Source organism: Sarcophilus harrisii, chromosome 3, assembly GCF_902635505.1.
Source record: "Sarcophilus harrisii chromosome 3, mSarHar1.11, whole genome shotgun sequence".
NCBI lineage: Eukaryota > Metazoa > Chordata > Mammalia > Dasyuromorphia > Dasyuridae > Sarcophilus > Sarcophilus harrisii.
In genome coordinates, this window is record NC_045428.1 from 438,272,801 (window position 1) to 438,416,979 (window position 144,179).

General features: G+C 33.4%; 1 protein-coding gene across 4 annotated transcripts; it reads left to right on the forward strand.

The window, feature by feature from the left end:
• The first annotated feature begins 1,658 nt into the window (after positions 1 to 1,658).
• Positions 1,659 to 116,913, forward strand: USP12 (ubiquitin specific peptidase 12). 4 transcript variants are annotated; one of them, XM_031960759.1, is made up of 9 exons: positions 1,659 to 1,676; positions 60,133 to 60,213; positions 87,260 to 87,473; positions 90,225 to 90,454; positions 100,004 to 100,080; positions 100,849 to 100,932; positions 107,628 to 107,825; positions 112,916 to 112,994; positions 113,651 to 116,913. In XM_031960759.1, exons 1-9 carry the CDS (start codon positions 1,674 to 1,676, stop codon positions 113,750 to 113,752), a joined length of 1,068 nt encoding a protein of 355 aa, XP_031816619.1. In that variant the 5' UTR covers positions 1,659 to 1,673; the 3' UTR covers positions 113,753 to 116,913. The 4 variants fall into 4 exon arrangements, with proteins under 4 accessions (XP_031816619.1, XP_012400664.1, XP_012400662.1 ...); XM_012545208.2 differs by lacking the exon at positions 1,659 to 1,676 and adding an exon at positions 8,252 to 8,778; XM_012545210.2 differs by lacking the exons at positions 1,659 to 1,676; positions 107,628 to 107,825 and adding an exon at positions 8,248 to 8,778.
• The last annotated feature ends 27,266 nt before the right edge of the window (positions 116,914 to 144,179 follow it).

Here is a 144,179-nt window from a genome sequence, read left to right on the forward strand (position 1 = left end):
TAGAAACCCAATCAGAAATAACCTTAATCTCAATGAATACTGACTGATTGAGCAGAACTAAGTCAGGCTTACATGGAGCTAGGCCAGGTTATATTCTGTAGTTATTATGTATAAAATATTTACCTGTATCTAGCTTACACACTGAATTTCTCACACATTATAGAATTTTATAGTCTAAATGACTTGACAGACAGGTAATATACTGATAATCTACCTTAGACTAGAATTAAAAAACTATAAAAGGATTAAGAAGAGGTCTTAAAGTCAATTGACCATTGATTGACTCACATAGTTGTGGCAGAAATAACTGACATTCTGGGAGATTCATTAGAGGGCTTCCTTTCTAATTATGTCACAAAATCAACATTGGTAAGCAGGGTTTGGACATTTCAGAATTTCTACTTTGGTTGTTATTATTGCTTATAGAGCAAAAAAAATTTGACAAGCTTTACAAGTCCAAATCTTTTGACTTGGGCTTAGAAAGAAACCAATACATTCAAATATTGTAGATCCTTCAGGAAAAAAAAAATTAGGGAATTAACTTGAATGTGGACTTGGAAGTATTAAAGATAGTTTGGGAATGGTGAAAACCTGTAGCTTCAATGCTGAAATTACTATCTCTAAATCAGAATTAATAGATTAGCCAATGTATTATATTGTCAGAAGCCAAGGAATTATAGGATTTGGGATTTGGAAGGCCTTGAGACTAAATAATTTGTTATTTTACATATTCCTTATTTAACACATAAGAAGAAGAAACATAAGGATAATGAATGACTTGTTTAAGATCAAGCATGCTAATAGCCTAACAGATCTGAATCTATGTCATCTTATTCTCAGTTTGATATTTTTCAGATACTTTGCCTTTATTTGCTACCACTATTTTCTTTTTAATTTTTTAGTCCATCACAACACTATTGATAGTATTTTTGGATGTTTGTGATTGCTTAAAAAGGGAAAGGATGATCTAGACTAGGTGCAAATGTAGTCCCATTTCTCTTCTTCTTCTTCTTCTTTTTTTTTTTTTTTTTTTGGCATAATATAACTTAGATTTCTTTCATGGGAACTGATGGGAAGATGTATGCTGAGTATAGCTGTTACTATATAAGAAACTATATATATATGACTAATGGGAAGACCAGAACTAAAGAATTCCATCAAAGAATTGTAAGACAAGAGAAAGACAACAGGTAGAGAACTGGAGTGTTTCATCGGTCCCTTTGTAACACCAGGAAGAAGCAAGGACCTCCTGTAGTGAACTTTCATGAGGACATGAATGATAATTACACAGCATGGGCAGGTATAGTTAAGTTTGATATCCATCACTGGAGGAAATATCTACATTGATGAAGTTATGGATTCATTTGATTATTTCAGTTTGTCAACAAATTCAATATAAATAAATGTAAAGTCTTATACTTGGGTATAAAAAATAAATTCCATAAAGACTGGATAGGGAAGTATGACTAAATAACAACTCATATGAGCAAGACCTAGTTGTGTTAGTGGGCTTCACTTTTAATGAGTCAGTATTGTGACATGATAGCCAAAGAAAAAAACTAATACCCATAAGGTAGGAGGTAATAGTCCTGCAGTAGTTAGGAAACTATTGTGACATTTCAGTTCTGTGTACCACATCGTAGGAAGGATATGAATAAAGTGGAGCAAGGAGAATGGTGAGCAGTATGGCAAAGTAATTTGTGACCAAGTTTTTGAGGATTAGTTGAAAGAATTGATGATATTGATAACCTTTGTCATCCAATCCATATCTGTCTTTTCCAAAAAGTTACCAAGAAATAATGTTTAATGGTTTGCTAAAATCTGGGTAAAACATTTTACTAATTTACTAATGTGATAATCTTATATATATTGATCTATCTATATCTAATTTTAGAGATCAGAAAACTTGGTGGTGGTTTGTATATGAATGTGTGGAGGTGGGGGTTGATTGTGTACCATGTGTATTTGAAAAGTAGTTCTATTGTAGAGGAGTTAGCCTTAGTCTGCTTGTCTGTTTATATTACCTTATCCATATCCTAATTGAAGTCATCTATATGTCTTTCTCAAGGTGTTCTTAGCTTAAAGTCTCCCTTTCCCTCTTAACCACTGTTCAGCCTTATTCCTAGGACAGTCAGAATATATACTGATATCTCCCCAAACATCTTACCCTCCAAGTTTATTTATTACTACCATGACTTACCCCTTTATTCTTTCTAAGTCACACATAAAGTCATACATTTGACTTTGCCAGCTTTGTAGGTAGCCTTCTTTAGCCATCTTATTCTTCTCTACTGATTCATTTCATAGATAAAAATCACATGTGGATTGACATGTGGAGCATGAAAATAATCTAATATTCTATATGGCTAAAAATATGTAAACCTAGAGAGAGGTTGAGGCCTGTCTTCAAGGTCACAAAACTAGACTCCAAAATAATAATAATAATAAAAAAGGCTTCAGCATTAATACACTTTGTATTCTAGTTGCATAGACCTTTTCTTAAAATAATCTGCATCCCCTCCATCCCCTTTCATACTAGACTCAAATGGTCTTACCAATCATAATCATCTTCTTTCTTAAAAGCAGTAGTGAAAAAAAATCACATGAAGAGGTTTTTCTTTTTTCTCTTTCACATTAAGTTTTTTGTAGTTTAAGACAGTAATTAGAGGGAATGGATGTCAACAGTCTTCCCCTCTATGATAATCATCTGAGAAGTAGTTATTATATGTTCTTTTATCCCTCTAAAATAATTACTTGAGGAAGAGATAATTTCTCTGAAAGTCTAAAGGTCACTTCTCAATAAAAACCAGCAAAGATATTTGTTAAAACAACCTTTAATGTCTCAACTTTTATGAATCAATACTTTGCTTTATGAGTAGTATGGTTTCATGTATAAATACACATACTTAACATGCATATATAACATATTTTATATTATCTCATTTGATAACAATAATTCTGTGAAGTACGTTTTTATATATGTAATATACATTTATAGAATTTATATAAATGTGTATCCAGATGTGTATATATAGATAATACATATATACATATGTGCGTGTGTGCGTGTGTGTGTGTGTGTGTGTGTGTATAGACAGAGACAGAGACAGAGTGAGCAGAATTTAGACTTCATAGCTTATTTCACTTTACATCTGTGGCTCTGCTCAGTTTCAACTCCATAGGACCCCCTGACAGCTCCCTTCTCCCATCCTTTGGTGTGTTGTCTTCTCCCATTAGATTGTAAGTTCCTTGAGGGTAGGAACTGTTATTATTTTTTATTTATATCTTTAGTACTTAGTACAGTGCTTAACACATAAGGTCTTAATACATGTTTATTCAATTGAATATACATATATATGTATGTATGTCATACACATAAAATTTACCTGGGTTGACAGAGTTGTGAAGATTAAATGAGACAATGTATCTAATGCACTTTGCAAACTTAAAATGCTAAATAAATTCTAGCTATTGTTATGATGTTAATTTTACTTTGGCTAAGAGTTATTTTCTCTTTTTTAAAATGATGAGGATGCAAGAGCAATCTCATGATCCTTCCTTTCCCATCCTGAGAAAAAAAGCTTTAAATCCCTGTGTTTATTCATTTTGTTTTGTTGTTAGCAATATTTCTTTGTTTCTATGTTAAACCAGTCTAATCCAAAATAGGAAGAAAGCAAATATTTAAGATCCTCTTGCTCATAGATATAATTAACTAGCACTTACTAAAAGTAGATAAAGATCCTCTGTTAAGTATTATATCAATTCCCTTTACATAGATATACTTTTTCTATTTGTGTGATTTAGGAGAAAAATTTGTACTAAAATAAGAGAACACACATATACATTTATAGCTATCATTTTTGTATTATTACTTTTGTTAAAAAGTAACACCTCAGTGATTATTGTTCACCATTTTTAATTAATATAGGTTATCTAGTTTCCACGTATTTTCATTGTTCGTTAAAGTTAGTAAGAGCTCATAAAAAAGCACATTTCTGAAAAAATTTCCTTTCTTAAATTAGGTCTGAAGAAAGATAATAGTACTTCTTTAGAGAACCAGGCTTTCAGACTGCTATCAAGTTATATTTTTTATTTGGACCCCATAGTTAAGGCAGATAGTAACTTTACCATCCCTTTAAGAAAGTAATCTCTATAATGTACATAAAAAAAGGACTACAGTCCTACACTCAGGTTATTGCTTTATTATTATTAATTATTATAAAAGTTGTATGACAGCAGTTGGATTCAGCAGTGCATCAGAAACCACAGATCTATCAGATTTGGTGGAACATAACCCCAGTTGGAAGTGTCAAAGACCTAAATAAGTAACTGTGTTCCTCCTACTTCTAACTCTCCTACTCCTCTTCTCTCATCTTCTCATAAATGACATGCTTCTCCAATTGCTTCTTCTCTTCTTCCATTCCAGAATACCCCCCTCCCCATCTTTTCCCATTCTGTTCTAGTCTTTGATGACTATTCTTAGCCAAGGGTAACCTCCCCCCCAACTTGGACTCTTCATCCTTTCCCCTTATATTCTCTAGAAACGTGCCATGATTGATTTCCAGTTAAAAGCAAGCAGGAATTTTTGTTGACATCTCAGAATATTCCAGTTTTTGCTTATCACTAAGTCCTTTGTGGGCAGTATGACAAACTTTCTCTATGCCCCACCCATTCAAACTTCTTGAAGGCAGGGACTGTTTTCAGTTTTTTGGTTTGTAACATTGTTTCTCTGGCTTCTACAGTTTTAATGCCAGGTCTGTTACATTGTCCCACTGTCCATAACCCAGGTTCTCTGAAAGGGCTGGGAATTTAACTTCTCTGAATAGGCTAGAATTCCCATCAATTGTGTTCCCCAATTTTGGGGGCAAATAACTTGCACTCCACTTCCATTGAACTACTTAGGTTAGTTTTTATTTAAAATAACATGAGAGACAGCTAGGTGTTGCAGTGGATAAAGCACCAGCCCTGGTGCTTGAGTTCAAATTTGATCTCAGACACGTAACACTTCCTAGCTGTGTGACCCTGGGCAAGTCACTTAACCTCAATTGCCTCAACCAAAAATAAAAAATAAAAAAAAAGAAAAGAAAATAACATGAGGAAAATAAAAACACATTCACCCCAGTAGCAGAGAGCCTAATCCTTCCTACATTATTTCACTTTCTAGGAAGTCTCAGTTCTGACCTAGCTTTTATCCTACCAAATTTAAGGCTATCCTGAGCCATTTCTGGGCTGGCTGTAACATCTGGCCTGGAGTTCTGCACTCCAAAGTCCATTTCCTGTACCTAGAACTGAAAAGAACAAATGAAAAAGGACAAAATTCCAAGCTCATTTCTTGGGGCCACTTGTAGATAGATGCAAATGCTGGGAAAGAGTACAATTGTATTGGGTCAGGTAGATTTAAAGACACAGACAATTTTGACTGCATAGCCCATTTTAAAGGCTGCTCCCAGTCACGTAATAGGCAAATTCAGAATGTTCAGGCATGTTTTAGTTCTCCTGTCTCTCAGAAGCAGTTTTGATTGTTTTCCATATGTGACACAATTTTCATTGGTTTAGGCATGTGTCAAATCTCCATTACACTTGTATTCACAGCACTTAGCACCCTACCTGGCACATAGTGAGCCCAACTTAATAAATGCTTTTCCTTGATTGATTTTGTTGCACCTCCAATCTGATTCTTCTTCTGCCTACTTGACTGCTCTTTCAGTCTCTCCTTCTGGATCATCATTTGTGCCTTATAACTTAACTTCGATGACTTAGAAGATTCTTTCCTGGGCCTTCTTCTTTATCTACATTCTTTCCCTTGATAACATGTTGAGTACAGTTCCAAATTGCTTGTGAACGGTTGGATCATTTCATAGGCCTACTAACAGTGCATTAGTCTTGTCTTTCCACATCTCCTCCAAAAATTTTCCATTTTTTGGTCATCTTTCCTAATTTGATTGTAAAACTTTATAGTTATTTTAATGTGTATTTCTTCTTTTGAAAATCATCTATACCTTGCCTTTGATAATTTATCAGGGAATGGTTTTTGTATGTTTATATCAATTGCTTATATATCTTGGATATCAGATCTTTAGTAGAGAAATTTACTTAACTTTTTTCTTGCAGTTAACTGTTTACCGTCTAATTTTAATTGCATTAATTTTGTTTGTGCAAAATGTTTTCAATTTTATAGTCTTCTTTTCAAGGTCTTTTCCCCATTAAAATGTTATTAATATCATTTGATTTTATACCACCTGTATTTTCCAATATATTTTCCCACCTCCCTTTTGAAAAAAATTCTCCCTTATAAAAAAGAATTAAAAAAAAAGAAAGAACAAACAGTTTAGTAAAACAAATCATGATATTAATTAAGTCTGACATTCAGGGCTTTATACCCATAATCTTTTAATTTTGCAAGAAAAGAGGGGAGATCTAAGTTTATTTCTTTATGCCCTTTCATTTTTTCTGTGTTCCATCAGTACTTGACATTCACTGCACTGGCATTCCATCTTCTGTCCTGCAGCTGTATAATATATTCTCTCACTTCTATCTCTTAGATTTCCTAAGTATCTGCACATACAATTCATGAGCCACTATAGAAAGCCTTTCCTGTCTTGATTATTGCTGATTTCTTCTTCCTTAAAGATATGTATTGAGAGTAGGTAATATAGATTTGGAAAGGAAGTTAGAGCCACTCTGAAAATTAAGAGAGGACTCTGAAAATTAAGACTAAGGGCTATTTTATTCAGTAGAAATTGAAAGAATCTCTGAATATTTTTTTAGTAGGTAGGATCCAGGCTGTATACCAGGAAGACTAACATGGCAATGGTATAAAGATGATTTAAGGGAAGACACTAGAGAAAGGAAGACAGATTAAATTAAAAATCAAATCAACAATTATCTATGGGTCTCCTACTATGTGCAAAGTACTCTGCTAGATGTTATTTGATTACAGAGGACAATTTTTTCCTAATGGAATTCATCTACTCTGTTATAATGGAGGTCAATATGGAAATTGATTTCTCAGCAAACTTTATCTTTGACCCATTAATTTAGGGATAGACGTATAGTTGAGTACCATTTCTGCATACTAGACACCAAGAACCTGGTAGAACCTTGTCTTGCACCCCATCCCCAATTACTTCTGTAAACTGGTATTTAAAAATAAAAACAAATCTTTTTTTTTTTTTAAATCAGGAATTTACTGGATAATTTTAAATAATGAAACGAATTAATTCCCTGAAAAAAGAATAATTAAATCTGAAGGATAGGTTTTCAAGTGATGAAGTTTAAAAATAGAAAGAAAGCAATTCCACTAGTTTATACTTAGAACTTGTCTATTTTTTTTTCTTCCACTTCCAAATCTTATCAACTTCCTTTTGTCTCTCTGAGAAATATTATCCTTGTTGGGTTTCATCCCATTCTTCCTTTTGCAGTTCTTGCTGTCTGGAAAAATATATTTAGACAGTATATTTATAAGCATCATCAAAATTCATACCCAACAGGCAGGCTGTCTTTCTGTAGATTACTTACCCTTCCTCTTACATCACCAAGCTAAATATACATGTATATGTCGAGTCTTTACTTTTCTATTTCTTTGGTAAAATATTTTGGGAAAATCTTTTGACCCTTTTGGCCTCAGTTTCCACACCTGTAAGATAAGGGAATTTAAGATTCTTAAATTCCTTCTAACTTTGATATTGTATTCCTATAGAGCATTTGACCCAAGTGCACGGATTAGAAAGAAATCGTAGACTTTGCTACGGACTTGGGCTCCACCAAGTCTGTCGCAGAGGTGGGCTTTTCCCATTCCCACCCCAAGAACGGAATGGCAAATTTCTCTCCTTTCTCTGGGGCAGGGATGTGATGACAACGTGATCGCATCTTTCCACCTCGGAGCCTGAATTGCTCGAATAAGTCATGCAAAGACCCAACTTCCTAGCCCCCTCTTCCGCACTAAGCTGGCCACCGTGGCTGCTCCGGCTTTCCGACTCAGATCACTCATTCCTTGATAAGGGAAGGGAGGGAAACAGCGTTATCGAGGGGCACTAGGACCCGTAGGGAAGTGCCGGCGGCGTAGGCTTCGCTCCTCCACGCCCCCTCAGGCCCTACCCCGCTACACGTTGGGGGCGGGGTTCTCACGGCCCGGGGGAAGGAGGAGGAGGAGGAGAGGGCGGTGCTTCATGCGCGTGCGGCCGCTCGGGCTCGGCGGGCTGGCGGCTAGGGGCGGTGCTTGCTGGCCTCTAGCTGCGGGGCGGAGGCGGAGGAGGCGGCGAAGGGGGGCGCCGGCCGCTCGGGCTGTCGGTCCCCGGGGTTCGGCGAGTGGGCGGTGCCGGAGTTGCCTGGACAGGCTGGGCATTAGGGCCCCGGCGGAGCTCGCTCCCCAGGCCGCGCTGGGCGGGGTGCGAGGCGGGCAGGAGCGGGCCCCGGAGGCAGCGGCTGCGCCCTGAGCCGGGGAGGAGCCGCAGCCGGAGCCGGAGCCGGAGCCGGAGCCGGAGCCGGAGCCGGGGGCGGGGGCCTTGGCCAGGGTGCCGGAGCGCCGGGGTCAGGCGGTTGTTGGGGTCGGTGTGTGGGTCGCTCAGCCAGTCCTTCGGTCAGTCACCCGGGCTGGGGCTGTTGGGCAGCCGGCAGTGAGGGCGGCGGCCCCACTGCCCTGCTCCTCCTCCCCCGCGCCCGGTGCTCGGAGCCCGGCGCCGCCGCCGCCGCCGCTGCCGCTGTGATTGGGTGGAAGATGGCGCTGGGCGGATGGAAATCCTAATGACAGTCTCCAAATTTGCTTCCATCTGTACCATGGTAGGTGGGAGCTGCGTCGGGAGCGGGTGTCCCGGGGGAGCCCCTGACCTTCTCCCGCCCGCGGCCGCCCCGGACACCGCGGGGCCTAGGGCGGCCCCCGGGCTGGAGGAGATGGGCGCCGGGGCCAGGCTGCGCGAGGAGGAGGAGGAAGGTGAGGGTGGCTTATGGGCTTCTCGGAGGAGAGGAGACGAGAGTAGAGGCTGCGTTTAGAGGAGACACCGGTCGGCTTGGAGAGCTTGGACACTGGGGCAGTGGGAGCCATTAAAGGCCTCCCCGGACCGGCCGGTGTGTGCGTGTATGCGTGCTCGCGCGTGTGTAAGAAAGGTAGTGGAGGCTCCTCTCCGAGCGTGTGTGTGTGTGTGTGTGTGTGTGTGAGATAGCGTGTAGGTGTGACAGACTGGAGGTTTTCTCCCCCCTCTTCCTTTCGTGTCTCTGTGTGTCTAGGTTATCGTAGGCCTTCCCTCTTAGCATATGTGTGTGTGTGTGTGTGAGAGAGATTGGAGACGTGCATATTTGCAAGCTATTGAAGGTTTTTCCTTTACCGTGTGTGTGAGAGCAATTGCACTTTTATTTCGTCAGCTGGGGTGAATGGGCGATTGAGGCGGCTCCACTCTTTAGCACAGTGTGTGTGTACACAGCGTGTGTAAGTTAATTGCAGCTCTTTCCCTCAACATGCGATTATGAGAGTTTGGAGGGGTGTGTGTAAGTTATCAGAGGTCTCAGTTTGTGTGTGAGTTATTGGAAGTCTGTCTATTCAGCATGCGTATGTGAGAGTTTGGAGGCGTGTGTGTTTGTAGGCTATTGGAGGCTTCCCTTCAGCGTGTATGAGAGAGATACCAGACTCTAGTTCTTTTAGCGAGTGTGTGTTTGTGTGTATGTGTAAGCGCGTGTGCGCGCGCACAGGATATTAAGAGGCAAGATATTGGAGGCTTTCTCCTCCACTTATGTGTGCATGAGAGATTGGAGGCTCCCCTGCCAGTGTAAGGTTTATGTATGTGAGGCTTAAGATAGTGGAGCTTTCCGCCTTAGTTGTTACTACAGGGTCTCATAGGTATGTAGAAGGTTCCCATTCTGTGGGGGGGTCTGTGTGTATTTGTAATTATTAAAAGTCTCTTCTCAATTGAGAAATGGAATTGAGAGGTCTTCTTGGATTTTGAGGGTGATTGGGAAATTGTGGATCATGAGCAATTACTTCTGGGGTGAAACCTTAGTAATTCTTTTTTTGGGAAAGAGTTTTAAGCCTTTTTTGGAAGAGGAAGAAAAGATTTGTGAGGTTTGAGGGCAGTGACTGGAGTAGGGGAGATGGAAATGAATAGAGCTAAAAACAAACAATTTAAAACTTTGTCTGATTGTGAAAGAATCTTCCAAATTGTGTTGATAAGAAATCTATTCCTTCTGAGGAGATAGATAAAATTGGGTAGGTTTTTGTTTTTGTTTTTTCTTCATGCTTGAAGGATCCTCCAACCTGTTAACTATTGTGGGTTGAAAAAGATGTTCTGGTTTGTTTAAATGTAAAAATTTAGAAATTTGTGTTGCTGAAGAATTTTTCCTTATTTTCTATTTTTAATTTGCTGAGGAGTTCTTGGAATGAAATGCTTGCCTCTTTTTTCCAAACAAAAGTAGACCATGACTGCTCAGGTAGTAGCTTGTTATCTCAATGCAAATTACTTTAAAAAACTTCATTGATAACTCTTAACTTCTGGAATGTGCCAAACCTATCTGTACTTATTTAATTTACAGTATCTCTATCCAGAGACTGATGGGAACATGGTTTTATTCTGTGATAACCTAAAAAAAACAAAGCAAAAAACTTTACTCTTCACAACAAATGTACCCAGTGTCTGTTCAAAACTGGTTTTTAAACGTTATTCTAAGTCAACATTTATTAAGTAGTTCCTGTTTGCCTGGACTGGGACTGGCTGTAGGGATACAAAGACAAAAACAAAACAAGCTTTGTCCTCAGGGAGCTTACATTTCATGGGGGAATTAAAAATCTACTTATTCAGTAAATATAGTCTATTTACTTATATATATAATTTGGAGGTGGGTGGTTGTAAGCTGGGAGAGATCAATGAAAGGCCTTACAGGTGCAGGAAACACTTAACTTGTGCTTTGAAGGAAGTTAGGAATTTTAAGCACGGATTTCAACATATGTATGGAGATTAATGATGGGATGCTCTTTACCTGGAACTACAAATAGAACATTTTGTTGAATACGTAAAGGAAAGAAATGTATAGTAAGCCTGGAAAGGTAGGTTGGAATTAGATTTGAAGAACTTCAGAAATCTGAGGAATTCTTATTTGTTCCTAAATCTAGCCCAAAATTTCTTAGGCTAGGGAGTGTTGGTCAGAAGTGTTTAAGGTATATCAATTTGGTAATTGTTTGGAGGATACATAGAAATGGGGAAGGAGTGAATGCAGGGAAACTAAGAGACAATTAGTCCTGGGAAAAGGTGATAAAGACCTGAGCCTGCTGGTGGCCATGTAAGTATAGATTAGGAAATTGCTTTCTGATAACTTTGTGGAGGTACTCAAGATTTTTAAATTGACTGAAATTGAGAGGTACTGGAGAATTGTTGAGGATGGCACAGATTATACAAGCCTGAGTGACTAGAAGAATAGTTGCTGTTTCAACAGAAGTTGGAAATTGGGAAGAGGGAGGGGGTTGTGGAGAAAGATGAATTTTGTTTTGGATATTTTGATTTGTGGAAATATGTAGTAGATGAAATAACTGAAACTGACATACTAGGGCTGGAAATATAGTTCTGAAACAATCTGCTTAAACTTTAAAGACGTGTGTGTTTGTGTGTGTATGTATGTATTTGTGTGTGTTTGTATTGAGTACCTGAAAGGACAACAGTATTATAATGGAGAGTTATAATACTAGATTATAGGCAGGGGAAAAAGTTACTCTTTGAAAAATAGATGGACCCAGTTTAGGGTCATAGGTTTTGAAATCTTTATTCCTTTCACCAGCCCTTTAAAAGATCACAAATATGTAACTAAAGGAAGGACTTTGAATTGTCAGAAGATATGTGTGGTGGTTTCTTTTAATTTGTATAGCATCTTTAAGGAATGAAAGATCAGAGCATGAAAAGCACTTAAATCAGATGGCATTCTAGACTCTGCCAAGGAATAAACCTCTGAGGAAGAGAACCAAAAGAGCTGAAAGAAATCATAAAATGGCTATTTTTAAAAGTATTTATAGAATTAAGGAAAATGTGTAACTCATCCAAACAGTGATTATTTTTTTTCAAATGCTGCTGTTTTAAATAGAATTTAGGCAAACCTTTGGAGATGTTTCTCTTAATAGAGAGCTAAATGTGACTTGGACCTAGATATCAATTCTAATGCTATTTTTGGCGCTTGCTGTTTGCATGACTACAAGTCATGTACCCTTTGAGCCTTAGTTTCTACATCTATAAGATGGGGATAATATCTGTAGTAACTATCTCAAGAGTTTTTGTGAGGCTTGAATATATAAAGCATCTTACACATTTTAAAGTACTATAGTATTATTATTATTAAATGTTATTCACTTTTGCTTTCTAATGTCTTTTAGGCTAATCATTTGTAGATATAATAGTTTTTTTTTAAGGTGTTTAATAAAGGTTTATTGAATTGAATTGAGTCTTTAGAAATATGATACAAAGTTGGGGTTTGGTAAATTTTTTTTAATAGCTTTTTATTGACAACATATGCACGGGTAATTTTTCAACATGGTCCCTTGCAATCACTTCTGTTCCAACTTTCCCTTCCTTCCCTCCATCCCCTCTCCTAGATGGCAGGCAGTCTCATACATGTTAAACATGTTAAAATATATCTTAAATACAATATATGTGTACATATTTATACAGTTATCTTGTTGCACAAGAAAAATCGGATTTAGAAAGGTAAAAATAAACTGGGAAGAAAAACAAAAATGTAAGCAATCCATAGTAGTGGTTTTTTAAAAAATCAGCTCCATTTCAGGATGAAGTAAGGATAATTTGCCAACAAGGCAGTTCAAATAGAAGATAATATTAGAGAGGCTGAGATTGCAAGAAGCATCATGGTATATATAATTAGTTAACTTCACAGAACAATCAATGGGAATGTGTGAACTATTTAGCTTTGCTTCTTACATAGTAGACAACTTTTGAATGAATTAAAAATTTCCATTTCAAAAGTGTCCTTTGTTTGCTTTCTCAAGAGTATCTGCAAAACTGTAGGCCAGTGAACTTGACTTTAATGATCCATTCTAGAATTTTCCTAGAAATCAAAGAGAAAGTTATTGAACATCTAGAAGAGGAAGTAGATAGTGATTACATATGAGTTAGCATAGTTTCAAGAACAGGCCATGCCATACTAATTTCTTTTCCTTTTCTGCCATGGTTCCTAATTGATATATCAATAGGGATAAATGTGAGGTTTAATATTTGGATAAAAAAAACTAACGACATGTATAGGAGGGAGGAAGCATGATGAAACAGTTATTTTGAGATCTACAGGAGGGGTAGATATTAGTGAATTACTTGTTCAATAAGAGGCAGCCAGTATTAATGTAGCAGCCAAAAAAAGTTAATGTGATCTTGGGCTGTATTAAAAGAGGCAGGATTTCAAGGATTAGGGTGGTGATAGTTTCATCATGCCTTTGTTCTGATCAGATCTTATTTAAAGTATTGTGTTCAGTTCAGTGTTTTCAAAAGATGATTTTATAGTAAGATGGAGGGGAAAACCAAGATGCTTAAGGACCTTGAATCCATGTCACATGAGGATCACTTGAAACAACTTCTGATATGTTTAGCTTGGAGAAAAGAGAGGAAACAAGATATTTGCCTTTAACTACTTGAAGGACTGTCACTTCAAAGAGGAGCTTTTCTTGTTTTGTTGGATCCCAAAAGTATTGAACTAGGAACTATCTATAGAAATTGCCAAGAGGCAAATTTGGTCTTATTATCAAGAACTACCTTGTGAACAGATCTATTTATTACTAGAATGAAATGTTTTAAGAGATTTTTTTTTCCCTTTGAGGGAATTGATCTAGCAGAAGTTAAGTTGGATGACTACTTGTCCGGTATATTATAATGGAAATTTGTTTTGAGTACAAATTGGAATGGATGATCACAGAAGTCCCTACTCTCAGATTCCTTGATTTGCCTCTGACAAATGTATGACTCTAAACAAGCTACTTAAACTCTCAGTGTCCAAGTTAGGTAGTCAAGACTCTTTAAGTTGCCGATGTTGATAAGGATTGGGGGGGGGGGGGCAGTTTTCTCAACGGGTACTTTCCAATGCCAATGAAATCACAAGCTGATTCCCCTTCCCCCTCTAGGCAATTGGGGTTAAGTGACTTGCTCAGGGTCACACAGCTAAGCAGTATCAAGTGTCTGAGGTCAAATTTGAACTCAGGATCTCCTGACTTCAGGGCTGGTGCTCTGTCCACTGCACCATCTAACTGCCTTTAAGCTTGGTTTAAAAAAAAATAAAAAATTACTTTTTTTTTTTTTTGGGGGGGGGGGAAGGTGTTTCTGTGGTCTATTAATTTTAACATGGTCCTACAAAATTATAATTTTCAAGATAATTTAATTAACATTTGGGTATATTAATCATTCCACTGTATTTACTTAAACATTCATTTGGGAAAATAATAAAACCTGAATAATAAAGAGCTCTTTGATATATATGGTTGGTTAAACATTGAAAGTGAATATTTTTGGGCCATGAAAAGGTTTGTTGGTAGAATAAGCATTATAACATCTTATACTATAAAGTTCTTAATATTCCAAAAGAATCAGAATTAGATAGTTAGAACTCAGAGATCATTTAGTTTAATCTTCACTTAAAATATGAATCTTTTTGAGATAATCCCTGACAAATGTTCATCATCCTCTGCAGTCCCATCTACACCTTCAGTTGTTTAAGAAATTTTGCCATTGTGTTGAGCTGGAATCTTCCACCCTACAGATGTTTTTTTCATTTTCTTTTCCTTTAAGGCCAAACAGAATGAATTTAATGGCATTTTTTCTCTTCTTTCCCAAGCCTTCCACCTCTTCAGACGTGTGAACACCATGTCCTCTTATTAAGTCTTTTTCTAGGCTAAAATATCCTTGGATCTTAAAATCTATGCCTATATGACATCATTTGTGGTTTTCTCCCTCTTTGGAAATGTTTCAGCTTGTTAATGTGTCTAAAATATGATACTCAGAATTGGACACAATAATCTAGAGTGATTAAAGGTCAGAGTACTATGGGACTATAATTTCCTTTATTTTGGATAATGTGCTTCAATTAATGGATATTACATTGTTCTCCCTTCCTGAAGTTTCTTTCCTTCAAATGTTCTACATATCTTCCATAGTGATTTTCCTAAAGCGTATATGATTTCCTGTGCTTTTAATATCAAATATTCCTTCAAATGTTCTACATATTTTCCTAAAGCATATGTGATTTCCTATGCTTTTAATATCAAATATAAATTCTTCTGTTTGGCATTTAAAGTTAACAGTCTGGCCTCTATGTTTCCAACCTCATTGTAAATTATTCCCTTTTCTTCATGTTTCTATTCAACTATACTAGTTGTTGCTTGCCACTGTTGCTTCATTTCCCATCTTTTTTGCCTTTGTACTGGCTATTACCCCATTCTTGTATGTACTACTTCACCTTTGTCTCTTAGAACTACTTGTATACTTCAAAACTCAGCTCGCAGTGCATACATGAAAACTTTCCTGATCTTTTGTGTTTTATATATCTAATGTCTATATATATAAACACATGTATACACTATATATGTATATATGTCTATGTGTTGTTTCCTTAGTAAAATGTAAGTTACTTGAGCTCAAATCCATTTGTACTTTTGTTTTTGTATATTTGGATTATAAGGTACTGTTTGAAACATTAATAATTGCTTGTTGATTAATTACAACATCCTATTGTTGACATTTCACTTTCAGTCCATCAAAATCCCTAGGGTTTTTTTTTTTAATTGTTGTGTAGTTTTGCATTTAAGTTTATGACTTAATACTAAGTTTATTTTATTTGATAGCTTCTGTATACTCTTCTGTTAAATCTTGATTTTGTTTTCTAATGTAATAGCTATTCTTATAATTTGTAAATGTGATAAGCATGTCTGTTATCTGTAATTTTAAACCATTTATCAGAATGTTGCATAGAACTCAGATGATGATGATTCGATTGACATCAAGATCTTCATCCAGGGTTACTTTCATTGATCATACCTATTTATTGGGCTATATTTCTTAGTTCTGAACTCATTTAGTATGATCCAGTCATTATCTTTCTTTTTATCCTAAAGGTTAGGATAAGAAATTAGAAATTGTCAAGTGCCTTGCAAAAATTTACTATAATTATTTGTAATCGTATCTTGGTTTTCTACTTTAGTAATCTCGTAAAAAAGAAAAAATGTAGTGTGATATTTTTATGATCAAGGCAGTGCTAGGCATTGGGGATAAAAAGGTCAAAAATGAAGTAGTCCTTGTTCTTAAGAAGCTGGTAGTATATTATCCCATCCTTAAAGTATAACCTTATTTATAGATAACTTATTTTTGTCTTTTAGAAGCAGTGTGGCATGGTAGATAAAATGTTCAATTTGAAGCCACCAAGTGTTGGATTTGAATAACTCCTCAGAATAGCTATGTGACCCTGGGCAAGTCACTTACTCTATAATCCTATTTCCTCATTTGTAAAACGGATAAAACAGTACTTATGATAATTGTTTTATCAAATGAGATAATTAAAGTGCCATGCACATCTTACAGCACTATGTAAATGTTAGCTATTATTAACTACAGCTATTATATTTGAGAATAATAGAACATTTCAGGACAAAAGGGAATTGCAGCACAAAAGAAAACAATTCCATATTTCTAGTAATTGTAGAATCTTATTCCCCTTTTTCACAAAGTAGTAAAATTCTGTAAGGGAAAGTAATGGCAAAGTTTTTCCACTGTTGGAGTGATAGATGGAAACCTTCATGAATGTAGTGCCTACATCTTTGCTTGGAGCTTACCTTATTTCCATAGTTGCGTAGTGCTTCCATATATCTCTTTGCACTCTGTAGGAATTAAGAAAGCTGAAGTTTGTCACTAGTTGTTGCCTTCAGGGTAGAGAGAACTATAGCTATCCTCTAACCTGCTTGGCTGAGCAGAATAACCCTCCCTGCCCTGGAAAGGCAAGTGTTGTCTTGCCCTTTTCTAGCCCCAATGCTGCCTTGGGATAAAATGTAGCTTTTAAAAATTTTGGTACATTTTTATAGATGTCTTTTGAATATCATAGTCATTTGTATATAACTTTTCCTTTTCCTCTATACCTTTTCTTGAAAATACAGTAAAGGAACAAACATTAAGCATCTTTCTCTATGCCAGGCATTGTGCTCAAGTGTTTTCAAATATTATTTCATTTGTTCTTAACAACTCTAGGAGGTAGGGTGCTATTATCATGAGGAAATTGAAGCCAACTGAAGTGACTTGCCTCTGATCACAAAACTATTATTTGAGGGCACACTTGAACTCTGAACTGACCTTAGGCCCAGGACTGTATCCATTGGACCATTTAGCCGCTTTCTAACAAAAAGAATTAAGTCAAAACAACTGACACAGGGAATTCATCTTATAGTGCATGCAACATTCTGTATCCATAGTCCCCCAAAGCTATTTCTCCAAAGATTGGAGGGAAACTGAGTTTTCTCTGGAAACAAGTTGTTTTGGTTTTGTTCATTGTGTCTGTGTTTTCTTATTAGTGTTCACTTCATTCTCTATACCACTAGTTCATATATTTACTGTTTCTGAGAAATTTTCATATTTGTTTTTTCTTATAGTGTAAATACTTCATTATGTTTCTTCCTATACTGTACTTTGTTCACATTTTCCCCAACTAATGGTCATCTTTTTTTTTTCTGACATGAAAAAGTACTGCCATGAATATTTTGGGATATATGGGCCGTTCTGTATTGTCTTTGATGTCTTTGGGTTTTTGGTTACTGAGGACTCTTTATCAAAGGTTATGAGCAGTTTTAGGAGACTTTCTTTCATAGTTCTGAAATGGTTTGCTTAATTCACAAGTCTACTAATATGTTTTTTTTTTTTTATAGTGCCTGACTTTTCATGTTTCCTCCATTATTGCCATATTTTTTCATTTTTGCTGATTTGCTGATTGTTCATTTTAAAGTAGACCTTTAGTGCAGTTTTAATTTGGATTTCTCTTATTAGTGATTTAGAAGAGTTTTTCATATTGCAGTTTGCAATCTTTTGAAAACTATCCTTTCTTCGGGTCTCTGTAGGGTTCCCAACATGCAGCATTTCTTTTTCAGTTCTTCCCACCTTCTGTTTGTTCTCTTAATCCTCTTCCCTCAAATTTATGTTTATTTATATTTAAGTAAAACATTTGTTTCTATTTTATTTTGAGTAGAATTTGAGCTTCTTGATCAGGTTTTTGTTTTTGTTTTGTAATCCAGTGCTTAACATAGTGTCTGGAACATACATGCTTCTTAGCAAATGCTAATTGAGTTGAATATATTTTCTTTATTATTTACTGGGGATTGACTTTTGATCTTCAGAATTTGTGTTAGTTGCCTTTCTTGGTCACCATATTTTTATCAGAAGATTCTTTGTTTTTATGAACTCACTCCAGCTTGTAGTGGTCAACATTTTTCTTGTCTAAATGTTTACAAACCATTGCTTTATTTTATTTTTTTTCCCTTTATTTATTTTGTGTGTGTGTGTGTGTGTGTTTCAAGTTTTTTTTTAACAACTTTTTATTGACAGAACCCATGCCAGGGTAATTTTTTACAAAATTATCCCTTGCACTCCCTTCTGTTCCGATTTTTCCCCTCCCTCTCTCCACCCTCTCCCCCAGATGGCAAGCAGTCCTATACATGTTAAATAGATTACAGTAGATCTTGGATACAATATATGTGTGCAGAACCGAACAGTTTTCTTGTTGCTCAGGGAGAATTGGATTTAGAAGGTATAAATAACCTGGGAAGAAGAACCAAAAATGCAAGAAGTTTACATTCATTTCCTAGTGACAAACCATTGCTTTAATCGTTCTGTAGTTTAATCAGAAAATTTATGTCAGGCTCAAATTTGAATTATCTTTTTCATTCCTCCTTTTGAAATGCAGATAATCTTTTGAGTTTGCCTATTTGCCCCAGTTTCAATGAGATTGTAGTAGTAATGACCTTTAATAATTTATGACCTACTTATAAGTGTTGAGTAAGTATTCTTGATTCTATTTTGATTCTTAAATCTACCTTTCCTGTCACAGTCTCTCTGCCAACCTCCAAACTACCTTCTCCTTTTAAAGATTTTGAACTAGATGGCTAGTAAACATGTTAAACTCTCAGTATAGCCCAAACGGAACTCATTATCTTTCCTCCTAAACCTTCTCCTCCTCCTCTTTCCCTGTTAATGTAGAAGGCAACACTTTCCTTCTAGGTCCTCTCAAGCTTAGAACTTGGAGTTATCCTGGATTCCTTACTTATTCTCACCATTTTCATATCCAAGGCTCACTGATTTCACTTTTGCAACATCTCTTGAATATGATTTGCCTTTTTCTTCTTTGACATAAGCCTCTAATGGAGACTCTCATCACCTTATGTCTTGATTATGGCAAGACCCTGCTTGAACCTGCTTGAAGTCTCTCCCTACTTCAATTCATTCTCAATTGAAATGATTTTCCTTAATTCATTCTCACCCCCCCCCCCCCCCCAGCCCAATGAACTCCAATATCTTCCTATTGCCTCCAGGAACAAATTCCAAGTATTGTTAGGCATTCAAAATTCTTTAATAATATAGCCCCTTATTAATCTGTTTAGTCTTTTTATACTTTAATTTTTACTTCCTAACTCATATAATCTTTGATCTATTGATATTGGCCTTGAAATTGTTCCACAAATAAGACATTCCATCTTTTGACTCTGTGTTTTCTTTGGCCATCCTCTGTGCCTGAAATGTTCTCCCTCCTCTTTGTTCACTGACCTTCCTGGCTTTCTTTAAGTCTCAACTAAAATCCTACATTCCACAAGAAATTTTTCCTAACCCCTCTTAATTCCAGTACTCTCTTTTTAAAAATTATTTCCCATTTTTCCTTTGTATATCTTGTTTGTATATATATGTATTTGAATGTTGTCTCCCTCATTAAATTGTAAGCTCTTTGAGGGCAGAGACAAGTCTTTTGTCACTTTCTGTATCTCCAGCATTTAGCACAGTGCCTGGCATATAGTAGGAGCTTAATAAATGTTAATTGATTAATTGCATTAGAAAGCAAACACTTCTGATACAAATGACAGTTTAGCAAATTGTTGTATCATATGAAATATGATGGAACAACATCCATATATTGTTGTATCAAATGGGAATAACAGAATTTTAAGTTGAAAGAGATCATAGTGACCATATAATTCATCTCCCCACAGAGTGCCCATTATAGTATCCCTGACAAGTGTCTATCTATCCTGCCCTTCAATTGCTTTAATTGTTAGGAAGCTTTTTCTAACAACGCTGAATTGACCTCTTTAGATCTTCCCTTTATTGCTTCTGTTTCTGCCCTATAAGATCCAGCAGAACAAGTTTAATCCCTTTTCCATAAGACAGCCTACCAGGTATTTGAATACAGCTATCATGCCTCTTTCCCCTTTCCTCTCTCTCAAGGACCTCCCCAGTCTTTTCTTTTCAAGGCTAAATACTTTTACTTACTTCATCTGTTTCTCATACTGACTAAAAGCCCTTCATTATTCTCTTTTCTTCCCTCTAACTTTTCAGTGTAATTTCTAAAATACACTATCTATAACTGAACATACTCTAATTTTTGTTCTACCAGGACAATGTATATCAAAATTATTTTCTTCTTATTCTTGGGAACAATGCCTCTCTCTTAATGCAGTCTAAGATCATATGTAATTTTTTAGCTGCCTTGTCACACTACTGACTCATACTGAGATTGTAGTCCATAAAACTTCCAGATCTGTCTGAAGACTAATCGATGTCTACCCATTTCTGCCCCCTCTTATATTTGTAATCACATCAGTTTCTATAACTCAGTTGTAAAATTTTGCATTTATCCCTGCTGAATTTTGTCTTAGTGAGATTCTACCTAGTGTTCCATATCTATCAAAATCCTTTAAAATTCTTATTGTCAATCAGTATGTTAGCAGTACTCTGGACCTGATAATAATTTATGTCTTTATTTAGTAAAAGTTTAATATCTCAGAGACAAGCTTGTAGCACTCCACTAGAGTCCTTCCAAACTGATATGACACTGTTAATAAACTACTCTTGAATCTTTCTTTTATAATTCATGTAGCCTATCTTGTCTTTCTTGTTCAATTCCTGTTCATGTATCCTCATAAATTTGCTATTAGGAATCCACCTAGCTTTCTGCTGGAGCTTCCTGACATTGAGAGAATACCACTTGGTATTTTCCATTGGTAGTTCTTGCTCTGTTTAGCAGATTTCTTTTCAATTGAATTGAATTCAGTTGAAAACATCTTTTTCAGCTATTTTCCTTCATGACTCCTTGTTTGTAATGTATTATAGCCTATTCAAATCCACTATGCAAATCCTCAGTGTCAGTTACTGTGGTTCAGATCTTTGAAGACTGTTATATTCCATGACTCAGAGCCATTTAATGTCGACTATTGGTATTAACAAGATAGGCCTGTGTTTTAGGGAGATAATTGGTGTCTTTAGGATAACCTTGCAATTTTCCAAAGATATTCTCATCTATACTCTCTTCTTTTTCAATTCTGGGTTGGCTGTCCATTTGCATTGTCCTTCCAAGATCTGTATTGATGGATAATGAATGTGGGTTGTCCATCTACATTATAGTCTCAGGGTAGGTATTCTTCATTTGCTTGCTCTACTTTCCCCCCTTTCCTTCTCCCCCCCCCCCCATGGGAATAGTTACATTAAACATTTGAATGATTATGGATCTCATTTAGGAGGTAAAATGTTGTTCCTGGATTTGATGTAATTAGCACTAGCACAAAGTCCTCTGCAAAAAGTATCTGGAGGGCTTTAACATCTTGAGGGAAAGCTCTCTTTGAATTGGATGCTGCACTGTATCTCCACAATGACAGTATTAATTACCTTTAATTTAGGGGGCAAAATCTTATTGTATCCACTATTAATTATAAAAATATTTATAAATTTATAAAATTATAATAGAGCATGATAAAACAATATAATAATAGTTCGTGTCAGAATTGTGAGCTACGTCAAAACATGAAACGGAGTCGTTATTATCAAATTAGACTTTCTAATAAATCAGAAATAATAATCCTTATCTTGTACAGTTTGTATAAAGTGTTTTTATTTCCTTTGTCTGGGAATAGAAATAATGGTCTAATGTTTACTACTTGGAATCATTAGATTTTTTTTTTTTTTTTGAAATTGAGTGTGAGAAAATTACTAGGAGAAAAGTCAACTTAGAAATGTTCATTTGATTTTCTTTGGAAAGAAAATTATTTAATCTATGTATTCTTTACTAAAAACTGACTAAATTAGTTTTAGTTTTTCATAGTGTTAAATGCTGACAAATATTTATGTGAAGTGTAAGATATTCAAAGTAGAGCATCTTCGTATGAATTGATATGTATTAGGGCTTCTCATTTTTATGATTATCCTTTGTTTTTAATTTGTAATGTCTAAAGTAATGATGTCTGTTCTTTAAAGTTGTGTTTAAAGATACTATCTAGAATATTTCACAGGTTTGAGATTAAACACTAGTAAGAATTTGTAACCATCATAGATATGATAATCTACCTCTGTGATACAATCATTTGTTATATAATGATTTAATTTTTTTATTTCAGTAGATTAGGCTTTTATCTTTGTAAATTGATGAATTTTTGCTTTTTCTTTTGGCATTTCATAGTGAGTTTATATGTGGGACTGATTGAATGTTAGAGTTACTTTTACGTAGCAAAAAGTTTTGATAAACTTGAGAGAGCCAAAGATCACTGGTATAAGGAATTCTTTGCCAAAAATTTGATTTTAAAAATTGTTTTCTTAAATTAAAGTAGTTTATAGGGAGGAAAAAACTTGAAATCTTTTAAATAAAATATGATTGGAATTGTACATTTTGTGTTCTATGAAATATACCTGTTTTAAAAAATATAGTTTTCTGTTTCTTCAAAGTGGAGCCAAAAGTTTTTCATTCAGGAAATACTTTTTGAACACTTAACCACATGCTATCCATTGTTAGTCCTAGATGAGTACTAAGAAGGTTGGGAAGCCAACAAATATATAAATATAAATGAAAATACAACTAATTGGGCAATGTTAGTATCATATATATAACAGATTGGTACTGTAGGAATCCATAGGAAGAATTAGTCACTAAGGGTTGAGTGGGTAAGGGAATATTTCATGGAGGAGTTAAAACTAGTTACATCTTGAAAGAGGAGTGATTTGGTTAAGTTAGATGAGGGGATAAAGGGGTTGTGGTCTCACAGATTGACTGGTGGAAAATACTTGATTTTGCTTATAATTTATGTGCCATTGATTAATGTAGTAACTTTTAAGGGGGTTCATCTGTATGAATGCTCATTTTTGTTTAGTTGCTTATTACATAGTATTCAGAAATTAGTTCTTACAAAAATGAGAACTTTAAAGAAATGAAGAATTGTTTACAAAACTATACAATTCTCAGTGAGAAAAATATGTAATAATATAAAAACTAAATGCAATGTTTGAAAAATGAGGTGGAATAAGAATAAAGGAACTAATAAAAAGGAGGGGAAAAATTCCAGGTGAGTTATTTCAAACATTGTATACCTATAGTACACAAATTATTCTCAAATTTTATGAAAGAAAACATACCATCAGTGCCACTTTGTGAGACAAATCTAATCTTAATAATTTCTTAAACTTTATTTGTGGTATGGACCTATATGGGAAGTTTCTAGGGAAGCCTTTGAACCCATTGGAATAATGTTTTATGTTTTTAAATGCACATAATACATAGGATTACAAAAAAAAAACTGACTGTATAGTGGTATCTTAGTATTCATCTGCTTTGAAACTCTTCAAAATAGTATTTGAGACATTTTGATGAGAAAAAAATTGCTTCAGCACTTGACACACTTGCCTGACCTTGCACTTGATTATTATCTTGGTTGAACAGTAGGGATGTGAAGCTTGTCAGGGGAATTACCCAGTTGTCACAGCTGTTGCTATTGCCATTAGCTATAGGCAGCTCCTCCTCAGTGAAGGTGGCAGTACCTAGGACTGTTTGATTGGAGCCCATGATGCTGAGTTTGGGTGCTTAGTGGGCAGATTGCTGAGCAATTTCTTGTAGGATGATTTATCTGTAGCATATAGTCTCCCAGCTCCCAAAATGGTAGTAATGAAAGGGGCACTAGTTGTGGGTGGGCTCAGCAGGAGGAGGAACAGGGCCAGAAGCAGGAGTTGCTTGTGGCAGAAGTCCAGACTGAGAACCCATTATTCCTGACAGCCCTGAGTCCTGTGTAGCAGGAGTAAGGGAACATAGCTTCCATTCCCTATTTAGTCCCCCTATGTCTCTGCATAGGGTGGGAGATAGTATAAAGAGTGAGGTCCCTCTCAGAAAGTGAGATAGGTCAGGAAGGGAGGAACCAGGATGGACTGGCTTGTTTTTTTTTTCTCCAGCTGGAAGCCCAACTTGCCCCTTTGGGAAATTGGGTGGGGAGGGACAGTTAGGCTGAGGACTGGTGCTTTCTCTTTATGGAAATTTTTTGTTAGGTACTCATCTTTTTTTGCTACTTGTTGAACCCTTGGTCTAATGCTAAAGCCAAGCAAGGATAAAGAAAATAAAGACCTCATGAGTATAGATTCAAAAATTTTAAATATAGTTCCAGAAAAAAGACTAGCAACATCCTTAAAATTATAAATTGTGACAAAATTCAATTTTATTCCAAAAATGTAAGGATAGTTTAACATTAGGAAAACAACTAAGATAATGATTTTAAACAGAAATGTTCAGAGCAGCATGATTATATATGCATATAATGTAAGAAAAAAGCCTTCAAAAACTCACACTAAAAGTCCAATAAAATAAAGGTATTTCAACATGACATTTTATCTTATTAGATAAAATATATCTAGTATATTTTAACCCAAAAGTTAGCATTGTTTTCAGTGGGGAAAATAAGGAATCTTCATCAGTAAATACAAGAGGGAAAAAAAGAATGACTTTTCTCCACTGTTACTTGACATAGTTTTAGAAATAACAGATTTCTAGAAATTTCCATTTCTGGAACTCTGTGATAGTAAGACAAGAAAAGAAATTAACATGGGCTTTTGCAAACACAAAGAGGAGTTCAGTTCTAACCATTTGCTACTGTTTCCTTACAAAACTCCAGAAAATCAACCAAAACATATTTGAGACAATTAGTAGGATACAAAATAAACTCATAAAAATCAACATTGTTTCCATATAGCAATAATAAATCCATAAGGAAATATAAAAAAAAAGAAGTCTCATTCACAATAGCAAAACATGAATAAAATATTTGAGAAGCAATGCAGCAAGGGACACTAAATGCATAAAAATACAGTTAGAAAACACCCTAAAGGAATAAAGAACACTTTAAATACCTGGTGTGATAATCATTTTGCTCATGATTGGTCCACTAAGATAAAATAAAAATGATGGTATCTGTTTTAATTTGCAGATTTAGCACTACACCAAACTATCAAAGACATTCTTGAGAGACAAGAACACAACTCCTTTGGAAAAACAAGTCTAGAAACTCAAGGGAAATACTGAAACAAAATGAAGAAAACAATATTTCCATTTCTCAAATTAGATTTTAAAGCAGTAATTGTAAAAAGCATTTGATACTAGTTTTTTTAAAAAAGCAAATAAGTGAACATTAGAAAAAGAAGAAATGGAAACAATTTAACTCTACCAAAAATTTGCTAAATCCAAAAATATCAGTAATTTGGGGAAGAATTCCACACTTAATAAGAACTTTAGGTAAGCTGGAAATCTTTCAGAAATAAGACTTAAACCACATGCCACAAAAAAACTAAAATTAGATACTGCGACCTGCCTAATAAAGGGAAGAATTAGATCAGGTGTTTTTTGCAAGTAAGGTAAAGCATTCTTAACAAGAACTAACGGGTTGCTTCAAAAGATTTTTTTTTAAATAATATTTTCCCCCAGATATATTTAAAAACAATTTTAATATTTATTTAACAATTTTTGACTTTGATATTTTCTCTTTGCCCCTTCCTAAGACAGTAAGCAATTTGATATACAAATGTGCAATCATGCAAAGCATATTTCCATATTAGACACATGAAAGAAAACACCAAAATAAAATGAAAAACAGAAAAGAAGTAAAGTGGAAAATATTATGCTTTGATCCACATTCACACTCTATCAACTCTTTCTCTAAAAGTGATTAACTTTTTCTTAATTATAAGTCCTTTGGAATGATCTTGGATCATTTTATTGCTGAGAATATCTTAAGTCATTCACAGTTGATCATTGGACAGTAGTGCTGTTACTGTGTATAATGTTCTGATTCTGCTCACTTCACTCTGCATCAGTTTGTGTAAGTTCAGGTTTTTCTAAGATGATTCTTTTATTTCTTATGGCACAGTAGTTTAGCCATTCCTCAATTGATTAAGTCCCCTCAATTCTTTGCCACCACAAAAAAAAGTTGCTATAATTTATATATATATATATATATACACACATATATATATATATATACATGTATATATATTTCTTTCTCCTTTCCCTATATCCTTTAAAAAAATTTTTTTTTTAGGATATAGATCTATTACTGGTTACTGAGTTAAAAGCTAAGTACAATTTTACAGCTCTTTGGGAATATTTCCAAATTTCTTTCTAGAATGGTTGGATTAGTTCACAACTTCTCCAGTAGTACATTAGTGTCTCAATTTTCCCCACATTCTGTCCAGTCTTTGTCATTTTTCTCTTCTGTCACATTAGCCAATCTGATAGGTGTGAAATACCTTAGGGTTTTGTATTTTGCATGATTCTAATCAATAGTGATTTAGAGCATTTTTTTTTTCATGACTAAGTATATCACAAAAGATTAAACAGATAGTTTTGATTATGTGAAATTGAGAAGCTTTTGCAAGAACAAAATTGTAGGTAAAATAAGTAGGGGAAAATCATTGCATTAAATATTTTTGTTAAGAGTCTGATAATATACAAATATGTATATAGGAAGAGCCATTCCCCAATTGATCAAGGAATTGAAATAGAGAATCCTTAAAGGAAATACATTCCCGAACTGATCAAGGAATTGAAATAGAGAATTCTTTTTTTTATTTTTTTTTATTTTTTATTTTTTATTTAATAGCCTTTTATTTACAGGATATATACTTGGGTAACTTTACAGGATTAACAATTGCCAAACCTCTTGTTCCAATTTTTCACCTCTTACCCCCCCCCCCCCCCCCTCCCCTAGATGGCAGGATGACCAGTAGATGTTAAATATATTAAAATATAACTTAGATACACAATAAGTATACATGACCAAAACATTATTTTGCTGTACAAAAAGAATCAGACTCTGAATTATTGTACAATTAGCTTGTGAAGGAAATCAAAAATGCAGGTGTGCATAAATATAGGAATTGGGAATTCAATGTAATGGTTTTTAGTCATCTCCCAGAGTTCTTTTTCTGGGCATAGCTAGTTCAGTTCATTACTGCTCCATTGGAAATGATTTGGTTGATCTCGTTGCTGAGGATGGCCTGGTCCATCAGAATTGGTCATCATATAGTATTGTTGTTGAAGTATATAATGATCTCCTGGTCCTGCTCATTTCACTCAGCATCAGTTCGTGTAAGTCTCTCCAGGCCTTTCTGAAATCATCCTGTTGGTCATTTCTTACAGAACAGTAATATTCCATAATTTTCATATACCACAATTTATTCAGCTCATTCTCAACTGATGGACATCCATTCAGTTTCCAGTTTCTAGCCACTACAAAAAGGGCTGCCACAAACATTTGTGCACATACAGGTCCCTTTCCCTTCTTTATAATCTCTTTGGGATATAATCCCAGTAGTAACACTGCTGGATCAAAGGGTATACATGTTTGATAACTTTTTGAGCATAGTTCCAAACTACTCTCCAAAATGGTTGGATTCGTTCACAACTCCACCAACAATGCATCAATGTCCCAGTTTTCCCGCATCCCCTCCAACAATCATCATTGAAATAGAGAATTCTTAAAGTAAGTACAATCTGGTAACAACCATATTAAATAACTCACTAATAATGCAGTAAAATCAAATTGGAATTACACTGAGATTTCTCCTTAGATCTAGCAAATTTGAGAGGAGGATAAAAATATATGGGGAAATTTTTGTCAATTAGCAGGAGTTTCAGAAAGACTTACATTAATACACTGTTGGAATTGTGAATGGGTCAGATTATTCTGGAATGCTAATTCTTATTAAAAAATTCCTAACATGTTTGAACCTTTTGATCCAGAGTTCTCCTTCATAGGCATAAATCATAAGGAGGTCAAAGATACAAGGGTCCTATATAGACTAAAAGAGCCATGGAAGCGCTTTTTGTGGTCGTAAGGAACTAAAGACAACATGGGTATCCAGTGACTGGAGGAAAGCCTCAATGAAATTGTGGTGTATGAATATAATGGATTATTTCTGTACTGTAAGAAATTCTGAATAATTTAAAGAAATATGGGAGAATTTTTTTTTTTAATTGAATAGCCTTTTATTTACAGGATATATACATGGGTAACTTTACAGCATTAACAATTGCCAAACCTCTTGTTCCAATTTTTCACCTCTTACCCCCCCACCCCCTCCCCTAGATGGCAGGATGACCAGTAGATGTTAAATATATTAAAATATAAATTAGATACACAATAAGTATACATGACCAAAACGTTATTTTGCTGTACAAAAAGAATCAGACTCTGAAATATTGTACAATTAGCTTGTGAAGGAAATCAAAAATGCAGGTGTGCATAAATATAGGGATTGGGAATTCAATGTAATGGTTTTTCTGGGCATAGCTAGTTCAGTTCATTACTGCTCCATTAGAAATGATTTGGTTGATCTCGTTGCTGAGGATGGCCTGGTCCATCAGTCATCATATAGTATTGTTGTTGAAGTATATAATGATCTCCTGGTCCTGCTCATTTCACTCAGCATCAGTTCGTTAAGTCTCTCCAGGCCTTTCTGAAATCATCCTGTTGGTCATTTCTTACAGAACAGTAATATTCCATAATATTCATATACCACAATTTATTCAGCATTCTCAACTGATGGACATCCATTCAGTTTCAGTTTTAGCCACTACTGAAAGCTGCCACAAACATTCGTGCACATACAGGTCCCTTTCCCTTCTTCATAATCTCTTGGGATATAATCCCAGTAGTAACACTGCTGGATCAAAGGTATGCACAGTTTGATAACTTTTGAGCATAGTTCCAAACTACTCTCCAAAATGGTTGGATTGAGTTCACAACTCCACCAACAATGCATCAATGTCCCAGTTTTCCGCATCCTCCAACAATCATCATTATTTTTCCTGTCATTTAGCCAATCTGACAGGTGTGTGTGGTATCTTAGGTTGTCTTAATTTGCATTTCTCTGATTAATAATGACTTGGGCATCTTTCATATGACTAGAAATAGTTTCAATTTCTTCATCTAGGAATTGTCTGTTCATATCACTGACCATTTTCAATTGGAGAATGAGCGATTTTTTTTATAAATTAGAGTTAATTCTCTATATATTTTGGAAATGAGGCCTTTATCAGAAACTTTGACTGTAAAATATTTTCCCAGTTTATTGCTTCCTTCTAATCTTGTCTGCATTAGTTTTGTTTGTACAAAACTTTTCCGTTTGGTATAATCGAAATTTTCTATTTTGTGATCAGTAATGATCTCTAGTTCTGCTTTGGTCATAAAGAACTTCCTCACAGGTCTGAGGAGGTAAACTATCCTGTGTTCCTCTAATTTATTAATAATTTCATTCTTTATGCCTAGGTCATGAACCCATTTTGACCTTATCTTGGTGTACGGTGTTAAGTATGGATCAATGCCTAGTTTCTGCCAGAAATATGGGAGATTTAATATGAATGGACTCAGAGTCAACAGAATTAGGTAAACAACATATACAGTGACTGGAACATTTTAAATAGAAAGAACAACCACAGTTGGAATGCTGTTTAAACATGATTAAATGGAGATGAAGAAGATATAAAAAATTGCTTCTTTCTCCCTTCTTTGCTGACTTTGGGAATGGTGGAAACAGAACATTGCATTTGTTATCCAGATTGATAGATGTTTTGCTTAATTTGTTGAAGTTGAGATAGCTAGGTAACAGTGGACAAAAAGCACCGATCCTGATGTCAGGAAAAACTGTGTTCAAATACAATTGCAGATACTAGCTGTGTGAGTCCAGACAAGTCACTTAACCCTCTCTGCCTCCATTTCTCTACTTTAAAATGGGAATAATAATAGCACCTATTTCCCAGGAAGGGTAAAATGAGAATATTTTTTAAAGTCCATGGTACACAGTAGATGATTAATAAATGTTTTCCCTCAATTTTTTTTCCCCTTCCTTCCCCATTTTATTTAACAAGTATAGTTTGATGTTTAAAGGAGGGCTGAAGCTATGTATGGAAATGAAGCTTATGTAAAAACAAGAGAAAAAAATAGTTGAAAGTTAAAGTGCCCAAATGAAATATGAGAATTAAGATTGTTAAAGAATCTGAGGGTTAGAAGAGACCTTAGTGTCTATGTAGTACAACTCAGAAATGAAAGGAGCCCTGTTTATATCTTAAACTTTTTCCATTCACAACCCTGTTCCAACTGAGAAATTTTTATTTGACCTTGAGTATATAGGCATATAAAATAGGTATACAAAGCAAACTTTTACTGATAATAAATCGTAAATTTATTTTAAAACAATTCTTTGGCATATATACAATTTTACAATTTATTAAAGATGAAAGCAAATTTGCATGCTAATGAAATTGATGTGCTTATTTTTACATAAAAAATTAAATCTCGGTGAAATATTTGATACCAAATTTTTTTATTTTTGCCAATTTTGACATCTTCACATTGTTACTCAACTTCACAGAGGGTCTTGACGCACAATATAAGAAGTTTGTGCTACAGCATACTTGAGTTAAAGAGTGAGAGAATGCCATCTCTCTCTTAATATTCTCCTCCTCTTTTGCATTGTTCTCATTATAATGTGTTTCTTGATCTCAAGCCTGAATTTGCCTTTCTTGAGCTGACATGTTTTTGTCTAATCCCATTTGTTTTAACTGAGCTTCACGTGACATAAACTCATAGTTCTTTGCCATCCATCCGCCTTATCAGTGTCTTTAACCAGAGTTAAAGGAGTTAACAGAGTTCTGTGTCCAGAACTTGGAGATGAGGTTTGACAGGGTCACAGTGCAATGGTGTGATTATTGTCTCCCTTTTCCTGTAGCTGTGTGTTTCTTAAGAGGCTTAAGAATCACATTAACTTTTTTGGCTGCTACATCACACTGACTTATATTGAATATTAATTCTTTTAACAGTCCTCTCCCTGACCCCATACCCCTTGATCTATTTTGGAATAACTATCTCATTATACCTATCTTGTTTTGTACTTCTCAAATTAAGTTTTTGAACCCAAATATATAGCTTTACATTTATCTCAAGTGAATTTAATTTAATTTTATTGGATTTATCCCAGTGTTCTAAGCTTGTTGAAGTCTTTTTTAGATGCAGATTCTTTCACCAGTGCGTTAGCAATCTCTCCCAGATGTCATTAGCATGTTTGAGGAGCAGGCCATCTATGCCCTTATCCAAGTCAATGAAAACATTTTAAACAGCACAGGAAGCAAGTGCAGATTCCTGAGTCATTCTATTGGCCCTTGCCCAGCCATTAAAAAATAATTCTAAGCTCTGCTAAAAATCTAGTTATCTAGATAACTGTAACATTCTCCTTATTTATTACTTTAGTAATCCTGCCAAAAAAGGCAATGAGGTTTGGCTGGCATGACCTGCTTTTGATAAAACTATTCTGATTCTTGTACTCTCTACTTCCCTTTGTAGATTATCATTAAACATTTCTTTAATGATCCATTCCATATTTTTCTTAAGAACTTCAATGTTGGTCAGCAGGTTGAGATTTCAGAGAAGATTTTTGAAATGAAAGAGAAAAGGAAAAATAATGATGAGTTTGGAAAGGAAGAAGAACCAAAAAAAAAAAAAAAAGAGAGAGAAAAGTTTTGTAGTATACAAAGTATTGTAAAGTTTCATAAAATATGTAGTTAGGATTCCCAACAGTAAGAGCAAAGTGAAAGGTTGTTAGTTATAAAGTTATATGATATAAATATAGATATAAAGTTAAATGTTATAAAGAACATTTATACCACTGTTTTTATATTGCCATAGCCTTTTCCTATTCTTAGCTTTCTTTCTTTCTTTTTTAAAATTTTTATTTAATAGCCTTTTATTTACAGTTATATGTATGGGTAACTTTACAGCATTGACAATTGCCAAACCTCGTTCCAATTTTTCCCCTCCTTCCCCCCACCCTCTCCCCCAGATGGCAGGATGACCAGTAGATGTTAAATATATTAAAATATAAATTAGATACACAATAAGTATTCATGACCAAACTGTTATTTTGCTGTACAAAAAGAATCGGACTCTGAAATATTGTACAGTATTGCCTGTAAAGGAAATCCAAAACGCAGGTGGGCAAAAATATAGGGATTGGGAATTCAATATAATGATTTTTAGTCATCTCCCAGAGTTCTTTCGCTGGGCTTAGCTGGTTCAGTTCATTACTGCTCCATTGGAAATGATTTGGTTGATCTCATTGCTGAGGATGGCCAGGTCCATCAGAATTGGTCATCATATAGTATTGTTGTTGTAGTATATAATGATCTCTTGGCCCTGCTCGTAGTATATAATGATCTCTTGGCCCTGCTCGTTTCACTCAGCATCAGTTCGTGTGAGTCTCTCCAGGCCTTTCTGAAATCATTCTGCTGGTCATTTCTTACAGAACAATAATATTCCATAATATTCATATACCACAATTTATTCAGCCATTCTCCAATTGATGGGCATCCACTAAGTTTCCAGTTTCTAGCCACTACAAAGAGTGCTGCCACAAACATTCGTGCACATACAGGTCCCTTTCCCTTCTTTATGATCTCTTTGGGATATAAGCCCAGTAGTAACACTTCTAGCTTTCTTTTAATAATTTTTCTTTGTGCAAAGAACAATGTCTTTCCTAATTATTGGTCAACCCAGAAAACATTTATTTAGGAATTATGTGCCAGGCACTGTAATAAGCACTGGGGATACAGATATGACAAAGAGATTCTTTGCTTTCAAGGATTTTACTATGTAATGAGGAAGCAACACAAAAGAAAGCTGGAAGGAGAGAAGGTGAAGACACTGGACTAGGAGGCATGATGAAGTCAAAGGAATACAACTGGCTGAAAAGTTGAGATGATTGGTTTGGATCCCTCCTTAAACGGAAATTTGATTGCTAATCACTAAGCCTTTCAGTCAGAGAAGCAGAAGGTCCTGAGGTTTGCACACCAAGACTGAGTTAGTCTTGTAATAGATGTTATTTTCCAGTGATGAGACTCACAGAAGCATGATGGATAAGTCAAAGAAGTGTAGCCAGGTAGAATATGATTCATTGTTTGTTTTTTTCCTCTTGAATTTTAATGTTTTCTTTTCTTTACCTCTATGCTTTATTCCTTAATAATTTTAGTATGACATAGTGGTCTTCCTTTCATCTGCTTTGTTGATTTCTCTCTCTCTCTCTCTCTCTCTCTCTCTCTCTCTCTCTCTTTATCTTTGCTATTAGAACAGCTAACTATGAGCATCCTGACAAAGATTTTATTTTTGGAATTAGGTCACTACAACTAAAAATTGGTAGAGACATAGAACAAATTTTAAAACTTAAAAAGATACTTAAAGTGAGTTAGAAGTTTTTCTCAGGAAAGTCTTTTCTTTGTTCTTTTGTACTTCTCTTTTCTCCTTGAGTCTAGGGGAGATCTGGTGTTGGGAAACCTTATATTTTTTCTAGAAAAATGTGTGGGCATTTTGAAGTCTCCAAAAGAAAGTAATTGAAAATAAAAAGTTATAAACATCAAAAAAATTAGTCATATTATATTGAGTAGCTATTATCTTTGAAAAAAGAGAATATTTAAAAAATTGATAAGAAAACATAAAATTTACTAAGTAGAAACGTTACTTTAGAAGTTTATTAAAGATATTTTTAAAGAAGCAATAATAGTTTGAAGATATTAACACACCAGCAATTCATTGAACATTATACTTTCATCAAGTGTTTCCTGTATCCAGCAACAAACTTTGATGATTTTAAAGTTGATCTACTGGTCTATCACTATATCTGAAACAAATAATGCCCCTTTGTCAAATTTCCTTTACTAAATGGCTAAAAAATGAGAAATTAAATGTATTTCTAGTTAGCACAGAAAATAATATGAACCATTAAAAATTGAAAGAACTTTTTGGTTTAGATTGGCTAATAGAACAGGAAAAATGTTGGAGGAAATGGAGTTGTGAATTAATTCAGCCATGCTGGAGAAAAATTTGGAACTATACTCAAAAGAGCTATAAAACTGTGCATACCCAACCCAGCCATACCTATATGTACAAAAAATATTTAGAGCGGCTCTCTTTTGGAGGGCAAAGAATTGGAAATTGAAAGAATGTTCATCATTTGGGGAATGGCCGAATAAATTATGGTAGGATAAATTGTGCTATGTGATTATGATGGAATAATATTGTGTGTATTAATGATAAACAGAAAAACCTGGAAAAACTTCTATGAATTGATGAAAACTGAAATGTATGGTGTGCAAAGTAGTGGCAATATTGTGAGATGATCAGCTATGAAAGACATACTTATTCTCAACAACAATGATGCAAGACAATTCTGAAGGAGTTATGATGAAAAATGTTAGTTGAACTCGGAGAGAGAGAAATGGTGGTGTCTGAATGCATAATAAAGCAAACTTTTTTTTTTTAACTTTATTTTTCTTGAGGGTTTTATTTTTTGGTCTTTGTTTTCACACATGACTTATGGAAATGTTTTGCATGAGTATACATGTGTAGTCTACATTGAATTGAATTCTCAGCAAAGGAAAAAAAAGAGAGAGAGAGAGAATGCAGAGGGCAATTGGGGTGAAGTGACTTGCCCAGGGTCACACAGCTAGGAAGTGTTAAGTGTCTGAGGCCAGATTTGAACTTGGGTCCTCCTGACTTCAGGACTGATGCTTTATCCACTGAGCCACCTAATCCACTGCCCCAAATTACTTGCATTCTCAATGTAAGGTAGGGGTGGGGAGGAAAGAAAGGAGAGAATTTGGAACTCAAAAGTTTAAAAAAACGAATGTAAAAATTGTTTTTACATGTGACTGGGGAAAATTAAAAATACTGAACAGATTAAAAAAAATTTTTTGGTCATCAGTATTTTAAACATTTTCGTCTTGCTTCAGAGGTAGAAATATTCAATTTAGTATTACTGTTAACTGTATTTGACTGGAATATAAAACATTGCATAATTAGTACTGCATTTGCTTTTATTGATCTGAGTAGGCATATTGATACTTAAACTATTTTATCAATTTGCTTAAGAAATAAGTTAATTGGTTTTCCACCTGTACATATCCCTTCCAAAATTTGGTTCTATAGTTAGTTCTAAGTGTCATTGCTGCCTCTAGTTTGGAAACACTCTCTTTAAAATAAGAAATTTTTAAGAAAAAGGAGTTATTGGTCAATATCATTATTGTCATATAATAGTTTGTCAGAGGGCCATAGCTAATTCTAGTCATATATTTCCCCATGTGTTCTTAAGTTGAGAAACTTACATTTAAGAAAATTCAAAAGCTACACAAACCTTGAAAAAAAGGTATGACTTCTCACTTGAATTCATAAATGAGATCATATATATATATATATATATATATATATATATATATAAATATATATATAATGATCATTTATTTACAGACTGGCAGTAATTGTAACACCTCATGAGTAATTTGTTAGCAGCTCTTCAAATTAAAGTTTGACAAACATTCTTTTCTTGATAGGGTAAGCAGCAAAAAAAAAAAAAAAAAAAAAAAAAGAATTATGATGTTTTACCTTATGGGCCATTTGTTACTCAAACTAACGTGGAAGACCTGGGAGTCTTATTTTTTACACAAGGGTAAGAAGTTGGAGATGAATTCATAATATATTCAGAAAGGATTTATTGAATTTGTAAATTGCCTTAACTAAGGGCAGCCCCCCAAAACTTTAATTTTTAGTAAGCCTACAAACTTCAATTTTAGTTTTTAGTGGAACAGAACAATTTAGTACATTGGACGGAGTTAAGAAATATGGATGGGTTCTTGTATTTTTCTTAGCTCCAGCAATAATTAGTGCAGGGGGTCTTTAAACTGGCTCATGGGCCAGATGCGGGAGCTGAGCATGATTATCCCCCTCACCCAGAGTTATGAAGTTTCCTTATTTAAAGACCTACAAAACAAAGTTTTTGTTTTTACTATAGTCCGGCCCTCCAACAGTCTGAGGGACAGTGAACTGGCTCCCTATTTAAAAAGTTTGAGGACCCCTGAATTAGTGATTATCCACTGTATTTGAGATTTCATTTAAATATCTTTAGAGTTGGATTAATACCACTTGTTTTTCTCTGCCAAATGAAGTTATTGAAAATGAATGATAAGTGGAAGTATTTTGGGCTCCTTGAAAGAAATAGCATGCTGTAAATTCAGAGTATTATAAAACCTCAGAATTCATTCACAGAGATGATTGTATTTAAGTTTAACTTCTAGGAAGCTGCAGCAAATTTACTATCCAGGCAATAATCAAAGTACCTATATACTTAGCATTGTAAGGTACATAAAAATATAATTCTTTATAGTTGTTTTAAGTTTTGCCCGTCATTTTTATTGCTAATAGTTTACAGTCAAGTATTTAACTACAAATTATGTTGAGAAGTTTGTAAAAGTTCTTACAGTGTACTGCCCATTTGTTTTTCAAAAAAGTATCAAACTGCATTTTTTACTAGAAATGTCCAGATTCCTGCCAGTAGTGAGTTTTTGTCATTTTTGTAACAGTGGATATGAAGTACTTAAAGAGTTTTAATTTTTATTCCTTTGATTATTGAAGATGTTGAACATTTAAAAAAGTGAATCTTTGTGAATTGTTTTAATCTTCATTTTCTTTCACTTTAGTTTAATCTCATTCATAACTGCTTACTTTGCTATTCTTGTACATATTCTCTCACAGTATATTTATAAGGCAGAGGTTCTTAACCTTTTTATGTTATAAACTTCATTGATAATTTGGCAAAACCTTTGTTTTTTGGTTGTATCTGACTCTTTGTGACTCATTTGGGGTTTTCTTGGCAAAAAAGATTTGCTATTTCCTTCTCGAGCCCACGGTCACACAGCTAGTGTCTGAGGCTGGATTTATATTCAGGAAGATTTCTTCCTAATTTCAGCCCTAGTACTCTCTCTATCCACTGTCACCTAATTGTCCTAAAGCCTTTTCTTCTCAAAATGACTTTATTTCATAAACCTCACATATAATATACATAATATAAACACAGTCTTGTAAAATACATAGAATTACAGAAGAAACCAATTATCTTGAAATACTTTAACCAAAATATTAAAAAAAACCCACACATTTATGATGTTCACAGATTCCTCCCAAAATCTATCCATAGATCCTAGGTTGCCATAAGAAATACATTTAAGATACTGGAGACCTTGTTCTTGCTTTCAAAAAGGTATCAATGGGAGCTCTATGGCTGTCCACTTGCCTATCTTAACCCTTGCTATATGACCACTTCATCTTTTCTTCCTTTCCTTGATGAAATGGTAGTTTCTATTCTTTAAAATTCCTCATTGATTATATGATATACCAGGGTTCCTCAAACTATGGCCCATGGGCCAGATGCAGGAGCTGAGGATGTTTATCCCCCTCACCCAGGGCTATGAAGTTTCTTTATTTAAAGACCCACAAAACAAAGTTTTTGTTTTCACTATAATCCGGCCCTCCAACAGTCTGAGGGACAGTGAACTGGCCCCTTATTTAAAAAGTTTGAGGACCCCTGAGCCTCTTCACATCAACCATAGACCTCTTCTTTTTTATCAGTATTTCACTACCATATAGCAATACTTGTCGAAAATTGTTATTAAACCAGAAACCGGAAATTGAGTGGATGCCCATCATTTGGAGAATGGCTGAATAAATTGTGGTATATGAATATTATGGAATATTATTGTTCTGTAAGAAATGACCAGCAGGATGATTTCAAAAAGGCCTGGAGAGACTTACATGAACTGATGCTGAGGGAAATAAGCAGGGCCAAGAGATCATTATATACTTCAACAACAATACTATATGATGATCAATTCTGATGGACGTGGCCCTCTTCAACAATGAGATGAAGCAAATGAGTTCCAATAGAGCAATAATGAACTGAACCAGCTACACTCAGTGCAAGAACTCTTGGAGATGACTATGAACCACTACATAGAAGTCCCAATCCCTCTATTTTTGTCCCCTTGCATTTCTGATTTCCTTTACAGGCTAATTGTACACTGTTTCAAAGTCTGACTTTTTATACAGCAAAATAACAGTTTGCACATGTATACATATATTATATTTAACTTGTACTGTAACATATTTAACATGTATTGCTCAACCTGCCATCTGGGGGAAGGGGTGGGGAGAAGGAGGGAAAAAGTTGGAACAAAAGGATTTGCAACTGTCAATGTTGAAAAATTACCTATGTGTATATCTTGTAAAGAAAAAGCTATAATAATAATAAAAAACATAAAAAAAGAAAATTATTATTAAAAAGGACCATTATTTTTGATGTAAAAGAAGCTCTGAAACTGTTCAAAGGCACTCTAATTTTCTTCCTGTTCTATTCTCTGTCCCAACTCCTTGTCCATGGGTAGTGTCCAGATGTACATATGGATGGTTTATATGTTAATGTAGGTGGTTTGTGGCACAATTAGATTAGCAGATAATTTTCATCTTTTGATGTAGTTACATCCTTCCTTTTGAGTAGTTACAGATCTCTTCTGAGAGGGTCTATTCATGATTCATGATTTGATGAACCCAATACCATTGTGTGAATTCAGACTAAGCCAGCCCTGAATTCTCGTGTGAACTCCATTGAGTACTTAGATACTTGAACTCTCTAAAGGTGTGAACACAAGCATTGTTCAATCAGTTCCACTTAGTATCTTGTTTCAAGTTCTGGCCCAAAATAACTCTGATTAAATTAACTCCAATGTCTTTAACACTTTGTAAAGAAATGTCTTAACACTTTAGTAAAGATTCCAACATCTCCCCTTTTCTTTTGATTTAGAACATAGGTGGTCATAGCGTCCTTGACTTCTTAAGGAGGTGAGAACTCCAAAAAGGTGATTATGCCTTCCTTGACATCTCAGGAAGGGAGTTTGCAAACAATAGCATATGGAGGACTTTACCATGTACAGAGAATCTCTTTTCAACTCCAATTCTATGTTGCATATCTTTCATCATAGTGCCAGATATCTTTGATAAGCATACATCTCCCTGATTGTTTTTTCCTGAATCATAGAATCAGAAGTCCTCTGAACTTTTTTTTTTTTTTAAAAAGTCTGTTATGCCTGTCATGGAATCCTGAATAATTTTTACATATGAATCTGAGACACCTTATTGGGAAAAAATGTTTTGTTGGATTAAATCAAGTGCTATCCAAAGAGTAGGACTCTGACTTATATTTTTTATCTTTCAGCAGTTAGGAGATGGTAAAGATGTGGTCCATTAATATTGCTTAAAACCTATTTGCTCCCTACAATATAGAATTGCTACATTTATAGGTAACTTGAATATAGTTTTGTAAAGTGGGAAAATAGGTATTTTTTGTTGTTATTGCCTTTTTTGGTGTGTGTGTAGGACTGCGTTGTGGTTATTTTGTTTTTATTTATTTTTTGAGGGAGGAGTTGTTTTTCTACATTTTTGGTCTCTTTAATTCCTTCAGAAACTTTGTTTCTCACCTGTCTTACAGATGTCCTCGGAAGCATTGATCTTCTCTATTTATATTTGTCCAGGGCTATTGGCATTTTTTTTTACCTTTGTTCTCTTTAGTTCCATTTCTACTTCTGTAAGTCCATTTAGACCTTTGATATTAAGGTCTGATTGTGATGGTTCCATGCTGAAAATAATTTGCTTTATTAATCTCTGTATATCTTACCATTTTTCTTCTATTTTTTCCCATTTTCATTCTTAAAATCCTTGAGATGACTTTGCTTGGTTGAATCTCTTACCAAATTCAATTTAAATTGCTTTTATCTTTTCCTCTATTTTATAAAATAACACTCCTCGTGATCATCCATTATTCTTTAAACTATATAACAAATGAGTTTATGTTCTAAATCATGTGTTCCTTTTGGCTGTTTTTTCTTTCCATTTACCATATAATGCAAATTTTGCTGAACTGAAGGCATTTTCTGATCTCTTTTGACTTATCTGTTGTGGCAGTAGATTTGTAGTATCTAACCTTCTGTATAAGGCGATTGTAATTGGTGTTACCATAATTTCTAGTCTTTCTCATTTCTTACTGCTGATTACATCTTCAAAATAGTTGTTTCAATTGTGTGCCATATCTTTTTCCTTATTTTTATTATTTTACTAATATTTATCTTTGCTCTTATAAATTGATATACCCATTACTGATATTAAATCTTTTCATGCCATTTCTTTTCAAATATAATCTATTTTTTCCTTATCTTTTTTTCCTCAAAGATAATCTTAGATATAAAATATGAGGATTCCCTGTAGTCTCAGTCATTGGTTTCTTGTGTTTCTTTTCCCCAAATCATGCTTTCATATGTATTTCTTAATATCTTTTATCTTTTCCCACCCTCTGACTCTTGAGCATCAGAGTATGTTGATCTAATATGGAGTTCTTTATAGATCCTCTACCCCTTCTTCAGTAAACTGTGATGGCATATAAACAACATTTGTTTTCTGGGTGATTTTTGTGAAATATATATTATATTGTAATATGTAATCAGATAGTCTAAAAAATAATGTTTCGTGTTGCCTTGGACTTACAGTCACCCCAATTCTACTTCTTCCTTTGTCTTTTCAAGGAAAACTTGTGACCTATCCTTCCATTTAGGTATAAGTTCTTTGTTCTAGTTTTATTCATAATAAAAATATCTAGAATTGTATAATTTAGGCTTTCTAGAAGCATATTCATTTGTTTTTGGACATGGATTTCACATTTAGAATATCAGTAGTAAAAATCAGATTTGTAGATGTTCTAAAAACTGTGGGATTGTTAGCATGTTTTGTTTTCCTTTCACTCTTTCTCTGAAAATGCAATAATTGGCTACTTAGGCCTGAGGGCCATTTACAGTTTTCTTTTTGTTTAGTTTCCATGTCTAAAATAGTTATTTTCAGGTAGCCCTGTACTTTGTTGGACTGATTCTTGGAAAACAGACTTCGGATCTTTCAAGAGTCATACTATGAAGCTAAATTAGCACGATAGAAGCTTCCAGATATTATTCTAGATGGAGAAATCAGGGTTACTTTCATGCTTATAGATTGCTAGGTCGAGAAGTGATTGAAACATTGGTCTTGAAGCCAGGAAGGTCTGAGATTATATCCAGATTCAGATACTTACTAGCTATGTGATTCTGGGCAATTCACTTAATTTCTCTTGGCCTTAATTTTTTCTACTGTAAAATAGAGATAATAGCACTTACCTAGAAAGGATGTTGTGAGGATCATAGATAATTAAGTGCTTAGCACAATGCCTAGCACATAGTAGATGTTTAAATGCTTATTCCCTCTATCCTTCCCTGATTCCATGATATGTTGGAATAAGAATTGTGGAGAAAAATTATACTCATAATTTTATACTAACATTGTCTCTTTTTGAGAAATGTACATTAATAGAAGTTCCATTGTTTTTCATAATTTAGTATTTCAATGGGGGTTCACTGAACTGTCAAAATGTAGGGGACTTAAGTGATTTCAAATTAATCAAATTTTGAATTTGAATCTGACATTCCTATTAATTAAGATGATATCAACCTTAGAAATAGTAGTTATTTTTTATTAGTAGTTATTTAAATTTAATATTAATTTAAAGTTAAATTAATATTAAAATTTAATATATTAATTTAGTATAGTTATTTAAAATTAAATGATTTTATTAAATCAATATCAGTTGAATAGGATTTAAAAAGATACACATTTGTACACAATATGCTACTAGCAAGTACCCATCATCAGCAAAAGTTTATCAGTCATCAGCTATGCCTATGGTATTATGGTAAATAAAAGGACATGCATAGAAAATATATGCTATGAGGAAGTATATTTTTTCTTAATGATTTTTTTTTTCAAATACATGCAAAGATTTGTGTTACAAATTTTTCCCTCTTTTCCATATGCAGACTGTCTATAGCTTGGACATGCGCAATTTTTGTAAACATTTCCATATTTGTCATGCTGCACAAGAAAAATCAGATCAAAAGAGTGGGGAAAAACATGAGAAAAAAAACCCAAGAAAGTAAACAGTAACAAAAAAGATGAAAATTTTATGCTTTGATCCACATTCGGTCTCCACCATTCTCTCTAGGTTTGAATGGCTTTTTCTATCACAAAGTATTGGCATTGTCTTAAATCATCTCATTGTTGAAAATCATTGTTGAAAAGAGCCAAGTTGAGGTAGTACATGTTAAATGCAAATATAAGAGTGTACAGAAAGGCATTAAGAGAAGGCTTTACTAAAAAACTGGGTTTGGGTTTGAAGTTATGGGGAAAGGGATCATTGTGGCTGGATCAATCATTGTCAGTCATTCAGTTACTCAGTATTTATTAAATGCTTTCTGTGTGCCAGATACTGTGATTGTAATAAGCAAGGAAACAACAGATATAAACCTTTCTGCTTATTATTTGCATTTCTCTTATCTAGAACTTTGAAGGCTAAGATCTTGTTACAAGATTTTCCCCCCTTTATATGTTAGGGGAAGAAAGATAGGAAGAGGCATTAATAAGCTATTTAATTTCAAATTAAAAAAAAATTAATGGTATCTTGTTTTTGTTTTGATAATATAGGTGAAATTTCATCATAAAGAAGTCTAAGGGGCAATTCAAATTATTTTGTGCCAATGGATTTTCCTTTATCTAACACCTTTTTTGGAAATTTTATTTCTATACTACAGTACTTAGGAATGAAACAAACCAGTCTTTTCTAATGAATGGAAGAGTGAATATAACAAGCCCTTTTTGAACCTATTAAGATAATAGGAGGAGTCATACAGATTATTATTTTTGGTAGATAATTGAAGAATTTAGAAGTGATCAGAATGTTTAAAGGAGTAGAGTAATTTATGCTTGGTATAAGGACAGAAGGGGTGTAAAACTAAGTTTTCCTCTCTCTTCTTGATAGACTTCCATAGAAACAGAACATAATTATTTTCATAGTACATACTATCTGTTCAGTGGATAGGGATTACAGAAAGCAGTTGCTATGTGACATTCTATAGGGAGGATATGAACATGTCATTTCATCAGTTCTGCTGGTTTCTTGATACTTCTGGAACCTTGATATTTCTGGATATTTTACAACTTGTCCTTAATGTGTCTTTCTCTAGACTTAAGTGTTACTCAGCAGAAGATAGTGTGTTGGACCTGGTGTCAGAAAGGAAGGCTTGGAATTTAAATGTGGCCTCAGAAATTTAATACCTGTAAGTTGCTAAATAAGCCATTTAATCTACATTGGCCTCAGTTTATTCATATTTGGCCAGTTGGTGCAGTAGATAGAGCACCAGACCTAGAGTTCAGAAGATTTATCTTGCCGTGTTTTAAACCTGGCCTCAGACACTTACTAGTTTAGTGATCCTGGATGAACCCTTTTTATCTCCATTTCCTCATCTATATAATGAGCTGGAGAAAGAAATGGCAAACTACTTTAGTATCTTTACCAAGAAAACCCCAAATGGAGTGTCAGAGAGTTGGACATGACTGAAAACTATTGAACATTACTCATATGCAAAATAGTGATAATAATAGCATCAATCTCATAGGTAGGATCAAAACAAATTATATCTGTCAAGTGCTTTGCAAATCTTAAAACAGTACATAATTGTTAACTGTTTTTTATTAGTTCATACATTACAGTCTTGCCAAGCTAGTCTTGCAGTTCCTACATGTGATGCTTTATCACTAATCTCCATTCTTTTTCTATCTCTTTTGCCTGGAATGTCTTCTTTGAGAACCTCTAGTTTCCTTCAGGTATCAGTTAAAGGGCCTTATTCTATGTGAATCTTTTTTCTAATTCTTTCAACTCCCACTTTCTTTCCCCCAAAATCTTATCTAGTTTGTTTCTGTTTCCTATATATCTCTATGAAAACACACACACTAAATTTTCAACTTCTCATGGGCAGGGACTATTTTACTTTCATCTTTGTGTTCCCAATTTTCTGATATTACTAGGAGATAGAATTTATTTTAACTAAACCAGTGAATAATATTTCTGTTTCTGTAGAACATTAGCTCAAAAGGAGAATAACTTAGTTATATAGGAAAACCTTTTGACAATGATATTTGCACTGACATTTTAGCACTTTTTGCTTTTCATGACACTTTAAAAACATACTCGGACTTTCATATTTACCTATATATGTGCACATATATATATATTTAAATAGCCCCTTGAAGTCTTATGTTTTATCGTCCTATCATAACATTATAGATTTAAAGATGTACTTGTAATGTTCTCTTCTCCAAAAATATATTGTTTTCTGTGAGCATGTTTCTTGGGGAACTTCTGGAGGCAGCCTTAGTTTCAATTCAATGTAATAATCACCCCAAATGCAGCCAGTAGTTAAAGTTCAGTCCTTTATTATCTCTTCCAAAATATTCCAGTTAGCTTTCTTAGAGGCCTATCTCTCTCCTTAGTTCCAAGAGCTCCTGTTGCTAGTCCTTTGTCTATTCCAGCTTCAGCCTCTAGCTCTCTCTGAATCCAAAGACTCTAGCCAGTACAAAGGTGGAAAATGGAATGAATCTGGCTTGCCTCTGAGAGTGCCTTTTCTCATGGGCTTCTCCTCTAGTGGGCTTGTCCTTTAGAGACTTGTGAATCTCACACTGAATCCTGGTTCTGAATCTCCCAAAGTCAATCCTGACTTGTGAATCTCTCGAAGTCTCTAGTGGGCTTGTGGGAGCTCCTCCTTATATAGTCTCTTTTAAAGGTGTAAACCAATGTGTGAACTCTCCCAAAGGTGTGAACTAATGTGTGAACTCTCTTAAAGGTGTGAACTATTGTCTCTATTAATTCCAGTGACTTAGCACCTTGTTTCAAGTTCTGGCCCATAACATGTACTAGTTGACCAGTGAAGTCATCTATTTCAAACTCCTAGTTTTATAGTTAAAACTGAACTTATATAGGGAACTGAATCCTATGAAATCATTGTCCAAGGATTTATCATTCTTTCCAATCTGCCATGTTGTGGTTATCTTTATTTCATAGATGAACAAAAAACCATGATTGCTTTAAAATAGAATAGGTGGCAAACTTGGATGATTCAGGTTTTTTGATGCTAAGAAGAAAAGTACTTAATGTCTTACAAATAACTCATTTGATACTTACACCAGTCCTGGGAGGTAGGTGTTATTGTTATCCTGATTTTATATTTGAGGAAACTGAGGCAGACAGGTTAAAAGATATGAGGGTAAAAGACCTCAGAGGATTTGAATTCAGGGTCCAGAGTCCAGAATCTGCTCTTTATCCATTACACCACCTAGTTGTCCTAGATTAGTGCTTCCCTCACATTCCTCCTCCTCTTCCCCACCAAAAAAAAGCTAAGCTATTACCAATGTAAATTTTATAAAGATACTGCAGATTCTAAAGCAATAGCAGATTTATCTCTTATAAAAATTACAAGGGAATATATATTCTTAATTTTTAACAAAGTGTGTGTCTGTAGAATATTTTTTTCGTTTTAGTTATCCAAAAATATCTAATTAATTTTAAATCAAATATTGTGATGGAAAAGCTGAACTTAAAAACACAACCCCAAATTCAAAACACTTAATTTATCAAATTGCAAGTTAATGAAAACTTGGGGGTAAGGTATTTAATGAAGGTTCTTGCATCCAAACTATAATTAGAAGAGATTCAGTGACTGCTGTACATGACACTTGACAAATTACAATTTTTTCCTTAAGCTTATACTTTTAATATATTACAATTCTAGGCAATTAACATTTTTTTCTCTTAATAAAGAAACTTTTTAGAGCTTGCTGGTTAAATAAGCAAGATTCAGTCATTTTAGACTTCTTTTTCAAGGTTTAAATAGCATTATGATAATTTACTGAGTTGTGAAATTTTTTTTTTTATGGTTCCTTTTAAATTGTATAAACATGTTATTATACTATTTAAGATCAGTTAAATAAAAATAGCATATCAAAGAGAGAACATTTTAGGCAAGGGGACAGGTTGTATAATATTGTACCTATTAGAACTAATGGGATTACTAATCAAAAAGCACTTATTAAGCTCCTATATGTCAGGGATTATGTGTACTGATTATACTCAGATTAGTCTGTGATTTCATCAGTTTTAGAGTTCTCTCTGTGGAAACAGATCGCAACTTATCAGTGTCTACTTTGTAATTCCCATCATGTTCTATCAAATCTCTGCATGCTATCAGTCCATTGTGCTAAAGGTCTTCCTTTCTTCCAACATTGTGAACATAATAGTGGAGTAATTTGGCTATTCACTCATCATCTCTTTTATCAAGTTACCATTCCATCTTTTCTTTCTGTCATAAATTCCTTGATGCTCTTTACTTTTGTTCTTCAGAGTTCTTTGACTTTGTCATAGCCTACACATGTAACTGTTGTCTTCTGTGTGATGTTCATCTTTAGTTTTTTAGAGGTAGTGATATTCTAAATCTGTCATACAGCAAGTTGGGGGTCAATAAGAGTGCTTTGCATCTTCTCCCAAAGTGTTTCAGTCTGCTTTTCTCTTCCCTTTTACCTGTAGGCCCAGGTCATTGTCTGTCTCTGAGACATACACATATTGTTGGTCAAACTCAATGGAATGTCTTTCCAAATTCAATTTAAAATCTGTACCCGATCATTTGGTCTTTCCCATATGAAAGGATAGGCCAAACACCTTTGAGTGATTGTAGATTTTTTCCAGGAGTCTCTTTGGTGATTTGAGGTTTGATGCACAAAAATGTCAATAAAAAGGATCTCATTTGTAGATCTCATTTCATCTGGATTCTGCACAGGATTGCTTTCATCATCATGGTGAATACTTTTGGTGAGCATACATCTGTTTTATGCCTGACCTGATATTTATTATCAAAATATCGTTGAACAGGATTATTTCTCTTGTTTAAATCTTCCAGGGAACTTAACAATGATATTGATAATATGGATGAGATAACAATGAAATTGATAATATAGATGAGATAATTCTCTTATTAAGGTGTCTGAAAGGATGGGACTTTATTTTATTTTTATTTTTTTTAAATTTTAATAGCTTTTTATTTACAAGTTATATGCATGGGTAATTTTACAGCATTGACAATTGCCAAACCTTTTGTTCCAATTTTTCCCCTCCTTCCCTCCACCCCCTCCCCTAGATGGGAGGATGACCAATACATGTTAAACATGTTAAAGTATAAATTAAATACAAAATATACATGTCCAAACCATTATTTTGCTGTACAAAAAGAATTAGACTCTGAAATACTGTACAATTAGCCTGTGAAGGGAATCAAAAATTCAGGCAGGCAAAAGTATAGGCATTGGGAATTCAATGTAATGGTTCTTAGTCATCTCCCAGAGTTCTTTTGCTGGGTGTAGCTGGTTCAGTTCATTACTACTCCATTGGAACTGATTTGATTCATCTCATTGCTGAAGATGATCAGATCCATCAGAATTGATCATCATATAGTATTGTTGTTGAAGTATATAATGATCTGGTCCCACTCATTTCACTCATCATCAGTTCATGTAAGTCCAGGCCTTTCTGAAATCATCCTGTTGGTCATTTCTTAGTGAACAATAATATTTCATAATATTCATATACCACAATTTATTCAGCCATTCTCCAGTTGATGGGCATCTACTCAGTTTCCAGTTTCTGACCACTACAAAGAGGGCTGCCACAAACATCTGTGCACATACAGATCCCTTTCCCTTCTTTAAGATCTCTTTGAGATATAAGCCCAGTAGTAACATATGCACAGTTTGATAATTTTTTGAGCATAGTTCCAAATTGCTCTCCAGAATGATTGGATGTATTCACAATTCTACCAACAATGTATTAGTGGTATTTATTTTACTTAGTGATTTGCTCAACAAATAAGAACTAGATGAAATCTCATTCTCTACATCTTTCAGTTATTTTTGAGATGATAAAAATGTGGCTTATTGTTGAATATCATTTGTGAAAGTCTTGTTCATTTGTTTCAGTTATGTCTGACTCTTTTCATGATCTCTTTTGTGTTTTTCTTGGTAAAGGTACTAAAGTGATTTGCCATTTCTTTCTCTAGCTCATTTCACAGATGAAAAAACTAAGGCATACAGGGTTAAGTGACTTCTCCAGGATTATATCACTAGTAAATGTCTCAGGCCAGATTTGAACTTCTTATCCAGCCCTTGTACCCATCCATTGTGTGGTTTTTTTTTTTTTTTTTTTTTTTTGTTGTTGTTGTTGTTTTTTTAAATAAATATGATGGTTCTCTGTGGGGGCAGGTTTCTTGGGGAGGTTTTCTGGAGGCAGCCTTTGTTTCAGTTCAGATCAATAATCACCTCAAATGCAGCCAGGAATTAAAGTACAGTCTTTTATTGTCTCTTCCAAAATAGCCCGGTTAGTTTTCTTAGAGGCCTATCTCCCTCCTTGGTTCCAAAAGCTCTTGCAGCTTGTCTGCCAGATTCAGCCTTCAGCTCTCTGAATCTTGGTTCTCCTCCTCTGAATCCTTCGGTCTGCCAGACTGCAGTCTCTAGTTTGTCAGTCTCCTAAATTCACTGACTTCTGGCTTTCAGTCTTTTTCAACTGACTTCTCCTGATTGAGCTCAGATCTTTTTATGCTCTTTTAGAAGTGTAAACTCCTCCAAGAGTGGGATTATGGGAGGTGTGAATTCACAAAGTTACAAAGTTAACTTTGTGTATCTGCCCTACTTGTGAACTCCAATGTGTGAGCTCTAATGTGTAAACTATCTTAAAGGTGTGAGCTCTAATGTGTGACCTCTAATGTCTAAACTCTTAAAGGTGCAAACACAAGCATTATTTCTATCAACTCTAATGACAACACTTTGTAAGGATTCTAACATATTGGACCACCAAGTCTTTTCCCTAATAGCACCCTCATTAAGGATGTTCTCAATTGTGTGTTTGTATATATTTCCATATATAAACATATATACAATATATTATTTTTATATATAAATATATATACACACATAGACACACACAAACATATGTATATAAAACTCATAAAGATGTTCTCACTTTCACTATTAACGAAGTTTGAGAATTTTTCCAAGCCTTTGGTTTTTTTTTTTCCTCCTTCAGATAACTTTTATATCAGTCCTCCAGTGTCCTTATCATTTTATCTTCTAGATTATCAATCTTCTGATCTGATTCTGATTAATGTACTTGATTAACCTAGCCGTTTTTCTTTGTTTTTTTAGTGTCATTTGTACTTCTTTTACAGTACTTGAAGTTTATTTTTTAGGATCCAAATGTAGTGATTCTGCTATCTTTGATGGAGGAAACAGTTTGTTACAACTATTTTTATACATATTTTCCATTTCCTTCTGTTTTCTTTTGTTACATTTTCATTTGTATCCATCAGTGTCCTTAGGGATTACTTTGCTTAGTTGGACACATATTGCCAAGTTTTCTTCAGTTTGATTTTATGTTCCATTGCTTCTTTCTGCTTTATGAAATGTTATTACTCATAATTCTGTCTTTTTTGTAAGAATTTACAAATGAAGTTATATTTTCATCTTGTAATGTCTTTGGCACCCATCTTTCTCACTTTAGCAAGTATGACAACTATTCAATGACTGGAGCTCTGTAGGTTCTTATGTTCTCATTGTTGTAGACTTTAATTTAGTAGTTTAACTTTGGGGCGAATCTCTTGTTGATATCTATAAGATTTCTGCTGTTCATTTCCCATTTAAAATTTTCAGTAGTTTAAATATTTCAAGATTAAATCTTAATTATAGGTCACCTCTTTTTCTCTTTATTTGCTATGAATTTTATTCTTAGCTTTGAAAAAATTATTTGATTTGTCATAATAGACATTTGTTCAACTCAAGGATAATTCCCACATTCATATTAAATGTTTTCCTATCTGTTAAAATGTAGCAAGTTTGAGCCTTTTGTGACATTGTTCAGTGCCAACTAATTTTTTTTTTTTTAAATAAAAGTGTTCATTATATAGAGACATAAGGCAGTGTAAGGTGCACGTGATCTTTATTTGTCTTTGATCTCTCCATTTTTTTTTTCTATTGAATTATGCCTCTCCTCTCTCCTCACCTTTTCTGACCTTTTCATTGAATTCTCCAACTATCAGATATTGGAACACATGTTGATTTGATTTGAAGCATCTTATCAAGTTCTTAATAAGAATTTCTCTACCATTTCATATTAAGTAATTTAGGCTGGTGCATACGCTTTGATTAGATTGTCAAAGCTAAAGGATATTTTGCTAAAAATTGTAAATTATTTTGAGCAATTCATTTTTATAAAGGAGCAAGGATTGTTTGAGATGGAAAATACTGTGTCAAAAAATTATCTTTTTAAAAATGTATCCTTCAAATTAAGCTTTTTCAGCAGAGGAAGTAAGGTTGAATGAATTGTCAATCCTCTGAAAAATCTAATGAACTGAAATAACACATCTTAATAGCTATATATAAATCTTCCAGTTATAAACTATATTCCAGAAATTCACTTTTAAGTTTTCTATTTGGAAAACATTGTTATAGCAACAGTATTATAAATGTTCATAAAATTCCTAATCTGGGTCACCAAGAAATATTTAATCCAAAGTATAAAAACATAGCTATTTATACTATTGTTCAGTTACATGTTGCATTAGTTGGTCATATGGTCTGCTTAGAAGGGACTTCTGAGACTATTTAATACTGAGAATTCTTGATAAAACATCTGCAACAAATAATTGCTTTTTGCTAGAAGACCTCTAATTGAGGGATACTCACTCATTATTTTAGGAGATAACTTGCTATTTTTGGATGAATTTTAAAGAAGTTTTCTTTATATCAAGCTAAAATTTACTTCCTCCCCCCCCCCCCCCCCCCCCCCCCCCCCCCCCCCCCCCCCCCCCCCCCCAATTTCTCCAGTTATCCTCATTTCTTCCCTCTGGATCCAAGCAAAATAAATCTAATTCTTTTTTCACATGACTTTCTCCACAGGAAAAAGTCAAAGTAGCTTTTTTGGCTACCTATTCAATTTTTTATTTAGTGCATTTGAATTAAACTTGCAATTGAAATTAAGGTAAGTTGAGGCACAAAATTCTAAGCATGTTCAATTCATTGATAAGGCTAGTAGTTCCCAATTAAAGGGGGCTTTACTTCTTCAGGATGCCAATAGACTTTCTTGAAGGACAGCTAGGGTTGCAGAGATAACAGACTGAATTCTCTGGCATCTACTTGTATCCTTCAAGGATAACAGAATTCCTTAACACAAGCAAGAATAGATCATTGGTTTGCAGGAAAACTGAACTTCTGAAACTTTGTTAACTCAGAGGAAAGCTGAATTTCTGAAATTAACTCAATACAATGAAACATGACTCAGGCAGAACATAAAATGTTGGCAAGTAATACAGATTAGAATCAGTAACAGAAGTGGGAAACGCTATCAGTTTGATTTTTCTCACACTAAAACTTTTATATACTCAGATAAACCGTTATATAGTACTTTTCCTCTGTCTTATATACTTATAAAATAGATTCTTTGAATCTACTTGTAGAACTTTGCATTTATTCTTATTAAATTTCAAATTTCCATCTGAGTAGATTTGATAGTGTTGATCTTTATAGATCTTTTGTTATCCTTCCTACTTCTGTGTCACCTGTCATTCCTTTAAACATAAAGGAATGTATAAAAAAGTCATTGATAAAAAATAAACCACAAAGGGACTGGGATAATTCTAGCGATCTCCCTTTAAGTTGACATTGATTTCGATGATTATTCTTTGGTTCTAGAGAGTAAACCAATTCTGAGTCCAATAAACTATTCTTATATACCTCAAAACTGTCTCTTGCTTATAAGAATAGGACAAAGGACATTGTCAAATATGGTACCAAGATAGAGGTGTTTAGGGGCTAACTCCCAAACCTGTTCCCACCTTTTTTTTTCCCCACTAGTCTCTAGTCTAGCTGGTATTTTTATTTCAAATGGTAATTGCCAATAAGAAATGGCAGTTGCAGTATAAAAAGGGAAGTTGGAGAGGGGAAAGGATGGAAAAGCAGTAGATATAGTCCATGATATCAGCATAGTATAACAGGTAGCAGTTTCCAGAAGAGATTGAATGGCTTTTATAAACCATAACAGCAATCTCCCCCCCCCCCGGTCTCATAGCACTGTAAGCTTTACAAGCTTTCTCTACGATGACCATGAATAGATACTATGAATCTTATCTTTGTTTTGGAGATCAGGAAACTGAAACTTCAGAAATAAAAGGAACTTATAAAATGATTCACAGATATATGAAATGGAATTTGAACCCTGTTTTTCTGACTTCAAGTTCATTGAAGTTTCTTTTATGTCTTATTACATGTGCCATATCAGCATGCATCAATTATATAATTAATGTAGCTTCTAATGAAAAAAAAAGTTTTTTTTTAAAAGTTGTAAAATAATTTTATAAAAGGTTCATGAATATGTAGAGCAAGTTGGTATTTAATCTTTGGGTGTAATATTATTGAATTGCTTGATAACTGTCCCCAAGTATAGTTATATATTTGGCTAGATAAGCATCCTTAAATGAAATGGAAATTTTATAAAATGTACTAATTTACTAAAATGTTCCTGTGAGAACAATATTGATTCATATGTAAAGGAATGTTTCTTCACAGATGAAAATCCTAGCAAATTTAATGAGCTTTGACTTCTTGTTATCTTTAGATTTATGGTAAAGTTACAAACTCTTATTTTTATTCATTTGTTTTGTACTTTATTCATTTATAAAGTTTAATTAAAGATAGTCCTCTTTGTGTCAGAGTTCTGTTTTGTTTAGTAATTAAAGACACAATGTTCTAGTATTTATAGAATTATGATGTGGCTGAGGGAGATGTGACTGACCTCTTAAGTTATAAGAAATGTAGGTAGAATGTAAAGAATTGCTACATTATAATTACTGTCAATAGAAACTCATTGAAACAAAGTGGAGTTTCAATATATCTGACTTTGATTTTTCTTTCTTTGAGGAAAAATGTATATTAAATTGAGATTGCACTTCACTAATAAAACCCACAGTCTTCTCAGAACAATTACTGGTTATGCTCTCCACATTTTAAATTTTTGAAGCTTTTTTTTTTTTTTTTTTTTTTTGTTTTGTTTTGTTTTTTTATCTACATGTAAAACTTTACACTTAGGCCTATTGAATTTCCTTTGATTAGATTCAGCCCATGTTCTATCCTGCCAAGATCCTTTGAGATACTGATCCTGTTATCCACACTGTGTTAACTGTCCCCCAGATTTATGTCCTCTGCAAATTTGAGCCTACTATCTATGCCTTTAAGTCAGTAATAAAAATGTTAAATAACACAGTCATCTGTAAGTTCTTGAGGTCTTCTGCTACAATGACATTGAACTATTAATAATTCTTTGTTGGCTGTCTAGTTTTGAATCCATTTATGTATTGTATATTATGTAATCACTCTTCATCTTTTCCATAAGAATAGTATGAGGAACTTTCATTATAACCTTTGCTAAAAATTAAGGTAAATTATAAAATTTATTTATCTTTAAAGAAAAAGAAAATGAGGTGATTCTGTTCTTGATTAAGCCATCTTGACTCTTTTTAATCACTATTTTATTTTCAAAAGTTATCTGTTAGTATTCTCTGTAAAGATAGTTTCAAGAATTCTCATAGGAGTAGAATTGGAGCCTATTGGTCTATACTTTACAGATTCCATTCTGTTCCCTTGTTTGAAAATCAGGACAACATTTGACTGATTGCCTCTAGGGAAGTCAACCTCCTGGGCTAGAATTGTAGTTTCTGAAACATAAAACCTTAGAAAGTGTCCCTACTTGTATACTCTAATTTTCAACTGCTGTAGATAATGGAAATAAACTAATTTACAAAAAAGAGAATCAGATTTACAAAATACCAGCAGCAGTGGTGAGACTAAGTTTTTTTCTGGTTCTTCTTAAACAAGAGGAGAGTGGGAAAGAGAAAGTAGGTAGATGCTCCTTACCTGTCCTTTACAGCAGAGGGAACTGTGAATTCGTTGGCTTTTTTCTCCAATTTGATTGTTGGGTTGCTTGTTGTAGGAAGTAATACTGGGTGAACCAGGAAAAGCAGAGTTGTTTTTCCTTCCATCAAATGGTCTCTTCTTCATTTCCTGATCTTTGCTACTGGTCCACCACACTGCCTCTCCTTGATGCTTTTCTTCTCTTACAAGTGCCTCATATTTCCTTCTCTAGCTAAATCTCATTCCCCCTCCTGTACCACTCGCAACATTCCTGATTAAATGATCCATTTCTCCAGAAGCTATTAATTATTCTCTGGAAATTGATGAGTAAGGCTGTATTTATGATAATAGCCATAATTGATATGATCATAATATGATAATAGCCAAACTTGGGTCCTAACATCTTTTCTAAACTTCTGGTGATTGTTTTGAATTTGCCTAGATAATTCTTATAATTACTTCCATCTTCAGATTCTTTGTATTTTTAATCAAGATGTTTGGGATTTATCTGAAATATAAAGACTAATTTAGCAGCATCAGAAACCAGTCCTTTTAGGAAGTATTCTTTTTGAGGAGATGACTTTTTATAGAAGACTGTAGCATATACAGGAAATTAGAAAGTTCTTTAAATCTAGCTCTCCATTGAAACTGATAACTGGTTTAAGTAGAAGAATTTAGTCATGAAACTTGCTTTTCTTATTGCTTACAATTTCTATGACTTTGAACAGATTACTTAGCTTTTCTGGGTCTTTCCCATTCTATAAAATGAAATTGAATCAGATGATTTCCAAGATCCCGTCTGGCTTTGAATTCCATATCTTTTTTTCTTTAAATTTCCATGGCTGCCTCTCTCCCTAACCCTTTCTTCTGAGAACCTTGATTCATATTTTACTACAGAAATTGAGGATTTTTGTTGAGAGCTGTGTCTTTTCCCATTCTCCTCAACTTTTATCTCCCAGATGTCTTTGGCTACTGTGTTTTCTGTCATTTATTTCACCTAATGAAGTAGCCTTTCTCTTTGCTAATATGATTCCTCCCCTTTCACTTCATATCTTAATCTGTTTGTTTGCTGGCTATTGGCTTACCTTGAACACAGCATTAGATTTTCTTTTGCCTTTCTTTATATTGTAGTCATTGTGTACATTGTGTTCTTGGTTTGCTTATTTCACTGTTAATTAATTTCATATAAATCTTGCTATTATTCCTGCACCATCATAATTAGCTTCTAATTTCCTAACAATGAATTATTGCTTTTATGTTTATTCATATATTCTCTAATTGATATCTATTTTATATTTAGGGATCAAGGTATACTATGAATAACGTGTGTGTGTATGTATATATGTACATATGTACATATACAGGGGGGAAGAAGGGAAAGACACACACACACACACACACTCTTTTACTTTTGTGTTAACTTCCCTAGGGTAAATAATCTAGCCATGGTATTTCCGAGTCAAAGGGTTATAAGCATATTTTAGTTATTGTTTTAGCAGAAATCCAAATTAATTTTCAGAATGTTTCGTCTGTATATTTGGATGTCTGTCTTTCTGAAGCTTCCTCAGTATTGACTCTTTTCATCAAAGCCTTTTTTTTTATATCATTCATTTCCGAATGTATCTAATATCAACAAAAAAAATTTAGGAAAATAAGAAAAAAAGCAGGGAGGCCAAATCAATCAGCATAGGTGACAGTCTTTTGCAATATTCCACACTAATAGTTTCCCCACCTCTGCAATAATGGAAAAGGGATTAATTTTTCTCAATTTTTCTCAAGCTTCTAGCTTGTGTCATTAAAATTACACAGTATCTAATTGCATTGTATTGTTCTTTACTTTTGTATCATAATTGTTGAATAGTTTCATGGTTCTGCACACTTTATATATCTTCTCATGTGTTTTCACATGCTCTGAATTTATCATATTCATTGTTTATAGTACAGTGATATTCCACTACATTTTACTTGAGGTTTTTAAGCCCCAAATCAGTGGGCATGTTCTTGGTTTCTTGTTCATTGCTATCACAAAAGTAAGCTGTGACTATTTTGTTATATAACTCTTGTGAGATTTTGAAAAAGAATGCAATTTTTTGATGCATTGGGTTAATGTAATGTGTGCTATCTTGTGAAGTCTTTGGCAAATTAATCTGCATATGCAATTTTAATCATTAGAACTCTAAATAACTTGTCATATAGAGTTACATCAAGCATTAGTAATATATTGAAGTATTATAGGAAGACTGCCTAAATATGAAATAAAATTTATAAGGAGCATTCCATATTATGTGAATTGGTTCATTATAGTAAACGCTACCTTTTCTCTCATTTCCTCCCCATTTTAATTTTGTACTTTTTTATTTTAAAATTAAATTTAAGTAATTTTCAGTTCCAAAGTTTTTCCTTCTATCAATTCCAAAAATAAAAAAGGATACCATGAAAGCAAGTAGGTTTGCAAAGAAAAATGTGGTCAGTAGGAAAAATAATGGATTAGGAATTAGAAAGCCTAGGTTTTAACCATGGCTTTCCTGTTGTTTAGTCATGGCTGGTCATGTCTTACTCTTTGTGACCCCATTTGGGATTTTCTTGGCAAAGATACTGGAATGGTTTGCTGTCTGTTTCTCCAGTTATTTTACAGATGAGGAACTGAGGCAGACAGGGTTAAGTGATTTGCCTGGAGTGGGGGGTGGGTGAGGGGCAGTGGGATGGATCACACAGTATTTGAGTTGAGATTTGTACTCAGGTTCTTCTGATTCTAGAACTGGTACTCTATCCTACTGTATCACCTAGTTCATCATAATCATAATCCTTTTTTCTTTTTGAAATTGTAGGAAAATGTTAAAAATGAAATATAAATATGACATAACAAATTCCATGCATTACGGTTAATTTTTCCTTCTGGTTTAAAGTAGAATAAATCTAACTCCTCTTCTAAAACAGACCTGTGAGTACTTGAAGATAGCTGTCATGCCCCCTGTAAGTCTTTTCTTTCAGACTGCAGAGAAAAGGACTTAGGAGTTAGCATACATTGGGTGAATGCAGTAGTGAGTGGCGAGGACCCTGTTGCCTGTGGACATTTGCTGGAGAGCAGAATCCCTGGTATTAGTTCCAGGTCAGAGAACATAGCTATAGTTTGTAGCCATTGGAAATAAGATCATTTGAGAGACTGTGTCTGGGATCCCTAGATATAACTTTGGAGCAGAAAGGTGTGCCCAAGGTTGGGTCCTGAAACAGATGTCAGAAAATAATTCCCCGTACTCTGGGCTACAACTTGATTACACTAATAGTTTCTAAAAACAAAATAAATAAAAATGAAGATGTAAATGAGAAAGAATCCAATACAGTTATTACTATAGGGATAAAGGTCTGTGTTTGTAGTCAGGAAGATATTGGAACCAAAAAACGCCATACCTTTTTCAATGAGAAATGTCAGTGGTCCCAAGAACAAAAAAAGTTCTTGGAAGATCTTAAAAAGGACTTTAAAAATCAAAAAAGAAAATTTTGAAAAAATTCAGAAAGAAATAAGGCAATGGGATAAAGTTGAGGAGATAATAAAGGAGGGACTCTTAAAAAGATGGGAAGGAGGGCAAGATAGCAGATAAAAATAAAGCAGAGGAGTAGGGAGGGATAGAGTAAATAATATGAGAAGGATAGTGAAAAATAGGAAGGAGGAAAATACACAATAAGCAATTGTAGCTTAGAATGTGAATGGGACAGATTTAACCATAAAGTGGAAATGGATAGCAGATTAAAATTTGAATTCACTAATATGTTGCATTCAGGAAACTGTAATGTTCTGGTTAGCTAACCATGTGCCCTATTAATTAACTTGCTAAACTAAATATCTTGTCTTATCAATTCCCTTCTTTCAAGTATACTTCTCCAGAGTTCTACCCTTTACAGGAAACAAAGATAAAAAAAATAAAGGGTAAGAATAGAATTTAGTATGTTTAAAAAAAAAAAGCAGCAATAGTAACCATGATTTCAGATAAAGTGAAAATAAATTTAAAGAAAAGTGAAAAAATAGTGGAACTATGCTAGGGGCCAAGAATATTCACTGTTATTTTAGACTTTAAAATACTATATACCTGAGCATATACCTACCAAAACAGACACTGGAAATATATGAAAATAAACATAAACATCTTTTTTTTTCTGAGGCATTTGGGGTTAAGTGACTTGCCCAGAGTCACACAGCTAGGAAGTAGTATTAAGTGTCTGAGGTAAAAGTTGAACTAGGGTCCTCCTGACTACAGGGCTGGTGCTCTATCCACTGCGCCATTTAGCTGCCCCAAATACTTTTAATGAGTAAATGAGTTAATGTTTGCTATCAAAGCTTTTTATTTTTAAAACATATGCATAGATAATTTTTAGCATTCACCCTTGCAAAACCTTGTATTTCAATTTTTTCCCTCCCTATCACCCCCTTCCCTAAACTGCAAGTAACTAAATATATATCTCAAACATACACAAATCTTCTATACATATTTCCACAATTATCATGCTGCACAAGAAAATTCAGATCAAAAAAGAAAAAAATGAGAAAAAACAAAATGCAACAAACAACAACCAAAAAAATGAAAATACTACGTTGTGATCCACACTTAGTCCTTACAGCCCTCTCTAGATGCAGATGATTTGGAACTGGACTGAATCATCTCAGTATAAAATATTTTTTATACAAATAAAGTCATATCTAAATAATTGAAGTAGTATTTATTGTTTGAGGGTAGGTAGAGCCTATATAATTTTTAAAATAATATTTTACCTAACCAATTTTTTCAATGTCATCCCAATTACTAAAAATTTTTTTTACTGAGTTAGAAAAAAATAATAAAGTTCCTTTGAAAGAAGAAAAGTTTAGAGAAACCAGGGGGAAAAAAAGATATAAAGGAAATGGTAGTTTCAGACCTTAAACTATATTATGGGGTAAGAATATTGTTGAAGTGTGAAAAGAATAATTTGATTATTTTTAAATTTTAAGTTTTTACTTATACAAGAACATGTAGCCAAGAATAGAAAGATTGCAGAAAACCAGGTAAAAAAACTTTAATAGTCAATGTTTCAGATAGGATGTGATTGGGTTGTAATATTCATATGGTATATAGTAAGCTGACTGCTTTAGAAAAACATGGGCAGACTTGGACTTATGAAGATGCTATAAACCTTAAGAAGAACAGATAGGAGGAAATAAGCATAGTACAGTTTTACGTAAATGTAAATGTATATATGTATGTTTATAGATATCTATGGTATACACACACACACACACACACATAAAACTATATGTGTGTGTATCTATATCTGTCACTTAATTGTAGCCTTCTTTAGGGTGGTGGTGGTGTTGGGGGAGGAAGGATTAAAAAAAATTTAAAAAGTACACAGCTAAGAACAAAAGAAAACTAACAAGAAAGAAAAGAAAAGCTGAATAGCTTGAAAACAGTGTATAATACTTATTGTGGTTTATTTTGAAGTGGAAATTTATTGGTTTTTATATTGAATCTTCCTTTATGGTTTGTTGTGTACATGGCAATTTTTTTTTTTCCTTTTCTCATTTTGTGTTTAAATCTAAAATTAAGAAATATCGCCCCCCCCCAAAAAAAAAAAAAAAAAAAAAACCTCACCAAAACATACCAAGCTTTAAGCATCTTAAATCACGGGTGAGGTAGCCTGTATTCATAAATAACTATTATTTAGAGTAAAGTACTTTTTTGGGGGGAGGGTATCCTTTCTTTTCTTGGAATAAATGTGTTTTTATTTACTTGTAAGGAGGTAAAGTTGATTTACTTTGCTGGCATGTTACTGGCTAAAGATTTTGTGGAAACATATTGTAAATACTAAGATTTTTATTTTTCATTTTGTAGGGCGCCAATGCCTCGGCTTTAGAGAAAGAGATTGGTCCAGAACAGTTTCCAGTCAATGAACACTATTTTGGATTAGTCAATGTAAGTTTCCTATGATAACTTTTATAAATGTTCTGATTGCATATATGATTTGAAAATATGGTGAATAAATGGCAACATACAATTGAAGCTGTGTGTTCATTTGTGCTCTTTAGAATTTAGAGACTTGATTTAGAATTACTTTTATTTAAAGAAAAGAGGAAAGTGACAATCTGATAAGGATAGGAATTTAAAATGAGAATAATTTCTGATTTTCATTGTTCCAGATTTTGGGAATGCAAGGAAAGAACAACTATCCTCTAACCTTAGGGAATTAATGTTTTTAATTTTTTCTGGTTTTTTTATTCATTTTATTTTTTTTTCATTAATCGAATTGCATTTTCTTCTTTTTCTCTTTAATTACATGTAAAAAAAATTAACATTAGCTTTTAAAATTTTTTAGTTCCAAATTCTCTTTCTCCTCACCCCCTTAAGAAGGCAAGCAATTTGATTTAGGTCATACATATGCAAAATATATTTCCATATTAGCCATGTTGCAAAAGAAAAGAGGTCAAATACCACCCCAGAAAAATGAGGCAAAAAAAAAAAAAAAATCATCAATTTCCACTCAGATTCCATTAGACCTTTTTTTGGAGTGGATAGATAGCATTTTTCATCCAAGTCTTTTCAAAATTGTCTTGAGTCATTGTATATTAAGAGTTGCTGATTGTACAGTATTGCTGTTACTGTGTGCAGTGTTCTCCTGGTTTTGTTTATTTCACACTGCATCAGTTCATGTTAAGTTTTCAGCTTTTTCTGAAAACATTCCATTCATCATTTCTTACAGAACAGTAATATTCCATCATCATCATCATATGCCACAACTTGTTTAACCATTCCCCAATTGATAGGCCTGCCTTCAATTTCAAATTCTTTGTCATCACAAAGTGTTGCTATATTTCTGTACAGTATTGCTTAGATAAAAAGGATATTACAACCTTTGGAATTTGGCAATTCCAAATTGCTGTCCATAATGGTTATTATATCAGTTCACAACTCTACCAATGGTGTATTGGTATTTCAATTTTTCCAATTCCTTTCCACCATTTATAATTCCTTTTTGGTCATATTAGCCAATTTTGATTGATGTGAGGTAGTAATTTGCATATATCTATTATCTCATTAATGGTGATTTAGATCACTTTTTCATATGACTGCTTTAATAGTAGTCATATGATAGCTATGATTTCATTTGAAAACTTCTGGTTTATATCCTGTGATTATCAATTAGGTAATGATTTATATTGTTCTAAATTTGACGTTCTTATTTCTCAAATATATGAAAATTATCAGAGAAACTTGCTATTAAAAAATCTCTCCCTCCCCCCATTTCCTGCTTTCGTTCTAATCTTGAATGCATTGGTTTTTGTTTGTGTAAAACCTTTTTAATTTAATGTAATCAGAATTATCCATATCCACAATTTTACATACTATAATGCTGTCTTGTTTGGTCATAAATTCTTCATTTATACATATATCCGACAGATAAATTTTTCCATATTCCTCAAATTTGCTTATGATGTCACCCTTTATCTCTAAATCATGTACCCATTTTGACTTTATTATAGTATATGGTGTGAGATGTTGTTCGATATCTAGTTTCTGCTAAGCTGCTTTCAAGTTGTTATAGAATTTTTTTCAAAAAGTTTTCATCTCAAAATTTTGGGTCTTTGGGTTCATCAAATTGTAGATTACTATGATCATTTATTACTGTATATTGTTTACCTAATTCATTCCACTGATTTATCATCCTATTTCTCAGCCAATACTAGATTGCTTTGATGATTACCACTTTGTAATACAATTTGAGATCAGATGTTACTTGACTAATTACCTTTATTTTTTAAAATTATTGATTCTCTTGACATTCTTGACCTTTGTTTTTCCAGATGAAATTTATTTTTTCTAGCTCTATAAAATACTTTTTTGATAGTTTAATTGGTAGAGCATTGAGTAAGTACATATAGAGTCATTTTTCTTGTGGTAAATTGACCTACTTGAGCAATAGATTTTTCTTTATGTGTTTAGGTTTTACTTTATGTGCATGAAAAGTGTTTTGTAATTATGTTAATATAGTTCATGGATATGTCTTTGCCAGTAGACTCCTAAGTATTTTATCTATCTACAGTTATTATTTTATTTTTAATATTTTGTTTTAAAATTTTTAACAATTTTTTTTCAAAATACATGCAAAAATAATTTTCAACAATGACCCTTGCAAAACTTTGTGCTCCAAATTTTTCTCCCTCCCTTCCTCCACCCGTTCTCCTAGATAGCAAGTAATTCAATATATGGAAAACATGTGCAATTCTTCTATATATGTTTCCACATTTGTTATGCTGCACAAGAAAAATCAGATAAAAAGAAAACTAAAACATCAAACAAACAACAACAACAACAAAATGAAAATACTATGTTGTGATCCACATTTAGTCCCTGTAGTCCTCTTTCTATATGCAGATGGCTCTATCACAAGTCTTTTGGAATTGGCCTTTGCAGTTTAAAGGGAATTTCTTTTCCTACCATTTCCCTATAGCACTTTGTTGGTAATATATAGAAAAGTTAATGATTTATATGGTTAAATATATGTATTCTATTATATATATATTATTATATATTATAAATATATTTATATCCTGCAACTTTGGCTGAAGTTGTTAATTATTCAAATATTTTAGGTAATCAATTACCTAGGATTCTGCAAGTATACCATCATATCATTTGCAGAGTGATAGTTTTCTCATTGCCAATTCTAATTCCTTAATTTTATTTTTCTTGTCTTATTGCTACAATAACACTTATAAAATGATATTGAATATAATAATGATAATGGGCTTCTTCATAAATCGTGATCTTATTGGGAGGGCTTCTAGTTTATGTCCTATACATAATGCTTGTTCCTAGTTTTAGGTAGACATTACTTGTCATTTTAAGGTAAGCTCCATTTATTCCTTTGCTCTCTGCTGTTTGTAATAGGAATGAGTATTACATTTTGTTAAAAAGCCTTTTTTCTGCATCTGTTGAGAAAAATCATGATTTTTGTTGGTTTTATTATTGATATGGGCAGTTATGCTGAAGTTTTCATAATATTGAGTTAACCCCGCATTCCATAACTCCTACCCTGGTCTTGGTATCATCTTTATGGCATATTGTTGTAATCCCTTGTTAGTATTTTATTTAAAATTATTGCATTAATATTAGGAAAATTGGTTTGTAGTTTTCTTTCCCTCCTTTTGCTCTTCCTGGTTTAATAAATATCAATGCCATATTTGTTATGAAAGGAAAGTCTATTTTCCCAAACAATTTATGTAGTATTGGAATTCATTGTTCTCTAAATGTTTGGTAGAATTCACTTGTAAATCCAACTAGTCGTAAGGAATTTTTCCTAGGAAGCTAATTTGTGGCCTGTTCAGTTTTTCTTTCTCCCCTCCACCACCACCAAGGAGCAAAAATTTAATTACATTGCTAAGTGTGGGCTAAATTCATAAGGGTTATAGCAAGGAAAAGACATTACCTAATGGAACTTACAGTTAACCAGGGGAAAGACTCTATAAGACAGGAATATGCCATAGTGGGTTAACCTTTAAATGGAGTTGCTAGCTAATGTGGTACACTTAGGTTCTTTTATATGGAAAATATAACTCATGGGGTTGATTCTATAATTTGGTGCTTCCTGACCAGTTATAGTAATGGTGGGGTTTTGATAATTTTGTCAGTGCAGGGTATTCTGCTAAGAATTCTACCAAAGACTTCCATTTGGATAGGACTGTCATAAAGTCCACTTAAGCAAAAGGCCTAATCAGAATCAGTAAGGTCCACTTAAAATCCTATCAGTGCTCCTCCTGGCTTGCCTCAATGCTTCCAGAATGTTTACAGTTATTCAGGTTCTCTTTGTCAACAGCCTTCTAGCTATTTAGTACTTCATTTCCCCCCTCAAACAAATGAGACCCAAACTCTTTTGGGGTGAGGGATGAAGATCTCATCTTCTGAAACTGCTTCTTGCTAAGATTGAGTATAGAGCTGTCCCTGTCTTTGAGGTCCTACTCAAAGGGGTGATGAGTTCTAAGACTCAGAGACTGGTTTATGAAGTGAAATGTTCAGTGGATGCCTTGTCTTGGCCAGTGTTGACCATCATCAATTTCTTTTTCCAAGTTCAAGTTATTTAAATATTCTATTTCTTCTGTTAATATGAGAAGTGTGTGCACGTGCGCATGCACACACACACATACATACACACAAAACACATGCACACATTTAGTCATTTATTTCATTTTGATTGTTAGATTTATTGTCATATGTTGGACAAAATAGCTCCTAATTGCTTTAATTTTTATCTTCATTGGTGGTGAATTTATGATACTGATAATTTTTTTTATTATTAAATCAAATTAACCAATGGGTTATTAATTTCATCATTCTCTTCCTCTCCCCCCAATAAAACTAGCTCCTAATTTTATTGTGTCTATAATTTAGTCATTTACCTATTCATTCCTTAGTTTCCAATTAATTTATAATCTTAAAACTCAATGATCCTTTATTGAATATAATTTTTATTGTATTATTGTCTAAAAGGGTGTAGGATATTTGCATTATATCCTAATACATGGTCACTTGGTATGAAGGGGTGATGTTATAGCTGAGAAAAAGGTATGCTCCTTTCTATTTCCATTCACTTTTCTCCAGAGGTCTAACATCTAACTTTTCTAAAATTCTTCTATTTACCTTCTTATGGCTATGTTAATTTTGTTCTGAAAGGCAAAAGTTTTGATCCCAGTAGTATAATTTTGCTATCTATTTCCCAATGTGATTCATTTAACTTTTCCTTTAATATTTTGGATGATACACTTTTTGGTACATATGTATTTAGTATTGATATTACTTGACTGCTTATATCTTTTAGCATTATGTAGTTTCCCTGTTTATTTCTTTATCTAAAGATTTGTTCTTGCTTTTAATTTTTGAATTCATGATTGCTACCCCTTCAGCTAAAGCATAAAAGATCCTTCACCAGTCCTTTATTTTTACTCTCTGTTTGTCTCTTCTGTTTGAAGTGGAGTTTCTTTTAATCAACTCATTGTTAGATTCTAATTATTAATCCATTCTGCTCTTCTCTTTTCTGGGTAAGTTCATCATGTTCATTGTCATGTGTATTAAGTCTGTAATGCCCTTCAGCTCTCTTCTCCTTATCTCTCCCCTATCTTTTTTTCTTCCTCTTTTCTCAAAAAAAGTGTTTTGTTCTAAACACTGTTTCCCTTAATCTGCTATTCTTTCTATCATCCCCTTCGCTCCATCCCTTTCTATACTCAACTGATTTTTGTATGTTTGGATCTTTAAACAGTCTGAATGAGAATATGTTTCAAATTTTGCTTTGTTTCCCCCCATCTTTCCTTCTATTGTAAAAGCTCTTCCTTTTGCACTTCTTTTATGTGAGATAATTTTCTCTATTCTTCCTTTTTCTGTTTTTTCTACATTCCTCTTTCTCATCCCTTAATTTAATTTTTTTTTTGAATATCATATCTTCATAGTCAGCTTATACCTGTACCCTCCATATTCTCTTTCATTTTTAAAATTTGAATATCATATATATATATATCATATCATATATCAATTTTTAAAATTTGAATATCATATTTTCTATTTAGCTCTGATTTTTTCATCATGAATTCTTGAAAGTCCTCTATTTCATTTAATGTCCACTTTTCCCCTGAAGTATTATACTCAGTTTTGCTGAATAGGTGATCCTTTGTAATGATCCTAGCTTCTGCCCTCTGGAATATTGTGTTCTAAGCCCTCCGTTCCTTTTAAGATAGAAGCTGCTAAATGTTGGGCATTTCTGATTGAGGTTCCACTATATTTGAATTGTTTCTTTCTAGCTACTTGCAATACTCTCTCTTTGATCTAGGAATTCTTGTGAGTTTTCATTTTCAGATCTCTTTCTGGAGGTGATCAGTAGATTCTTTCTTTTACTATCTGTGAGCTAAGAGCTCTAAAAGCTGCATCCTGATGTAACAGCTCTTTCTTTCCAACCTCCTAAGTTATTTTTGGCTGAAAATTTTTTTATTCTCACCTATTGTTGGCTCTGCTGAAAGTTATTTGGAGGGGATTTTATGAGAATTTAGTTGAGTTGCTACTGCCATTTTGACTCATTTTCTTTTTAACATTCATTTTTTAAAATTTTGAGTTAACAGGTTCTTTATCACCCTCAAAAGTCCCTTTCCATCCCTCAAGAAGGCAAGCAGTATGATATCAGTTATACATGTGAAGTAAGGCAAAACTGTTCCATGTTAGCCATGTTAGAAATCTTCACTCCCACCCACCAACATCTATACAAAAAAATAAGAAAAATAAAGAAAAGGATAAAGTATGCTTCATTTTATATTTGAGTCCATCAATTCTCACTCTCACAGCTATGTTTTTCACAATTGATCATCATTACAAAATTGTTCTTATTGTATATAGTGTTCTCCTAATTCTGCTCATGTAATTTTGTATTACTTCATATAACTCTTCCCTGGTTTTTCTAGAATTATTCTACTCATCATTTTTTATGGTATAATAGTAATCCATCACAATCATGTACCAGAACTTGGTTAATCATTTCCCAATTTATGAACATCCTTTCAATTCCCAATTCTTTGTCATCAGAAAAGGAGCTATTAAAAATATTTTTATACATAGGTTCTTTTCCTTTTCCTTTTTAAAATTTCTGGTTATAGACCTAGAAATTATATTGGTGGATCAAAGGAAATCACCCTTTTATGGTCCTTTGGACATAATTCCAGATGGAATCTATCATTCTGTTGGGAGATGCACAATGTAGCAAGGTTCAGCCAATACTGAATAGGTAGAAGGTAAACATAGACAATAAGATTTTAGTTGTTGGGGGATGGAGGGCTCCCATAAAAGACATCTAAGCTGAAAGTGGGCTTTGAGATGAGTTTGAAAGGAAATCAGTATAAATAATTTGGAAGAACATAGCATAGTTTACCTCTCAAACCTGTGGAAGAGGAAAGAATTTATGACCAAAGAAGAACTAGAGATCATTATTGATTATAAAATAGAAAATTTTGATTATATCAAATTTAAAAGTTTTTGTACGAACAAAACTAATGCTGACAAGATTAGAAAGGAAGCAATAAACTGGGAAAACATTTTTACAGTCAAAGGTTCTGATAAAGGCCTCATTTCCAAAATATATAGAGAATTGACTTTAATTTATAAGAAATCAAGACATTCTCCAATTGATAAATGGCCAAAGGATATGAACAAACAATTCTCAGACAAAGAAATTGAAACTATTTCTAGTATCTATGAAAAGATGCTCCAAGTCATTATTAATCAGAGAAATGCAAATTAAGACAATTCTGAGATACTATTACACACCTGTCAGATTGGCTAGAATGACAGGGAAAGATAATGCTGAATGTTGGAAGAGATGTGGGAAAACAGGGACACTAATACATTGTTGGTGGAATTGTGAACACATCCAGCCATTCAGGAGAGCAATTTGGAACTATGCTCAAAAAGTTATCAAGCTGTGCATACCCTTTGCTCCAGCAGTGTTTCTGGTGGGCTTATATCCCAAAGAAATCTTAAAGAAGGCAAAGGGACCTGTATGTGCATGAATGTTTGTGGCAGGTCTCTTTGTAGTGGCCAGAAACTGGAAAACTGAGTGGATGCCCATCAATTGGAGAATGGCTGAATAAATTGTAGTATATGAATATTATGGGATATTATTGTTCTGTAAGAAATGACCAACAGGATGATTTCAGAAATGCCCGGAGAGACTTACATGAATTGATGCTGAGTGAAATGAGCAGGACCAGGAGATCATTATATACTTCAACAACAATACTATATAATAATCAATTCTGATGTCCCTCTTCAACAATGAAGATGAACCAAATCAGTTCCAATGGAACAGTAATGAACTGAACCAGTTACGCCCAGCGAAAGAACTCTGGGAGATGACTATGAACCATTATATAGAATTCCCAATCCCTCTATTTTTGTCTGCCTGCATTTTTGATTTCCTTCACAGGCTAATAGTACACTATTTCAAAATCCGATTCTTTTTGTACAGCAAAATAACTGTTAGGATATGTATACTTGTATTTAATTTATATTTTAACATATTTAACATGTATTGGTCAACCTGCCATCTGGTAGATGGGATGGGGGGAAGAGAGGGAAAAATTGGAACAAAAGGTTTGGCAATTGTCAATGCTGTAAAATTACCAGTGCATATAACTTGTAAATAAAAAGCTATAATAAGAAAAAAAAAAAGAAAGGAAATCAAGTGAAACTAAGAGGCTGAGGTAAGGAGGAAGAACACTTCAAAAATTAGAAACAGCTAGTAAGAAAGCAAAGATTGTCATTTTTTTTCTTTTTAAGGAGACCAGTATATCTAGATTATAAAGTGAGATATAAGTAGACTGGAATGGCCACAGAGAGTGTGGTTGTAGAAAGCCTTTAATGCCTATCAGAAGACCATATTTGATTCTACCTGTGATAAAAAGCTTGTTTTAGTTGGCAGGGGAGGGAAGGAGAGAAGAGTAGGCAAGGAAGAAGGATGATATACTTAAGGAAAATCATGTTAGCTGACTGATGAATGGATTAGTATGGCCTAGGGAGGAACTTATTACAGGGAAATTAGTTCAAAAAACTAACAGTAGTCCAAGTGAGAGATGATAAGAATTTGAACTAGGGTTGTCTTTGTGTGAGTGAAAAGAGGAGGACATATAGAATAAATGTTGTGAATGTAAAGCAACAAAATTTGGCAATAGTTTGGATTTGTGGGGTGAATAAGAGTGAGAGTTAAGGGCGATAATAATATTGTAAGCTTGAGTGACTGGGATAATAATGTTGCCTTCTGTGCCAATTAGGAAGTTGAGACACTTACTATGTAACTTCTGGGAATGCTAATTATCTTCTCTTTTGCTTCATTTTCCTCATTGATAAAATGAGGAGGTGGGACTCTGGCTTCTCAGGCCCCTTTATATTATAAATCATAGTTTTTTTCTTGACACGAAGCGGGAAAGAACCAGAAGATAGGCAAAAATTGAAAATAAGATAGTGGGATTCCATTCCAAAGTAAATTCACAGGTGAATTCTATCAATTATCTAAAAAACAATTAACAATATTATGTTATTGTTTATAAAAATAAGAAAAATAAGGATCTTATTTCTTCCATGGACACAGATCAGAAAGAGCTAAAACAGAAAAAAACTGTAGGCCATTAAACAGTGCAGAAATTTTAACTAAAATATCTAGCAAAAGGTTTAAAATAGCATCACAAAGATTATATACTCTAAACAGGCTGGATTTATACTAGGAATGCAGAATTGATTTAGGAAAACTGTAAAGCTAACCATATTAGTAAGAAAATCAACAAAAATATTTCAATAGATACAGAAAAAGGTTTTGACAAAAAAAATACCCATTTTTGTATAATAGATCTTAGAAAAACATAGAAATTTGTTTCTTAATATAATAAATAGTAAGTAATTAAAACCCAAAGACAGCTAGGTGGCAGAATGTATAGAGTTCTGGACCTGAAGTCAGAAAAGTTTATTTTCCTGAGTAACTTTAGATACTTTGTAGCTGTGTGACCCTGGGCAAATCACTTATTCCAGTTGCCTTACTTCCTTATATTTAAAATGAGCTGGAACTGCAAATCATTGCATTATCTTTGCCCCCCAAAAAACCCCAAATTAGGTCATATCAAGTCAAACATGACTGAAATGATTGAATAACAAAAATCTAAAACCAAGCACTACTGGAATCATGTAATGGAGAAAAAACTAGAACTCTTTCCATACATTCAGGGGTAAAACCTGTCCTTTGTAACCATTTCTGTTTGACATAGAATTATAAATGCTAATAGCAATGAGACAAAGCAAAAAGAAATTGAGAGAATAAATCTAGGTAAAGAAGAACCAAAACTGACTTTTTGCAAATGATATGACAGTATATTTGAAGAACCAAAAAGAATCAACAAAAAATTAATTTAAACAATTGTGTACTTCAACAAACTTGCAGAATTTAAAATAAATTTGCACAAATTGTTATCATTTCTATGTAACAACAGTAAAACCCAGCTAAAAGAGCTAGAGAAATGTTTTTTAAAATTACTTCAGCATTTAAAACATTTAGGAGTCCTAGAAATGTTTTTTTTTCTCTCTTTCTTCTAAGCAAATATAAAACAATTGCATAAAAAAACAGTTACAAATAATTGGAAAAATTTTGTTCTTAGATAGGAGTAATGTAATAAAAATGACAATACCACTTAAATTAATTTGCTTATTCAACATCATGCCAATTAGACTACCAAAAGAATATTTTATAGAAATGAAAAATTACAAAGCTCATTGGAGGAATGAAAGATCAAGAATTTCAGGATAAATAATGAGTATAAATATAAATGAAGGCAAGTCAACTGTGCCAGATTTCAAACTGTATCATAAGGCAGTTATTATGAAAACAGTTTTGTATTGGTTATAAAATAAGAGATGGATCAGTGAAGCTGATTAGGAATAAAACATACAAAACCAAACGTACTTGATGAGCATCAGATTTTACCCCAGTTATTGGGATAAATATTCCCTATTTTATTAAAAGAATATCTTGGGAAAATTGAACAGAAGAATGGGAAAAGTAGATTTAGACCAAAACTTCATGTGTTGTATTAGTAAGATAAATTTCAGTGGATAACTTAGGTATAAGAGATCATATCATAAGCAAATAGAGAAACTTTTAATTAATTATAAGGTATATAGACAAAATAAAGTTCTTGACTAAGTGAAGGACAGAGATTGCAGAAGAGAAAATAAATAATTTTATTATGTAATTATTATGTTATTATATAGTATATAATACTATTTTGTACAAACAATAAAACTAAGAGTTAAAGGGAAGCAAATGGGGAAACTGTAGCAAATTTTTCTGATAAACAGATTCATTTCCAAGTTACTACAAGAAACTGATTCAAACTTATAAGAACAGTTGCCATTCCTGATTGATGGTCTGATATGAATAGACATCTCTATAGGGATGCTACACAGATTATCTATAGCCATATTAAAAAAAATACTCCAAATCACTTGTAATTAAATGCAAATTAATACATTTCCAAGGTTCTACCTCACCTGTCAGATTGGCAAAGAGAAAGAAAATGATAAATGTTGGAGGACCTGGGAGAACAAGCACATTGATATTCTATTGGTACACTTGTGAATGAATGAGTACAACCATTCTGAAAAGCAATTTGGAATTTTATGCAAAAAGTTGTGGAATGCTACATGTAATTTAAGATGATATTACTAATTTTATGTAATAGTTTTATTTTATTATAAGACATCTTTTTTGGAGTGAGAATAATCTGTAAATGTTTGTAACTGTAAAAGAAAACATCAATAAAATTTAGAGATGTCAAGGATTCATATTCACATAGAGGGATTAACCTTAGCAAGACCTGGCCCACCTCTTCATCTGGAACATGAGTGAAGGAAGAGATAGTTGAAGAAATGTCTGAGTGCTGTGCAACAGGGTAGGAGAGGGAATGACATTTATTTTCCAGTAGGATATGAAGCAAGATCCTGAGTAAACAAAGTAGAGATGGGGGGAGGGCTCCTCATAGAGGATTGAGGAAGGGAGAGAGAGGTTTGAAAGAGTCCCTTTGGCAAGTACAATGGTGAATTTATTAGGAAGTAGTAGGATGATTTCTTAGCAGAAGGGAATATCTAATTGAGATAAAATAACCCCATAGCATGGTTTCATTTCTTTGATGTCTATTCAGTCACATTGTGACTAGCAATCAAGTAGGTAGATATTTGGAAGTTAGGCCCAATGTTGGGTTTTGTTAAAGATTAATGGTAGTTCAGGGAGACAAAGAGTTTGAGAGTAAATTGTAGCAGAGGTATCAAACACTCCCAGAACCAGATTAAAATTATTGAGGAATATTTAACTAAATAATTTATATATAAAACATATTTAAGTTAATATGCCCTAGGGGATCATTATGTATGATTTAATGGTCCTAATCATTTCTGTTTGAATTTGAAATCACTGGATTATAACGCAGAATTGAACTAATTCATTGGAGGGGTGGAGATAGGGAAGAGAAGAGATAGCCTAGTGTAAGATAATGATCTGAGAAAAAAGTGAGAGGAGGAAGTAATGGATGGCATGTTAAGGGTAAAGATTTAAGATTAGGGAAAGATGAAATGATAAAAATTATATGATAACAAAGAAGTTTCAAAGTTCATGAATATGAAAATGAAATATATATGGATACTAAAGTCAAGAGGGATGATCATTACTATAAGTAAGTGGGTTATGGAAATTAAATAAGACTAATTGGAAAATGAAGATATTTGAAAACATCAGTATGTTCATTGCCCTCTAATACAAGAGTAGAAGTTGAGGTGGAAAATCTGGGAGCCTGGCTAGACATTAAAGTCACTATGGAAAAAAGAATCATCTTCTGGCATTGAATAGATAAGAGACACCAGGATAAGGATCATTATGATATTATAAATTGAATAGTGTGTAAACTCCAAAGGAAGAGAGATTGCTACTTAATAGTGTCAGTTCCTATGTATTAAGTATTATGCTAACATGGAGGAAAAAAACACAGTTCCTGAACTCAAGGAACTTAAAATCTAATGAAGACAAAACATAAAAGATTAAAAGTAGGGTAGAAGTAATAAGATATGGTTTTTGTTGGTGTCATGTATAGAAGTCAGAGAAATCCCAAAGTAGTATAGCCAGGTGAGAAATGACATGTCTGAACTGAATTGATCTTACTTCTTAAATCAAGTTTTGGAGTTCCTGGCCTAACCTTAAATCAGAGAGGCAGAGGATAGTGGTGAAATGTTAGAAAGGTGCTAGACTTAGTTTGAAGATAATAATAAGGAATAATAAACTTTGTGTCTTTTCTATCAAAGTATCTATTTGCTTTTACAATTTAGTTATTCTCCTAATTGATGGTAGTGAAAGTTAAAATGACTTGTCTCACAGTCATGTAAGCAGTATTGTGTTAGAGGCTGAATATGAAGTCAAGTCTTTTATCTTTATAAATATTAACTCATGTTCCCTCTCATATTAGGACAAAAATTGCCTGACTTTGCATCTTGTATTACAAATGTGAGAAGAGAGGGATATTTGTTATTTGACTATTGAGAACCCTGTAATTTTTAAAATTCATAACTTGTTTTTAATTTGCCTTCCTTTTGCAATATAACTCCTCTCTCAGAAAAAAAAAATACACTTTATAACAAAGAATAAAAAATGAAGAGGAAAAGATACCTGCTGAAGATTAACAGACAAATAGGAAAAGTTTAACAAATATATGCAATATGCCACACACATTATTTCTCATATTTGCAAAAAAAGGCTTTATTTGAAAATGTCTCATTTTGTAGTGTTAGTTCATCATTTTTCTGCCAGTAGTTCAACAGAATGTTTTATCTTTGTTTTCTGAAGACCTGGTTGTTTTTGATTAGAGTTCTTAAGTCTTTCAAAGTTGTTTTGCTTTAAATTATTGTATCAATCATTTCCAAGGGCTACACTTTTTTTTTCTTCCCAGCTTTCTCTGATCCATCATTTTCATAATTTTTTAATGTAACAATATTTCATTATATTCATGGAATACAATTTATTCATCTATTTCCTCTTTGGGTGGATTTCCACTGTACAAAAAGTACATAAATAAATAAGTACATAAATATTTTTGTAAATATGAGTTCTTTCTTTGTGTCTTTGAATTCTTTGAATTGGTTTGGTAAGGTTATCACTGAGTTAAAGATTTGCATGATTTAGTCATTAGCATAGTTTCAAATTACTTTCTAGAACTGAAAGACTAATTCTTAAGTCTTTCAACAGGTAGAACATTAGTACCTGTCTTCCTTAAATTCCTCCAACAATTGTCAATTTATTTTCTTTTTTTTCCATCCTTAAAGGCCGTGAGGAAAACCATAGGTGTTCTGATTTATTTTAACATAGTGTTAATAACTTGTAATTCTTTTGTAACTCCTTGTACCTTAAGATCATTTATCTACTAGGGAATTCTTTTGTTTTATTATGTTTGTTAGCTGCCTTTACATCTTAGATATCAGTGAACTGAATATGCAGTTGGGAATTTAAGAAAGCATATGAACTTAAAGTAAGTACAAAAGGAGGAAATGTTGAAATTGTTTCAGGGGAAAACAAATTTATAGAACTAATAAACTTCAACAAATCCAACAAAATGGATAAACTTTAGCTAACCTCTTTTTAAAAAAGAGAAGACAAAGTAAAAAAAAAAATGAACAAAATAAAAGTCATAGTATAGAAGAAATGTTATTAGAAGTATCACATACACTTATATGCTTATAATATTGAGAACCTAAATGAAAGATTAACTTCAAAAATATAAAATATCCAAATTGAAAGAACACGAAATACATATCTTAATCTAGTTTCAGAAAAGGAAGTTCAAATAGCTCTGAAAGAACTGCCCAGTTTTCAAAATGTACTGCTCCAGGTGGGTTTATGGGGAAATTCTGTCAACTATAAAGAAAAATAGAGCAAGTAATGCCTATCCTATAGACAAAAATTTTTTCTTAAAAATTTAGTGAACCATTTTAAAAACACAAATATAATCTTGATGGCTATTTTATTGAAAGACAAAATAAAATTAGCAAACTTTAAACCAGTTATTTAATAGTGATTCAATAAATTTAAATAAAATCCAGCCAAAAATCTATAGCAATTTATGTAAAAAATTATTTACTGTTTTAAAATTAGATTTCTATCAGGAATATAAAGATGGCTTACATTAAGAAATCAATTAATACAATATTATTAAAAGCAAAAATATCCAGAAGGACATGATTATATGAATATATAGAAAAGACCTTTGATGTAGTACATATATAGAATAGGTAGAAAAGACCTTCATACTAAAAACTCTATAAAGCATACCTATTGATGGTTTTTTAATGGGGTAAAATGGTCAAAAACCAAAAGGTGAGGAACATCATAGCCAAATTCTAAAAATTTTAAGCTAAATATTCTAAAATAATATCTAAAACTTTAGAGAAGGGAGAAAATATTACAAGCAACAAGAAAAAATATTTCAAATACAGTGAATCCATAATTAGAATCACATAAGACTTAGCAGTGGCTACCTTAAAAGAGTACAGTTCTTGGAACACTGTATCAAAGAAGAACTAGGGTTGTGGCCAAAAGTATCATATCTAGAAAAGTTAAGCCTTAATTGGGAAAATTTGATATATAAGATACTCAGTAAGGACAAACTGTGTCTAAGATTGTCTTTATTAACTGGGTAGTTAGAATAAAAGATTGGGGAAGAGTTGAGTATGATGTGGTTTTAAAAAGCAAAATCATTTAGGAAAAGTAAAAAGTGATTATGTTGTATGAATAAGGTGTGAGATCAAGAACTGACACAGAAGAATTCAATGGGGGAGAAGAAGCCTGGGTAGTTCTAGAATCCTATTTACATTGAGAGTAAGTTAAACATAGGATAGTTTACATCTCAGACCTGTGGAAGGGGAAGGTCTTTATGACCAAAGCAGAACTAGAGATCATTACTGACCACAAAATAGAAAATTTTGATTATACCAAACTGAAAAGTTTTTGTACAAACAAATCTAATGCAGACAAGATTACAAGGGAAGCAATAAACTGGGAAAATATTTTTACAGTCAAAGGTTCTGATAAAGGCCTCATTTCCAAAATATATAGAGAATTAACTCTAATTTATAAAAAATCAAGCCATTCTCCAATTGAAAAATGGTCAAAGGATATGAACAGACAATTCTCAGATGAAGAAATTGAAACTATTTCTAGTCATATGAAAAGATGCTCCAAGTCATTATTAATCAGAGAAATGCAAATTAAGACAACTCTAAGATACCACTACACACCTGTCAGATTGGCTAAAATGACAGGAAAAATAATGATGATTGTTGGAGGGGATGTGGAAAACTGGGACATTGATTCATTGTTGGTGGAGTTGTGAACTAATCCAACCATTTTGGAGAGTAGTTTGGAACTATGCTCAAAAAGTTATCAAACTGTGATACCCTTTGATCCAGCAGTGTTACTACTGGGATTATATCCCAAAGAGATTATAAAGAAGGGAAAGGGACCTGTATGTGCACGAATGTTTGTGGCAGCCCTTTTGTAGTGGCTAGAAACTGAAACTGAATGGATGTCCATCAGTTGGAGAATGGCTGAATAAATTGTGGTATATGAAAATTATGGAATATTACTGTTCTGTAAGAAATGACCAACAGGATGATTTCAGAAAGGCCTGGAGAGACTTACACTAACTGATGCTGAGTGAAATGAGCAGGACCAGGAGATCATTATATACTTAACAACAATACTAGATGATGACCAGTTCTGATGGATCAGGCCATCCTCAGCAACAAGATCAACCAAATCATTTCTAATGGAGCAGTAATGAACTGAACCAGCTATACCCAGAAAAAGAACTCTGGGGATGACTAAAACCATTACATTGAATTCTAATCCCTATATTTATGCACACCTGCATTTTTGATTTCCTTCACAAGCTAATTGTACAATAATTCAGAGTCTGATTCTTTTTGTACAGCAAAATAATGTTTTGGTCATGTATACTTATTATGTATCTAAGTTATATTTTAATATATTTAACATCTACTGGTCATCCTGCCATTTAGGGAGGGGTGGGGGTAAGAGGTGAAAATTGGAACAAGAGGTTTGGCAATTGTTAATGCTGTAAAGTTACCATGTATATATCCTGTAAATAAAAGGCTATTAAATTAAAAAAAAAAAAAAAAAAAAAAAAAAAAAAGAGAGTAAGTTAAAGAGGGCATAATACATATGTATAAGGAAGAGTATAAAATTCTTCTAAATTTATAAAGAAATTTAGAGGGGAGGGAATAGTATTTTAAAAAAAAAAACTTATGTAGCTATAATTAAAAATGATAAAAAAAATTAAGAAATGAGTAAAATAACTGGAAGAATGCTTAGGCCTTACCAATATAATAAAAATGACAATACTACTTAAATTACTGTATAGATTTTAGAATATAATACTCAAACTATTGAGTTTAAAGAGCTAAAGAAAATGACAATTTACATGAAAGACTGATAGGAAATCTCAAGGAAAGTATTGGGGGGAAAAGTAAAGTATGAATAGCTCATCTAACCCATCACAATGTAATCATCATCACAATATTTTATTTTAATGGAAATATATCAGTGAAATAGATAAGCATGGAAAATCAGAACCAATTAAATTCAGTAATTTAGGTGCTTAATAAAGACAAGAAAATAAATTATATAGATAAAAATTCCCTGTTTGAAAATGTTAGGAAAACTGGAAAACAGTCTTGGTATTTCATTTATACCAATGTCTTATATGTGGCAATTTTAATGTAGATTTGTGACCTGAACATTAAAGTTCATATTTCAACCAAGAATTAGGCACTGAAGGATTCGTTTGTTTCAGCTCCAGAAATTCCACCTTGGAACTTCCAAGGTCCCTACTGTAAAGTGGTATCTTAAGTATGGTCCACTGCTGGCTGCTTTAGCTTCACTTTACTCTCTGGCCATCTTCTCATTGACCGTTCATCCTACTCTCCCTTTCCAGTTCTAGAACTAGAATCAAATCAATACTGTCACTGCTAATGGAAATGGCATGCTGTTCCTCTGTGGTTCCATTCATCTTTCTTTTTCCAAACTGAAATGCCCTTCTCTGGCCACCTGTTCTGTGTCTTATCTCTTCTATTGGGAAGTAAGTTTCTTGAGGGCAGTAACTGTGTAAAGATGCTTTTTATTCATTTATACAGTAAAGCATTTAGAAGAATAGTTATGGCAGTGGAGTGACTATTCAATCACAGTACAGATAGTAAAGACAAAATAGGTAATTAAAGTTACATAAGATTATTATTATCATTATATATTTTTTACAAAACAAGAACAGCAGTTGTTTGGGGAAAATTCTCTATCAAATATCTACAATAATTATCTAATACCTAAGATAATTCAGGCATTCAGTAAGCATTTATTAAGTTATCAGACTGTTAATTCATTAGGAATTTTCTTAGCAAAGATACTGAAAAGTGGCTTGCATTTCCTTCTCCAGCTCATTTTACAAATGAGGAAATGATGCAAAAAGGGTTAAGTGACTTACTAGGGGTCAAACAGCTAAAAAGTATCTGAGGCCTCATTTGAACTCAGGTCTTCCTAATTCAGGTCCAGTGTTATTATCTACTATATACAGTAAGTGCTTCTTGTATGCTAAACACTATTTCTAAGTGCAGGGACACAAATAAAAAGTGAAATGGTCCCAATTTTAAAGGAAATTGCATTTTAATGGAGACAAGGATTTGCAGAATTAATATAGAGAGAATAAATACTATTAAATACAAAGCAGTTGAATATAATTTAGTTTGGGAGGGAAGGAACTAGCAATTGGGAGAACTAAATAAGGCTTTGTATATAGAATGTGCTTCTTCAGACCAGAGATTTTGTGAGGTTGGAGTGAATTCCAAACATAGAGGATAGATGGCCAGTGCAAAGGTGGAAAATGAAGTATCATGTGTGAGGAACAGTGAGAAAAAGTCAGTTTGGCTGGATCACAGTATGGGAGAGGGAATAATGCTCACTGATACTGTAAGGATTGAGATCAGATTAGAAAGTGCTTTTAATATCCGCACAGAGAAGTTAATAAATATTCAATATCCTAGAAGCAATAAGGAGCCAGTAGTATTGAGTAGTAAAGTGACATGATTAGGGCTACATTTAAGGAAAATCACTTTGGCAGCAGGTTGTAAACTCTACTGGAGTGGGAAGAAACTTAAGATAGGGAGATCAGGTAGGCCTTTATAATAATCTTTGTGAGAGGTGATGAGGGTTTTTTTTTTTTTTAATTTAGGTAATTAATACTTGGGTGAATAGAGAGAGGCGGAGTCAGCAGCCAAAGATGTTATGAAGATAAAAGTATCTTCATTCTTCTAGTCCTCTAAACTTGCAAGCTAGGTGCCATTCTTGAGCCTTCTCATTCTTTCATTTCTCATATTGAATGCATTGTTAAAGCTTGATTTTATCCTTGTTCCATCACTCACAAATGCTCTATTCTTTCCTTTGACACTGCCATCACCCAGGTTCAGGCCCTCATCTCCAAATACCTGTACTGTTATAGAAACCCATTCTAGTCCATTCTCCACATGGCTGTTAAAACAATCTTTCTAAAGCACAGGACTGTGTCACCTTCTCCCCTGATTTCCCATCTTTCCTCAGTAGCTCCCATCAACTCCAGGATCAAATATATAATCAAATATAAAATCTTCCATTTGGCTTTAAAAGACCCTCATAACCTTCCCTGTTCTCCCCACCTTTAGCTTTCTAGTCTTCCTACACCTTATACCCCATTACAAACTCTGCCACAGCTTTTCTATTCACTAGGCTGGTAGCATTTTCACTGGCTGTTCCCGCTCTCCTTCCTTATTGCCGACTCCTGGCTTCCATAGCTTCAAGTCCCAGCTGAACTCCTACATTCGAAAGAAATCTTTTCCAATTCCTCTTAATTCTAGTTCCTTCCTTCTGTTAGTTACCTATTTCCTTCTATTAGCTACTTCAAATTAATCCTGTATATAGCTTGCTTATAATTATTTACATATTATCTCCTCCATTAGATCATGAACTCCTTGAGGGCAGGGATTGTCTTTTATGTTTATTTGTATTGTCTATGCTTAGTTGGTTCTTGGCATTTAAGAAATATTTATTAACTCAAGATTTGTTAATTGGATACATGAGGTAAGAGATAATGAGGAATCTATGATAACAGATTATATACTTAGGAGACTGGAAGAATGGTGATGTTTTTAACAGATAAATAAAAAAGTTGGAAGACAATATAAACCAAAAAAATAGCAGGACTTGGTAACATAAAAAATATTTAACAGAATATAGAAAAACAAGCCATTCCCCAAATTAATATTGTCAAAGGATAGGAAAAAAAAAATATCTCAAAAGAATTAAGAACTACTAACAATGTCATGCAGAATAGTTCTGTCACTGATAATAAGCAAAATCAAAGTCAAAATAACTCTGATGTTTCTTGTCATACCTAGCCAATTGGCAAAGATGGCAAGTTCCTTTTAAATCCCCATATCTTTAATTTTCTTAAGCATACTGGCCGCCTCTAATGAGGAAAGTAGGTGAAGACCATGTATCCATCAAACTTTATTCCTTGCACTATTGAGTTCAGAACAATACTTTTTACTTGTTTAATTCATTACTTAGAGAGGCTGGACAACAACTTTATTTTTTCCTTGAGGATAGAATGTGATTATTAGCAATATAAACCTTTTAACTAATTCACTGTAACAAAATAATAAGTTTTTTTATTTTTTTCTCTTTCCTTTTAATTAGATTTTACTTCTAGCCCTTATGCTTTAAGAATTCAGAAAATCTATTCTCAATGGTAGAGTTTTTCTTTCCCTCCTGGATTAAATATCTTTCTACCTTTTCCCTCTTAGCATGTTTGACAGGTAGAACTACCAAAGCTTAATACTGAATTTTTACTTTGGCATGAACAGCATGAAAATTGTAGACTTTTAGAGGTAGAAAGATTTTTAAATAACTATATCTTATATATCAGTAACTTAAAGTGTCAGGACCCTCCCCCATTTAAAATCACAGGATGTAGAGGAAATTTCTCTTTTAGAAAGAGATGGGCAACTCCTGGTTTAAAATATAGCCTTTATAAGGGTTAACAAGTACTGATACATATAGAGGAGAAAAAAAAAGTAGCTGAAGTTTAAAATGGTTACTCAATAAGTAATGAGTAAAACCTAGCTGAATGAAGTAAATTAAAATATTTTTGCAAAACAGGAGTGACGGCTTGGGTGGGGTAGAGGATAGAAGGTTTAGAGAGAAACCATTTCACACCAGGATGTTACTAATATATTGAGGCACAGGAAAGACTTTGGTTTCTTATTTCATGCCAATGAGAAAATAAACATTTATTCTTTAATCATATGAAAGAAAAATATTTTTAAAAATTATCTTCCTATCTCTTCCCTTCCCCCCCCCCCTTTTTTTAAGTTACCAAAGCCTGCTGGATTGTCTTCCAGATTCAAACTCATTTTTTCACAATCCTATATTCACTAAATATTTAATCTTTTGTCTAGACCTGCATCATCAACTTATATTTGCTTTTTTGCAATGCTCCATGGTCTTTATGCTTAATAATCTTTCAGTTCATTCAGGTATCATTGTCTTGTTTTCCAAATTATCTTCTCACAGTGTTCAAAGTTCACTTTATTTGACTTTTCAAATAATTCCCTTAGCACTAACATACTACTTTTAATTGTACAATAATTTATTTCTTAAAGAGATAGGATGGTGTGATTGTTAGAGTGCTAGACTTGGAGTCAGAAAAACTTAAGTTCAGATCCACTCAAGGCATTTACTAGATTCTTGACTCTAGGAAAAGTGATTAACCTCATCTTACTATATGGAGATAATAATAAAATTTACCTGCCAATAGTTATGGTGAAGTCCAAATGGAATAAGCTTAGTAAAACTATGTGTAGAAATTAAAGTAATATGAAGATGTCAATAGTTATTTAAACTTAAACACTTTTTAGAAATAATTTGTTATACAGGGGATTTGCTTTTTGTATATTAGCATTTGTTGTAATATTTGACTTGTAACTACCTGGTTCATTGAGGATTCTGTTTTTTCTTTGATTTGCATTCTTGTTCATTAATGGATTTATGAAAGCATGTGTTTGTATTAGTTTTTTTTTTTTTTTTTTTTTATTCTCCGTTGTTTCAAAAACATCAACATGAAGGGAAATAAGAATGGAAAAGAGAGAGCAATGGGTGGCCTGTGAAACTCTGGTACTTTTACTTTCTAGATCATTAAGGTAAAAGATAATAGAAAATTAAATTCAAAAGTTATTATGTCTATGTCAACATGTTATCCTTGCTCATTTTGACCTGAAGTATACCAGTACCTCATTTACTTTCCCATCTATCTAAAATAGGGAAAATAATATTTGACTATCAGGTAATATTGGTCAACAAACATTTATTTATTAAATACTTACTATATGTCAGGAATTGTGCCAGCTGCTAGGGAATAAAAAACAACAACAACATATGGTCCCTGCTGTCATGGAGTTCCTATTTTACTGAGAGAAACAATCTTGTAAATGCAAGGATACATATAGAATAGATGGAAGGTAGAATAGATGGATTCAGTACTGAAGAATGAAATGGTAGAAAAGGACTCCTCTAGAAAATAGTTTGATTTAAGTCCTGAAGGGAAGGCTAAGAGGTAGATATGAGGAGGGAAAGAATTCTAAACCTGGATGATAGTGAAAAGGCATGGAAATGAAATATGAGGGTCACCAAGATGGCTGTTATTAACTAAATCATAGAGCATTTTGTATTTGATCCTGTATGTAATTGGAACCACTGGGATTTATTGAGTAGAGAATGTTACATGATCAGATTTGGATTTTAAGAAAATCACTTTGGTATTTGATGAGAGGGAGGATCTTGGATATTGGGGAGAGACTTGATGCAAATATGAGGTAATTAAGAACCTGCCTCCAAGATGGTAGGTATGTAAGTGGAGAGAAAGAGGTGTATATTTGAGATACTGTGAAGATAAATAAAACTTGGCAGTAGATTGGATTTATGGGATGAGTTTAAGAGAAAAGCATAGGATAATATAGAGCTTGTAAGCCTGGGTGGATTATGGGAGAATGATATTACCCATGACAGTGATGGGGAAGTTGGGAAGAAGGAAGGATTTGGGGGTAGAGATTAAGTTCTATTTTGGACAAATTGAGTTTGAGATGCCAATGGGTGAGATCCAGTTTGAGATGTTCAAAAGGTATTTGATGGTATGAAACTAGAATTTAGAAGAGAGGTTAATATACAGATTTGAGAATCATTTGCATAAATATAACAATTGAACCTCTGGGAAATAATGAGTTAACTAGGTGATATAGAACAGAGTTCTTTACTTGGTATCTATGGATCTTTAAGAGGTCTTTGGATAAACTTCATAAAATTTGTGAACTTGGATGAGAATTTTTTTTCTATTTCAATAGAATTAATTGCTTTTGTAATGCTGTATATAAAATACATTTTTTTTTTAAATTCTAAAAAGGGGTCCATAGACTTTACAATTCTTGCAAAGGTATCTATGACTCAAAAATATCTAATGGAGTAAAAACAGGATCTAAGATAGAATGTTGAGGATATATTTATGGTTAGTGTGCATGATCTGGAGGAAGATCCAGCTAAATTGAACAGATTTAAAGGAGAATCACAAAGAGAATATTCTCTCTAAATTATAGAGAGGAGAGAGTATCCAGGAAAATAAAGTAATTAACAATCAAGAGTAACAGGTCAGGAAAGATGAGAATTAAGAAAAGGCCATTGAATTTGGTAATTATGAGATCATTGAAACAAAGCTGGGGCAATGAACAGGGCCCTGTGCCACCAGCAGAGAAGCTGTTTTCACTGCAGTCCAGAAGCAAGGCCCCATCTCTGGAGCAGACTAGCACCTAGTTCCCTTTTCCAGGACCAGCCTATTTCCATAGCAATCCAGCAGCAAGGTCCCTCTCCTAGGGTAGGCCAGCAGGGAAACCCCACACCTAGGAGAGGCCAATAGGAAGGCCTCAAACTCAGTACACAGGTCAGAAGAGAGACCTGCCCTCCAGTACAAGGAAGCATTTAAATCCTGAAGCCCAGTGAAAGCTAGCATCAAGCCTTTGAGCCCCCAAAAGGTTGGAACATTTTAGAGTCAGTCCATCAAAACACCAAATCCAAAATAGGCAGAAAGAATGAAGGAAAAAAAAAACCCAAAACCAAACAAAAACTTACTTTAATAAGTGGAAGGATCAAGGCACAACTCTAGAAGAGGAAAACAGTATCAAAGTACATGTGAAGTGTCATAGAAAAATATAATTTGATCTCAGGCCTAAAAAGAACTACAAGAGATTAAAAAGAATTAAAAAAAAAAAAAATTGGAGGAACAGAAGAAAAATCGGGCAAAGAAGTGAGAGTAATATCAGAGAATCATAACACATTCAAGAACATGAAAACAGATACAACAGAAATTCACTGAAAAAAATAATTCCCTAAAAAAATAGAATTGGCCAAATGGAAAAGGAAGTATAAAAGCTCACTGAAGAAAATAATTCTTTAAAAATTAGAATTTGGATAACTCTAAGTGGAAGCTAATGATTTTATGAGACAAAAAGATGATAAAACAAAATTTTTAAAAGGAAAGAAAATGTGAAATTTCTCATCAGAAAAACCACTAACATAGAAAATAGATCAAAAAGAGAGAATTTAGGAATTTTCTGAATTAAGGACTACCTGAAAACCATGATCAAAAAAAGCATTCTGAACAGTATCATCAAGGAAAACTGCCCTGATATATTAGAACCAGAGGGCAAAATAGAAATTCACTCATTAGTATCTGAAAAAAGAACCCCAAATGAAAACTCCCAGGAACATCATTGCCAAAGTTCAGAGCTCACGGATCAAGGAAAAAGTACTGAAAGTAGCCAAAAAGAAGCAATTCATATATCATGGAACTAAGTCAGGCTTACACAGGATTTGACAGCTTCTGCACTGAAGAATTGGAGGGCTTAGAATATGATATAGCAGAAGACAAATAATCAAGAATCACCTACCCAGAAAAACTGAATACAATGTTTCAGGGGGAAAATAGATATTTAACATGATAGAGGACTTTCAGACATTCTTAACTGATAGATCAGAGTTGGATAAAAAATTTGATCTCTGAACTCTCCCAAACGTGTGAACTCCATTGAGTACTTAGATACTTATGAGCTCTCTAAAGGTATGAACACAAGCATTGCTTCCATCAGTATTAGCAACTTATCACCTTGTAAGGATTTGCTCTAAGGTGTGAACCAGTAAGCACTGTATCAATTCTATTGAGTTAACACCAGGATTCTGACATCACCCTTGAGTTTTCACCTTGTTTCAAGTTGAGTTGACACTAGGATTCCAACAGATCTCCAAATATAAGACTCAGGGAAATCATAAAAAAGGTAAAAAAGAGGAGAAAACTTAAGAAATTCAGTAAGGTTAAACTTATTTCTATATAGCAAGATGATATTTGTAACTCTTGAGAACTTTATTACTATAAGGGCAACTGGAAAGAATATATATAGACAGATGGTGTTGATATAAAGTGACTTTGGTGGGATGATACTCCAAAAAACAAAATAAAGGGTAAGAAAGAAGACTGCATTGGGAGATGGATGAGGAATAGAATGGGGTAAATTATCTCACACAAGAGAGGCTTAAAGGAGCTATTAATGGAGGGGAAGAAGATGGGGTGGAAGGCAAAGCTTAAACCTTATTATCATCAGAAATGACTCAAAGAGAAATAATATACACACTCAGTTGGATACTGAAATCTATCGTATCCTACAAGGAAGTAAAAAGAGATGGAGATAATAAAAAGAGGGCAGAGAACTGACAAGCCAGGATATATTGGGAGAGACAATGATCAGAAGTAAAACCTTGTAAGGAGGAATAGAGTGAGGTATAAGAGAGCGAGAGGAATAAACAAGGGAGAAAAACAACATAGAAGGAAATATGTAGTGTGAATAGGATGGACTCATCCATAAAAGTGGAAGCAGATAGCAAAATGGAATAAAAACCAGAATTCTACAATATGTGCTTTACAAGAAATACATTTGAAGCACAGAGACACACAGTAAAACTAAGGGACCGGAACAGAATCCATTATGCTTCAACTGAAGCTTTACAACTGAAGTAAAGAAAAAAGGTAGTATGATTTTAGACAAAGCAAAAATAGATCTAATTAAGAAATAAGGATTACTGAAAGGTACCATAGACAATGAAGTCATCTCAGTACTAAATATGTACACACCAAATGGCTTAGCATCTAAACTTTTGAAGGAGAAAATTGAATGAGTTACAAGAGGAACTAGACAATAATACCATACTAGTGAGGGACTTCAACTTTCCCCTCTCAGAACTGGATAAATCTAAACAGAAAATAAACAAAGTAGAAATGAGCTTGGATGGTAGTGCCCTGGACATTCATAGGAAAGTTCCAAAAGGATTAAGGTTTATAGAATGAGGGAGGGGGGTAGAGTAGAAGTGGTAAGAAAGATAGGAGGGAAATAAATTCTATTTTGGACATTTTGTTCAGTAAACATGTCAAATGTTAAAATTAATATTTTAAAAATTCATATTTTATTGTGTAATAAGAATGTTTTTATTATCACTACCAAGATTCCTAAAAAATTTTTTTATATATATATATATATATAGTTTCTAATGCTTAACATTCCATTTTCTTAAATCAGATCCCTTTATTCACCTGTGATCTCCTTTTCCTGAGATTAGTTGAATTCTAGTTTTCCTGAATAAATTCATATTTATTATAAATTCTGGATTAATACTTGAGTTATAGGAAATTAATAAATATTTAATAGTAATTGGATGAGGATGTCAAGCTTTAGATATAGTTTAACATAGCTCCTTTTTTTAAACTTTATCATTTGTTGTACAAGAAGGTAAATGTAGTAATTACTACATTATGTACAATAATGTACACAAGTACATTACTACATACTAACTTTTTAATTAGTGAGCAACAACTTGATTAGAGACTGTACATTTAGACAAATGGCTAAAAAACCACTTGGAGATTTTGCTAAAAGATTAAAGGAAATAGTTCTGAATCTTATTGTAGATAATTTACTATAAAGTGTTTTTAAGGTTTGGAATGTGACTAGTTTGTTTTTCTCCTGAATTTTCAATGCCTATATTATGCACCTGAAATTAAGAAAATCATCAAAACCAATATTTCAAATTTAGACAAGACCCTTTAATGCTGAAACCTGAATTTTAGCACTTTTGTTTTTCCTCTAAATCCAGACCTAAGACACTATCTTTTGGAGAACTAATTTGTTAAAGCTAACAGAGACTTTTTCCTTTATGTTCTAGTTTGGAAACACCTGCTACTGCAATTCAGTTCTTCAAGCACTTTATTTTTGCCGTCCATTTCGGGAAAAAGTTCTAGCTTACAAGAGTCAACCTAGGAAGAAAGAGAATCTTCTTACGTGCTTAGCAGATCTCTTTCACAGTATAGCCACCCAGAAGAAAAAAGTTGGAGTAATACCTCCTAAGAAGTTCATAACAAGGTTACGAAAAGAAAATGGTAATTCTTTTACTTCGAATATACTTATATCTATTATAAACGAGTCCTACGGAGTTTACATGCTTGAGTAAGAATTGCTTTGTTTTCAGGATATCCTAATTCAGATTTTATTTGACTTAGTTACTTGAAGTTTTGTGTATCCTTTAGTGAGAATGAAAATTCTGGGTACTCTTATAAGCTTCATATTGATATGATTTATGTGTACATGTTTCTTTTAGAATGTGATATATTGTTTTGAAAAATATTTTTAAGGGAAAGTCAGATAATGTTTGTTGAGGATCATAGTATTTAGAGATGAATTTAAAGATTAGTCCGCCTCCCCATTTTGTAGATGATTAAACAAAGCCCAAAAGATGAATTGATATTTTATATTCATGAAGGTATTAAATAGCTGACCCAGTATTTGAACCCAAATCTATTGAACTTTCCCCCTATAGTATGATCCCTAATTCAGTTCTTTGTATTTAAACTAACAAGCAACATTCAAAGTTGAATATTTTAAATTTTGACAAAGTTCAGTGTAAGGTCATAAATTTCTGCCTAGAAAAGAACTATAAATAAATGTTTCCCCTCCCTCCTTTTTTCTTCTTTTACTGCTTGAACTATGTTCAAATCTAACAAGCTAGTTACTCTGTGTAAGGACCCTGTGACTTGTGTTACTTTTTTTCCTCTTTTTAAAAAGAATTTTAATTTTTCTTTTATTTTTTCTCAATTACATATAAACAAACATTTAGCTTAAAAATTTTTTTTTCACTTTTGTTTTCTCTTCCTTCGTCGTTGAGCAGGCAATTTGACATAGCATTACACATGTGTTGTCATGCAAAATATTTCCATGTTGGCCATATTGCAAAAATAAAATGAAGATCAGGTGTTGATTTTTCTCAATATTTCTGGTGAATAACAACAATTTGACCCAGGTCCTGGTGGGTACGAATAGAATGCTGTGGTGGTTTTGATTTTTCTCTCCTTATGTGACTAAGGCTCTATTCCTGGGCTAGGTACTATATAAATGCTTATTCCTCACTTCCCTTTCTACATTCTTACTGTTTCTTACAGAAGAAATCAGCATTTCGCACTATACCTTAGCCACATAATAGGCACTTAATAAGTGTTTATTGAAATCATGTGTATCCAAAATCCAAATTGACGTTGTGTTCAGAATGTTCCCATATGTGTTTAATAGTTTTTGGAACATATTCTCATTTTTGGAAACAAAGTTATAATGGAACTATATGAAATGCATTTTGGAATCTAAAAAAAAAGTATTAGTATACTGTGCTTTCACACTATCATTAATCCTTCGGTTATCGCAAACAGTTTAACTCGGCCATGTGTCCCACATTACTTTGTACACATGCATACATTAAGTCCATATCTATGTTGCCCATAGAAGCTTGAAGACCTTGGTTTGTCTTGATATGATTTCAGTTGTATTTTTCAAATCCAATGAAATGTTCCTATTGTCACTCTTTTTTATGCAGTACAGTGAAATCTGTTTATTCCAAAAATAATCATGTATTTTTAAAAAATTCTTTATCATGGAATATATATATGTACACTGTTAAACATATAAATTTGTTTTGTTAGAATCCACGCATTTGACATGTGATAATAGAAGTGAAGAAATGTAGAACGTACTATATTCACCATGTTTACTGTCATTGCAGTTGACTAAAGTGTCATGTCAAACTAGAGAAACAGCAGGCTAAAGACAGCTTTGTGTATAAATATATTAATTTCAGAAGGTCCTAGTTGTCCTAGTTCAAACTATATGTAATTCCTGGGAAAACAAGCACAAGAAGGAGTATGACAAAATCTATAAAACTTATGAACAAAAATGAGCAAATATCTGTGCAGTTACTATATGCATAGCACTATTGAGTGCTGTGGGGACATACAAAGAAGTATAAAAATTATTGTGACCTTGGGGAGCACTAAATCCAATTTGGAGGGATAGGATATAACTTTGTGAAAAGTTAAATAGTTCTGTGAATAGTTAGGAAGGACTGTGTAGAAGGTGATGAGTTTTAATGAATGGATAGGATTTGACAAGATGGCATTCTGGGTGAGGAAGGCAGTGATAAAATATGGATAGAAAAAAGAAATGATAGATTTTGGAGGTTTTTTGTCTCCTTTTTTGTGTTCCTTCTATTATATCAAGCTTGCTTTAAATAAGCAAAGATTTTTTGATAAAATATAGCTTTTTATTTCTTATTCTTTGATCTTACTCTTGGGACTTTTAATTAGTTAATTTCTCTTTATCTGTTTCCCATCTAGAAGAATTTGAATATTGATTTCTTGTTCCTAACAATTTTTGTGATTCATTGTCTTTATGATAAAGTGATTGTTCATTTGTAAATAACCACATGATACAGCTGTAAATTTTAAAGTATATTGTTTGAGTTAAGTTATAATTTCTATAATGAAAACAAAGATTTTTTTTTTTGGTGAATAAGAAAGCAAATTAAGGAAGAAACGTTTTAAACATTTTTTTTTTAAAGGCTCAAATAAATAATCTCAATTATTCAAGGATGTATTCCTTGAACTTTATATTTTTGTATAGACAAGCTTCCTTTTTCTAACTCAAAAATTCTTTTTTAATATCAAAACAAATAGATAACTTTAACAAATTACTGGCTAACCTGTTGTTTTGATCGATTTTCTAAATTTGGTTTCATTTAATATTGCACATTTATGTGAAACTTTATCCTGTTGTTAATAATTTAATATTAATTTGTCTTCATGTTATAGAACTTTTTGACAACTACATGCAGCAAGATGCACATGAGTTTTTGAATTACCTACTAAACACAATTGCTGATATTTTGCAAGAAGAGAGAAAGCAGGAAAAGCAAAATGGCCGTCTACCTAATGGCAATATTGACAGTGAAAATAACAACAGCACACCAGACCCAACTTGGGTTCATGAGATCTTTCAGGGAACATTAACTAATGAAACCAGATGTCTTACTTGTGAAACTGTAAGTTTTATGTTCAGCTTTTTGTTTAGAAAATTATTATAGTTCATATTTTGTTGATAGGGAATATGAGAGATGAACTTGAAAATTATAACATCTTGAAAGATAAATACTAGTATAATATCAGGTGTTTCATATTCTCTAATTGCAATAAATTTTATACTTTAAATGCTAACAAACTCATTGTATCAGATCAGTTATTGATTTTAATAATTTACAAGTTTCTGTATCACACTAATGATATTCATTGAAAAAGAAAACAGTTATTAAAATGTATGAAATTACAGTAATATCTGTGGTCGCATACCAGTTTTTTTTTTTTTTTTAATCTGTATCTTTTAAAAGGGTAGAGCAGCCTTAGCTAATGGTTTCTATTTTTTTTTTTAGTTTATGTTAGCACAGAATTTTGAAAAATGTCTACAATTTTATGAATACACAAACTAAACAAATTGTAGAAATAACATCTATTGATAAAATCACTTAAAATATTCATATTTATAACTTATAAAGTAATAATATTTAAGTTCTGTATGGGCTTGCTTTTCCAGTCCAGAGTTTCTCAATGTGGTGACATCAGTGAGATTACTAGGTTTAATACTTTTTCCATCACAATTGATTTGTATTTAATTTAAACTAATTTATATTTGATTTTTAGCTAAAACTTTGTTTCTGCATTTGTTCTACTTAAACTCTTTTGTCTTTGTTTGAACTACTCTTTTACCCCATTGGGTTTCTTTTCAAATCAGTTATCCATTCAAAAGGTAGTATTAAACCTAAAAGTGGATTATTGATAATTTTGAATAGTTATGTATAACCATATTAGAGTTATTGCTTTTAATTGGAGTTTTTGGGAAAACCAGCTTGTCATGTTGTATTTTCCAAAGAGAATGAGGTAATTGATTTAATGGCACTTTTAATTTCCACCCAAATGTTTAATTTCATGTTTCATGTTCTAACATAGAAAGCATTGTAATAACAAAGTTCGTTTTTGTCATTAGATTATACTGGCATTGACATTGTCAGATCATGCTAATATTGAGATACTGTAAGTACTCAAATTTAGCCTCATGCATAACCATATTGGCCACTGGGCTTTATTTTCAGTTGAAATATATTTGTTATGTTGTTGAATTTCATTTGAACTTTATTTTCTTTGTATTTATAATTTTAGTAGGGAAATGTGAAATAATTTTGACCATTGTTTTGATCCTTCTCAGAGGTTCTCAACTTGCCGTGCGTTCTTACCAAAACATAAGTTTTAGAACTCACACAAGATGGTAAAAGCAAACTAGTTTATTGAGGGGAGCTACTCAAAAAATTAAGAGCAGTTAGGGAGAATGATGGAATTAGAGCAGATCAGATCAGCTCCCCCATGTGCAATTGAGCTTTTTGATGGCGACCCAGAGAAAATGAGACACTATTTTCCAAACTAGTAAAGAAAGTCTGTTGAGTTTTATAGTATTTTTATCTTAGTCTAACATCCCCAGGTTTGGGGGAAAAGAGCAAGGACCTGGAGACTGGTGCTGATTAGATTCATGCTTCTGGGGCCTGGGAAGACTCCTTGAGAAACGTAAGATAGTTGATATTCAATTCCTGTCCTCAACAAAGGGACTTCTGTCCTTTACTGTTGATCTTACTCTCTTGGGGTGACTCAAGAGTTTTTTGAGATTTCCTGCTGCATCTTCCTTTAGCTAGCCTCTGTATTTTTTCTTCTTGGAGGTGGTAAAACTTTCTGCCTACAGCAAAACTCCCTATGCATTTAACCAGGTGAAATGGAAGTTGTTTAACAAAATAAATAAAAATACAATACAACATAGATAATACCAATTTGTAGTTTATAGAGTTGGTTCTTCAGAAGAAGTGTTTTTTTTTCCTTTTATAAATTTGTAATTTTTGTTACTAAAATAAAAACTAAGAATATATAGATAGATATAGATGATATTTACTCCATAGTAAAGATAAAAAAAAAATCAGTTCTGCTTCATTGTTGATAAATTATAAGATGGAAGAACCTCACTATGAAAAGTACAGTCCACTATATCAAAACATCATCAATAAATCTGCATAAAAACTCTGTCTTGCAGCTGAAACTGCTGAGGCAGTCAAGTTGTAGATTGGTTTCATAATATCTTAAGTTCTTATAAATTAAGCTTTGAGAAAACAGAGGCAATTACTTGGCAATGTGGATAAAAGGCTGGTCCTGAAATCTGGAAGCCCTGAGATCACATTCACAACAGTCCTGGTAGACTTTATGCTTGTCTGAGCCATTGTGAATTATAGGCAAATTTCTAGATAGCTGATTATTTAGAGGAAGGAGCCAAAAATGTTAGTAAATCTGAAGCTCTATTTAATTTTAAAGCTAAATCGATCAATAAGTTTACTTGGCCCCAAGTTTTCTGCCCATAATTACAGTTTCTTGTCCATTATACCCAGCTTCCTTCTATCTAATTAAAGGAAAATGTCATTTTCAATCGTGTCTGACTTTTCATGACCTCATTTGGGGCATTCTGCTTCTGAAGTTTCTGATAATTTCACAATTCTGTTATTCTTTGAGAGAAGCTATGTGAACAATAGAGACATAATTTATGCTTCTGCAGAAAGAGTTGAGAATCTATATCTTTTAATGTTATTTGAAATTATTTAAATATAATGTTCTTTAATATTTTATAAGTTATTTGAATATAAAATTTAAAAATATAATCAGGTAGAAAGGTATACCATAATTTCAATATAGTTAACACCACAGCATTTGGGCAACCTGTTTTGGCCCATGAAGGCTAAAAGATGACATCACATCAATTTATTTGGTGATATTATTGATGATGAAATGACACAAACATAGAGAAAAGTAACAAATATCAGTAACATAATGACAATATGCATGTCAAGGCTCTTATAAAGAGCATATAGTCATAATAGAATGTCATTTACCCTGTTGGATTGGGGAATGGGATTTTCTAATTAGTTGAATTTTCTAATTAACAAAATTTCATACCCATAGTTGGTAGAAAAAAATTAGATGAGATAACTTCCAGAAATTTTCTAAAAAGATATGAAGAGGATGTTACCTTATGAAGATTTTGGAATATATCTTCCTTTCTGTAGATGAAAATATTTTTTAAAATGGGATTTTACAAATGTCTATTTTTAAAAACTCTTGTTACTTTTTAAAGCTTTTTTATTATAAATTCTGACTGTTTATTTAAAGTATTAATTTAAAAAAAAAAAAAAACATCCAGCCCTGTAGTGAAAAGACTTTTGTGTTCTGAAAAGACATGTTTTGTAATAATTTTGGGTCTTGGATAGCTCTAATTAAAACAGATAAAGTCTTTCAGAATGATTTCTGAAGCTTCTTTCTTTTTAAGTTAAGATCTTCCTACCTTTGACCAAAATCCTTGAAAACATTCTGGTTACCTGAGTAGTGATTAAGGAATGTTATTTGCTTTATATATAACATTGAAAAAGCCATTAAAAAACCCAATGCTTTTAATAAGCCCTTTTTCTCTGCCTTTATTTTATTCTAGAACAAATATGGAGTACTTGTGCAGATCATATTTTACCCTTTTAATTCAGCAGACCTAAATTAAGTACAGACAGTATGCAAAGCTTTGGAGATACAGATATTAAATGACAGTCCCAATTCTCAAGAACTATTTCCTTTTTGATCTGGTGTCAGTTTAATTAAATTTCTGGGAAGTATGTCTATGAAGAAACAAGACTCAAACTTAGATGATTAGAAACAGACTTCACACCAGTGACATAAACTGTATGTTAAGGCAATTTTTAATTTGTGTAGTCAGAATAACATCTCAGGTACCCTGTATAATTGAAGAATGAGATTTTCTAGTTAGGTGAATTTTATAATTTACTGAATTAAATGAAATTCATTGATTGGTGGATGTAGTAGGTACATAGAAAAACCATAGGATATTGTGGTTAATCAGTTTACTTTTTTTAAACCTTTTTCAAAAATCTTTCTAAAATATTTCATTTCAGCATATGATTTAATACCATGCAAGACAGACACTTGTCATACTATATACTCTTTCTCAACTTATGTAATTTGCAAAAATCTTCTATGGGAGAGAAGCCTTCCCATTAATCAGATGAGCTGGGTTCAAATCCAATACTGTTACTGTTTATGTAACCTTGGAAAATTAATTCAATATACCTGGCTTTGGTTCCAAGCCTGTGTAATTGAGGGCATTAGACCAAATTACTTTCTAGTTCTAAATATGTAATTAATGAAAGAGAGCTTTTAAAAAAGTTGGAAACAGATTACAACAGATTAAAAAAAGATTTTAATGTTCGTTTAGGAAGTTAATTTTATCCTTCATAGTAGAATAAATAGTCATTCCCCTGATGGTTTTTGAAGAGGAGAGAGACATACTCAGAACTGTGACTTAGGAAGATGATTTTGACAACTTGATCAATTAGAGAGAGATTTGAGTCAGGAGATCAACTAAGTTATAACAGTCTAGGAAAGAGGGCCTAAACTAGGGAGGTAAGTAAGGATTGAATGGAATGAAAGAAGAGATACAAGAAATGATAGACTAGACAAGGATTGGGAACTGACTGTCTATGAAGAAAAGGGAAAACAGATTTACATATTGGAAGTGATAATTGAAACAAACTATTGGAATGATTATCATAAAGAGGGAGAATATAAAAAAGAGAATAGAACAAAGCCTTGGACAATTCATACTCAGGAGGACCCCATTCTGAATCAAATGAATGAAAGAAAAAAAGTTGAGTTGAATTTAGACAAAAAAAGAGTGATAGTGTATGCTGTCTGTATATATAGGATGTATATATGAATATATATAAGCTTTGGTAGCTTAAAACTACACTAAGAGTTTTGGGTTATCCTGTATCAGATAGATAGAAGTCAGCAAGTATTTATTAGGCACCTTTTGTGTATTAAGTACTGTGCTAAGCACTAGGTGTTCAAGAAAGGCAAACAATAGCCCTTGCTTTCAGGGAACTCACAATCTAATGAAAGAGATCACATATCCACACACAAGATCTGTACCAGATAAATTGTAGATAATTTCAGAGAGAAAGCACTAAAGTTGAGGAGGACTGTGTATGGCTTCTTGAAAAAGTGGGAATTTAACTGATACTTCAAGGAAACTAGGGAATCAAGAACATGAGAATTCCAGGCATAAGGTGCAGCCAATAAAAAAGTCCAGAGTTACATATGAAGTGTTTTTGTTCAAGAAACATCAAGAAAGTCATGAGAGAGGGAATGGTCAATTAAAGAAGCTTTTGAAGATAAGGCTATCTTATGCTTTTGCTTTTAAAGAAGCTTTTGGAGATAAGATTGAGGGTATAAAATGATGATCTAACTTCCACAAAGAAAATAAAGCACTTTATCCTTTGAGATTAGAGCAAAAGAGTTCTTAAGAATACAGTGGTTTTTATATAAAGGGGAAATGATAAGCTCAAGAAAAATGGCCTTTATTTTATTAGTAAAGAAGCATGGCCACCAGCTGAGGAAAGGGTAGGGTAGAGAGATTGAAAAGGTCAATTGGAACAGAACAATTAAGTTTCCTGCTCAAGGTCATACAGGTAGTAAGTGACAAGGCTGGAACTGGGTTGTTTCAGACTCCAGGTTCATGCTTTTATCACCATGTCATGCTTCCTTGCCCTTGCTATTGAGAGGAAATCAGGTGATTAGGAAAGGATTTCTGTGTAACTCATATGTGATTGTATATCAGCAGTAACAAGAAAAAATTAGGGGGTGGTGCTGAAAAGTTGTGTGGTCATCACTGCCAGACATCATTTTGGAACTCCAGGCTTTGTAATACCAGGCTTTGTAATAATTCATTTGAAAAGATCATAGAATCATAGAGAGCTGGAAGATACTATAGAAATTAATGAGTTCAGTTCCCTTATTTTACAGATGAAGATACTGAGGCACAAAAAGGCAAAGTGACTTGTCCAGGATCAAAGAGCTAGTAAGTATCTGAGGCAGGATTTAAACTCAAGGCTTTTTCCCTTTAGACTCAGCACTCTCTACTGTTCCACCTTTTTATATTTCAGTTGTGCCCACCTCTTTGTGATCCCATTTGAGATTTTCTTGACAAAACCTTGCTTTGCCATGTCTTTTCCAGTTCATTTTATAGATGAGGAACCTGAGGTAAATAGGGACTTGCCCAGCATCACAGTGTCTGAGGCTGAATTTGAACTCGGGAAGATGAGTCTTCCCGATTCTTGTCCCAGCACTCTGTGTATTGATGTAGCTGTTGTTAAAGTTTGGAAAGAACTTTACATACATAATCTCATTTGCCAATTATAGCAAACATGCAAACTTATTTTCGTCATTTTATGATTTCCCAGACTCATAATATTAAGCATCTGAGGCAAGATGCAAAGTCAGATCTTTCTGATTCCAGATTTGGTATACTGTCTACTAGCTAGTTGCATATAGCCATGTAAATTACTATGGCTGTGGGATTCTGGTGAGGTAAATTGTGTAAAGAAACAGGAATGAGGGATGGAAATAATTTTTTTTTTTAACAGCGTATATTATACCGATACAGGATGTCACAAAACTGTGCAATTTTAGGGTATTAAAGCTTGTGTGTGTGTGTGTGTGTGTGTGTGTGTTTGTGTTTTCATACATGCATCCTATATATGCAGACAGTATAGTTCAGGCTGTATAAGATTTTTCATAAAATACATTTTTTAAAATGTGTTGACTTTAGGGGAAAAAAACAATTATCTTCCCTCTTCCATTATTCTATATTGTCTGAGAAGCAGAAAAGGCCACAGTAAAAGAACTTATAATGCCACAATTTCTCCTGAGAATTCAACAAACATTTTACTTACTCATTTTGCTGATTTATGTATACAGTGAAAGTCCAAAATAGGATGTCATAATTAGCGCATAAAGTATTTGAATTGCAAAGAAAGTAACAGTCTGCATTAGTAGAAGAATTTCCTTATATGCAGGTATACTATATTCCAGCATCTATTTCTGTAATAAAAATTTCCAAGCTCCAGTGACCTTTTTGACACCATATCAGTAAATTAATAAACATTTATAGCAAACAATAAGAAACACTTTTCAATGCCTTCATTATGACATAGCAGTCCTTATTCTTCTAAGATTGAATTTCCATCATGATTTGTACAACCTTTGTCCTTATCTCTTTGTTGTATTCTCTTCTTTACCAGAAGTTCACTTCATTTCTGTCTTTACTGAGAACATTGAGGATATTCACCCTGAGGGTTTTATCTCTGTAATATAGTGGATACTGTGTTGTATTTGAAATTAGGAAATATGAAGATTTTTTTTTGATTGCTAAGTGAACTGTCTATCTAATAGTGATTTCTGTTCTTAATTAAAAGAACAATCCCTAATCATTAAAAAAAAAAAACAAACCAAAAAACTAACAGAAGATAGTTAGCCAACTAGAATTTTAAAATTAGACATTTTAAAATAAATTATGAAAGGCTGCTCAAAAAATTTCAATGAATCTCTATTGCCTACTGACATAATTTCTTAGCCTTATTCTCACAAACCTCCCCAATGAAGTTCTAAACCAACTCTATTTTCAAATCATTCTTTTCCCTTTTGTACTCTTAAATCCAGTCAACCTATACTAAATATTTTCCAAAAAATGTCACATGTCTTTGTTTATCCTATTTTCTGTACCTGAAATGCTTTTCCATTCTTTGTTAGCCACCTCACAAAATCTTTATTTTCTTGAAATTTTACACATTCTTCAAGATCAAATTCAAATACCTTATGACATTTTCCAGGATCACCTATAGTCTTGCGTAGGTCAAAAAATGACCAGTCATCTAATCTAACCCTTATCTAACCAAGAATTTCTTCTTCAACGTATATCTATTTTCCATTTGCAAATGTTGTATGAAAGTAAACTTAATTAACTTTAGGGTCCATGTCACTTACATTAAAATTGTAATTTGGAAAGTTAGTTGTTGTTTTCCTCCCCACTGTATCAAGCCAAAATCTGTCTCTTTGCAACAGAAGCAGTTATGGAGTAGAATAGATCTCATCCCCGTTACATGTAACAGTTTTTCAAATACTTCAGAATAACTATAATACTCCTCCTTTTCTTTTTTCTCCAACTTCATCATACCTTGTTCTTTCATTTGAGCCATTTTTGTCATTGTTTCTAATCCTCACACCATCTGGGTCACTCCTCTGGGTACATTCCAACTTGTTAGTGCCCTTCTTAAAATCTAGTACTTGAAATTGAAAGTTGTTTATAGAATTTAAATGAGAAGGAATCTCAGATAATAGATCTAGTTTTTAATCTGTAAAAGTAACTTCTCAACATGAGCAATGAGTAGTCATCCACCTAGTGATTGAAAATCTCATATGAGGAGGGACTTGCTGCTTCTTCCTTTGGATTAGATTTTAGTAGGAAGAGAAGACTGATATAGAAATATGGTTATTCAGGGAAGGTCTCTTTGGTCCAGAAAATTATAGAAATGTTGAGTAGAGAGAGGCAAATAAATTATGCACACATTCCAAGAATACTGGAATAAATGATTTAATTGCTTTTATGTAGAGTTGTTTACATATCTTCTCTCCCATTAGAATGTGAACCCCTTGAGCAGAAACCATGGTTTTGCCTTTTTTTTTCCCTATCTCTTGCACTTAGCATCTATAGTTACCATAGTAAGCATTGATAAATGCTTGACTGACTGACTGAAATGAAAGGATTAGAATCACTCCAAGGCATTTTTCTGCTCTCATTGGCAAGATAGTTGATGACAAATTACCAGGGGAACAGAGAAAACAGCAGGTTTGGAAGAGGGCCTGGTTTTGAATCCTGACTGGTGCTGTCTATTCATATGACCAAATCTCTACTTTATCATCTGTAAAGTATGAGAATATTGGATTTAGATGCTCTATATGGTAATTTGTAGCTCAAAATCCCATGATACTATTCTCTTTTGTGTTATAGTTTCTAGGACATATTTTCTCTCCCTTACTAAACTGTAAACTCTTAGAGAGGACAGTATTTCTTATTTACTTTGCAATTTATTTTTCATTCAGTCTAGGATTTTAACTTGTATTTATACTTCATATGCTAAATAAATGTTCATTGTCTAAATTGGAATTGGATTTCTCCCAAAGTTATTTTTAATGTAAAGTTCTAAAATTATATTGCTTACATTATTAATTTTTTAAACGAAAATTACCTCACATATTGCCTACAGATATATGGGATGGAGTTTAGATTTAATGCTTTAAAATTGTATATTAAGGATTGTGATTTTAAAATTGTATATTGAAGAAAATAATATAATATGAATTGCCAAAATTATGAATATTAATCATAAAAACACTAATTTTTCTTTCATTCAGAATAATACTTTGAGTCTTTGTGACCTACAAATTCAGAATGGCAGTCTGTGTTTTTATTGAATAATCCAAATCTTGTAGTTTACTTACAGAACCTTTTAAAACAATTTGTATGAATACACTTCTCTTAATGCAATGTGTTGAGCTTAATACTTAACATCATAGTACTTGAGAACATTAATGTTTCTCTCTTGTTTCTACAGATAAGTAGCAAAGATGAAGATTTTTTAGATCTTTCTGTTGATGTGGAGCAAAACACATCAATTACTCACTGTTTAAGGTATAGTTACATAATTTTTAATTGACTTAAAAATTCAGTGTAAACATTTTTGATTGGGATACTTTTAAAAATGTACATAATGTTCACTTAAAAAAAAAGATCAACAAAATATATTATCACATTCTTTTTCAAATACATCACTCCTTTCCCCCCTATTTAGTGAACCATGTTGTTTTTTATAATTTTTGCCATTTTGCTTATTGTGATGTAAAACTTTATAGGGTTGATTTATACTTTTCTTTATTAGTGATTTTGAACATCTTTCACATAGTTTTTAATATTTTTCATTTTATCTTTTGAGTACTTCTTACCTATTTCCTTTGAGAACTTGTGCATTTAGAAATAACCTTTATTATGTATTTCTGTTAGTTCCTCATATATCTTAGATGGCAGACCTCAGATCAAAAATTTGTGTTACAGAATTTTGAAATTACCAGTTTTTTGTGTTGATTCCTGGTCCTGCTTTTGATTTATAGGTTAACTATAGATTAGATTTTATGGGTTAGCTAAGATTGCCTTAGGTATATTTAGTACTTGATCTTGTTTGTCCTTTGTTTATGTGTGTGTCCCCTTTTATAATCAGGTTGTGTGTTTACTATTACAATATCTATTGTAAAATATTGGCCTAAAACTGTAATTTTTTGCCAAACTACTTTGCAGTTTTTCCACATAGTTCTTATCAATTAAGAGGTTCTTTTCCAAATAGTTTATATTTACCATTATTTTCTAATATCTGTGATATAATTTTTCATTTGAATTTTTACATAGGGGTTTTAGCAACACGGAAACTCTATGCAGTGAATATAAATATTACTGCGAAGAATGTCGCAGCAAACAGGAAGCACACAAAAGGTAAAATTTAATATTTTCTAAATCTTGGTGATTATTAAATATATACAAAGGATTTTCAGCTCTCAAAAATTATGGGAATCATATATGTATATATTTTGGCAACCATTGAATCTCAAGAAGAAATTATATATACTTCTAATGAGGTTTTGCAAAAGGAATAATCTTAGGTCTGATTACATGTTCCAGTTTTTGTTCTAATCAAATAAGAGATTTGACTATTTAGAAGAGATTTTTTTTCTTTAAAAATAGGAAAGTATTTTAATACTTAATCTTTTATCTTTGTTAATGAAGAAAAGCAGTAATGTAATTGATTAAAACAGTATCCTCCTCTGTGTGTGATTTAGAAAATAACTCTGTAAAGTATAAATTAAGTATATTTGAAGATTGAAGATCTTTGAATTTAATTGCAGCAACAGTCTTAAGGCTAAGCTTTGCTATGTTTGCAACGTTAGTAGATTGGAGACTTGCTGATAAATTCTTTGGCTGTGGCAACCTATGAAACAAAGAAACTTACAAGAAGCCCTTCATTCCTGTGTTCTGCAGTGACAATAACAAAAGAAAAAAAGTAGAGTATGTTAAGAATTGCACTTTTTTAGACCTTTTAGGAATATTCATTTCATATCCTAAAAGTGAAATCCTTTTTCAGTGACTATCAAAAGATTATACTATTTGAAAAAATGAATCATAATAATCTTTGCATTCTCACCCTAAATGATATCAGAAAAAAATATATAGTTAAGTGAATGGATAAATTTGAGGAGAAGTGTGCTTTTTAAAAAGTGAAATTCCATTTAAGTATGAAATGGTTTGATTTGCCTGACTTTATTGCCCAATCTGACTGGTTAAATTGAATTGTTTGTAAATTCAAGCAAATTATGTATATATCAAATATGTATATACTTGGTGTTGTAGATAAGAGCATCAGATTGAAAGTCTTCTATATTTGGGTTCAAATTCTGCCTTTAACATCAGCTTTATGACCCTAGACAAGTCATTTAACCTCTTGGAATTTAAGGTAATTCTCTAGATTTGTCATAGACTGGAATGCTTTGGGATCTTTATATATAGCAAAAACAATATAAATTGATGGATTTTGGTACTCTAATTGAATAAAAATTAAGTTTAGTATAACTTCCATTGGATTTATTCTCTTATTTGGGAATGAATTTAGTTGATGATATTAGATGGAGACAAATGTATTTGTGGTATTGATTTTTGTTGAGAATAAGTAGTTGATGAACACTGGTGATCTATTTTTGCAGCTGTGAAATTGATTACTTGTGTGAAATGTCAAAATGGGGAGACAAGTTTGTGGAGCATTTTATCCATGTAGATACTTTGGATTTATATTCAAATGATCTAGTGTTATTGAATTGGTAATAAGACATTTTTATTTTGTTTATAAACTTGGATCTCACCAGCTGTCATTGTTTCCTTTATCTTCTTTATGCAACTAACTCCAAAAATCTATATGCTTTCAACTGTCCCATTTATATAGAGACAATAGATTCTCACAAAAAAGTAAGGAGGGCTCTAGTATTTGTGGTAGAATTGGGGATGGGGGTGTGTGAGGGACCATAAGGAGAATGAACAGGAAGATCCTAACAGCTTGAACTAAGGAACTGGTAGAATAGTTTAAAAAACAATATAATAAATAAACAAAAACCAAACATAAATGATAAAATAAGTAGTAAATGCAGATTTGTTAAGTACTTGTTATGTGCTAGGTACTGTGCCAAATTCTAGAGATACAAATAGGAAAAATATATATAATCCTTGCCCTCAAATGGCTCAAAATATGAGGAGGAAAAAAAAAAACACATAAAATAAAGCTAAAAAGCAGGGGATAGGCATGTGATAATGGAAGGTACATGGTGGCAGATATTTTTGAGAAGTCAAAGGTGATCCAGAAGTAGCTCAATCAGGTGATGAGATGTTTGAGCTGAGCTCCTTCCTTAAATGGAGGTTTTGGAGTTCATGGTATCAATCCTCCAAACGGAGGGGCAGAAAATGAAGATAAAGAACTAAAGTTAATGGAATCATAAAGGATAATGAGGTTTTCTCAATAATAAACTTCCTCAGGCATGATGAAGAAGTTAGAGATGTCTCAGAATAGCATACCCAGGTAACAAATAAAGAGATGTTCAAAATGCTTCTTACAAAAGGACAATCAGTTTTTACTGGTTATATATATTTTTTAAATTGCATAAAGTCTGTGGCAGGAAGTTATTTGTGCACCAAAAAGTGACTTGTGTCTTTCAGGTTCCCTCACCCTCTGGCTTCTAGATAAAGTGGTCATGGTTTGATGGTTACCTTGTGCATTAAGTGGGTCCTATGCTCTTCTTGATAACTCAGGGGAATGGAACAGGAAAAAATTCTCTCTAGACTAGACAATTGCACCTATGCATTAATTATATGAAGTAAAAGAGTAAGCACAGTAACATGCTAGAAGCTGAGACTCAGTTGCTGTTATCTCGCTTTTCCACCTTCCTGCCTGCAACCCCAAAATGCAGCACTTGACTATCTGATATTGTATTATTCATAATAAACATTACCAAAAAATGTTCAAGAAGATAATTATAGCCTATTTACCAGAATCTATTTCAGAAAGAGAGAAATTTGACAAAGAATTTGATAAGAACCTTCAAATTAAATTAACATATACAATTTTGGTGACTTTTGTGCAAAGAGAAAGATAAAATGTTTATAATGAACAGGGAGTGATTGAATTATTTATGAATCAGCTGTCTACAGACAGAATATGTCAAAATCAAAGAAATTATTAAAATTATAAAAATGAGAACCTATGACATGTAATGGAGATAATTTCAATCTGACTTTATTTAAACAACCTGCTGGCAGAAAAATGAGAAATTGATGAAAGAGTAGATATTGACATCAGTTGTCATCATTTCCTGAGGAACTTTAAACAGTGTAAAGAAGTTATTACCAGAAAGACTCCTGAAAATCCTTAGCATAAAAACTTTTGATTTCCTTAGTAACTGGAAAGATGTCATGCTAACTTAGAATTAAATTTGTTAAATGCTATGTAAGAGCCATTCAATTGATAAATTGTCAAAATATGAATAGAAAGTTCTCAAAAGAAAAAATCCAAGCCATTTATAGTCCTATGGAAAAAATGCTCTGAATTAGAGAAATATTGAAACAAAGTTCCACCTTAACCTTCACTTAACAAATTTTTGGAGAAGCTGTGTATTTGATCAATCATTCTAGAAAGCAAATTGAAACCATAACATAAAAATCACCAAAATATCCTCTTTGACCCAACAATAACTAGGCATACAATTTTTAAAAAGGCAAAGAGGGAAAAGTCCTATTTTTACAACAAAACAAAACTCAAAACATATTAACTGCTCTTTTTGCAACAAACTACTGATCTTGAAGAATGTAAGTGAGGGAGGCCTGTGTAAAGGGCCTCTCTTTCTCTCCAGAACCCTCTGGGCCTAGTGGCCAGACATAAATCAGGATGACTGGAGATGGCCCCAGAGACAATGGGAGGCTGTGGCCTTGTTATATGAAGTTCAAGAGTAAGCTCAGTAATATGTGAGAAGCCGAGTCCTGCTCAGGTCTCACTTTGTCCTAGGCAACAACATATATATATATATATATATATATTTTTTTTTTTTAGATGCCGTAGTTTATTCTTTCTGAATAACACATTTTAAAAAATCAGATGAAAACTAAATGGTAATGTGAGGCAATGTGACATGAACATAGGGCCTGCCTCAGGGTCTGAAAGACCTAGATTCAAGTTCTGAAAGCAGCAACATATATCAAGAAGTCAGATAGTTTTGGAAAAACAGATAGCTCTTGTGGTCTTGGGTGATCAGTTTGTTGTGACTAAATGGCTTTATGAATTCTAAAGCATTCCATATTTTGTACTATTATTAGAGATCCGTTGGCCTTTTCTTTGAAGCCTCTAGTGGGGCTATAGTGCACAGAGCACTAGGCCTGGAGTCAGGAAAACCGAAGCTCAAAAGTGGCCCCATCCCCTAGCAGTGTCATTGTGGGTAACTCACTTAACCTCCCTGTGTCTGGGCTTTCTTAAGGCCTGCAATGGGACTAAACACAGCGCCTGCCCTCAGGGTGATTGTGAGGATCTAGTGAGGAGAATGTGTAGTGTAAAGAGCAGGTCTTACCAAGCTAGAAGGGGTTTGAATGTGAGCCCAGTATAATCAGTTTACCTCAGATAATTTTGCAGATTTTGTCTGTAGAAGGCTGTCTCCTGGATGATGATTTTGTTTGGTTATAACAACTAACTCTATGTTAGCCTTTTAGCATGTGAAATAATTTACATTATGTTGCTTTGCAGATGTGTTGATAAAATCATAGTTCATTAGACTTGGAAGAGACCACTGAAGCAAATTAATATCACTTCATTTTACTTTTGAAAAGTTGAAGGCCAGAGAAACTAAATAATATATCTAAGATCACATAGAAAGTAAGCTGTGGTGTCATTATTTGAATCCATTATTTGAACTCTAGAGGCTCTTCTTTTCACTGTATCATGCTGGTATTGTCAAATTGGAGAATGTATCAAATGGCTTAATAGAGTATTATTCACTGTTGGTAGCCTTTAGTAAGTCAACATTCTTCAAAGTTGATGGTTTTGCTTTCATTGCCCTAACACCTCTCAGACCTTTTTGTATTTTAGCCATGCCACTGATTTTTTTTTTCCCCAATTCATTTCAAAGTTGTGGCAATTATTCTTTTCTGGAAAAAAAAAAAAAAAGTAATTTAGAGGAATTCAGTAGACACTGTAGTGGTCTGACATTAAAGAAATTGACTAAGTAAGTATGGAGAACAAGTATCAGTAAAACATTATTTAATCCCACAAGCAGAATGTACAAGCATCTTCTATTAGTTATCATGTCTTTGTTATATTCTCTCCCTGATCGTGAGAACCTTTGAGACAAACTAATCTTTCTTTTTTATTTTTTTAAAGGCAGTCACTACTGCTTAATTCTACTGCCTTATGGGTAGTTTAAACTAAGTAAAATTAGACCATTTTCTTTTTGTACCTAGTAACTCAATTGGTAGTCTTGGTTTTAAAATATTCATAAAAAGTGTTACATTTTCATATAACATTTGTTAAATGAAGAGATGGAATGATTATAAAAGTTAAAAAGTAAGCTAAATAGTGAGTATTTTAGGAATAATTATAAGCATATTCTATTTTTATGATGTTAATCTGTGTTTTTTCTTAACTTCATAAGCCTGTATTTTAGTGATTTTGTATATTTGATTGTATGTTTTGATATTTGATTTTTTTAATGATGCCCCCTCTATTTGGAATTATGGGAAATTAACTAAATGCTATTTAGGATTATGGTGAAGATTGATTTCAAAATGTGGAGCTGTCATTTACTTAATCATATGTAAACTGAAAACCAGTTTATTTTATACATCTTTTAACACCTATTCTTAGAGTCTCTTCTTTCCTCTATCCCACTTGCCCCTCTAGTATAGAGATATCAAACTTTCTGGGTGGAATGGCTATAACAAATTAAAATGTAATTGGGAAATCTTTAACTTAAAAATAAATACAATATACAGAATGCTAATTTGTAGCTTTCTAAGACACAAAATGCAAAGGATTCTGTTCTGAGTTTGACACTTCTACTCTAGTTGACCATTAATGCTTATATCTTATTATGTCTGCCATTCTGTTTGAATTTAATATAACTAGATACTTCTAGTCTACTGTTCAGTCATGTCTGACTCTTCATAACTGGAGTTTTCTTAGCAAAGATACTGGACTGGTTTGCCATTTCCTACTTCTGTTCATTTTAGAGAAGAGGAAACTGAGACTAAGAGGATAAAGTGACTTTTCCAGGGTCACACAGCTAATAAGTGTCTGAGGCTGAATTTGAACTTAGAAAGATGAGTCTTCCTGACTCCTGCCCAGAGCTCTCTCAACTGTGCCACTTAGCCCTTCCAGCCGTATCCTCTTCTAATGTAGATTAAAGAGATTATTATTCTATTAAATATAGAAATTTCTAGGGGCAGTGTAAAGGGGTTTTTCAAGTTATCACATGAATCTGTCTGTTAAAAGGAGAGAACAAGTGAAATGAATTTCAGAAGTCCTTTTTCCATTTAGCCATCAATATGAGTTTTCCTTCTTAGTACTTTTGGATGACGCGATCACATATCACTTGTGATTTCAAGTCACTAAATTTCCCTGGTCTTTAATTTTCTCATCTGTAAAATGATAGGTTTGCATTATGTAATTTCTAAGCTTACTTCAACTTGCAAAACTAAGGTTTTTTTGAATATTGAATTGTAAAATTTTATTGTTTTAGTTTCAAATTGTCCAACCAAAAGTATTATTAGAAAAAAAATTCATGTATGTTTATCAGAGACATTTGTAAACTGGTAAAATGATCCACAATAATAATTTTAAGATTTTATTCTATAATTTTTAAAATTCTTTATATTTAAGATAGGAAAAGACCTGTTTGAATTTTTCCAAAAAGAAAAAAAAAAGTTTTTTCTAATAATTGCTTTAAGTTTAGTCAACTGTTGTAGAAATGCAAAAGAAAATTATGATTGAATGACTTAATATAAAATGCATGTTGATTGAATTCTATTCCATAGAGACAACTTGTGCTTTTGTTTTTTTTAGTGGTACTTTGGACATATTTTTTTGACTTAAAAAAAAAATTCCTTAACAGGATGAAAGTAAAAAAACTGCCCATGATTTTGGCGCTGCACTTGAAGAGATTTAAATATATGGATCAGCTTCACCGATACACAAAACTTTCTTATCGGGTAGTTTTTCCTTTAGAACTTCGACTATTTAACACTTCAGGAGATGCCACCAATCCTGACAGAATGTATGACCTTGTTGCTGTTGTGGTTCACTGTGGAAGGTAATTCATGTATGTTTATCAGAGACATTTGTAAACTGGTAAAATGATCCACAATAATAATTTTAAGATTTTATTCTATAATTTTAAAAAAATTCTTTACCTTTCCAAATACACCTTCAGAAAAAGAGTACTGATAGAGAGCAAGCTGTGGATGCCAGAAGGCCTACGTTCTAATTTCTCCTTTGACAATTGCTAGCTCTGCCTATTTGGACCATGCTGCTCACTAAGGCTCTTTACTGTTTTGAATTGGCAGAGGAGGAGTTCCTTATACCAATGAAAACTCAAACTCCATCTCAATCTCTCAAATTCTTCCTGAGATTAAATTGTATTTTATGGCCTACTATGTTCAATGTACTATGCCTTTTGTTTTTGAGATTTATTGCAAAATCCAGCCAATTTTTGCCGGAAAAGCATATTTATAGTATAATTATAAAAGCCAAACAAATTCTTAAATTTCAAATAAAACAGTTTTTACTGCCTGTTTATAATTTTCTCTGCAATTTTTTTTTTCTAGATAATTCTTCTTCCTTGTCTTTAGAAAATTCTCCAGTAGTATGTTCCATCAGATAGAAATTACACATTTTCCCATCCCTTGTTGCCTGTGTCTCTGTTTCATGGATACAGGAATTAATTAGGAAGCCAGAATGAAAGGCACTATTCTTGAATATGTGCCTATTAAAAAGCAAGTGATGAAATATCAAAAATCCTCTTTACTACAAGTGTTATAAATGGCCTTTTAAAAATTATTTTTGTTTTATGATAGATACTGTAGTATATTGCATAAATGCATTGGACATAACAGGTACTGCTGAACTGACACAAAACACAACATTTACTCTAGCAATGTTTGAGAAGAAAAATAGTATCTTGAAATGTCTGATTAAACTTTATATTAATAAAATGTTTTCTAGATTAATTACATTTTAAAAACTGTTTCTACAGTTAGTACAAAATGTGTTTTATAACATATACATAATTACAACTAACATTTACCTTTAAATGAAAAGTAAACAGGAAAAAGGGATAAGGTTTTTTTTTGTTTTGTTTTGTTTAGTTTTGGTTTTTTGGAGCTTTATTGTCTTCACTACTTGAAAGGTTTCTTCTATATTGTGAAGTAAGAACTATTGCCTTTATTTCCAAAAATATTATCTTTATAATTTTTTCTCTTACCTGTTACTCCTTTTTCCCCAGATTTAAAATACCTTGTTACCAATATCAGAGTAGCACCAAAAGTAGATTGCAAAATTCTGAAGTATACTAAAAATATTCATTTGCTTAAATTTATCAGGAGATGCTTGGTAGAAAGAAAAGGACATAATAAGAGTTAAAATCCTTTTTCTGAAAGAGAAGGAAATCACCTTGTTATCAAAGATTTCGGATTGATTCCCAAGCCATGCCAGCAGTAGTATTAGCTGGGAGGGATGGAAAGACCTTAACCTTTCTGAATTTGGAAATGTTCTTAGAGCAAAAATATTAATATTTGTTAATCTCACAAAAATTCTGTGATACAGGTAATGCAAATATTATTTCCATTTTGCAAAAATAGGAAACTTAAGTAAAGAGCCAGGAAATGATTTATATTCTGTCATATAACTAACAAATGATAGATTTTAACAGATTTAACAAAATTTTTTTGACTCCAAGGTTAGTGTCATTTCCATTACTCCACAATGACTGATATAATAGAAAATATTTAGAGTCAGGTGACCACCTACTCAAGTTGGCAAGTCACAACTTGTATAGGTCTAATTTTCTTTATTTGTTAAATTGAAAGGTTGAATTAGAAAATCTGGTTCTATCTAGTTCTAAATATATGATTGTGTAGATGGGATTATAGAATTTTATATAGGAGTGAAGAATGTGAAGAAACTGTTAGCATATTCTAATATACAAACCTATACTTCCAATGTCTAAAACATGACTTGAAATTCCTCAATGATATAAGGAATTAATTCACTTTTTAAAAATTTACTTTTTCACCATAAACATAAACACAAACAGTTCAATATGCAAAAGACAATTGAAACTAGGGATTAGTATATTAAATTGAAACTAGGGATTAGTATATTAAAGTATGAATTTCGGTGTGTAGCTTTTTTAAAGTTTATATTCGAATTACCATGATAATATCACTGCTTACTTTTCTTGTTCCTTTATGAATTTTCTGCACTGTTCTGTGTGTTTACTTACTCGATACTGATTCTTTTGCATCCCTATCATAATTCCATGGTCCTCTAAATTAAAAGCCCTTTCTTTAATTAGTCAGACAAAATAAATTCACTTAATTTCTGTGTTTGAAAACAAATGGTCACTTTGTATTTCTAGTCTCTCTACTGAGAGATGGACAGCATGTAATTCATCTTCAGTTCTTCTAGGGTTATGATTATTCCTTCCATTGACCAGAGGTCTTATTTCAAAGTTGTTTTATTTTTTCATTAGTGTGGTCACAATAATGTTTGATTATGTATCAGTTCACATTCTTCCTAGGTTTCTTAGAATCTTTCCCTTTTATCATGCCTTAGACTGTAATAGTATTCTATTATATTAATTTTCTATAATATTTTTAACCATTTCCTATTTGATAGGCATTCATTTGTTTTCTTTGCCACAATAAAATTACTTGCTAGCAATATTTTGGTACAATTGATCCATTCCTTTCCTTTTCTCTCTTTGGAGAGAATGCCTAGTATAGAATTTCTGGGGCACACTTTAGTGAATTTGGGGATATAGGTTCAGAATGCTTTTTTTTTTTTGGAATGGAAGGATGAATTTAAAGCCCTCTCAATTTTGGCCCTCAAATTCTGTAATTTTATAGTGCTTAACATTTGCTTAAAACTTTCAAAACTTTTTCTATGTGTAATTTTTTGCTCTTAAACTTTACACATTATTCATACGAATACATAAATTTCTGCTTTACTGTAAGAGTGTTTGCATGAAGTAATATGCTGGATCTATTTTTCAGAAATTTGATAATTTGATACTGAGAGCCAAAATCACAGGGAATGAAATTTAACATATATATATATATATATATATATATATATACATATATATATAATGAAAGAAACCTTCTAAAGGATGCTGTAAGAGTCCCAAAAAACATAATCACTTTCGCTTTATTGCTTAAAGGTTGGACAAGATACATTGGAAATTGTAAGGAATTATTTTAAGTGTTTGTCCAGGGATTGATTTTATGATATATATCATTAGGGTAAATTTTACCTTTTAATTTAAATAAAACCTTTATTTTATGTCTAATCAAGAAGAGAAGTTAAAAGTATATTATGTAAGATTAAGTAAATCTCTTTAAGTCTGCAGATTCACTCCATTTTTAGATGAAATTAAGCCAGGGAAACATGAGATACTGAATGCTCTCTTAAAGGTTTTTGATATTTGACTGACATAATAATGCTGTGCACTCCACATATCATTTAAAATTCACACTTTTTAACTAAATACTCCATCTTCCCCCTGCAGCATTACTTAGAAATCATAAACATTTTTGAGCTTTTTCAATAGTTGTCATGTTTGGAAGTTTATGCAAATAGACATGGTATAAGTGGTAGCTCACAGAATGTCATACTGTATTTAGCCTCACTATTGTACCATAATGCCTTCCTCATATATAAGAATCAGGGAAACTTTTATCTGTGATACAATTAAATCTTTGAAAATTAGCTGAGAGTCAATAAAAGCCATTTCAGAAACATCTGTTTAAATGAAGAGGGTGGTTCCCATAAAAATAACTTCTTTTTGATCATAGAATTAGGAACCTCATCCCTTCGTTTGATATTAGTTTTTGTATAATATTCTTTAAATCAGACTTATTGCAATAAAAAGCTGTATAATTGCTAATCTTTTCCTTTTTTGTACCTTTCTAGCCTCTTCACACCACTTTTTTTCTTAGCCTTCTGTTTTTGTTTTTTCAGTTTGATTATTTTCTTTTTCTTTTGTAGCTTTTACTTTCAGTTTCTCTCTCTTTAAAATGTTTAAAGTTTTTTAAAAAACCTGTTACCTATAACATTAGAGAATTTAATGATTGAAACCTATAGTAGTACAGAAAATGGACCTATCAAAAACCTGATTTTTTTTTCTCTTTTAAATAGATAACTTTTTTGGGGGGGTAATGAAAATTTAAAAAATGATACCACTGCTTATATAGTAAAGTTCTGCGATAAGCCATTCTCTTACCTAAAATTATTTCTTCAGTAAACAAGTCCAAGGTATCTAGTCACATAGTAGAATACACACATACATGGCATAGTAATACTTTAAGCAGATTTTGAAAATTTATAAGTGATACTGATAGTATAGTAAGATTGTTTATTCGCGGTCTAATGATTTTGAATTTAGATTCCAATCCCTGGATGAAGCATCTTTTGTTTTGTATCATACTTGATCTTTGTCTAGAAAGAAAAAAATATCAAGGACATTAATCAGGGACCCATTAAAAATCCAGTTATTTTCATTCATATCCACATATTGCTTTGATTTATCCCTCCTCTTTATTTGGATCCAATGTAATTCTTCATTTTTCTTTTAGTAAAGTGAAAACCAATGGCTAGTAACACTGTGCATCATTTCCACTTTGTATGTCTTTTGCTTTATTGCGAAGGCAAAAGTAAAATGTGTACATTTGAAATGTTTTCTAGAATTCTGTTCTAGCTCAAATAAGCAAAATGAATTTCATCTTTCCCCTGATTTCAAGAAAATAAATTCTATATCTTCCATTTGCTTATTCCTTCCCGGAAGATTTCATCTGCAGTAAGAGATATAAGAAAATTTGCTCTGAAGAATTTTTTAAATTAACCTATTAAAATAAAAGCAAATATATAATATTGCCCTAGCATCACAATTGTGTATAAATTAACTATTTTAGGTACTACTTTAAATTCTTAAATAATTTTATTTTGTAACTCAATAGCCCCGGGAGTTCAATCAACTTTACAGTGTTTTATCAGACTAAATAGATAAAAGATATATGCTCTGCTTTCATATTCCCCTTTCTGTAGCCTGAAATTTAAAGACCAAAAGTTTGAGATTGAGAATCATTGCACAACATAAATAATCTCTATTTCTCTCTTTTATAGTGGTCCTAATCGAGGCCATTACATTGCAATAGTTAAGAGTCACGATTTTTGGTTGTTGTTTGATGATGACATTGTAGAGGTAAGTGTTTTGTTTTTTTCCCCTTTCATTTTTCTATTTTCTTTTAAATTCCATAAAGTATAGTCTTTTGTGAATGAATGCTACACTTCTTTTCCCTTACTTGATATTCCCTGAACTATATGTGACTTGTTAAATATGACACAAGTATCATTGTTTAATCTCAAAATACTAATATTTTCATTTTTTCAGTATTTTTTATTAAGTGATTTTATATTAATCTTTTCTTTAGCACTTTAAGTATAATAATGGAGGATATAAGATTTTATTTTTAAAAGGGAGAAAACTTCCTGGGTTATTTTTACCTCCTTGAATCCAATTTTTCTTGTGCAACAAGAGAACTGTTTGGTTCTGCACACATATATTGTATCTAGGATATACTGTGACATATTTAACATGTATAGGACTGCTTGCCATCTGCGGGAGGGGGTAGAGGAAGGAAGGGGAAGAGTCGGAACAGAAGTGAGTGCAAGGGATAAAATGTTGTAAAAAATTACCCAGGCAGGGGTTCTGTCAATAAAAAGTTATAATTATTAAAAAAAAAAAAGGGGGGGGGGAGAAAACTAAATTGTTTCATTTAAAAAAGAAGAATTTATATGGCATTTGTAAGAAAAATATCATTTACATGTTCCTTACCATTTTTGCATTATGTCGTGCAGAAAATAGATGCACAAGCTATTGAAGAATTCTACGGGTTGACATCAGACATCTCAAAGAACTCTGAGTCTGGTTACATCCTCTTCTATCAGTCTCGGGACTGAATGGGAACTGTGGTGAAGAGATACTTTCTGCCTCATTTCTTTGATTATTTTGGAAAGGATCAAGCACTGATTTTTCAAGAAAATGGAAATGCAGGGAGCTCAGGGGGCAGTAGTGCACTTTGCACACAACACACAAAGACTATGGATTAACAAGCCCTTCATATCATGGTAGTTGATTTATTTGCTCAGGTATCATGCTGTCTGTACAGTTCCATGCAAGAATAATTTGAAATCAGAGATACCAGGTTCTCTTGTCAGAGTAGCCTTCTAGTAATTGACATGCATATTTTCTTTGTTATTTGCACCCATAAATTTGAAAGCCTTTGGGATGCATTAGAAAGAATAGGAACCTGTGTTAGATTGTATTGATTATTTAAAAAGAAGACACTGAATACACTGCATAAATTAGCTTATGTTCAGTTTGGAGAGCATATTCTGTGGTTTTTCATGAGTAAACCTGAAATATTCTTGGGCCCAACACTTGTAGTTGCTTTCCTGACATACTAGATTAACATGATGAACTCCAGTGTCAGGGAGGCAAGTATGTTTTGCTTCTCTGAAGAAGCTTCTAATAATATACAGTATATGTATATGTAGGGAACAATTGGTCAAAGGTGGCTTTTTGCTTCCCCAAGGGGAAAGACTGGCTCTGTAATTATAGTTTATTCTTATTTATTTGACTTATTGTATCTGCTAGAGTCTAAGTATTGTATGAATTGTCAGTGATTCTATCAACAAGTTTTAAGGATATTTGTTAGCTTTAGTCAGTTATACCCTTTAAGTGTTTAATTTTCTATTTTGAAGCATAAATTTAAATTCTATTTAAAATCAGTTAAGTTATCTTAAGAAAAATTCTATGAGAGGAGGTAAATTTTCTTTTCCAGGAGTAACTGGTATCTCTGTTTAAATAGTTTTTCCTTTCATTTTAATTTCTGAGTCATCCATTCTATTAAATTTGGATGAGATGAAAAAAAGCTCTGAATTTTTTTTTTTTTTTTTTTTTTTTTTTTACAATTTTTGGAATGATGAAAGAAATGTGTACTATAAAGAGATGCTGGTGCAGTGGTAATATATTATTCTTTATAGTCCTTAAATATGCTAACTGTTCACACTGAGGATGTTCTTGGAAAACCTGACATTACATATTATGATAATTTCAGAATGTCATTTTTTTCCTTGTGATATGATCCACTCTTTAGCAGCCTGGGTGATTAGCTGAGTGTACACCCTTTCAATATGAAATTTTCTTGAATAGTCTAGGAATCCAAAAAGATAAAGCCAATATTTTTGCAGTTTTGCAAATAATATTGGAAAGAATTTTCAGAAATCAAATTTTTTGTTTAAGATTTTCTGTTTTGGGTTTTAAAAAATAACTTTAGACACTATTTAAATCATGGCAGCACCAGGTAATGTGTAGTGTAAAATATATGTAGACTATTGCAATTGACACTTTTCCATGCATCAGTATGTTGTCTTGACAGTGGCTGAATGTAACTTAATGAAAAAATAATTGAATATATATTCCAAATAATAGCAATCAGGCTTTGAATGTTTTTTGTCATCCCTATTCAGAGTTATTTGTTTTTGCTTTATTGTAATTTTCTAAAGTTATTTTATTAATACTGTTAAAATATGAAAAAAAAAAAAAAGAATGTTTTCGCTGCTATAATTAGCATTTACTTTTAGCTCAGGAAAAGACTTCACCTATTCGTTCAGCTGAACAGATCTTTAACAGGGTCACTTAACTAATTGGGCTGTTTAAACAAATGTGCAAGAAGAAAGTAGAGCTGTGTTTTAACAAATTGCTTTTTAAGATGCAAAGTTTCTAAAGCCTTACCTTGGCTAGAATTTTTTGTACAAATTGTACATAGCCTGCCTAACTTACCAGCATTGCAGAGAGAATAAAAAAATAATAATAAGAGAAAAAAACCAAGCATGTGAGAGAAAGTCACGAAGATGGAAGTAAATGAGATTTTTTTATTATAAGGGCTTATACCAAATTATTTTGGAATTTAGAGCTGTCTTTCTACAGCTCTCTCTGTACAGGGAAAAGGAAGAAAGTGAAGGCTGAATCATCTTATTTCATGGGTCAAGCCACAGCATGTGTCAGAAAGAAAGGAAGTCCTTTGCATAATGTCATGTTAGTTGCTAACAAGTGTTTGTTTTTATATTTTACATTTAAAATGCATTAAAAGCCAAGGTTATATTTCATACTTTAGCAAGTTACAGCATTTTTATTGAGTTCAATGGTAGTCACATAATTTTTTTCTCCATTTCTTCACAACATCTACACTATATTTCATAAAATGATTTGCGGGGGTAGGGGTTGTGGGGAGTGATAGTTCTAAATTTACTTTTTACTTCTAATGCAACTGAACTAAGTAAAAAGTTGAAGTTGATGTCAGAAACTATAGTTTATTTTTTAAACTGTTGGGATGGGGAAGGAAGGAATATAATAGAGTAAGCAAGAAAAATGACCAATATAGAAAGCATTATAAAGTTGTCTGGTTGATTGTGATTAAGATAAGAATGGGAAAGATTGTTTTAAGTTGTAAATGGTGGCTGATTGCTGTGTAACTATGTAAATGTTCAGTGGGATAGCAGTCCCATATTTTGTATATTGGAGCAAAAATTTCTATGAAGTATCTTCTTTAAAGGGTGAGTATCCTATATAAAGTCCTACTCTTGAGTTCCATAGCCTCTGTCTGAGACAGTAGTTGTGAGCTTGGGAGAAGGGGACATGGGAGCTATATGTATATGGGCCTCATTGCCTCTGGCCATCACTTTGTTTTTTATGTCCTTAATGGCAGCAGTACAAAGACCTCACTTTCATAATGTACTACTATTGATACTTTGTTTAATGACATTTTTTGTGAAAGACTTCATGAGGCAATTTAAATAGAAAATTGAGCTGAGAGCTGGGAAATGGATTCTGAATCATCCTGCTCTTCAGTAAATTAGTTGTGTGACCTTGGGCAAGTCACTTAACCCCTGCTTCACTCTCCCTATCTATAAAATGGGAGCAATACCTACCCCTATTTACCTACCTCACAGGGTTGTTGTGGGGATTAATTAGATATAATGTCTGTATAACAGTTGAGCTCCTTGAAGAACAGCTCATTATAAATATAAAATAATCTATTAAAGTTGGTTTATTTGTGCTGGGGGGTTTTTTTGGTGTTTTTTTTCCCTTTGAAATTGGAATAGACAGAAGGAGAATAAAGTATTATTTTTTCTATGAAGCTGGATCAGTGGTAAAGCAGTGGTATTCGGAAAAACATTTAAGTGTCTTCATTCTCTTGGTCAAATATTCTCTATTTCCATAAGATAATAGTGTCTAATAGAATTTTTCCAGAAATTATTAAATGAGTAAATGTATCAATATATTCATGTGAGATATATTTCTAAACTAGCCACATGTTGGGGAAAACTAGTCTATTTCCTAGTGGACTTATCTATAAAAAATAGATGATTGTACATGACCTGCCTCTCTCTATAGTAAGGCTTCTTATCCTGGGATCCACATATATAGATGCGTTTTTGAAGGTCTGTGGACTTAGATGTGGGGAAAAAAAAATTACATCTTTATTTGTACTAACCTCTTAACTGAAGTTTAGGATTTCTTTTGATTATGAATGTAGGTACCAAACATTCTGAGAAGTAAGTGGTCCATAGGTTTCACTGAACTGTCAAAGAGGGTCCATCATCCACAATAAATTAAAAACTTCCTTTGTCCAAAGGATTATCTACTCATCATATTAGCTTAGTTTAATCCTTTTCAAGTCAATGACAATTGATCAAAATTCATTTCACTGTTGTCCCACTTCAAAGACCAGCCATTGTTCAGATTCTGTATATGTCTTATAAGTAACATTGTACTAATTTTGAGGGGTATGAGGGAGGATTTATTAGGTATGAAAAAAAAAGAGTATCGTGTTTGCTTTATATACATGTTTGAGATAAACTAAAACAATATTTTGAAAGTATAAATTTAGAATACATTGGTAAAATAAAGATTTTTCTAAATAAAATTAAAAACTTTGAATAAGCAAAAATGATCTTCAGAATTTGTTTCTGACACTAAAATTATTGCTTGAATCATGAAGTTGTTTATAAAATTTGTAAGCCTCATTGAATACTATATACTATCAACAGTAGAATAGTGCTTAGTGATTTTACAAAGCAGCTTTAAATGGTTCTCCTTATTGATGATAAAATAGGAAAGAGAAATTTCCATATATCTGAAGATTTTTGTGATCAATTAATTAAGAAATTAAAATCTCTTCATTTCAAGTAGATGAGGAACAGATATAATTAAAGATGCTAAGAGGATTGTGTATGTAAGATAATGCATTAAAGTTGATGGTACGATATATATTACAAAAAGGCTCTATTTAATGGTATAAGTTTAGAATATAAAAATTAAAAGGAAAAAGGAAAATTTCTCTTGTAAAGTCCCAACTTTTTTTTTTTTTTTTTTTTTTTTTTACTATCAACTTTAACAAATCTTACATGTATAATCCTACTACTACTAATTCCTTGGCATTTCTTATGACAATAATATTCTGTTTATATACCACAATTTGTTCAGCCACTCCCCAATTTTCTTAGAGGCATTCTAAAGTACTTTAATTCTCCCTGCTTTCTTTCTCTTTCTCCCCTTCCCTCCTCCCCAACTCCCTACCCTCCATTTACCCCTTCACCATCGGGAATATTTGTAGCTATAATCTCAAATATTATCCTCTCTCTTTAACCCTTACCTCTCTCTCTCTCCTTGCTTTTTTTTTTCTTGTTGAATTTAATGTTTCCTATATCAAACTGTTATTTGTTTATGTGTTTGTTTAACCTTTTATTCTTTTCAGATAAAATAAAGATTCATCCAATATCCACTTCTTCCATGTTTGTATATTCCTGTGCACTTCATGTATGAGAAATAAATCTACTTCTTTCTTTCTTCTTTCTATACTACTGTACTCTTTATCTTCCTTCCCATTCTCCTCTTCAAAACAGCATAATAAAATGAGTACATTCCAGGACCTCTTTTTTCTTATTCCTCTTAATAAGTCTTGAAGACCTAACATTTCTATAAGGATACTTGTTTTTTTCTCTCCCGATTAGAATGTTTAGCTCTTCATTCTAATTGTTGAAATTAAGTTTATTTGTCTAAAGTTCTCTGAACTCTTGTACTTAAGAGTTACAATTCAGCTCTGGTCTTTTCATCAGAAATTCTTGAAAGTTCTCTTCCACTAAATGTACATTTTTCCTCTTGCCCTCTATTCTCTGGGTTAGTTATTGATTGCAAGCTTATGAATTTTTCCTTGTAATATTGTGTTCCAAAATCTCTTGTTTATAGTAGTAGTTTCTCATTCTCTTGTGATCCTTTCCAATATTTCTTGGTATTTGCACTGCTTCTTTCTGCATTGTTGCAGTTTTTTTTTTTTTTTAAATATATAAATTCTGAATTTTGACCCTGACATTCCTGGAACTTTTACTTTTGAGGTTTCATTTTAGGGAGGTGATTTGTGGATTCTTTCTACCTTTCCTCAGTTCTAACAGATTTGGGCAATTTTTATTTGGAATTTCTTGAATATTTAAACTATTTCTCCTCGATCTGTTTTCTAGATTAATTGTTTTCGATATTGGATGTCTTATGCTTCTGTTTTTTCAGTCTTGTTTATTTTTTTAATGTTTTTGCTGTGTTATGAAGTCATATGTTTCTTTTTTAGCTATTCTCATTTTTAGTCCAAGCTATTTATTCTCTTTGCTAATTCTTTTCTAAGCTTTCATGTAATACTTTTTTTTTTTTTTTTTTTTTTTAGTTTCTGTTTATTTTAGTTATAGAATTATCCTCTCCTTTTGGGAGAATCTTTAAATTTGCAACAACTTTTTATACTGGTCAATGTTTTTGTTTTTTATAAATTATCTCTTTAGTTTTAGTTCCTGAATTGGGCCTTCATGCCAGGGCCAGAATCTGTCACTCTGTTGCATTTTTTTGGGGTGAGGTAACTACCTCTTCATGGCTCTTCATAGTCTCAATTTGGGTCCTTCCCAGGGTTAAGACTCCATGGGTCTTTGGGGTTTAGAAAACTGGATTTTCAGGGCTCTCCCTAGCACCTCATTATATAATGCTAGACTTGGGGTGTCTTCATAGGACTACTGTTGTTCCCAGGGTTTTTAAGATTCCTACCATGGGCTTTCTCAAGGAAGCTTTCTGCTCTTTAATACCTCAAAATTCAGAATTTTTCAGGCTACAAGTGTTGATTGTGCTGGAAGACTATTCTGCTTTGGATGCCTTTCTCCCCCCCCCCCCCCCCCCCCCCCCCCCCCCCCCCCCCCCCCCCCTGCCCCTTTCTGTTGCTTATTTGCATCTAGCTGACTTTTTGTAAGATCAAAAGAAGTCATTATTGTTTCTCATCTGATCTCTTAATCATTCAGACTGGTATGAACATCTTAAATGGAAGACTTTTTTTCATCATCTTAAGTATAATATGTTATAAGTAATTTCTTGTAAATAACACTGCTGAAGTGGAGAGGCGGTCATGACAAAGTTAGGTAAGTCTATATTTACCTCAGTGTATAAATTACCAAGTCTCTGAAATCACTTCTTTAAGCACTTTTTTTTTTTTTTTTTGTCTTCCTTATTACATGTTTCTCTTATGGCTGTCTTGAAGTTTGTCTTAATGACATAGCTTTGTCAGGCCTACCTTGTAGATATAGTGCCTATTTTATGATCTTACACTATAGAATCTAAAAAATTAATTTCAAAGGAATGAAGTGGACATTTTATTTTATTAGAAGCTAAGTACTTATTGTCACATTTCACTTAGCCACTGGTGTAGGACTTGGAAGACTGCTATCCAAAATGACCACTCAGAGATCACTCAAAGTAGAAATCAGAAAGATTGTTGATGATGAGAATGGGCAGTCCCACTTTAAGATAAGGTACTCACGGCTGGAGGGCCAAAGAATTAGTAAATATATACAGATTTTATAGATTTTGTTACAAGAGATTACATCACAAGTAAGAGAGCATTGGGGGGTGGCAATCTAATTGGTTGTTGCTATCTGGAAAGATTGGAATGGAAGGTTTCTGGCTTAGGTCTTCAGGCTTTAGATAATCAAGCAGACAGTGTTTAAACTAATAGTCTAAATATCTATGAATGTCAAACATTGATAAATGTCACCAACTTAGGTTAAGTAAATATAGGCCTGCACATATTGTATTTATGCAGGTCATAGGGAGACACAGAAATAATGAAAATAAAATAGAGAAAAAAAATTCACACATTCCTGTAAGTTCTTCACCTTATCTCTCCATTCCACACACCACTAAGTCCTAAATCAAAACCTGAGTCTTGTTTCTTGGACTATTGATGCTGTCTTTCGTTAATGAATGTGATAGTTGTTTATTTATTAATCCCTAGAATGTTTGAGCTGTCTCATTTAGAAAGCATTCCTTATGATCATATATCTTAAAAGCTAAAAATTTAATTATTTACTTGAAGAAGATTCTCACCCAATGCTGATTCTATGTAACTTCTTGTTAGATACAGTTTGACTCCTGTCTCATTGTACTAAATTGTACTAAAAAAATTAGCAGTCATTAATTTATTCTAAACACAGTGGCCTTCCTACTTCCCCTTGCCATCTCCCCACTCTGCCTTTAATTTACTTTGGCATTTGACACTATGGATTACTTCCACTGGCTCCTTAGTTTTTATGCCATGTCAGTTGATAAGCATTTATTATGTACATATTGTATGCCAGTCATAATTCCAGACACTAGAAATACCCCCCCTGCCATGCAAAAAAGGAGATCCTATCTTTGTGTGGTCTCCAATTTCTTTAGGGTATACATATTCACTATAACATACTTGAAATTCTATAACTTGAATTCATACATTTTGAGGTATTTAGTAATCGGGGTTGTAGTAAAAAGTTTTTTACTCCTCAGAGATAAATCATTCTATAATAGAAAAAAAAGCACTGGATTAGAAGTTGAAGTTGAGATCTGAGTTTGAATCCTATCCCAACTACTTATTAACTGTGTGGCCAGGTTCCTTAACCATTGTCACTAATCTGTAAAATGACAGGATTAGATTTTTTTAAAATAATATTTTATTTTTCCAAGTAGATAGTTTTCAACATTCATCTTTGTGAAACCTTGTGTGTCTCCTCAAGAGAACAAGCAATACAACATAGGTTAAACATATGTAATTCTTCTATACATTTTCATAGTTTGTCATGCTGCACACAAAAACATCAGATCAAAAGAGGAAAAAAAAACAAGAAAACAACAAAAGGTGAAAATACTATGCTTTGATCCACATTCAGTCTCCATAATTCTCTCTCTGAATATGGAAGGCTCTTTTCATCACAAGTCTATTGGAACTGCCTTATCATCTCATTGTTGAAAAGAGCTAAGTCTGTCATAGTTTATCATCACACAATCTTGTTGCAATGTTCTCTTAGTTCTCACTTTACTAAGTATCAATTCATGTAAGTCTTGTCAGGCTTTTCTGAAATCATCTTGCTCATCATTTCTTATAGAGCAATAATACTTCTTTACATTCATATACCATAATTTATTCTCCAACTGATGGGCAAATGTTAATTTCCCTTTCCTTGCCACTGCAAGGGCTGCTACAAACATTTTTGCACATGTGGATCCCTTACCTTCTATTATGATCTCTTTGGGATATAGATTAAGTAGAGACACTGCAATGCACAATTTGATAGCCCTTTGGGCACAGTTCCAAATTATTCTCCAGAATGATTGGATTATTTGACATGATTATATTTCAGAAGCAGAGTTTAATATGTCCATGTGTAGTAAATACTTAGTGTAAATGTTTGTTATTCAAATGTGCCTTTTTTGTTAATAGTTTGGCCTTAATGGCATGCAGGCATTTAGTCTGAAAGTTTATATGTATAATATGATGAAAATAACACTGGTTTACTAAGAAGACCTAAGTTCAAATCCTGCTTGTTTCTACCTGTGTTTTACCACTTTTGATCCAATTTGTCTCCTTCATCTGAACTCCCCAAGTCTCTAAAAGGATTCTATTTTGAGTTCATAATATTATTAACTGAAAATTTCTCTAAAATTTTCACTTGATAATGAAGAAACTCCCCATTTATGCCCTCCCCTTCCCAGTGATTTGAATCTCCTGCAGGTGATGTCATTCAAACCCCATCCCCCTATTCCTTATTTCCATTCCCTTTAACTTATATCCCTTTTTGTTAGGATCCTTACAAAGTGATAAGTCAGTTGTCTAATTTTAGCATCGTGCTTAGCAGTTCTCTAGTTCAGAGTTCACACCTTTAAGAGTTCATACATTAGCATTTGAGATTTACAAGTAACAACTCCCACAATCCCACTCTTGGAGGAGTCAACCTTTGAGTTCACACCTTTAAGAGATATATAAGAAGCTCTTGAAGCCTCAGTCAGGAGTCAGTTGGGCAGATTGAGAAGCTAGGATTCAGAGAGAGCTGGAGGCTGAAGCTGGCAGAGGCAAAGGACTAGCAACAAGAACTCTTGAAACCAAGGAAAGCCTACTGGGCTATTTTGGAAGAGACAATAAAGGACTGAACTTTTAACAGCTGGCTGCATTTGAAAGAAGAGAACATTACATTTTGGTCTTGAAAGCAAGGAGAGAGATAGACCTCTTAAGAAAACTAACTGGGCTATTTTGAAGGAGACAGTAAAGGACTGGATTTTAACTCCTGGCTGCACTTGAGGTGATTATTACACGGAACTGAAACTAAGGCTGCCTCCAGAAGCCCCCAAGAAATCTGCTCCCAGAAACGATCATATTTTAGAAAAGGAGAACATTATACCTTTTACTATCAAAGTTCCAACCAAAAGCTACCCCCACTTCCACTATGTCCTCTGGAATGCATGTTCCATAGGTAACAAACCTAGTTTCATTTTAAATATTTCCCTTTCCCTCTCTTCCCATCTTCGACAAGTTCTCTTGGAGACCTTCTTGATGATATAGCTTCCCTGGCCACCTTTTCTAGCATAGGCTGCATTTTCATTTCTCTCAACTCATTAGTCAAGATGGATAAGTTAGAATACTTTTTGTTTTCTATCACCACTTCAGAGTTCTCTTCCTATTACTTTTACTTAGTGATCTTTTCTTTGAGGTTCATGCAATGATGATAATTGTTTTCTACAGACCTCCAGGACACTAAACTTTCTTCCTCAGTGAGTTCAGTATTTGACTTAAAATCTTTCTCTCCTCCCCAATTCCTGCCTTCACATTTCGGCATATATATTGATATGTTCTCTACACCTTCACCTTCCAGTTGAACTTAACTCTTTTTATTACCTACTCTTCCATCATACTGCAGCCACACACAAAGATGGTCATTGATTTCACCATCTTTCATAAATGTATCACCTCCGTACTTATTTTTGACTCTTTGGCGCAAACCCTTCTCCCATTCCTATCTTTCCTATTACTATAGAAGACAACACCATTCTCCGGCTTAAAACTTGAGTCATCCTTGACTCTTTAGTATCTCTCACGCCCAAAATCTAGTCTGTTGCTAAGACCTGTAGATTTTACTTTTTCAGTAACTCTCAAAAACATCCTTTTCCCTCCTTTGACACTGTCATCACTCTAGTGAAAGCCCTCATCACCTCATGCTTGGATTACTGCAGTAGCATACTGGTGGGTCTTCCTGCCTCAAATCTCTTCCCTCTCCAATCCATCCTCCATTCTGCCACTAAAACGATTTTTCTAAAGTTGGGTCTCATCATATCATCCTCTACCCAATAAACTCTCTATAGCTTTCCCTAACATCTCCAGAATCAAATGCAAAACACTCTGGCATTCAAAACCTTTCATAATCTGCCTCCCTTCTCATTTCCAATGGGGGGAAGGGAGTGTCTGGGATGAAAGAAAATATTTTTTCATTGAAAGTTTTTTAAAAAAAGTTCTCATTTGTCCATAGTAATATCCTAGAAGATTGCAAACCTATAGACTTTTTTTTTTTTTATTTAGTAAACTTGTGATTCATGTGTGAGGCAAGACATAAAATGGGGAACCATGTTCACTAAAGGTATTTTTCTCTCCCATACAGGATGTCCTGTGCAGAAGCCAAATGCAGTCCTCTAGATGATCCTGTTTAATAAGTAATGTTATGTTGATTATAGGGCTTCCTCAGTGCGATCCAGGTAAACTCAAAAGAGATAAATCTTAACTATCCACAGAGTAAAAAACAAAATGACAGTTATAGAAAGGGATGTCCCATTCCACATAACAATGCATAACATCTAGGGATCAGCTTTGTGTTTATTTAGTTGTGAAACACTCCTTAAAGTAATAAAAACACTTAAATAGCTGGAATAATATTCAGACTCATGCCTAGGACATGCCAATATAATAAAAATGACAATACTATGAAAATCAGTTAACGTTTTTAATATTAAATTACCAAAAGAATACTATATCGAGTTTGATAATAAAATTCATTTAGAAAAACAAAAGTCTAGAATCTGAAGGGAGATAAAGAAAGTAATGATGAAGATGATGAAGAGGAAATAGTATTCCTGAACCTCAAATTATACCATAAAGTCGTTGATACTATCTGATATTGGTTAGTGAACAAAAAGATAAGTAAGCTAGACAAGAGATTCAGGAACAATAGAACTCTATTACCCAATATTTGTTAATGTGGAAAACATGTTACTTATGAAAAAAAAAGCCTGCCTATTTAATAAAAATTGTTAGAAAAACTGGAAGGGAATCTGGCAGAAATAACATCTCACACTTACAGCATCATTATTTGTACTATCAAAACTCTTAACAATGTAGGTGCCCATTAAGTGAGAAATGGCTAAACAAATTGTTATATGAATATGATGGACAATTACTGTCATATGTAGAATTATGTATCATGAATATAGAGAATCAGGAAATGATCATACCTCCAAACCAAAAATAAATGTACCAAAATGTTGGGAAGACAGTTGTCTTTTTTATGACAAGTCTGCAGCTATTAACACACTGTACATGTTTGGGAAATTTTTCAGTGTATTGATCAATTATCCTGATTTTTTTCTCTCTTCAAAAAATACTATTTGTTATATAAGACAGCTCTCTGGGAGTAGAAAGGAGAGATGCATTTGGGATCCTAAGGGATACAAGAAATAGAAAATATCAATAAAAATTTATTTTAAAAAATAAAATGCATTAAGAATCTTTATTCAATTAAGCAAGTATTAAGCATCTATTCTATACTAAGTACTGTGCTAGACAGTGGGAACAAACATCTGCAGTGAAAAAGTTTATATTTGGTAAGGGAGACAAATGTGTATATGTATAAGTAGGTGCAAAATAAATAGAAGATAGTTTTGAAAGAGACTTTGGGAGTAAGAAAAGGGTATACTTCAAATATGACTTGGTCAATAACAAAGGCATAAAGATGGGAAATTAAATGTTATATGAGGAAGATCAGGAAATCCATCTTGTTAGTGCTACAGACTTCAGAGATAGCGGGATAGCTAGCCCCCAAATCGGGTTGATCAGGATTCATATTCTACCTCTGACACATATAAGCTTTGTGACTCTGGACTAGTTAACTTCCCATTGGTCTAAGCTGCTGTCTTAAGACTGTAAATTGGGGCAGCTAGGTGGATCAGTGATTAGAGGTCTAAGTCTAGAGTCAAGAAGACCTGAATTCAAATCTAGCTTCAGACACTGTGACTTTATTTTTATTTTCAATTTGAAGATAAATGTATTTATTTATTTGACTTTTTTTTAAATTATAATAATCTTTTATCGACAGAAGCCATGCCAGGGTAATTTTTTTACATTATCCCTTGCACTCACTTCTGTTCTGATTTTTCCCCTCTCTCTCTCCACCCCCTCCCCTAGATGGCAAGCAGTCCTATACATGTTAAATATGTCGCAGTATATCCTAGATACAATATATGTGTGCAGAACAGAACAGTTTTCTTGTTGCACAGGGAGAATTGGATTCAGAAGGTAGAAATAACCCAGGAAGAAAAACAAAAATACAAACAGTTTACATTCATTTCCCAGTGTTCTTAATTTGGATGTAGCTGCTTCTGTCCATCATTGATCAATTGAAACTGAGTTAGGTCTCTTTGTCAAAGAAATCCACTTCCATCAGAATACATCCTCACACAGTATCGTTGAAATATATAATGATCTCCTTCTTGGTTCTGCTCATTTCACTTAGCATCAGTTCATGTAAGTCTCTCCAAGCCTCTCTGTATTCATCCTGCTGGTCATTTCTTACAGAACAATAATATTCCATAACATTCATATACCACAATTTACCCAACCATTCTTCAATTGATGGGCATCCATTCATTTTCCAGTTTTTAGCCACCACAAACAGGGCTGCCACAAACATTTTGGCACCCACAGGTCCCTTTCCTTTCTTTAGTATCTCCTTGGGGTATAAGCCCAGTAGTAGCACTGCTGGGTCAAAGGGTATGCACAGTTTGATAACTTTTGGGGCATAATTCCAGATTGCTCTCCAGAATGGTTGGATTAGTTCACCAACTCCACCTACAATGCATCAGCAGATATTGTGACTTTAGGCAAATCACTTAACCTTTTTGTCTTAATCCACTAGAGAAGGAAATGGCAAACACTCCCATATCTTTGCTAAAAACAAACAAAACAAGGAAAAACCATGGACGTTATTGGTGTGATGTGATTCACAGAATCATGAAGACTGATTCCTGAACAATTGCATAACAATAAGACTACAAATTGCAGAAAAGTTGTTGGCTTATGTTGGTAAAGGGAATTTCCTTACCTGGCAGTTCCATAAACCAGGAAAATCACAAGCCTAGTCTTTAGTCCCTTATAGTCAAAAAGAAGGATAATGTTTAATATTATTGAAAATGTAGTGCCCATAATGTGACATATCATTAGACAGTCAGCCTCTTAAATTTGATCCATTAATCTATCTAGGACAGAAACCAAAGATGGACAAATAGCTGACACCAATCAATCAGTTAAGAAGCTGTGGACTGGGGACCAGACATTGTATTTAGTACTGAGGATATAAAAAGAGGCAGAAAACAATCTTCAAGGAGCTTGCAATCTAATGGAGGGAGGAGGAGGGAGGGAGGGAGAGAGAGGGCGGCAACAGGAAGGGGAAGGACAGGGAACAACCAGCAAACACATATATACAAACAAAGCAAGCTAGTTACAGAATAAATAGGAAATAATTAACAAAGGGAAGCCACTGAAATTGAGAGGGGTTCTGGAAGTCTTCTAGAAGAAGATGAGGATTTAATTGGAAAAAGCCAGGGAGATAAATAATTGGAGTGGAGAACAAAAAACAGTCCAAGCATGGAGTACAACTGCAGAGAATGAACAGAGCTGAGAGATGGAAAGTCTTGTTCATGCAAGAGTCAGGGTCAAGTTAGGAGGGAAATGTGAAAGCCCATGTGTTTACACTAGCATTCCATTGATTTTATAGGACTTTCAATCATGAAATCCCTAATAGCCACCATCTTAATTTATATTATTTTAGCTTAGGACTGAATCTCCTTTTGCCTGTAAATCATTATAGCTTTTTGAATGATCCATTTCCATACAGTCTTTTACTTTGAACATCCTCTACAAAGCTGCCAAAGTAATCTTCCTAAAGCATTGGTTATTTATGTCACTACTCTGCTCAAAGTATTGAGTAGTTTCCTATTACAACTAGGATTTTAAAAAAAGCAAAAAACAAAAACGACCTGGGCAAGCAAGCCATCATGAAATTGATGGACGTGTATTGAAGTTCTTCTCTGGGTGACCAAATTTTGACATTTTCCATAAGTCCTCACAAGTATCAAAGGTCTTGGTCAGATCAAATGTTTGTGTACAGACTTCTGTTCTCCTCCTGGCATTTCTCCTGGAGTTTCAGGCAGCAAACACCATATGCACTCTTCCTCAGCCTTTCTGAAGCCACATTGACTCTTAGCTAGATGACCTTCTTCCACCGGAAGTATCAATTTATTAAGGAGCACTTGAGCAAGAATCTTGCCAGCAATGACTAAAAGAGAGACCTCTTGTCACAAGACATTCTATTTCCTATACTTTATTAGAGATGGACAATAGAAACATCCTTAAATTCCTGGGAGATAGCATTTTGCCACATAAGAGGAGCCTAATGGCATTTAAACCTCCTCTTAAGTTGGAAATTTGGCTAGAGAAAGATTGACTTCAATCTGAAGTATATAGTCAATGGCTTCTGCATTGATTAATGATGGTTTGTTGAAAACACTCTGGAAGTGTTTGGCCCATCTTTCCGGGATCATGTCCTTATCACTAATCAATGTGACTCCATCAACACTGAGTAGTTGAGATGCACCATAGATCTTTGGTCCATAAATAGTCTCCAGGGCATCACAAAAACACTTTGAATTGTTACTATTATCATAAAACTGAATTTTTTTTCTGATTTCTTACCGAACCAAGAATTCTGCATCTCTCTAACCTTTGCTTGTACTTTATTCTTTGGAGTAAATATAGAATTAAACTCTGCCTTCTTAAAGATAAACTATCCTGATGGTAAATCCTACAGAGTTCTCAATTTTTGGTTTTCAGTGAAAAACAAAACAAATTCTCTAGGCAATTAATGTTTTCTATAATCTGGCTCCAACTTATTTTTCAGCTTCCTGTCACATCACTCTTCTTCATGATTCTATGTTCTAGTCTCTCAAAAAGTGCAACTGTCCATTTAGTCCTTGTTCCAACTTCTGAAAGAAGAAAAAATATGTCAGAGTTACAATCCAGCAAGTTTCTGCTTCCTGTGGGACTCTCACATCTCTTGTTTCCAGAAGCAGATGAAGGGGTGAGGGTTGGGAATGGGGCAAGCAATCACTGCCACTCTGCCAGTAGCTTCTCTAGGATAAGAATTGCTACCCACACCCAGGATCTGGGCTATGTTGCTGCTGACTATCCCTGTAAACCCAGCAATCAAAAAGGATATTATTACTTAAGTGCCTCATCTATTAATGCTTACTAGGTGCCACTTGACTATAAAATGACATCAGGGACAGACACAGCTGTGTGCAAGACCCAGCAACCATTGCTTTGTCTCTGTTCTGTCTCCTTCAAAACTCTCTGTGCCATCTTGCATTACATTTGTATTACCAGTTCATCTCTTGCATTTTTATCCTGAGGGAATTCTCACTGCCCAACATGTCTGTCTGTCTGTCTAGTCCAGGGGTCCTCAAACTACAGCCCTTGGGCCAGATGCAGCAGCTGAGGACAATTATCCCCCTCACCCAGGGCTATGAAGTTTCTTTATTTAAAGGCCCACAAAACAAAGTTTTTGTTTTTACTATAGTCCGGCCCTCCAGCAGTCTGAGGGACAGTGAACTGGCCCCCTATTTAAAAAGTTTGAGGACCCCTGGTCTAGTCTGTCTCTGTGTTCAGCAGGGTATACATGTCTATGCTGGAATATCAGCCTTGGCAACAGAGAGCTGCTGTATATGAAAGCATGTCCCCTTTATTTGAAAATCAAGGTTCATGGTAGCTTTCAGGAGTTAGATCACAAATGAAGTCTATGAGGTCTATTAATAAACAGAATAAGATAAAATAGGAAATCTCTTCCATCTTCCTTATTACCCCTCTGCCCCACACATAGCCTTCTATTATATTCCAGAAAGAGAGCACATGTACCTGATTGAGCACTCATGTGTCCTGCACATACACACGATCACTTCTGGGTTTGGGGACTTCTAACAAGTTCCATTTTTAAAAGAGAAAAAGACTATCCTTAGCACCTGGGTCCGATACTGTTAGGTGACAGCAAGTCAGGTGACAAGAAAGGAACACGTTTTCAGCATAGTTGAGTCTCAGTATTGACTGATTTTTGTGTCTTGTATGAATTTGCTGACTGAGAGAAATTTAATGTAGTTTTGTCTAACAGTTGATAAGGCAGAATGTGTTGTTTTGTAGCATCTGTTATCTTCAGACAAGAGTGTAAGAGACAAACACCTCACCAAGAACTTCACTGATTCTCTGATGAAACCAGATTTTATTTTATATTCTTGCAAGAGTGGGTGTCTCAGCTAATAGGCACACCCTTGAAGTGCAAAAGCACAGTCTTTTATTTCCTATACTTAAACACAAGTCCCTCCCTTGTTTTCCCTTTTGGTTGGGTACTACAAAGGTTACAGTTTATTCAAAGGGCCTAATTCCTCCAGCAGCATAATTTCATATTTACCACTTTTGATCCCTATTTTATCTCTTCATTTTATTTGTAACATTTTCTCCTAAATAAACATCACTGTTGGCAAAAACAAAACACATTGGCAGTCTTTTTATAAGTTTAGTTTCTTGTGTTTTCCTGTGTTAGTTCAGACTAACTCCAAGGTTCCATTTCTTAGGTTTCAATTTCATTTCTCTGTTTTTTTATGTAACTCTTTGGAAACTAAACCTTCATCCCTAAATTCTCAAAGTTAACAGTTGGCATCTGTGTGTGTGTGTGTGTGTGTGTGTGTGTGTGTGTGTGTGTGGTGATGGTGGTGATGATGATGATGATGATAAAGTAATAGATAAAATTATATTTACTGAAATTACTAATCTGGCCAAACAGAGTTAAAAATAGTCTACCTGCTTGTGATGAAGAGAGCCATCTACACCCAGAGAAAGGACTTTGGGAACTGAGTGTGGATCACAACATAGTATTTTCACTTCTTTTGTTGCTGTTTGCTTGAATTTTATTTTCTTTCTCATTTTTTCTTTTTTGACATGATTATTTTTGTGCATCAAGATAATTGTATAAATACATATGCCTATATTGGATTTACATATTTTTTTTTTACCATGTTTAACACATATTGGATTACTTGCTGTCTAAAAGAAGAGGTGTGGGGAAGAGGGGGGAAATTGGAACACAAGGTTTTGCAAGGGTCAATGGTGAAAAATTATCCATGCATATGTTTTGAAAATAAAAAGTTTCAATAAAAAAAAGAAATAGTAAGCATTTAAAAGAATAGTCTAGTGCAAGGGATAATGTTGTAAAAAATTAAGGGATAATGTTGTAAAAAATTACCCTGGTATGGGTTCTGTCAATAAAAAGTTATTAAAAAAAATAGTCTACCTGTAAATAATGATGAACCCATGGGATAAAGGGACAAGTAGATAAAACTAAATAAAAGTATTTAAAAATAAAATCAAAATTTAGAAATAAGCTTATTAGTATTATTTTGTGGAGATCTTTCCTTATCTTTCCCAAAATAATTTTCTTTTGTCTCATAGCAATTCAAATAGGTTGTCACAAAGGCCCAGTTCATTCTGACCCACAGCTGAGTATATTGGGAAAGTTTGGATGTAAAATATAAAAGAAAATTGGGGGGGGGGGAGTAGACTAGAGAGGAAAAAAAGATGTAGAACATATGGTGGATTTTTTCCTTCTTCAATTTAAATTACTTTGAAACCTATTTAAACAATTTGAAATAATCTTTTTAAAGAGTAAGAGATAAAGTAGGTATGATGTTTTAAAATTACTAGTGTATGTGAAATTCTTTTCAGGACTAAGTCCTCTATGAGATACTGTCTCTCCCTCCTCAAAGTGACTTTTCTTTAATAGTGTCTTTCTCCTTACTATAGCTAATTCTAGTTAATCTGCCACACTCTTCCTTGGATTTAAACTGCCAGTCAATGGCATACTCAGGAATATTCCTTTAATGGATTCTTTCAAGCTTCTTTCCTTGGTAACCTTATTACTCTCCTAAATCTATTTCATATTTACCACTCTTGATGCCTATTTTATCTCTTCATTTTATTTGTAACATCTTCTAAATAAACATCTCTTTTGGCAAAAACAAAAACAAAAATCCCCAAACAAACTAGTATAAGTCAGTACCTTGACAACGGTAGATACTCTATAAAGATCCATTGAATGTAATGACTGCAGAAATTCCCACCTCCAGGTTTTTCCAATTCAGCCTGTACATTGTTAGAATCCAGATTATCAAAGACCTGTAGGTGATGTTGTGTGTGTGTGTGTGTGTGTGTGTGTGTGTGTGTGTGTGTCGGCTTGGAATCTGAAGAACTGAGTTTGAATTTTGCCTCAGACATTTAGCTAATTTTGTGACCTTGGGCAGGTCATATAATCATAAATTGAAAACTGGAAGGAACCTTAGTGGATGGTAATTCCAACTCTATCATATTACAGATGAGGAAAGTGAATCACAGAGAAGTCACCCAGTTAATAAATCTGAAGTAGGATTTGAAATCAGTTATTTCTAACTAAGTCCAGTGCCCAATTTACTGATTCTTAGCCTCTCCTGAACCCACCTCACAAAGTTGTAAAGATTAACTGAAGTGACAGAATACTTTTTGCAAATCTCATAGTGATATAAAAATATTAGCTATTACTGATAGTAGTATCTTAATACTTATAGAGGGCTTTATGAAAGTCTAGACAAGATTAACAAGATTAAAAATGAAGTCTATTCTACTTTGAGCATATTTCCTTGTAGATGGTACAAGCATCTGAATTGTCACTCCATTCTTTTTTTTTAATTAATTTATTTTATTATAGCCTTTTATTTACTAAACATATGCATAGGTAATTTTTCACCATTGACCCTTGCAAAACCTTCTGTTCCAAATTTTCCCCTCCTTCCCTCCACCCCTGCCCCTAGATAGCAGGTAGTCCAGTACATGTTAAATATGTTAAAAATATGGTTAAAAAAATGGTTTCAGTTTCTTCATCTGAAAATTGTCTATTCATATCCTTTGACCATTTATCAATTGGAGAATGGCTTGATTTCTTATAAATTTGAGTCATTTATGTATTTTAGAAATGATTGCCATCCCATTCTTGACTTTGTCTGATAATGTCTCTTTGATGGAGATGAAAGACTATCCTTATCCTGTGTTCTATTGACAGAACAACCAAGATGGTGTATTGAAAATGATTGATTGAATTATGCTACAATGCTCCATGGAAATGAAGTTCTAAAAAAGAAAAAAGAGAACAGAAGTAGAGTTTGGGGAACAAAAAGAACCAAAGTTAAGAAGGGTGGAAAGAAACTGTTCCAATACACACAGATTATGATTTCCTAGAGAGGAGCTTCGGATCCTTCCAGGGAAACTTCTGGCTTCTGGGAACTCGATGTCCCCAGGGAATGCAAAAGTCAGAGACAAACATGTAGTGGCAACAATTCTTGCACCAGACTTCTACAGAGAAAGAACAGAATTAGTTCTAAGAATAAGCAGAAGCTGATGCTGAAAAGAAGAAAGAAAAAGAACAGCACAGAGAGAGAAAAAGAGAGAGAGAAAGAGAGAGAGAGGAAAGAAGGAAGGAAGGAAAGAAGGAAGAAAGGAAGAAAGGAGCAAAGGAAAGAAGGAAAGGAGGAAGGCGGGGAGGAAAGAAGGAGGGAGGGAGGGAGGGAGAAAAAAAAGAGAAAGAAAGTTTCACTTATCATCTTTATGCAAGTGATCCTCATATTTATTTGTCTAGTTCTAACCTTTCTCCTGACCTCCAGTTTTGCATCCCCAACTGCCTTGTAGACATCTGGAACTAGATGTCTCATAATCATACCAAACTCAATACATCCAAAACGGAACTCATTATTTTTATCTCCAAACCCTACCCTCTTTCAACTAAGTTTCCCTATTACTGTCAAAATTACCCTTGTCCTACTTCCTAGTTATGCAGGCTCGAAACCAAGGTCCTCCTGGATTTTTCACTCTTTTATCCTCCCTCTTCTCTTATCCAATCAGTGATCAAACCTTTTTATATTTGTGATATTCCTCACATAAACATTTGTCTCCTTAAAGAATCTCTTTAAGAAATTACATTGCCACCCCTCTAATGCAGACCTTTTTACTTTATGCCTTTTGCAATAGACTAATGATTGGCTGCCTTCCCCAAGTCTTTCTTCACTCCAATTCTCTCAGTCGTCCAAATGATCTTCCTAAAGTGCAGCTATGGCACAGTAAATAGTGTGCTGGGCCTGGAATCAGAAAGAACTGAGTTCAAATTCATCTTCAACTACTAGTTATGTGATCCTGGGCAAGTCAGTTAGTGATGTTTACCTCAGTTTCCTCATCTGTAAAATGAGCTGGAGAAAGAAATGGAAAACCACTGCATCTTTGCCAAGAAAACTCCAAATGGGGTCACAGTCAGATATGACTGAAAAGAACTAATCAACAACAACAAAAGTGCAGTTCACTATTCTATTTAATACACTGCAATGGCTCTCTATTATTTCCTGGATCAAGTATAAAGCCTCCATTTGGCTTTCAGGGCCTTTTACAACCTGTCCCCTGCTCAGTCTTTTTACATTTCATACCTTTCCACGGACCCTATAATCCAGTGACACTATGGGCACTCTTTCTCTACTGTGAGCATTTCCATTGGCTGTCCTCCATTCCTGAAACTCTCCCCCTCTTCATCTCTACCTCTGAGGTTCCCTGATTTCTTTAAGTTTCAGCTGAAGTTCCAGTTTCTGCCAGAGTCCTTTGCTAATTCTCTTTAAATTTAGTGTCTTCTTTCTGATGTCCCCGATTTATCTGTGAGAGATGGTATCCATAGGGATGGAAGGACACTTAGAAACTGTTCCTTATCTTTTTTTTTGAATATTGTTAAGGTGATTTGGGGTAAGTAATCAATAAGGCTATTAAAGATATATCATGAGAAGGCTTCTGCTGAGTCATAGTCAAGTTTGTAAAATAAAACAAAAAACTATATTGCTTTTATGTTGTCCCTTCCTATAATGCATTTTATATAATAGAAAGAATCAGGGAAACTGAATCATCTCTGTCATTAATTGGGGGATCTTGACTGAGGGAAACCTTAGGTGCATATAAGGGTAAGGCTCTGTTGCTTAATCCACAGTCACTTAATATTAATGACCTTTGTTATATAAGAATATCTTTTGATTTAATCAGTGAGTCAAAATTGAATGTGAGTAGTTTATACTTGAACTAATCAAAGTCATTGTTTGAGAGTTGGTCATGTTCAGAAGAAAGAAGAACTATGTCACAATTGGATAGAGTCTATGATTTTGGAAATGAAGAAGAAAGAATGATGTTATATAGATTTGAACCAGAAAGAACTGGAAGCACAGGGACAACCAGTAAAAGGACAAGTACTTGATTAAATCAAGAGGTAGAGCTAAGTTGTGACATGGAAGATCCTTGAAGGTCCTTGCCAAGAAAGAGAATTAGGAAAGAGAATGTCCAGAGAGTCATTCAGATATCTTGGAGCAAAGACATTGGCTGATGCTACCAGTTGTACCCCCAATTCAAGCTCTGAGGAATGTTCTAAGGAAAAGGTCTGCCCCTTCTTCATGTTCTCCTCCCTGTATATGATCAGTCCTCAAATTCTACAATATAACCTGTTCTTTCATTACTCAAATGTCTGCAGCTGTCTGAATCTTGCCTTGGTCACAAAAAGGTCTAGAGCTAACTAGAGAGAAAAATAAATGTAAATTAAGACAGAGCCAAACTTTTGTATTGATGCTAAGAATTTTCTTGAAAGGGAGGGAGTTTGGTGCAATACTACTTGTTTTCCTAAGTTTTCTCTAAAATAAATTCCCTGAAGCTATTGAAGGTGGAATCACATGGACTATGGGGTCCATTGCATAACTTCTTAGTTTAAAATGTGCTATTTGTGCTTATTGTCATAGAATGCTATAAGTAAAAATCAAATAGTGGATCTAGGTGATCTTTAAGATTCCTTTTCTGACATTTTAAGTGTAAGGTACTAACTTAATATATTTTAGGAAGGCTTGAAACCACTCTACAATTTTTAATGGGCTTCTCTTTCCCTAATATTCCAGGTGTAGGGTGCCATCCTAACACCTTTCAAAAAGGCCTGAAACCATTCTACAATCCTTTTAATTGGCTTGTGGAATGGTTTAATTATACTATAGAAGCCACTGAGATCACCTAAGTATCTGGTGCTTTTACCATTCACCATCACATTTTTTCTTTAATAACCTCTCACCTAGCAATCTTCCTCTTACAAGGGCTGCATTCTTGTGCTGTTGAGACCTGTGTGTCTGCCATATAAGATTTTATGTTTGGATACTGAGTTATGTTGAACAGATGGCTTTTTATTTACTTCTACCAAGGTAGTACTTTTGTTTTATTTTCTCTTAGAAGCTATTATTTCCGCAGCTTGGGAACTGTTACTTTCTTATATTTCTGCTTTGTAGGCTATTTATATAGATAGATAATATCATATATGTACATATCTACATACTTAAAAAACATAAATATTTGATACTGGAAAACCAAACTTAGAGAATATTAAAAAGAAAAACTATTTTGAAACACATTTTCCTTTTTCACAAGGAAATGCTTGCTTAAGAAAGGACATTGGGGAATTAGAATTAGAGTCAAACCCTGCAAAGCATCATAGCATTATGCTTAATGCCTAACTGGGGCCTTCTCTTGCCCTTTTTTGGCCATATTGTGGAATACTACACAGCCATGCTTCAGTCCTAGGAGAAATAAGCCTAAGGCTTATAATTCTCAGCTCTTTGGCATAATGTGCTATGGTTTAAAAGCCTGTGAAAAAGTTTCTGCTTGTGGTATCTCATCAAAATAAAGACCTTTTTTCAGTCTTCAAGGAAAGGAATGGTTTGCATGCATTCTAAAGTTTGGGCAAGCATCCATATAGTTAGTTATTTCACCTTTGCTTCTATGACCTGATCTGGAAATAACCCATACTTAGATCACCTTTGGCAACTGGCGATTTCTAGATTGTAGGGAGAAGGAATATGGAATGGATGTTGTAGTCTAGAATCATAATAAAAAAATCTCATAAGTGAAGAGATCTCAGAGGCTGATAGTCCAATGCTTATCATAACAAGAATACTCTCTAGATCATTTCGAACAATGGGAAAGTAATCATTCCAGGGGGTTATTGTACTTTTAGACATTTCTAATTATTCTGATGTTTTTATTTTGAGTCAGGATCTTCTTCTCTACAACTTCTTTCTGTTCTTTTTCATTCTAGCCTCTGAGATCAAGCTTAACAAGTCTGATTCCATGTTACATGGCTTCAAATATTGGAAGAGTTCTGGTTATGGTAGTTGACACCTATAATCTCTCTCACTGGGGGAAGGTTGAAGCTAGGATATTGCTTGAGTTCCAGACTTTAGAACTGCAGTATGGATAAAGCTAATAAGTTCTCAAGAGTGAAAGGTCACTAGGCTTTAAGGAGACTAGATGGAAAAAGGATCCTGGTCCAGGTCAGAAAAATGGGCCTGGTTAAAGTCTCCATATTGATCAATTTTGGGATGAGCCCTATAAGTGGCCAATGGGCTTCAACTCTGGATGAGATAGGAAAACTCAGGCTCAAAAAGCCCAAACAAATAAAAAACAAATATGGGAAAAGGGCTATCACATCTCCCCTAAGTATTGTTTCTGGTTTGAAAGTCTTAAGTCTTTCCTACTGTCCCTTGTATGGCCCCTGTCTCTTCTGAGGTTCTATGGATTTGTTTGCCAAAGTCTTTCTTAAAATGTGATTTAGTTCCTCATCTTAAAATGAGGGGATCAAACTGCATAGTTTCTGGGGTCCCCTACAGATCTAAATCTATTATCCTAAGTCATGCCCAGGACAGAATATACTTCTCCAGGTGTAAAATACAGGGAGAATATCACCTTCTTCCTTCTAGATATCATTAATGTAGGCTAAGATCGCACAAACATTTGGAACTGTTCATCTTTCTCTTACATACCACCCCCACCTTCAGGTTGTTTTTAATAAGTGATGTTGTCTAAACTGACATTTAAAACTAAGTGTGTTTGTTTTGTCATTTTTAGCTGTGCCTGTCACTTTGTAACCTCTTTTGGAGTTTTCTTGGCAAAGATGATGCAATGATTTGCCATTTTCTTCTCCAACTCATTTTACAGATGAAGAAACTGAGATAAATAGAATTAAGTGACTTACCCAAGGTCACACAGTTAATGTCTGAAATTGGATTCAAACTCAGGAAGATAATTTTTCTAGCACTCTATCCATTGCCCACCTAGTTACCTCAAATACAAGTACAGGATTTTATATTTCTCCCTGTTAAGCTTCATCTTAGCTCTGAGTGCTTAGCACAGTGCCTGGCACATAGTAGGTACTTAGTAAATGTTTGTGATTGATTGTTTGTGTCTTATTAGACTTGACACCTTGGCCCCTTAAAATTCCCTTTTTTTAAAAAAAAAAATCTTGATTTTATTCCATCATATTAGTGATTCCTTCTAGCTTTCTGTCATCTTCACATTTTATAAGCATGCTATCCATGCCATTAATAGGAAAGCTGAATGCACAAAAGATGAGAAATGATACTTGTGGCACTCCACTGGAGACTTGACAGGCTGACATTGATTCACTAATCCCCACCCCCAATGTCCACTTATTCAACTGGTTCTGAAATTTTCTAACTGCAGGTGCCTGGCCTTAATTCCCTGTTTCTGTCATCATCTCTTTGCTAGAAGCTGTGGATGCTTACTCAGATTTTTAAAAAATCCCCCCAAAAAAACCAAACTTGAGCATGGATTGTTGTTCCCTGACTTTGGAATTACGGACATTAGAATCATAGAATCATAGTAGTAACCTAAAAGCACTGAACCATAGAATACAGGAAAAACAGCTGTCTTCTTCACTCTAGGGGAGATTTCAATCACATTTTTGTGGGGTTTTGATTCACACTGATTGGACTAAATGAAATCTAGAATGTCCTCAACAGGAGAAGGCAAAAAGGTAGCAGGCAACAAGGACCAGTAGCTGAAACATTGTTAGTGTTTAACCACTCTCCCAGTCCATCATTATTTCCTATGCCTTAAGCCAACCAAAAGCACTGATAAAAATAATTTCCTCTTACTGCTGCCACTAGAGACAGCTAGGTATCTCAATGGATAGAATGCTGGGACTGGAGTCAGAAAGATCCAAGTTCAAATATGACTCCAGACACTCATTAACTGTATGACTCTGGACAAGTCACTTAAATTCTGCCATAATCCCTTGAAGGAAATGGCAAACCACTCCAAAATCTTTTCCAAGAGAACCCCAAATTGAGTAACAAAGAATCAGACATGAAATGGACAACAAACTGATGTCACTAGGACTTTGAAGACCTTCATACCAAAGGAAAGACCCAGCATTTCAAAAAAGGAGACTTCAGAGGCTGATACAAGAGAGTAGAGGGATGCAGAGTCCTCATTTAGCCTCCCAAAAACCAATAAACAATAAATAACAACAATAAAAAATATTTTAAAAAAACCTCCAAACCTAAACCTTATAACAAAATAAAATCAAACTGAAGTATTAAATAAGCAAAACAGCAATATAAAAATACAATGGGGGAACTAAGTCAGCTAAAGACTAGAAGCAATGGGCATTGGGGGAAAAAAACCCACAAAATATCCTAAAAGGTATTCTCAAATAAATAAATGACACATTCAAAAAAATTAAGCAAGAATTTAAAATGTTTAGAAAATCAGAAAACCAAATAAAAGAGCTTGAAATTTAAAAAATCAGATGAAGAAATCAAATAAGAATTCAATATTACTTCAATTACTCCAATAATTCAAAAGAACCTTTGGTTCTTTCTTGTCAGCATTCCATGAATTCTTTCTTGATGTACTTCCCTGTTTATTTTGTCACTTCTGGAGAATTTTTCTGTTTTCCTAAAATATAATGTTCAGGTATGTATCTTTTAAAAATATTATTGCAAAATGCCAAACAAAGCATTTATACATAAAATACAGTAAATTCAAAATTCCCTCAGAAAATCCCCCAAGTAATTCATCATATTCAAATGGTATTTATAAAAAAAATGTGAACATGGTTTAAAAACAGAATAATAATAAATATAATGTCATGTGTATAAGGAAAAAACCCTGGTCTCAGACACTTAACACTTCCTAGCTGTGTGAACAGTCCTAGCTATAAATGAACTATTTTAATTCATTTAATTTATTTTTCTTTTCTTATTGCTAAAGCCCACATTTCTAGTTCAATGTTGCCGGGCAAGTCACTTAATCCCATTGCCTCAGCAAAAATAACAACAAAAATCTATGCTCTTTTATAATTAGATATAGAGGAAACCATTGATAAATTTATATGGCAAAAAAAGTCAAATATAGACATAGAAAAATCTTTCCAAAATAAGATTAAAAAGTATATGTTTGGGATCACAAGCAAATATTATTTATGATTTCAAATTAAGGCATTCATTTGAACCATAGCTACTTTGTGTAGTTTAAAAAAACAGCATTATTATTATTATTATTATTATTATTATTATTATTATTATTGGCAGTGACAGGGAAGTATCTGGACATGTGGTTATAGGAACTTCTAGTTTCTAGTGGAAACTCCATACTTACAGATTGGAGAGCTCTCTATAAATAAAACATCACTGGGAGAAACTGATAAGGAAGTAATTTTTTAATATGTCCTTAAGATTATGCTTAGATCACCTAATATGGAGGTACCCTGAGGAGGTTTTCCTGGGCAAATCCAGATTGCCTAATATGAAAGATAGCCTTTCTTGATATACTACAGAGATGTTTCCCTCCCTTCTCTCCCAAAAGATGTGTGTGTGGGGGAATGGTGAAATGTTATCTAGTTATCCTTCAGGCAGAGAAAGCCAGGGTAGTCAGTGTTAAAGTAACAATGAAATTTATTAAAAATTCAGGAATTAGGCTGGTCAAGAACTTTTTTTTTTAAATTTACAGGTTATATGTATGGGTAACTTTACAGCATTAACAATTGCCAAACCTCTTGTTCCAATTTTTCACCTCTTACCCCCCCACCCCCTCCCCCAGATGGCAGGATGACCAGTAGATGTTAAATATATTAAAATATAAATTAGATATACAATAAGTCTACATGACCAAACCGTTATTTTGCTGTACAAAAAGAATCAGACTCTGAAATAGTGTACAATTAGCTTGTGAAGGAAATCAAAAATGCAGGTGTGCATAAATATAGGGATTGGGAATTCAATGTAATGGTTTTTAGTCATCTCGTAGAGTTCTTTCTCTGGGCGTAGGTGGTTCAGTTCATTACTGCTCCATTGGAAATGATTTGGTTGATCTCATTGCTGAGGATGGCCAGGTCTATCAGAACTGGTCATCATATAGTATTGTTGTTGAAGTATATAATGATCTCCTGGTCCTGCTCATTTCACTCAGCATCAGTTCGTGTAAGTCTCTCCAGGCCTTTCTGAAATCGTCCTGTTGGTCATTTCTTACAAAACAATAATATTCCATAATATTCATATACCACAATTTATTCAGCCATTCTCCAACTGATGGGCATCCACTCAGTTTCCAATTTCTAACCACTACAAAAAGGGCTGCCACAAACATTCGTGCACATACAGGTCCCTTTCCCTTCTTTATGATCTCTTTGGGATATAAGCCCAGTAATAGCACTGCTGGATCAAAGGGTATGCACAGTTTGATAACTTTTTGAGCATAGTTCCAAACTACTCTCCAGAATGGTTGGATTCATTCACAAGAACTTCACGAAAAACATAAAATAATCAGCCAACAAACATTTATTAAATGCTTATTATGTGTGTTATTGTACTAAACTCTGGGGATACAAAAAGAGGTAAAAGATAGTCCTTGACCTCAAAGAGCTTACAATTTAATAGGGGTAGACAACCTGCAAATGAATTGTTGTTTGTCCTTTATTCATGAAAAGGATCAATGACATCAGGAGGGTGATGTCTTGACTTGCAAGTGAATTGGATTTAAGTGAGGCAGAGCTGTGCAAAATCCCTAGCTCTCTCCCTTCCAGGATCATCAAGCTACAGATTAGAATGAATGGAGATAATCCCAGATGCAATGGAAGATTTTGTAAGCTAAGGTCTTTCCCAGGTTTCCTCAGTTTGTCTGAGGCAACACTCATTGAGTGATTTAAGGCTAGATAAGAAATGAGGCAAAAGATGGTCTATTTTACCTATTCAGAAAAAAAAAAATCAAACTGGGAGGAGAAGACCTTCAGGATTTCTGTCCAGAACTGAAACAATTACTATTTACACTACACTGAGCTATCAAAATTCAAACAATGACCAAGTGAGGTTTGGACTGAGAACTATTATATTTGCCAATGGGTGAGAACTAGAATGATATGTGTTTAAGGCATTGCTTAGTGATGCAGTAATGTCCGAGGTGGGATTTTCTTGATTTTAAGTCCTTTATTCAAAAACTTCTTGCTTTCCTTTAGAGGGAAATCAGACTTCTTTAGAGAATAATTGCATTTGGGAAGAAGGGAATATCTATGGGATATTACATAATTTTCAAGAATAGAAAGAAACATCAGTGAAGAATCACTAGGATACTTTGCCTAGTCCTTGCTGTTATGGTGGATCTGTTTCTAAGTCTGAGAACTCATTCCAGCTTTGCTTGTATGGTTGCCTCCAGGTTAGTCAGGTCTTCTTATATTTTAAATACTCCTTTCCCTCTCCACTGTTACTCTAGGTTCTTATCTCTAGACCTTATCAAGTTTAAAATGTCTACTAGACATCCAATTCGAGATGTCTAAAAGGCAGTTGGAAATTAAAAATTGGAAGTCAGAAGAAAGTTTAGACGGGATAAATAGATTTGAGAATTATCAGCATAAAAATGGTGATTAAATCTATGGGAACTGATGAAATTATTAAGGGAAGTAGTATAGAGGGAGAAGAGATGAGGGAGAAGAGACGAAGGTCTCCTTTAGTTAGAGGGCATGATCTGTAAGGAAATTCAGCAAAAGATACAGAGAAAAAACTGTCAGAAGGAGTACCAGGAAAAAGTCGTGTCCTGATAACCTAAAGAGGAGAAAGTATCAGGGAAGAGAGTGATCAACAGCATGAAAGGCTGCAGAGAGATCAAGGAGGCTGAGGATTGAGAAAAGGCTAATGCTTTTGGCAACTAAGAGATCATTAGTAACTTTGGAGAGAGTGGTTTTGGTGGAATAAGTTTAGAAGTCATATTTTAAAAGCTTAAGAGAGTGAGAGGAGAAAACGTAGAGGCACATATTTTAAATAGCATTCTCTAGGAGATTAGTCTCAATGGACAGAAGAAATATGGGATGATAGTAGGAATGGAACTATCAACTGAGGGATTTTTTTCAGGATGGGGCATGCTTATAGACAGTAGGAAAAGAGACAGAAGACAATAAATATTGTTGGCAGAAATCAAAGAAGAATAGAATATATTGAGGAATAGCTCTTAGTAAATGACTTGGTACAGACTGAAGATATATAGTATTTTTATAAAAAGTCAATGTTTCCCAAACTGACTTATAGATTTAATATAATGCCAAAGTACCAATAAGATAGTACATAGGAATAGATAGTTATAGTAAAAAGTTAGGTAGAAAGATAGCTGGATAAGAATATCAATAAAAATTATGAAAAAAAGGAAAAAATGTCAGAGGAAGACAAATATAACCAGATCTCAAAATTTATTCCAAATCA

What these genes read in the sequence shown, in the direction of transcription:
- USP12 (XM_012545208.2), top strand. Translation starts at nt 8,731, where the DNA reads ATGGAAATCCTAATGACAGTCTCCAAATTTGCTTCCATCTGTACCATG. An exon ending in TTGCTTCCATCTGTACCATG is followed by an intron (nt 8,779 to 60,132) that starts GTAGGTGGGAGC and finishes TTCATTTTGTAG; the next exon opens with GGCGCCAATGCCTCGGCTTT. An exon ending in GATGTCTTACTTGTGAAACT is followed by an intron (nt 90,455 to 100,003) that starts GTAAGTTTTATG and finishes TTGTTTCTACAG; the next exon opens with ATAAGTAGCAAAGATGAAGA.